At 48.1% G+C, this 126,262-nt stretch overlaps 3 protein-coding genes across 6 annotated transcripts; 2 read left to right on the top strand and 1 right to left on the bottom strand.

Annotated features, from left to right (window-relative positions):
- Nucleotides 1-8,105: 8,105 nt before the first annotated feature.
- Nucleotides 8,106-71,523, top strand: CCDC40 (coiled-coil domain 40 molecular ruler complex subunit). The gene is made up of 18 exons (XM_064270609.1): nt 8,106-8,801; nt 15,412-15,518; nt 17,505-17,697; nt 18,523-18,606; nt 18,684-18,903; nt 27,856-28,013; nt 28,892-29,014; nt 33,747-33,890; nt 50,183-50,416; nt 50,517-50,699; nt 54,069-54,314; nt 56,809-57,022; nt 59,228-59,397; nt 59,726-59,817; nt 60,505-60,625; nt 66,411-66,599; nt 67,214-67,372; nt 69,560-71,523. The coding sequence occupies exons 1-18, from the start codon at nt 8,385-8,387 to the stop codon at nt 69,794-69,796; spliced, it is 3,291 nt and encodes a 1,096-aa protein (XP_064126679.1). The 5' UTR covers nt 8,106-8,384; the 3' UTR covers nt 69,797-71,523.
- A 197-nt stretch (nt 71,524-71,720) lies between these two features.
- Nucleotides 71,721-89,180, top strand: GAA (alpha glucosidase). Of its 4 annotated transcripts, none has more exons than XM_064270607.1 (20): nt 71,721-71,769; nt 74,071-74,657; nt 75,040-75,185; nt 75,747-75,912; nt 77,369-77,465; nt 77,910-78,029; nt 78,109-78,227; nt 78,323-78,454; nt 80,511-80,621; nt 81,391-81,504; nt 81,583-81,694; nt 82,216-82,333; nt 82,773-82,906; nt 83,896-84,047; nt 84,355-84,503; nt 86,044-86,185; nt 86,664-86,813; nt 87,518-87,682; nt 87,950-88,102; nt 88,548-89,180. In XM_064270607.1, exons 2-20 carry the CDS (start codon nt 74,115-74,117, stop codon nt 88,605-88,607), a joined length of 2,883 nt encoding a protein of 960 aa, XP_064126677.1. In that variant the 5' UTR covers nt 71,721-71,769; nt 74,071-74,114; the 3' UTR covers nt 88,608-89,180. The 4 variants fall into 4 exon arrangements, with proteins under 4 accessions (XP_064126677.1, XP_064126674.1, XP_064126676.1 ...); XM_064270604.1 differs by lacking the exon at nt 71,721-71,769 and adding an exon at nt 71,809-71,923; XM_064270606.1 differs by lacking the exon at nt 71,721-71,769 and adding an exon at nt 71,811-71,923 and having other exon boundaries at nt 81,610-81,694.
- A 362-nt stretch (nt 89,181-89,542) lies between these two features.
- Nucleotides 89,543-106,268, bottom strand: EIF4A3 (eukaryotic translation initiation factor 4A3). Its single transcript, XM_003417224.4, has 12 exons — nt 106,047-106,268; nt 102,013-102,085; nt 101,330-101,396; nt 100,658-100,720; nt 99,717-99,849; nt 99,411-99,491; nt 97,783-97,924; nt 97,127-97,265; nt 96,274-96,389; nt 90,162-90,269; nt 89,938-90,065; nt 89,543-89,784 (listed from the first exon to the last, which is right to left on the bottom strand). Exons 1-12 carry the CDS (start codon nt 106,213-106,215, stop codon nt 89,768-89,770), a joined length of 1,236 nt encoding a protein of 411 aa, XP_003417272.1. The 5' UTR covers nt 106,216-106,268; the 3' UTR covers nt 89,543-89,767.
- Nucleotides 106,269-126,262: the final 19,994 nt, after the last annotated feature.

The raw sequence follows: 126,262 nt of genomic DNA, 5'->3' as shown, positions 1-126,262 counted from the left end.
CCTTGGTGTTCTTCATTATCCTTTGATCCAGGTGGATTGAGACCAATTGATGCATCTTAGATGGCTGCTTGCTAGCGTTTAAGACCCCAGATGCCACTCTTCAAAGTGGAATGCAGAATGTTTTGTTAATAGATTTTATTATGCCAATTGACTTAGACGTCCCCTGAAACCATGGTCCCCAGACCCCTGCCCCTGCTACCCTGGCCTTCGAAGCACTCAGTTTATTCAAGAAACTTCTTTGCTTTTGGTTTAGTTCAATTGTGCTGACCTCGCCTGTATTGTGTGCTGTCTTTCCCTTCACCTAAAGTAGTTCTTATCTACTGCCTAATTAGTGAATATCCCTCTCCCACCCCCTTCCCTCCCCCCTCATAACCACAAAAGAATGTTTTCTTCTCAATTTACACTATGTCTCAAGTTCTTGTAATAGCGGTCTTATACAATATTTGTCCTTTTGCAACTGACTAATTACACTCAGCATAATGCCTTCCAGGTTCCTCCATGTTATGAAATGTTTCACAGATTCCTCACTGTTCTTTATCGATGTGTCGTATTCCATTGTGTGAATATACCATAATTTATTTATCCATTCATCCATTGATGGGCACGTTGGTTGCTTCCATCTTTTTGCTATTGTAAACAGTGCTGCAATAAACATGGGTGTGCATATATCTGTTCATGTAAAGGCTCTTCTTTCTCTAGGATATATCCCAAGGAGTGGGATTGCTCAATCCTGTGGTAGTTCTATTTCTGACTTTTTAAGGAACCACCAAATAGATTTCCAAAGTGGTTGTACCATTTGACATTCCCACCAGCGGTGTAGAAGTGTTCCAATCTCTCCACAGCCTCTCCAACATTTATTATTTTGTGTTTTTTGGATTAATGCCAGCCTTGTTGGAGTGAGATGAAATCTCATTGTAGTTTTAATTTGCATTTCTCTAATGGCTAATGATGGTGAACATTTCCTCATATATCTGTTAGCTACCTGAATGTCTTCTTTAGTGAAGTGTCTATTCATATCTTTTGCCCATTTTTTAATTGGGTTGTCTTTTTGCAGTTGAGTTTTTGCAGTATCATGTAGATTTTAGAGATCAGGCGCTGATCAGAAATCTCATAGCTAAAAACTTTTTCCCAGTCTGTAGGTAGTCTTTTTACTCTTTTGGTGAAGTCTTTCGATGAGCATAGGTGTTTGATTTTTAGGAGCTCCCAGTTATCTAGTTTTTCTTCTATGTTCTTTACAATATTTTCTATACTGTTTATGCCATGTATTAGGGCTACTAACGTTGTTCCTATTTTTTTCCATGATCTTTATCGTTTTAGATTTTATATTTAGGTCTTTGGTCCATTTTGAGCTCATTTTTGTGCATGGAGTGAGGTATGGGTTTTGTTTCATTTTTTTGCAGATGGATGCCCAGTTATGCCAGCACCGTTTGTTAAAAAGACTGTCTTTTCCCCATTTAACTGATTTGGGGCCTTTGTCAAATATCAGCTGCTCATATGTGGATGGATTTATGTCTGGATTCTCAATTCTGTTCCATTGGTCCATGTATCTGTTGTTGTTCCAGTACCAGGTTGTTTTGACTACTGTGGCGGTAGAATAGGTTCTAAAATCAGGTAAAGTAAGGCCTCCTACTTTGTTCTTCTTTTTCACTAATGCCTTATTTATCCGGGGCCTCTTTCCCTTCCATATGAAATGGGTGATTTGTTTCTCCATCTCATTAAAGAATGTCCTTGGGATTTGGATAGGAATTGCATTAAATGTATAGATCACTTTTGGTAGAATAGACATTTTTATAATGTTAAGTCTTCCTATCCATGAACAAGGTATGTTCTTCCACTTATGTCAGTCTCTTTTGGTTTCTTGCAAAAGTGTACTGTAGTTTTCTTTGTATAAGTCTTTTACATCTCTGCTAAGATTTATTCCTAAGTATTTTATCTTCTGGGGGGCTACTGTAAATGGCATTGATTTGGTGATTTCCTCTTTGATGTTCTTTCTGTTGGTGTAGAGGAATCCAGCTGATTTTTGTATGTTTATCTTGTATCCCGATACTCTGCTGAACTCTTCTATTAGTTTCAGTAGTTTTCTGGAGGATTCCTTAGGATTTTCTGTGTATAAGATCATGTCATCTGCAAATAGAGATACTTTGACTTCTTCCTTGCCAATCTGGATGCGCTTTATTTCTTTATCTAGCCTAATTGCTCTGGCTAGGACTTCCAGCACAATGTTGAATAAGAGTGGTGATAAAGGGCATCCTTGTCTGGTTCCTGATCTCGATGGGAATGTTTTCAGGCTGTCTCCATTTAGGGTGATGTTGGCTGTTGGCTTGCTTTGTATAAATGCCCTTTATTATGTTGAGAAATTTTCCTTCTATTCCTATTTTGCTGAGAGTTTTTATCATGAATGAGTGTTGAACTTTGTCAAATGCCTTTTCTGCATCAATTGATAAAATCGTGTGATTCTTGTCTTTTGTTTTATTTATATGGTGGATTACATTAATTTTCTTTCTAATGTTGAACCATCCCTGCATACCTCGTATGAATCCCACTTGGTCATGGTGAATTATTTTTTTGGTATGTTGTTGAATTCTATTGGCTAGAATTTTGTTGAGGATTTTTGCATCTATATTCATGAGGGATATAGGTCTATAATTTTCTTTTCTTGTGGTATCTTTACCTGGTTTTGGTATCAGGAATATGGTGGCTTCATAGAATGAGTTTGCTAGTATTCCATCCTTTTCTATGCTCTGAACTACCTTTAGTAGTAGTGGTGTTAACTCTTCTCTGAAAGTTTGGTAGAACTCTGCAGTGAAGCCGTCTGGGCCAGGGCTTTTTTTTGTTGGGAGTTTTTTGATTACCTTTTCAATCTCTTCTTTTGTTATGGGTCTATTTAGTTGTTCTACCTCTGTTTGTGTTAGTTTAGGTAGGTAGTGTGTTTCTAAGAATTCATCCATTTCTTCTAGGTTTTCAAATTTGTTTGAGTACAGTTTTTCATAGTAATCTGATATGATTCTTTTAATTTCAGTTGGGTCTGTTGTAATATTGCCCATCTCATTTCTTATTTGGGTTATTTGCTTCCTCTCCTGTTTTTCTTTTGTCAGTTTGGCCAGTGGTTTATCAATTTTGTTGATTTTTTCAAAAAACCAGCTTTTGGTCTTGTTAATTCTTGCCATTGTTTTTCTGTTTTCTATTTCATTGAGTTCAGCTCTAATTTTTATTATTTGTTTTCTTCTGGTGCCTGTGGGTTTCTTTTGTTGCTCTCTTTCTATTTGTTCAAGTTGTAGGGATAGTTCTTTGATTTTGGCCCTTTCTTCTTTTTGGATGTGTGCATTTATTGATATAAACTGGCCTCTGAGCACCGCTTTTGCTGTGTCCCAAAGGTTCTGACAGGAAGTGTTTTCATTCTCATTGGATTCTATGAATTTCTTTATTCCATCCTTAATGTCTTCTATAATCCAGTCTTTTTTGAGCAGGGTATTGTTCAGTTTCCAAGTGTTTGATTTCTTTTCCCTGCTTTTCCTGGTACTCATTTCCACTTTGATGGCCTTATGGTCAGAGAAGATGCTTTGTAATATTTCAATGTTTTGGATTCTGCTAAGGCTTGCTTTATGACCTAATTTGTAGTCTATTCTAGAGAATGTTCCATGTGCACTAGAAAGAAAGTATCCTTGGTTGCTGTTGGGTGGAGTGTTCTGTATATGTCTATGAGGTCAGGTTGGTTCATTGTGGCATTTAGATCTTCCGTGTCTTCATTGAGCTTTTTTCTGGATGTCCTGTCCTTCACTGAAAATGGTGTGTTGAAGTCTCCTACTATTATTGTGGAGCCGTCTATCTCACTTTTCAATGCTGATAGAGTTTGTTTTATGTATCTTGCAGCCCTGTCATTGGGTGCATAAACATTTAGTATGCTTATATCTTCTTGGTGTATTGTGCCTTTAATCATTATACGGTGTCCTTCCTTATCCTTTCTGATGGATTTAACTTTAAAGTCTATTTCGTCAGAAATTAATATTGCCACTCCTGCTCTTTTTTGATTGTGGTTTGCTTGATATATTTTTTTCCATCCTTTAAGTTTTAGTTTCTTTGTGTCTCTAAGTCTAAGGTGTGTCTCTTGTAGGCAACATATAGACAGATCTTGTTTTTTAATCCATTCTGCCACTCTCTGTGTCTTTATTGGTGCATTTAGTCCATTTACATTCAGGGTTATTATGGATAGGTATGAATTTAGTGCTATCATTTTGATGCCTTTGTGTGTGTGTTGACAGCTTCTTTTTCCCACTTGATTTTATGTGCTAAGTAGATTTTCTTTGTATATTGTCCTTTCCTCATATTTGTTGTCGTTCGTTTTGTTTCTGCTGAGTCTGTATTTTTCCCTTGTTTTTATTTTGATGAGTAGGATAGTTTGTCTCCTTTGTGGTTACCTTATTATTTACCCCTATTTTTCTAAATTTATAACTAACATTTATTTCTTTGTATCGCCGTATCTTCCTCTCCATATGGAAGGTGTATGATTACATTTCTTTGTCCCTCTTTATTATTTTAATGTTGTCTTCTTTTATATAATAACATCGCCATTACCCTGTGTTGGGCTTTTTTTTTTTTTAATCTTGCTTTTTTTTTTTTTTGGATTTCCCTGTCTGGGTTGACTTCTGGTTGCTCTGCCCAGTGTTCTAGTCTTGGGTCGATACCTGATATTATTATTAATTTTCTAGCCAAAGAACTCCCTTTAGTATTTCTTGTAGTTTTGTTTTTTACGAATTCCCTCAACTTGTGTTTATCTGGAAATGTCTTAATTTCACCTTCATATTTAAGAGACAGTTTTGATAGATATTTGATTCTTGGCAGGCAATTTTTTTCCTTCAATTTTTAAAAAATGTCACCCCATTGCCTTCTTGCCTGCATGCTTCTGCCGAGTAGTCCAAGCTTATTCTTATTGGCTCCCCTTTGTAGGTGACTTTTCGTTTATCCCTCGCTGCTCTTATAATTGTCTCTTTATCTTTGGTTTTGGCAAGCTTGATTTTAATATGTCTTGGTGACTATCTTTTAACATCTACCTTATGTGGAGTCCGATGAGCACCCTGGATAGATATCTTCTCGTCTTTGACAATATCAGGGAAGTTTTCTGCCAACAAATCCTCAACAATTTTCTCTGTATTTTCTGTTATCCCTCCCTGTTCTGGTACTCCAATCACTCGTAGATTATTTCTCTTGATAGAGTCCCACATGATTCTTAAGGTTTCTTCATTTTTTAAAATTCTTTTATCTGATTTTTCTTCAAATAGATTAGTGCCAAGTGATTTATCTTCGAGTTCAGAACATCTAGCTTCTACTTGCTCAATTCTGCTCCTCTGACTTTCTATTGAGTTATCTAATTCTCTAATTTTATTGTTAATCTTCTGAATTTCTGATTGCTGTCTGTCGATGGATTTTTCCAGCTTATTAAACTTTTCATTATGTTCCTGAGTAATCTTTCTGAGTTCTTCAGTTGCTTTATCTGTGTGTTCCTTGGCTTGTTCTGCATATTGCCTCGTTTCCTTCCTGATGTCTTGAAGGGTTCTGTATATTAAAGTTTTGTATTCTGCATCTGGTAATTCCAGGAATGCACTTACATCTAGAAGATCCCTGGATTCTTTGTTTTGAGCACCTGTTGAGCTGATCATGGCCTGTTTCTTTATGTGACTTGATATTGACTGTTGTCTCCGAGCCATCTATAAGTTATTGTATTAGTTTATGCTTGCTTACTGTGTCGTAGCTGCTTGCTTTGTTATGTTATAGTATACCCCTATGGGTTGCTTGAGTGAGCTAGCTTGATTATTTTCACCTTTGGAGCTCTGACATCCTGTCCCCAGCTGGCTAGAGCTGTTCTCAGGTATATCAGTCTAGGAGTCCATTCAGTTTTCTTGTATGAATTCAGCTCAGGTTTCCAGGTAGCTGATATCAAGTGTGTGGTATAGGCTCTGTCCTACAGACTTAGAGGGGCAGGGGTGATTGGCATATATACCGGTATCTGATTGCAGCAGGGGGTCATGCTCTGAACAAGGCAGGGGGCTGAGAACTGACCCCCAAGTGTCTCTGAGGAAAACGTGTCTCTGTTCCCTACAGCGTGCTGGTGGGTGGGCTCTGCAGAGGGACTATAAAAAAAACCAAAATTTTTTTTGTAAGGACTGGGAGGTGCCAGTTATCCCTGGACCCCTGTCACAGGTGGCTGGGCGACCCAAGTGGAGCCACCAGTCCTTAGGTCCCTGTTGTGGGTAGGTGAGGACCTTGTTTAATAGGCAAAGCAATGTCAAACATCAAACACCCACCTCCCCACCACACTGCTGAAATGGTTGAAGTTTGCCAACAAGGGCCTATTCTCCTGAAATAGGCCCACACAGGTCCCTGCAGAAGAGAAAGGTGCTCAAGGTCCATGGATGGTTTGCCTGGACAGAAGCTGCTTCTGTCCTGAGCTCCCCCAGTTAATGGAGCTAGCATATTATCTTTTCCCCTCAGTTGCAAATTTTTTTCTTCCCCAAGGCCGGGAGGATGGCTCTAGGTGCTCACCAGGGTCTATCTCAGGCCCAGGGATTCAGCCGCTGAAGCCGGCCTGGGGGTTGGGGGCAGGGAGGGTAAAATATACGCAAGTACTTAGCTTTTGCCGAAAGCACCGTTCTCCTCAGGTTCCGGAGGTGTGAGTGGGCTGTGTGGCTGCTGCTTCTCCCTGAGGAAACTGAGGCCCAACGCTAGGACTAGCCCCCCACCGCCGCCACTCCGGAAATGTAGACTCAGGGCTTCCCGCTATTCAGGTCCGGCAACTCCTCTCCGCTTCTGAACCGTCTCTTCCTTCCCCTTCCCCTCAGTTCATTGTCTAAGCTTGCCTTTGATGTTCAGGGTCCCAGCCTGTCACAAATATACTCGTTTCACTTGTTTTTTCGGGTCTTTGTTGTAAAAAGGGCTCACCGAAAGCGTCTGTCTATTCCGCCGTCTTGGCTCTGCCTCTGTACATATATTTTTTATGTGTGCGAATATATATGTGTATGTGTGTTTAAATACATAGAAAACATTTTTAAAGACTATACACCTGAATGACCCACTGTTTTCACTGGTTATGTTGGGAAAGGGGAGGAAAAGTCTCAAGGGACATTCATTGTGCCACACATTTCTGTGTTTGACCTTTTCCTTTTACAGTGAGCTTATATTTTTAATTAGAAAAAAACAAAATTATTTTTAAAGTGTAAATCGTGGCATTTTCGTGCTATCTAAATTACAGAAAAAGGAGAGTTCTTAGAGTATTTGTCATTTTTTGCACAACTTTCTCATACCTTGTATTTTCCCAGCCTTGTCACAGATGCCAGCCTACATTTCAGGTGACTTTTCTGGCTTCACTCTTTCTTTAATTTTTCGATAACTGTGTTTTTCATTCACTCATGAGGCTACTATTTTGTGGCCCCCGTAATGAACACGACAAAGTCACAGAGCCGACAGCCTAGAGGGGAGACCGATAATCAATAATAACAAGATACACAGAATTTCAGGAGATGATAAATGCCAAAGGGCTGGAGGAGGAGCTATTATTTGAAACTGTGAAATTGTTTCTCTGAAACCAGGTCTCACCCAGAAGGTGGATCCACTTCTGACAGAGAAGAGGAACAAAATAATGAAGGTGACAGGGTAAGGCTGCACGTGGGAAGATTGCAGGCTTCAACTGGATAGTTTCAGTTTGCACCCCTGCTGATAATTTGCATTTCTAAGAAGTTCCCAGGCGATACTAATGCTGCTGGTTAGGGACCAACTCTGAGAACCACTAGTAGAACAGTGGTTCTCAAAATTTATTATACATAAGAATCACTTGGGGATCTTATTAAAATGTAGATTCTGATTCAGTATATCTGGGTGGAAATGCAAATTCTCAACAGGAATTCAAGTCTGAACAAACCAATTCAAAGTCCTGAGATTTATCCCAGGCTTGCATTTATAGAAATTCAAACCAGTAAGGACCTCTCAAGTAAATTGTATGATCCTGTTACCTTACACTAGAATAAACTCATTCAGTTGCAGAGAAACTGATTCTGCCTACACCCTACTGTAAAGTGTAGGCCACTAGTCAGGAATGCAATGGATAGTCTTCTCTTGGATTGCCCAGAGTTTTTCAGAACTCATTTCCTATAATGAAAGCTGCAAAATTATTGCCAAAAAAAACCCAGATAAGTAAAAGCATGAGACATTTTCTTTTGGCGATGTTCTTAAGAGCCTAAATGCAGTTTTCCTATCAGTGTAAATTACAACATTTAGAATAAAACCCCGCTAGATTCTGTAGAGTTCTTTTTCTGACTTATTTCCCGGCTGTACCACTACAGGTCTTACCACTAGAGGATAGCAACGATCAGAAAAGTAAAGAAGCTACTGGTGCTATGGAGGATTCTGAAGGGGAAATCACGGCCCAACCGGAAGTTGCAGCTGATGGGGAAGATACAACCCAAGTGGAAGGCACAATCCAAGGGGAAAGCGCGTCCCCAGGGGAGGGCGCATTCCAAAGGGAAGGTGCATCCCAAGGGGGAATTAGATCTGACGTGGAAACTGAATCCCAAGTGGATGTCAAATCCGAAGTGGAAGCCGAATCTGAAGTGGAAGTCGAATCCCCTGAAGCGAAAATCAGTGCACTATTCGTCAGTGATACGGATTTCAGTCCTGAGAAACCGTCTGAAGATGAAGTAGGTTCCACAAACCTGCGTGAAGGAGTAAACGAAGGAGCTGATCTTAAAGACTGCACCAGTTCATCAGAACTGAGTGAAGAGTCATCTGAGCAAAGCGACCAGCTTAACAAATTGGTAAGTAGCCCTGAATTCTGCTTTATGCATCTTACTGCCCGTGTGGCTCATCGCCCTTACGCGAGGAACTTAGGGATACACTATAAATACAAATTGCAATCCCTGTTAAAAATGTCTTAGCAAACGGAGGTCTCAGGATCCACTATCAAATGCTGAGTGATCCTAGGCTCTTCTTCGGTGTGTCCAAAACCAAGGCTGGTGGCATTCCATACCACTAACCATGTCACTGCATCCAGGTTTCCAGTCTCTAGACCTGCACCGTCCAGTAGAACTTTCTGTGATGATGGGAACATTCAATATCTGAGCTCTTGATATAGTAGCCATTAGTTACATGTGGCCACTGAGTACTCAAAATGTGCCAAGCATGCTGGGGGAACTGATTTTTTAATTTTTTAAATACTCTAATTTTAAATTTAAACACTACCTCTTGCTAGTGGCTACCCTATTGGACAACACAGTTCTAGACAGTAAGAGCAATAACAATAGAGACTGGAACCAAGATGGCAGAGTAAGAAGCTACACATTCCCATTCTCCTACAGGGGAAAAAAAAAAAAAAAGCAGAAAATGACAGTACTAGCCTTGATAGAACTCTGGTGACCAGTTGGGGAATCACAGTGGCCAGATAAAGTTTCGTCAGACTCTGAGACTTTTCTTGACACTGGCTTGAGCACCACCCCCACCCCTGCTTGGCAGTCGGCTTGAAGTAGCAGCCATGTTTCCAGCTTGGGATCTTGGCCCTTGGTTCTGGAGTGAGCAGAGCTTACCTTGTTAACAAAATATGGTGTTTGCCTGTTTGAATCAGTCGAGTGTTGACCTAAAGGACTAAAGTACAGCATTTGTCTCTGTTTCATCCATCTCAGAGGTCACTCAGGATGGAGGAGTGACAGGCACAGCCTGAGGCATTGCAAAGTGAACCGAGGAGCCTGTGGGCACATGGGACAAGAGAAAGTGATTGAGACACCAGAGGCAAAACCCTGGGGAGAAAATTTCTTTGGGAAATTGGGGCATTTAAAGGCACTTGAATGTGTATAATTCAGAGAACCATGTGCATGCCCAGGGAAAGACACATGCCCAGAAATATCTGAAGTAATCCTAAAATTTTTCTTCAGATGGGTCTCCCCGCTCATTGTAAGCTGGTTAAGGATTGCCCCAGCATAGTGCCGTGCTGCAAAAATTATGAGAGGTGTGTCATGGATTGAGTTGTGTCCCCCTAAAATATCTGTCCACTTGGCTAGGTCATGATTCCCAGTATTGTTTGATTGTCCACCATTTTGTCATCTGATGTGATTTCCCTATGTGTTCTAAATCCTATCTCTATGATGTCGATGAGATGAGATTATTGGCAGTTACATACACTTAATCTATAAAATTAATCTACAATTTAAGCCAATCTGTTTTGAGCTATAAAAGAGAGAAGTGGGCAGAGAGACAAGGGGGACCTCATACCACCAAGAAACAAGAGCCAGGAGAAAAGCATGTCCTTTGGACCTGGGGTCCCTGAGCTAAGATGCTCCTTGACTGGGGAAGATTGATGACAAGGACCTCCCTCAGAGCAAACAGAGAGATAAAACCTTCCCCTGGAGCTGGCACCCTGAATTCAGACTTCTAGCCTCCTAGACTGTGGGTGAATAAATTTCTCTGTTAAAGCCATCCACTTGTGGTATTTCTGTTAAAACAGCACTGGGCAAGGTGTGTTCTCCAATGCTTTTTCTTCCATTTGTTTCTGCAAAGTAATTTGGAAAAGCCACTAATCTTACAGACTTCCACATCTTTCAACAATAGAAAAAGAAATGAAAGGAGAAAGAAAGAAAGCAAAAAACCTAGATAACCCTAAGGAAGGGGGAAAACTTGAGTTCTAGAACTACCACATAATACTATTCAAATGTTGCATTTTCAACAGAAAAAATTACAAGGCATATAGAGAAATAGAAAAGGATAGCCCATTCAAAGGAACAAAATCAACAGAAACCACCCTTAAGGAAGACAGGACAATGGATCTACTAGATACAGACTTTAAAACAACTGTTTTAAATATGCTCAAAGAGGCTTTATATAGATATATATATATACAACAAGATGGATTGACACAGTGGCTGCAACAATGGCTCAAGTATAACAATGATTGTGAGGATGGCACAGGACCATGTGTTTCGTTCTGGTTTACATAGGGTCACTATGAGTTGAAACCAACTCAACAACACTTAACAACAACATATATATACATATATATATGTAAAGAACTAAAGAAAATTTAAAAATGATATAGGAACAAAATGAGAATATTAACAAAGAGATAGAAATTATAAAAAGAAGCCAAAAAGAAAAAAGAAAAGAAATTCTGGAGCTGTAAATTAAAATAACTGAAATTAAAAATTCACTGAAGGGACTTAACAGCAGATCTGAACTGGAAGAAGAAAGAATCAGTGAACTTGAAAATAGGACAATTGAAATGATCCAGTCTAAGGAACAAAAAGGAAGAAAAAAAAAAAAGCAAAATGAATAGAGTATAAGAGACCTGTGGGACACCATTAAGCAGGCCAATATGTGTATTATGGGAGTCCCAGAAAGAGAGGAGTAAGAGAAAGGGGCAGAAAGAAATAATGGCTACAAACTTTCCAAATTTTACAAAAGACATGAATCTGCACATACAAGAAGCTCTTATAGGATAAACTTAAGGAGATCTACGCAGATACACATTATAATCCAACTATCAAAAATCAAAGACAGAATCTTAAAAGTAGTAAGAGAAAAGCAAATGCGCCTATTATTTGATCCGTCAATTCATTCTAGGAAACAATATATGTACAAAGATTGAAGAATTATTTGCTATACCAAAAACTGCAAAAATCCTACGTTTCTATGTAAATAATACCGGTTAAATAATTTATGACACAGCCAAACAAAAGGAAACCTGCAGCCGTTTAGAAAGAATGAGACAAAATTTTGTTTGGGGGTGATCTTCAAAAATACGTTAAGGAAAAGTGTATAGTACAGAATAGTACATGTTATATGTTATGATGTATGGGGGAAGAGGAAGGTATACTTTTGTATGCATAGGCTCTTTCTGGAAGACTAAACGAGGCATTGGTAATAATGGTTGTCACTATGGAAGGGAATTGAATGGCTGGGATACAGGGGCAAGAGGGAGACACTGCACATTTTGGATTGTGTATTCAAAATAATAATTTACACATTTTGGATTTTGTATTCAAAATAATAATTTACAAAGATGGAGACATTCCATCACGAGAAGAAAAAAAGCCTGTTTCTCTCCCAAATTTTCCTTTCCATGGGTTCTTGAAAAGTAGTGTTGCTGGTTTGATGCTATTAATTATTATAATGACAACCTACTAATAAAGACAACAAGGGTCTGATGAATCCTTAATATTCCACCAAAAGTATAGAGAATAAACAAATTAAAATTCTAGAAAATAAAAAAAACAGTGAGAGAGAAAAGCGAACCATCTTGTAAAAGGGAGCTCCAGTAAAAATAAATGTTGATTTCTCCTCAGAAACCATGGAGACCAGAAGGCAGGGGGATGAAAGGAAGCTAAGGCGCTGAAAGAAAGAAAGTTAAAAAAACAAACAAACAAAAAAAACTGACATTCGAGGATTCTGTACCTGGCAAAACTGTCCTTCAAAAATGAGGGTGAAATCAAGACAATCTCAGATAAAAGCTGAGGAAGTTCATTACCACCAGATCTTCCCTAAAAGAAATGCTAGAATAGTGCTCCCATTTGAAAGAAGACACCAGAGAGTAACTTGAAGCCATATGAAGAAATAAACACCTTTGGTAAAGGTAATTTCAAGGGCAAATATAAACGTCAGTTTTGCTATATTTTTTATTTGTAAATCTATTTGTTATGTTCTACATGATATAAAAGGCAGAAGCATAAATGATAATTATAAATGTAAGACACCAGGCGCACAATTTGTAAAGATATGATTTGTTACATCAACATAAAGGACAAGGAAAGAGTAATATAGGAACAAAGTTTTGTGCGTTATTTAAGTTGGTATCAATTTAAACTAAATTTTCATAAATTTAGGATGGTAAATGTAAGCCCCATGGTAACCATAAAGAAAATTAAACAAAAAGAAATACAGAAAAGGAAATAGAATCAAAGTGATTCACTGCAAAATATCAACTAAACACACAAAAAAGGGCAGTAGTCAAGGAAATAAAGGCCGGAAAAGGTACAAGACGCACAGAGAACAAATAGCCAAATGGCAGAATAAGTCCTTCTTTGTTGTTGTTAGGTGCTGTGGGGCCAGTTCGGACTTGTAGCTTCCCCATGTACAACAAAACGAAACACTGCCCAATCCTACGACAATTGTTGTTATGCTTGAGCCCATTGTTGAGGCCACTCTGTCAGTCCATCTCGTTGAGGGTCTTTCTCTTTTTCACTGATCTTCTAATTTATCAAGCATGACATCCTTCTCCAGGGACTGATCCCTCCCGACAACATGTCCAAAGTGCATAGGGCACAGTCTCGCCATCCTTGCTTCTAAGGAGCCTTCTGGTTGTACTTCTTCCAAGACAGATTTGTCCGTTCTTTTGGCAGTCCAGGGTATATTCAGTATTCTTTCTTCATCAACACCACAGTTCAGAGGGGTTCATTCTTCTTTGGTCTTCCTTATTCATTGTCCAGCTTTCACATGCATATAACCACTATGGCTTGAGTCAGGCACAACTTAGTCTTGAAGGTGACAGTCTTTGCTTTTTAACGCTTTAAAGAGATCTTTTTGCAGCAAATTTGCCCATTGCAATGTGTCTTTTGATTTCTTGACTGCTGGTTCCACGGGTGTTGGTTGTGGATCCAAGTAAAAGGAAATTCTTGACGACATCAATCTTTTCTCCATTTCAGCTGTGAGGGTTTTTGTCTTCTTTATGTTGAGGTATAGCCAATACCGAAGGCTGTGGTCTCTGATCTTCATCAGTAAGTGCTTCCAGTCCTCTTCACTTTCAGCAAGCAAGGTTGTGTCATCTGCATAAAAAAGCAGGTTGTTAATGAGTCTTCCCCCAATCCTGGTACCTGGTTCTTCTTGATATATTCCAGCTTTTCGGATTATTTGCTCAGCATACAGATTGAATAGATATAATGAAAGTCCATCTTTATTGCTGATGAATTCTACCAAATAATTAAAGAGGAAATAGGAAAAAGTCTTCTCAAACATCCAAGAAAATACAGGATGAGGAAATACTTCCTAACTCATTCTATGAGGCCAGCTGATACCAACACCAGATAAAGATACAACAAGAAAACTACAGATCAATGTCCTTTATGAATACAGATATAAAAATCTTCAACAAAATACTAGCGAACCCAATCCATTTTAAAAGGATTAGACACCACGACCAAGTAGGATTTCTCCCAGGAATTCAAGGTTATGCTGCTGTCACGGCAGACGTGGCTCTTGCTCTGAAGACTCCGTTCTGAACCACAAAGCGATCCTGTCCCCTCCACTGCCCCGTGAAACCTAAAATAAATAGTTACTAACTTTGGAGAACAATTTAAGGAGCCCCCATTAAGCATTTATGATTACAAATGACAAACAAATGATCAGAACCACTTTTAAGAATTTAACAACTGAACATCTTCTTCACACCGGAAGACAAGCAGCAGATTGGAAGTGTAGGTCATTCCATCACACATCTTGAGCTGACACCCAGTTTTCATCATCAGATCTAGTTTCTAGCGAATCCACCGGGGAACAGTTTCCTAATGTGATCAACCAGAAGGGCACTCTGGGGGTGGTGCAGGGCAGGGGGTGGGCTTTTGACCCTGGGACCTCATTAATGTCATCACAGCTTTGGAATCCTCAGGAATCATCTCTGGAGTCAACACCGTCTGAGAAGACCGTTAGAGAGAGCATCGACTGGGGCCTAAGACAGCCCTGGTTTGGAAGCTGCCCTCGCTGGCTGTGAGAACTTAGATGAGCCCTTTTTCTTTTGTGAGGCTGCTTGCCCCTACGCATAACAGAAATGCTTAGTACCCCGCCTGGTGGGGTTATCATGAGGGTTGCAGGAGATGATTCTGGTACAGTGTTCTCTGGGGGTGGTAAGGCACTGCTTTAGACTTTGTTGTTACTAACTCCGACTAGCTTATCATCCGCCTCTCCCTGCGAACAATGGTAACTGCAAGAGTCTGTTCTAAGGCTAAAATGGAGGCAGGAATTTTTACTGAGGGGAAGATATTTTCTTACTGAAATTTCCCAAAAGTGGAGCAGTTTGAAAGAAGAGAAGAAGGACCCATCCTCTGGGAAGACCCTCATCTGGTTTTGAAGCTGTCTGGCATGCTTTTGTGGAAAGGCTGTGTAGAAATGCTGCTTCCCTGGGGGGTCAATAGTGGGGTCCACTTCACAGTCCTGCCCCAGTACCCACATGTTTTAGCTGCAGAGATAGAGCAGGCAGAATTCCCTGTATTCCCCAGGGAAGGTTTACATGTTTTGTATTTTGACCATTTGCCAAAGGCAAGCCATCTTTATACTCAGTTTTCTGTTGCTTGAACAACTGTTGAATTTGAACAATAGAATGAGTCAAAGTCAAATAGCTTCTGGGTCCTTGTTAAGCCCTTGTGAATTTGACCTGGGTTGTTTTTGCTGTAGGAAAAAGCCAGCGAAGACCCCCAGGAGCAGAAGTTCCCTATATGGGCGCGCCACCGCTTCCACCTGAGCCAGGGGAGCAGCATCGTGTCCTCTGATGCCGACGAGCTCCTCCTGAGCATGGAGACCCCCTTCATACAGCAGCCAGGTACCGTCTGATGGGGGTGCTGCCCTGGGCAGGTGATGCCACGCTTTCGTTACCTGGTGCCTCTTCTCCTGCACAGCTGGGAATCTCTCATTAAAATAAGTGGGTAAAAGTATTGAGCAGGCACTCTGTTTTATGTCATCTAACCCTTACACCAACCCAACATACAAGAGCCTGAGAATCCTTCACTAACATGTCCATTAAGAGGTGGAATGGGCCTTAGCCAAGATCCCATGATGCCAGATCCATGGTCCCCTGACTCCCATTTCTTAGTGCCTCCTGGTCTCAGGCATCAAAGGCACCAATTCTTCAAATGCAATTGATGCCTTTGAATTATGGTGTTGGCAAAGAATATTGAATACGCCATGGACTGCCAAAACAACGAACAAATCTGTCTTGGAAGAAGTACAGCCAGAATGCTTCTTAGAAGCAAGGATGGCGAGACTCTGTCTCATGTACTTTGGACACGTTATCAGGAGGGATCAGTCCCTGGAGAAGGACATCATGCTTGGTACAGTAGAGGGTCAGCGAAAAAGAGGAAGACCTTCAATGAGTTGGATTGACACAGCAGCTGCAACGATGGGCTGAAGCATGGCAAGGATTGTGGAGGATGGTGCAGGACCCGGCAGTGTCCTCCTGTGTGTTCTGATGCACTTAGGGTCACTGTGACTCGGAACCGACTCTACGGCACCTGACAAAAACCTGGCCTCGGGGGAGGGGTGGGGCTCTGCAGACAGCTCCCCTAAACGTGTATCTGTAGTCCAAAGGTCTTCCTGGCACACCCCTAGCTTTTTACTTGGCTCTCATATTCCAGGAGAACACTGTGTACATGGAAGAGGAGGTATGAACTGTGGCTTCCCTATCAAAGTTCCACAAACCTGGTGGCTTAAAACAACAGAAATGCATTTTCTCACAGTCTGGAGGCCAAAAGTCTGAAATTGAGGTGTCGGCAGGCCCATACTCCCTTCAGGGGCTCTAGGAGAGGGTCCTTCTCTCCTCTTTCAGCTTCTGGTAGTTGACGGCATTCCTTGGCTTGTAGGTGCCCCACTCGGCTCTCTGCCTCTGTCTCCACGCGGCTGCCTGCCCTCTGTGTCCCTTCTCCTTTTTTAAATAAGGACACCACTCATGTTGGATCAAGACCCACCCTACCCCTGTATGACCTCACGTTAACCTAACTGATAACATCTTCAAAGACCCTCTTTCCAAACAAGGTCGCACTCACAGGTACTGGGGCTTAGGACTTCCACATGTTTTGGGGGGACACAATTCAGTTCATAAGAGGAATGTTTAATTTTCGAGTCACAAAGCTTAAGTTTGCTGTATTCCATGTGATAAAAATGCCAAGGACAGTCCTTGTTCATCAGGCTGTGAAGACAGCGCACGTCAAAACTAGTCAAAAAAAGAATGGGGGTTGCTCCAGCTTGGATGGGTAGAAAAGCTGGACCTAGAGCCTCACTGACTATTTCATTTCTTTTTAATCTTTTCAGCTGTTTCCTAATTTTTTTTTTTTTAATCAAATCTAGTCCATCAGGAAGCAGTCACTTTCTATGGAGACCTGTATTTTTGTATTAAAAAAAAAATATCTACAAAATAAATTTCCTTCTTGTCTACCTTTAAAATTCCTTTTCTACAGAATACACTGAATCAATGAATTTACAGTAGAAAAACAGCATTCCTGAACACAAACCCATTTGGATTTTTTTTATATTGTGGTAAAAATATATATAACAAAATATTTGCCATCCAATAGTTTTCACATGTAGAATTCAGCGACATGAATTGCATACCTGTTGCACAACCATTACCACCATCACCTGGACAGGGGCTCCCCTTTCCATTTTCCATCCTGCAGCACGAGGTTCATAAAGGCCTTTGTAGAGGTTTGAGATCAGCTTTGCCTGTTGACTTCCCCACCATAGTTACTAACCACTGTCTGCAGTAACTTCTCAACGGTGTCTGCTGCCCCCTCTCCATCCCCAGAGCTGTCGGAAGCCCACCCGAGGGAAGCAGTCCAGCCCCCATTCCTGGACCACCTCCAGCAGTTAAGCCCAGCAGAGGAAGGGGCCCTGGTGGAGCCGAGCGAGTCTGAGGGAAGCGATGAGGCCGAGAATGAGTCCCAGCTGGTGGTTTTGGACCCAGACCATGTAAGAGAACCTTCTCAGGGCTTGCTTCTGCCCTAGATGAAGACTTACTCAGAGATGCCTTCCCATGGCGTACAGGCCCTTCCATGGAGCACTTCCCACCACCCAGCTGCTGTATTCCCTCTCGCTGTATGTCCACCACCCTGCTCACCTGTGTGCTCTGTGATAGGTACCTTCATGTTCCTATACTTAGAGTCAGGGCTTCCCACCCTTGACATTGTTGACATTTGGGGCCAGGTCGTTCTCTGGGATGGGGGCTGTCAGGTGCACCGTAGGATGTGGAGCAGCGTTCCTGGCCTCTACCCACTCAATCCCAGTAGCACTCCCCCCAAATCCGGCAGTCGTGACAACCAAAACTATCTCCAGGCATGACCAAAGGTTCCCCTGGGGGGGTGGCACAACAACCTCGTTGATATCCACTGCCCTAAGCCTACTGACCAGACCCCGAGTCCCCGCTTGGCCAACCCAGGAAAGCAAACCTTGATTGGATGTCCCAGTCTGGAAAGCGGTGCTCCAGTTGCAGCCGGAAGGAGCCGAGCATGCCCTGGGGAAGTTCTCTGAGCGCTCATTTGGCAGTGCTCATGGTGCCACCTGGACTGCGGCTCAACACGCCCCTGGCCCAGCCCCTTGTCCCTCTGCCAGCCCCGCACCAGCTGTCCCGTGCCAAGGGCGAGACCATAGGGTACCATGTGAGCTCCTAGAGCAGAAAGTCCAGGCAGACATGGGGGGCGCCCAGCGCGTGGGCCTTGTCTGTTCCAGCCCGTGGTGGCTTATGGTGCCCCCTGGACGGAGCAGGGAGTCTTAGCGTGTGGTCTCCTCTCTTTTCAGCCCCTGATGATCAGATTCCAGGCGGCGCTGAAGAGCTTCCTCACCAGACAGATAGAGAAGCTGAAGCTGGAGCTCCAGGAGCTGGTACGCCCCCTCCTGGATCCCAGTCCCCCACGGTGCGTCCGCGTCCCCGCGACCGTGACCCGCTTCTCTCCGCGCAGGCCGTGGCCGCCAAGCAGACGCACGCCCAGCGGCAGGAGGTGGGCGTGAGCCTCTACGGGGTCCAGCAGCAACTGGCGCGCCTGCAGATGCAGCTGGAGCGCAGCCACGACCGCTACTCCATCGCCGCCTGCGCGCGAAGGCAGAAGGAGGAGGAGCTGCAGGGCACGCGCGTTCTCTACGCCCGGACCTGCGCGGCCGCCAACGAGGAGCGCAGGAAGCGTAAGGCGCGCCGGGCCCACAACCGCCCGCGCCCGGGGGCGTCTGCCCTTGGGGGCGGGGCATGAGTGTCCCGGGGCTGCCAGAGCAGGGACCGCAAAGCGGCTGGCTTTAAACAGCAAAGATGCATTATCACAGTTCTGGAGGCCAGAAGTCCGAATCAGGGTGTGAGCAGGCCCATGTTCTCGCAAGCCTCCTGGGGCGGCTCCTTCCTCCTCTCTCCCAGCTTCTGGTGGCCCCAGGCGTTCCTTGGCTTGCGGCTGCAGTGTAACTGTCATCACGTGGATGTCTTTCCTCTGTCTCGGCCTCTTCTCTTTTAGAGGACACCACTCACATTGGGTCAGGGCCCGCCCTACTCCCCTGTGACCTCACCTTACTGATAACATTGCAAAGACCCTGTTTCCAAACAGGAGACCGCGGTGGTGCAGTGGTTAAGAGCTACCGCTGCTAACCAATAAGGTCGGCAGTTCCAATCCACCAGGATGCTCCTTGGAAATCCTATGGGGCAGTTCTACTCTGTCCTGTACGGTCGCTATGCGTGGGAATCTACTGGACAGTAATGGGTTTTTGGTTCTTTATTTCCAAACAAGGTCACGTTCGCAGGTACCACAGGAGTTAGGATTTCAACATATCTTTTTGGGAACCAGCATGCAACCCCTAACAGAAGGGAAGGCAGAAGTATCTTAAACCAAACCAAACCAAACCCATTGCTGTTGAGTCAACTGCTGACCTTTTGCTTATCAGCCGAGCTCTTAACCACTGCGCCACCAGGTGTCTTGGAAGGGTCCTATTTAGGCAAAGGGAGTCCCCGGGTGGCACACGCAATGAATGCGCTCAGCTGCTAACCGAAAAGTTGAGGTCCAAGTCCACCCAGAACAAAGGCCTGGTGATGTATTTCCAAAAAACAGCCATTGAAAACCCCATGGAGCACAGTTTTACCCTGACGCACACGGTGTTGCCATGAGCTGGAGTCAACCCTTTGAAAACTGGTACTAGTAAAGATAAAGGAGGGCCAGACAGGAATGTTGGAAGAAAGAACAATTTGCTTACACATAGTTGGTTGTTATGGATTGAATTATGTCCCTCCAAAATAAAAAAAATATACATATAGGTGTTGTAGATCCTAACATCTATGCCTGTGGTTAGAATCTCATATGGGAATGGGTTGTCTTTGTCATGTTAATGAGGCAGGATTACTGTAGAGAGTGTTTTCAGTCAATATCTTCTGAGACATAAAAGAGATTAAACAAGCAAGCAGAGATGGGGAAGAGAGATGCCAAGCCACCTGAGGATAGCCCAGGAGCAGGTCAGAAGAAACCAGGCTTCTAACCAAAAAGGAAGAAAACAAGCCCATTGCCGTCAAGTCGATTCTGACTCATAGCAACCCTTCTAGGCAGCACGAAAACCAGACTACTGAGCATGGAGAAACCCTGGGCCCTGGACAGCTCTTCAGTCCTGCTCCCCCCTGAGTGACCCAGGGAGAACTCAGAGACCACCGGGACCCAGCTCAGCCCAGATTTCCGATGTGTTTGTTCTAGGATGGGGCTAGGCACTGTTTGTTTCTTGCGTCTATTAGCCTTTCAAGTGATTCTCATGTGCACCCGAGGCCGAGAACCACAGATCTAGGGTAGCAGTGCTTACAGACTTCCAAGGAGGAAGGGTGAGCAAGGCTCCTTCTACCCTGGAACAACAGACTGGTTAGAAATCAACGACCAAGAGAAGTTCACACATGAAAACTTCTGGGTGCAGCCAAAACAGCTCAGGTCAAACCCGGGGCCCTGCGTGCTTCCATTTACAATGTCATAAACAAGACTGAGAACAAGATGTGGGATTTATGAAGCAGAAATAAAACAGACCAAAAGGCAAAGTAAACCAAAAGAAGTAGGAAAAAGAAATTAATAAAGATAAAAGCAGAAGTTGGTGAAATAAAAATTTAAAAACTAATTCACTTGAAATATAAAATGCTTAGTTTTTTTTGAAATGAGCAAGATTTCTGATAAAGAACAAAAAGGAGATGGACAAGTAACGAAAATGGGAAATCAGAGAAATCACTTTTTTTTTTTTTAATTTCAAGAAAACTGTGCGTCATGGTGATTTAATCATTGGAGAAGTTGAAGATGTCACCCAAAATCTATTTTTCCTAAAAGTACCAGTAAGAGAAGGTGTCATGGAAGAGTCCTATCAGCCTTTCAGTGAACAGACTTTTCCTATGGTATTCAGCTGTCCCAGGGAAGGGAAAAGATGGGAAACTCTCCCCAGATTTGTTAAATACTTCATATAATGCTTACTCCAAAACTTAATAACGTATAAACACAGAAAACTATAAATCACTTATGAGGTACAAAAATCCCAAATAAAATATTAGCAAATTAACGTCAGCCATATACTAAAAATACCTAATAGCCACCTATTAAAAAAAAACGTTGCCATTGAGTTGATTCCGACCCCCTAGGGACCCTATAGGACAGAGTAGAACTGCCCCATAGAGTTCCCAAGAAGCGGCTGGTGGATTCGAACTGCCGACCTTTCCGTTAGCAGCCAAGCTCTTAATGACTACACCACCAGGGCTCCACCGTATAGCCAAGTAGGGTTTATTTCTGGAATTCAGGTATACTTTGAAATTTGGGGAGCTACTAATTTAATTCATTATATTCATAAGTTAAAGGAGAAGAAAGTTACTTTCTTGGTGGATGCCAAATGAGTGTCTGATAAAACTCATGGTCCATTCTAAACTAGGATAAAGGAAGCTTCTTTATAAGTATTTATCAGAAACGAGCAAGAAGAATTTATTTCCTGGAAAGTCCTAGAGACATTACAGTTAAAACAGGATGACCTGCTAACACCACTGTTATTTGGCATTGTGTTGGAGGCTCTAGTGATGCAAAAAAACCATACTGGGGCTGAAATGATGAAATTCTCTTTACCAGTGCATGGTTGTTTATCTAGAACACTCAAGATAATTAACGGCGGGGAAAAAGAGCTGATAGAAGCGTTAAGCAATCAGTGAGTAGCTGAATACCAGATCTGTTGTTTTCTTCTGTAGCAATAATAGCCAGTTACACCAAACCCGTCGCTGTTGGGTTGATTCCGACTCATAGCAACCCTATAAGACCGAGTAGAACTGGCGCATAGGGTTTCCAAGGCTGTGATCCTCACCGAAGCAGACTGCCACATCTTTCTCCTGAGCTGTGGCTGGTGAATTTGAACCACTAGCTTTTTGGTTAGCAGCCAAGCGCTTTAACCACCAGGACTCCCTATAAGAGCTATAATAACCATAAAATACTTTAGGAGTAAGTCTAACAAGAAATGAGTGAGTCTGCAATGGAATACTACGCATTGATAAAGAACAGTGATGAATCTGTGAAACATTTCATAACATGGAGGAACCTGGAAGGCATTATGCTGAGTGAAATTAGTCAGTTGCAAAAGGACAAATATTGTATAAGACCACTATTATAAGAACTTGAGAAATACTTTAAACTGAGAAGAAAACATTCTTTGGTGGCTACAAGAGGGGGAGGGAGGGAGGGTGGGAGAAGGGTATTCACTAATTAGATAGTAGATAAGAACTACTTTAGGTGAAGGGAAAGACAACACACAATACAGGGGAGGTCAGTACAATGGGACTAAACCAAAAGCAAAGAAGTTTCCTGAATAAACTGAATGCTTCGAAGGCCAGTGTAGCAGGGGCAGGGGTGTGGGGACCATGGTTTCAGGGGACATCTAAGTCAATTGGCATAATAAAATCTATTAAGAAAACATTCTGCATCCCACTTTGAAGAGTGGAGTCTGGGGTCTTAAACACTAGCAAGCGGCCATCTAAGATGCATCAATGAGTCTCAACCCACCTGAATCAAAGGAGAATGAAGAACACCAAGGACACAAGGTAATTACAAGCCCAAGAGACAGAAAGGGCCACATGAACCAGAGACTACATCATCCTGAGACCAGAAGAACTAGATGGTGCCCGGCTACAACTGATGACTGTCCTGACATGGAACACAACAGAGAACCCCTGAGGGAGCAGGAGAGCAGTGGGATGCAGACCCCAAATTCTCATAAAAAGACCAGAATTAATGGTCTGACTGAGAATAGAAGGACCCCGGTGGTCATGGTCCCCAGACCTTCTGTTGGCCCAGGACAGGAACCATTCCCAAAGCCAACTCTTCAGACATGGATTGGACTTGAACAATGGGTTGGAGAGGGATGCTGGTGAGGAGTGAGCTTCTTGGATCAGGTGGACTCTTGAGACTAAGTCGGTATCTCCTGCCTGGAGGGGAGATGAGAGGGTAGAGGGGGTTAGAAGCTGACGAAATGGACACGAAAAGAGAGAGTGGAGGGAGGGAGCGGGCTGTATCATTGTGGGGAGACTAACTGGGAGTATGTAGCAAGGTGTGTAGGTTTTTGTGTGAGAGACTGACTTGATTTGTAAACTTTCACTTAAAGCACAATAAAAATTATATATAAAAAAAAGAAATGAGGCACCAGAAGAAAACAAATAATAAAAATTAGAGCTGAACTAAATGAATTAGAGAACAGAAAAACAATTGAAAGAATTAACAAAGCCAAAAGCTGGTTCTTTGAAAAAATTAACAAAATTGATAAACCATTAGCTAGACTGACTAAAGAAAAACAGGAAAGGAAACAAATAACCCGAATAAGAAACGAGAAGGACCACATCACAACAGAGCCAAATGAAATTAAAAGAATCATTTCAGATTACTACAAAAAATTGTACTCTAACAAATTTGAAAACCTAGAAGAAATGAATAAATTCTTGGAAAAACACTACCTACCTAAACTAACACATTCAGAAGTAGAACAACTAAATAGACCCATAACAAAAAAAGAGATTGAAACGGTAGTCAAAAAACTTCCAACAAAAAAAAGCCCTGGCCCGGATGGCTTCACTGCAGAGTTCTACCAAACCTTCAGAGAAGACTTAACACCACTACTACTGAAGGTATTTCAAAGCATAGAAAAAGACAGAATACTACCCAACTCATTCTATGAAGCCACCATCTCCCTGATACCAAAACCAGGTAAAGACATTACAAAAAAAAGAAAATTATAGACCTATATCCCTCATGAACATAGATGCAAAAATCCTCAACAAAATTCTAGCAAATAGAATCCAACAACACATCAAAAAAATAATTCACCCTGATCAAGTGGGATTTATACCAGGTATGCAAGGCTGGTTTAATATCAGAAAAACTATTAATGTAATCCATCACATAAATAAAACAAAAGATAAAAACCACATGATCTTATCAATAGGTGGAGAAAAGGCATTTGACAAAGTTCAACACCCATTTATGATAAAAACTCTTACCAAAATAGGAATTGAAGGAAAATTCCTCAACATAATAAAGGGCATCTATGCAAAGCCAACAGCCAATATCACTCTAAATGGAGAGAACCTGAAAGCATTTCCCTTGAGAACGGGAACCAGACAAGGATGCCCTTTATCACCGCTCTTATTCAACATCGTACTTGAAGTCCTAGCCAGGGCAATTAGGCTAGACAAAGAAATAAAGAGTATCCGGATTGGCAAGGAGGAAGTAAAGCTATCACTATTTGCAGATGACATGATCGTATACACGGAAAACCCTAAGGAATCCTCCAGAAAACTACTGAAACTAATAGAAGAGTTTGGCAGAGTCTCAGGTTATAAAATAAACATACAAAAATCACTTGGATTCCTCTACATCAACAAAAAGAACACCGAGGAGGAAATAACCAAATCAATACCATTCACAGTAGCCCCCAAGAAGATAAAATACTTAGGAATAAATATTACCAAGGACGTAAAAGACCTATACAAAGAAGACTACAAAGCTCTACTACAAGAAATTCAAAAGGACATACTTAAGTGGAAAAACATACCCTGCTCATGGATAGGAAGACTTAACATAGTAAAAATGTCTATTCTACCAAAAGCCATCTATACATATAACGCACTCCCAATCCAAATTCCAATGTCATATTTTAAGGGGATAGAGAAACAAACCACCAATTTCATATGGAAGGGAAAGAACCCCCGGATAAGCAAAGCATTACTGAAAAAGAAGAAGAAAGTGGGAGGCCTCACTCTACCTGATTTCAGAACCTATTATACAGCTACAGTAGTCAAAACAGCCTGGTACTGGTACAACAACAGGCACATAGACCAATGGAACAGAATTGAGAACCCAGATATAAATCCATCCATGTATGAGCAGCTGATATTTGACAAAGGACCAGTGTCAGTTAATTGGGGAAAAGATAGTCTTTTTAACAAATGGTGCTGGCATAACTGGATATCCATTTGCAAAAGAATGAAACAGGACCCATACCTCACACCATGCACAAAAACTAACTCCAAGTGGATCAAAGACCTAAACATAAAGACTAAAACGATAAAGATCATGGAAGAAAAAATAGGGACAACCCTAGGAGCCCTAATACAGGGCATAAACAGAATACAAAACATTACCAAAAATGATGAAGAGAAACCAGATAACTGGGAGCTCCTAAAAATCAAACACCTATGCTCATCTAAAGACTTCACCAAAAGAGTAAAAAGACCACCTACAGACTGGGAAAGAATATTCAGCTATGACATCTCCGACCAGCGCCTGATCTCTAAAATCTACATGATTCTGTCAAAATTCAACCACAAAAAGACAAACAACCCAATCAAGAAGTGGGCAAAGGATATGAACACACATTTCACTAAAGAAGATATTCAGGCAGCCAACAGATACATGAGAAAATGCTCCCGATCGTTAGCCATTAGAGAAATGCAAATTAAAACTACGATGAGATTCCATCTCACACCAACTAGACTGGCATTAATCCAAAAAACACAAAATAATAAATGTTGGAGAGGCTGCGGAGAGATTGGAACTCTCATACACTGCTGGTGGGAATGTAAAATGGTACAACCACTTTGGAAATCCATCTGGCGTTATCTTAAACAGTTAGAAATAGAACTACCATACAACCCAGAAATCCCACTCCTCGGAATATACCCTAGAGATACAAGAGCCTTCACACAAACAGATATATGCACACCCATGTTTATTGCAGCTCTGTTTACAATAGCAAAAAGTTGGAAGCAACCAAGGTGTCCGTCAACGGATGAATGGGTAAATAAATTGTGGTATATTCACACAATGGAATACTACGCATCGATAAAGAACAGTGACGAATCTCTGAAACATTTCATAACATGGAGGAATCTGGAAGGCATTATGTTGAGCGAAATTAGTCAGAGGCGAAAGGACAAATATTGTATAAGACCACTATTATAAGATCTTGAGAAATAGAAAAAACTGAGAAGAACACATACTTTTGTGGTTACGAGGGGGGGAGGGAGGGAGGGAGGGAGAGGGTTTTTTATTGATCAATCAGTAGATAAGAACTGCTTTGGGTGAGGGGAAAGACAACACTCAATACAAGGAAGGTCAGCCCAATTGGACTGGACTAAAAGCAAAGAGGTTTCCGGGATAAAATGAATGCTTCAAAGGTCAGCGGACCAGGGGCTGGGGTCTGGGGAACATGGTTTGAGGGGATTTCTAAGTCAATTGGCAAAATAATTCTATTATGAAAACATTCTACATCCCACTTTGAAATGTGGCGTCTGGGGTCCTAAATGCTAACAAGCGGCCATCTAAGATGCATCAATTAGTCTCAACCCACCTGGAGCAAAGGAAAATGAAGAACACCAAGGTCACACAACAACTAAGAACCCAAGAGACAGAAAGGGCCACATGAACCAGAGACCTACATCATCCTGAGACCAGAAGAACTAGTTGGTGCCTGGCCACAATCGATGACTGCCCTGTCAGGGAGCACAACAGACAACTCCTGAGGGAGCAGGAGGCCAATGGGATACAGACCCCAAATTCTCATAAAAAGACCATACCTAATGGTCTGACTGCGACTAGAGGAATCCCGGTGGCAATGCTCCCCAGACCTTCTGTTGGCACAGGACAGGAACCATCACCGAAGACAACTCATCAGACATGAAAGGGACTGGTCAGCGGGGGGGAGAGAGATGCTGATGAAGAGAGAGCTAATTAAATCAGGTGGACACTGGAGAGTGTTTTGGCAACTCTTGACTGGAGGGGGGATGGGAAGATAGAGAGAGAGGGAAGACGGCAAAATTGGCACAAAATGAGAGACTGAACGGGCTGACTCAATAGGGGGAGAGCAAGTGGGAGAAGGGAGTAAGATACATGTAAACTTACATGTGACAGACTGATTGGAATTGTAAATGTTCACTTGAAGCTTAATAAAAGTTAATTAAAAAAAAAAAGAAATGAGTGAGTCTGTATGAAGAAAAACAGTAAACATTTACTAAAGGCCATAAAGCAGATTTAAATAAACGGAGCACCCATGTCACTGGGTAGGAAGATGCAGTCATATACAATGATCCTGTATTAAAAAAAAAAAAAATTAACTAAGCTACCTCCTTCAAGAGCCACCTATACAACAGTCACCCAGCAACCTTTCGATCACTAACTGAGTTTTCTCTTTGAATCTACCCACTGGAAGTGAGCAAGCAACAACCAGTGAAGCTATGGCTCCCAAAGAAATGGCTATTCTAGCTTTATAAAAGGAGCCTTGGTGGCATAGTGGTTAAGCATTCGGCTGCTAACCAAAAGGTCAGTGGTTGGAACCCACCGGCTGCTTTGCAGGAGAAAAGACCCAGAGACCTGCTTCCTCCCCAGCAATCTGCTCCCGTAAAGGTTAAACCAAAACCAAACCCAAAACCGGTCACCCTCAACTGGATTCGGACTCATAGCGACCCTCCAGCACAGAGTAGTGTTTTTCCAAGAAGTGGCTGGTAGATTGGAACTGCCAACCTTCTGTTTAGCAGCCGCCAGGGCTCCCTCCCACCTCCCTGGCCTTAGGCCAGGTGGAAAGGTGTGTGTGATGGAATGACGTTCCTGCTTCCTCCCCCAGTGGCAGCACTGCACGCTGAGGTGGAGAGCCTGTCCCTGAATCTCTTCTACATGCAGCACATAGACCAGGATGTGCGTGATGACATCTGCGTGATGAAGCAAGTCGTCAAGAAAGCTGAGATGGAGAGGATGCGGGCCGAGGTTGAGAAGAAAAAGCAGGTACCCTGCAGATCCACCACACACTGAGTCATCACCAAACCTTTAGTTTTCAAGAAGGTGCTCCACTTTGCCACTTGCTGGAGCTCTCACTGCAAAGGAGCCCTGGCAGCGCAGTGGTTAAAGTGCTCGGCTGCTAACCGAAAGGTGGGTGATTCAAACTCACCAGCCACTCTGAGGTAGAAAGATGTGGCCGTGTGCTTCTGTAACGATTTCAGCCTTGGAAACCCCATGGGGCAGTTTTACCCTGTCACATGGGGTTGCTATGCACTGGAACTGACTTGACAACAGTGGGGTTGTTGTTTGGAGCACTACAGCCTGGAGGTCAGGGCCAGCCTTGGTATGTGTTCCCAAGTACTGCCATAACAAAAGTACCACAAATAGGTGTTTTTAAAGAACACAGTTTTATTTTCTCACAGTTCTGGAGGCTAGAAGGTCAAATTCAGGGTGTCCGCAGGGCAAGGCTCTCTCTCTCTCCCTGTGGGCAGTAGGAGAAGGCCTTTCCTTATCTCTCCCAGCTTCTGGAAGTCCCGGTATTTCTCAGCATTCCTTGGCTTATAGATAGGTTCTCACACGGCGTCTTGCCCCTGTCTGTGTCTCTCTGTGTCTGTTTTCCCTTTTTATAAGACACCACTCAGAAGGGATTAGGTTTAGGACCCACCCTACTCATGTATGACCTCATTAACATAACAAAACAAAAACATATTTCTAAGCAAGGGCACATTCATAGGAGCAGGGATCAAGGACACCAACATATCTTTTGGGAGGACACAATTCAAACCATGGCAGTATTGTTGGCCAGCCCTCCAAAGGGTTGGCAGAGAATGGCCTCTAAGGCCTGGATGTGTCCCCACAGGCCATCTTCTCTTCTTGTTCCCCAGGACCTACACGTGGATCGGCTCACCACTCAAGTCAATCAGCTGGAAGAAAACATTGCCCTGTTTGAGGCTAAGTGTCTTGCCCAGGCTGAGGACACCCGGACCTTACGAAAAGCAGTGAGTGAGGTAAGAGTACCCCTTGCAGCTCTCCCGGGCAGAACCACCCACTTCGCTCCACTACACAGGGCATTGACCACTGACCCAAGGCCTGGCATGTGGCAGGCAGGTCACACATGCCACTGAGTGAAAGACTAACTAGTGGTACCCCAGTTTCTTACCCAGTTCCTTGAGGTGAAGAGCCGGGTCTCGTCCATCTGTATGCCTCCTTAAGCATGTCAGTATTGCAACTTGGAGCTTGAATTTTTTCTTCAGTTCTTTCAGCTCGAGAAATGCCAAGTGTGTTCTTCCCTTTTGGTTTTCTAGCTCTAGGTCTTTGCACACGTCATCATAATACTTTGTCTTCTCGAGCCGCCTTTTGAAATCATCTGTTCAGCTCTTACTTCATCATTTGTTCCAGTTGCTGTAGCTACTCCACGTTCAAGAGCAAGTTTCAGAATCTCTTCAGACATCCATTTTAGTCTTTTTTTGTATGTGTGTGTGTGTGTTTTTAATGACTTTTTGCTTTCCTCATGTATCATGTCCTTGATGTCGTCCCACAACTCGTCTAGTCTTGTTTGGTTGTGAGTGTTGAGTGTGTCAAACCTATTCCTGAGTTGGTCTCTAAATTCACGTAGGGCATACTCAAGGTCATACTTGGGCTCTGGTTGGTCTCTAAATTCAGGTAGGGCACACTCAAGGTCATACTTGGGCTCTGGTTGGTCTCTAAATTCAGGTAGGGCACACTCAAGGTCATACTTGGGCTCTGGTTGGTCTCTAAATTCAGGTAGGGCACACTCAAGGTCATACTTGGGCTCTGGTTGGTCTCTAAATTCAGGTAGGGCACACTCAAGGTCATACTTGGGCTCTGGTTGGTCTCTAAATTCAGGTAGGGCACACTCAAGGTCATACTTGGGCTCTGGTTGGTCTCTAAATTCAGGTAGGGCACACTCAAGGTCATACTTGGGCTCTGGTTGGTCTCTAAATTCAGGTAGGGCACACTCAAGGTCATACTTGGGCTCTGGTTGGTCTCTAAATTCAGGTAGGGCACACTCCAGGTCATACTTGGGCTCTGGTTGGTCTCTAAATTCAGGTAGGGCATACTCAAGGTCATACTTGGGCTCTGGCGGATGTGTATTAATTCTCTTCAGCTTCAGCTTGAACTTGCATGTGAGCCACTGATGGTCTGTTCTGCAGTTGGCCCCCTGGCCTCGTTCTGACTGATGATACTGAGGTTCTCATCGTTTCTTTCCACAGATGTAGTCAATTTAATTCCTGTGTCTTCCATCCAGTGAGGTCTCCGTGTATAGTTGTCATTTATGTTGTTGAAAAAGGCTATATCCAATGAATAAGTCGTTGGTCTTATAAAATTCGATCGTGTGATCTCCTGCATTGTTTCTGTCATCAAGGCCGTATTTGCCAACTACTGATCCTTCTACTTTGCTTCCAACTTTTGCATTCTAATCACCAGTAATTATCAATACATCTTGATCGCATGTTTGATCAATTTCAGACTGCGGAAGTTGGTAAAAATCTTCGATTTGTCTTTAGTGGTTGGTGCATAAATTCGAATAATAGTATTAACTGCAATTCCTCGTAGGCGTATGGACGTTATCCTATCACTGACAGTGTTGTATTTCAGGACAGACTGGCAGACAGATGGTAGATCTATAAATATAAATAACCTGTAATGTAGTCCAAATCCAGTTTAATTTTTTAACTGACGAAACGATTCTTAAATTTATCTAAAAAATAAATTAGGAGGACTAGCCAAGAATTGTTTTGGAAAGGAAGATTCATGTAAGGTGACCCACCATCCTTGGTTGCCCGGGAGCCAAGGGTTTCCAAGATGCAGGGCTTTCAGCATTAAAACTAGGGAGAGTCCTGGGCACACATGGAGGGTGGGTCGCCCAGCATTCCCCGACCAACATTAAAATGTATTAGAAAGATGAATGGTGAATGCTTTGCTGTGCATATTTTCACCACAATTATAATATATAGTAAAACATGTGAAAGCTGGAATCTTTGTGAGGCAGAAGCCTGTCAGAGAAGGAAAACTCAAATATTTTCCACTAAAATGAGCTACAGAAAAGTGTTAACACTGCACTCTCTAAAAGGTGGAAAACTTGCGAGACCTGGGAAAACAAGGCAGTCCAGTTGAGTTCTCGCTCTCACAGGTTTCACTGTATATGTATTGATGTTGTGTGCCATGGAATTGATTCCTACTCATAGAGATCCTATAGGACAGAGAAGAACTGCAATTGGGTTTCCTAGGCTGTAACCTTTCTAGGAGCAGATGGCCAAGTCTTTTCTCCCTAGGAGCAGCTAGTGGGTTTGTACCATTGACCTTTCAGTTAGCAGCCAAGTGCTTAACCATTACACCTCCAGGGCTCTCTCTATATACTCATCTATGTATATGTATGTAGCACAGCCTTCTGCATGGATTATACCTCAACATAAAGAAAACAAAAATCCTCGCAACTACAATAAGCAACATCATGATAAACAGAGAAAAGATTGACTCGATGGCACCTAACAACAACATATATATATGCATGCGTATTTGTTTATGTATGTATATATGTATATGAACGTATATATTATATATGTGCACATATATGTGTATATATATGATAAAACTCTAAAAGAATAGTGTGTTCTAGAGATCAGGATGGATGGACAGACCACTGGAGCCTAAGAGAGAGCCTAGAAACAAAGGTTTATATAAAAATCTAGTAGATTATAAATTACTGGATAGCCAATGAATTATTAAGCCAATGATGTTGGGACATTTGTTTAATCATTTAGGAAAAAAAAATTAATTTAAATCTTTCCTCATACCCGACAGTAAAATAAATTCCAGATGGAACAAGTATTTAAATGGGAGGAAAGGTACCAGAAGAAAATAAAGAAAAATATTGATATAACCCTGGGCTGGGGAGTCCTTTCTAAGCATAACACCAAAAAGCAAAACTCTTTTTTTTTTTTTTTAATTTTTATTGTGCTGTAAGTGAAAGTTTACAAATCAAGTCAGTCTCCCATACAAAAATTTATATACACCTTGCTATATACTCCTAATTGCTCCCCCTCTAATGAGACAGCCCACTTCTTCCCTCCAGTCTCTCTTTTCTTGTCCATTCTGCCGGCTTCTGACCCCCTCCACCCTCTCATCTCCCCTCCAGACAGGAGATGCCCACAGTCTCATGTGTCTACTTGATCCGAGAAGCTCACTCTTCACCAGTATCATTTTCCATCCCCTATTTTTTTAGTCCAGTTCAATCCCTGTCTGAAGAGCTGGAAAAGCAAAACTCTTAAAGGAAAAGATGAGGAGGGTTGACTACACAAATCATAGCACATTTGTCCGTTAAGGACACCAACAACGAAACGAAAAGATAAGAGACACACTTGGAAGAGACAAATGTACAGCCACTAGTAAACTTGGTGGCAGGAAGAGATTTTGAAAACCAGTACAAAGTGCCCTGTGCACGTTTATACCATATGATGGTGGTATATTACATGATGCTGCGTAGTTTTCTTTTTTAAGTCTTTTTGTACTTCCTGCCTCTGTGTTGAGGGTGCCTCCACCAGGTCAGGCTGCTCTGGGTGGTGCTCATTTTTGCACTCCAAGCACGCAGAACAGGGCTTGGCCATAACAGGTGCACTGTAGATGCTGGTCTGGCACCTGGCGGGTATTGGAGCAAGGGCAGCCAGCATCCTCCTCCCCCTTATCCTCCCCTCGCCTCCACAGCTCCCAGCACATCAGGGCCCCAAGTGAAGCCTTCTAGGTGCCTTTAAAGCTGTAGTTAATCTTGTTTCTATCCTCTTGCTGATGCACGGTAAAAAAAAAAAAAAAAAAAGCGTCTTAGAGTTCTCTAGAGAAACAGAACCAGTGAGACTTGAAACAAAAACCCATTGCCGTCAAGTCAATTCTGATTCATAGAGACCCTATATGACAGGGTAGAACTGCCCCATACAGTTTCCAAGAATTGGCTGGTGGATTCAAACTGATGACGTTTCGGTAGCAACTGAGCTCTTAACCACTGCACCACCAGGGCTCCAAGACATGAGACATATGCATATATAAATATATATAAATAAAAGAGGAGCCCTGGTTAAGTGCTCATTGAAACCCACCGCCACTCTGCAGGAGAAAGATGTGGCAGTCTTGGAAACCTTATGGGCACTGCTACTCTTTCCTATAGGTTCACTATGTGTCTTGACGGATTTGACTCAACAGCAATGGGTACGTATATACTGTGTGTGTATATATGAGACAGAGAGAGAGATTTACTTCAAGGGATTGGCTCACATAGCTATGGGGCCTGGCAAGTACGAAATCTGTAGGTCAGAGAGCAGGCTGGAGATTCCTGTAGGTTTTCATCCCAAGATCCATAGGTCAAGAGATAGGAAGAGTACAGAGTGAAGAGAGAGCCAGGTCTGCCAAAATATCTATTTATAATCTTAAGGTAGTCCACACCTTAAGGACATTCCTCTTTTGACTTATTGATTTATTACATTACATTATGGAAGGTAATTACATTCCACTGGGTTAGATTACATTACAGAACAGCAACTAGTCTAGTGTTTGGCCAGACCACTGGGAACCATAGCCTGGCCAAGCTGATGCACAAAATTAACCATTGCAAAAAGCAAGGCGGAAGTAAGAGAAAAGATAGGTCAGGGGCGCTGAGGCTGCGGCGTTCTTCTGGGTCTGTGGCCGTAGACGAGATGAGACAGGTGTTTGCTTGGTGCCTCTCTGCAGGCCTGCATGGAAATTGACGCCATCAATGTGGAGAAGAAGCGTATCCTGCAGCAATGGGCCACCAGCCTGGTGGGGATGAAGCACCGTGATGAGGCACACAGGACCATCCAGGAGGCCTTGAGGTGCGGGGTGCAGGGGTGCAGGGCGGGCAGGTAGGGGCCACCATGCAGTGCTCTACTTCTGTCAGGTGCACAGAGGGCCCTCCTGGCAGTGTCCCCAGACAAAGGCACACCTGGAGCCCTGAAGCAGGATGCCTCCTGGAAGCTCCCCATTTTTCTGGGATTCCATGCTGCTTAAGTCCTCTCAAGCTTTCCGAGAGGGCAACAGCACTCTCCTGCTCAGACTCCCCGGGAGGGTTAAAGGGAGACAGTGAGGGGGAAAGGAGACCAGGATGTTTACCTTCAGGAGCTATAGGTCTCCCTTTGATGTTCAGCTTCACCACCTGTGTGCAGATATGCCCTCCCTTCGCCATTGTTCTGCCCCGGCCCAACCATGATCCTTTGTCTTAAGCCCCACGTGGACGGGCTAGGAGCCCCCTCCTCACCTGGGACTGTCCTGTCACAGCAGGGGATGAAAGCAGAGGGTGCTACCCAGCCCTGAAGGTTCCATGCCTTAATTCCCAAATAGTTGTCATCAAGTCGACTCTAATTCATGGCAACCTCATATGTGTTAGAGTAGAAATGTCCTCCATAGGGTTTTCACAGGCTGATTTTTTGGAAGTAGATCTCCAGGCCTGTCTTCCAAGGCTCCTTTGGGTGAACTTGAACCTCCAATCCTTTGGTCAGCAGCCGAGAGCATTAATGGTTTGCTCTACCCAGGACTCCTTGGCCTGTGCATGCAATGGAATATTACTCAGCCATAAAGAGAAATGAAGCTCTAATATAGCTACAACAGCGTGGATGGTGAACATGATGCTAAGTGAAATAAGCCCAACACAGTAATACAAATATTGTGTGATCCCGCTTAGAGGAAACATCTAGAACAGGCAAATGCGTAGGGACAAAAGGTCATGAGTGGGTAGGAGGGTAGGCGGGATGGGGGTGCTTACAGGGCACCGAGCTTCTGTCTGGGGTGATGAGAAAGTCTGGAAATAAATAGCAGCGAGGATTGCACAACTTTGTGAATATAATTAATGCCACCGAATTGTACACTTAAAAATGGTTAAAATGGCAAATTTTAGGTTATATGTATTTTACTACAGTAAAAAAAAATGGAGGCATAGGCCGTCTGTGAGACAAGGGCAGCTTTGCCTATCACCCCACACGGGTGCGTTAATGCCTGGCCGGTTAGTGAGACCATCACCAGCCTCAGACCCTGAGTGAGGCCCTTCTGTGAGTATGGCACTCAGGTCTGGCTCTCCTGGCTCACAGCCTGTGTCCCCACAGGGACCTCACGAGGCAAACACACCGCCATGAGCCCCCCCACACATTGTTCAGCCCTCTCAAGCCTCCAAGACTAATCCCCTCCCCACCCCCTCCCCTGGCCACTGGGCTAGTTCCTACGTGTCCCTGGAGACCCAGCTTTACCGTCACCTCCTCACTTCCCCTGTTTTGATATTTAATCTTTTGTACTAAATTCTTTGAGTTTAGTACAGCAGAGCCTCCAGCCCCCGATCCTGCAGTCGCTGCTTCCCTCCCACAGGAAATGAGTTCCTGGGCCCTGGGCCTCCCCTCCCTGGGCACTTCCCACATTTCCAGCAAATGCGTGCATTCCCTGCTGGCCTTCCTTCCTTCTTCAGCAATAATGGTGGCATCTTTGGAGATGAAACCTGCAGATGCTCCGCCCTCCTCTTCACCCAACCCTGTGTGGCCTTTGCCATTCAGGCTCTTGCTGCCTTGTCTAAGGTTGCTGCATTAACAATTATATTACCAGATAAATCACCAGGCTGGGGCTTTGGGCTTTGGGATCAGGGGATGTTCATTTGCAGATGTGGTAGGTAGTGCCCAGTAGGACTATGACAATAACATCTGCCAGCACTGTGCAAAGTCCCGGCCACCTGGGTGTGCTAGTGCTTGGTTGGATTGTACCAGTCTGATAGATGGGAAGATGATATCTTGTTTTTTCAAATATGCAGGCATAGAATGTTTTAAAAACAACTTAGGGGCTGTGTCTGACCTCCTTAACTTCACAACCGGAAAGGAGAATCAAGATCTACAGCCCAAGGCTGATTCTTACGAGGCAGAGGTCAGACATGCCTCCTCTCTCCGCCATCTTTACCAATTCTGACACCAGCCATCCTCCCACGGCAATCTCTACTTCTCTGCTGGGTTGGATAATTTCGTTACAATGGCCACACAGAACTCACAGACCATACTCATGATTATGGGGTTTATTAGAGAAGTAACAGTAACAATTCAGGCGCAGGAACACTCAGGATACAGTTCTTCCATCAGGACAGCCTCTTCCCAGCTGTGCTTGAAGGCAGTCCTCTCCCTGGCCCTGGGCCTCTGCCCAAAGGCACTCAGCCTTCTTTCTCCATGGGCCAGGAAGCCCGCCACGCCGTCTCCTGCTGTGGGGCCTCTGCTGCCATCTCTCTCTGCCTTCGGTGTTACAGCTCTCTCTGTCTCCCTTCGCAGTGCAGGGACCCTGGGTCCAAAGGATGCACTCTCCACCCTTGGCTGTTCTTCCTTGGTGGTGGTGGGATCCTCTCTGTCCCATCTCTGGGGTCACTCATTTCAAGCCCAGCAGCATGGCAAAACCAGCCAGTCCCTTTGGCAGGCCACAATTATCCTATCACACAGTCCCGCCCAATCACGTGGGTGAGAGTTTCAAGACCATAGTGAGAGAGGCCACACAAAGGCTAGGCAATCCATTGCACTGCAATTGTCCATTGGATATTTTAGCAAAATACACACACCAGACACACATACACAGAAACACTCACACAGACTTGCACAGAGTCATTCACACACACACAAACTCACACACAGACTCATACAGGCTCACACACAGACAGCGCCCACTTAAAAATGTGTCCCCGAAAAAGGGGCATGGACCAGGCCCTTTGAGGTTCTGTCCATTCATCCTTCCTGCTCAGAGAGCCCGATGTCCCTGTACGGGGCAAACAGGCACAACAGCTCTCAAGACTGCTGGCATGTCCACTGGGGACCGAGTAGTCTCTTTGGCCTCAGGGCTGGGGCTGGTGCTGCCCTCCCCAGGAAGCAGGATATCTGGGTGAAGACAGACATCTCCCGGCCACACTGACACTTGAAAGGCCACAGCTACCGGTGGGCTTCTTATACTGTCACAGAACGTGGGTCCTAAGAAAATACGAGTAACTACGATGGAGACCCCAGTAAACACTTCCAGATCATACGTGTTCAAAGGGAACTGGCCGTTCCCGCATGAAACTTCTCAAAATGAGCCAGAATGCAGGAAGATTGTGCACTGTGGCGAGCTTGTGTGGGTGTTTGGGGGGCCACTCATAAAGAGCACACTCCTGGGCCCCCTTGTGCCCTATTTTCTGCGTTTGTCTTACTTCTGACTGGAAATTCGGGGGCAGACAGATGTCATTCCCGCCAGCCAGGAGCCCCTTTGGTCAAGGTACAGAGCCTTGGAGACCCTGTTAACAGGTTCCCCAGCTGTGGCCACAGCCGGCGGGCAGCTGGTCAAGGGTCTGGGGGGAAGCGAGGTCCCACCCCATCACAGACCACTAGGCGCCCCGGTGTGTCCTCTTCAATTGCAGCATCTGTGCCATATGCCAGCTATGTTTCGCTGATTTTCCAGTGGCGCCTATTATCAAGGAAGTTTTTAAGGTGTGTGTGTATGTTTTTTTTTTAAATAATTTCCATCACAGCTAAGCGAGCACACCACCGGGAACTATGAAAAACAGAAGAAAGGGTTTAAAAATATCCCTACTCTGAAGCCAGCATAACTTGTCCAAGGCAAGGTCATGGAAGCGCCATAGACACATCCAAACTCCCTGAGGGACCAAATTACTGGGCTGAGGGCTGTGGGGACCATGGTCTCAGCGAACACCTAGCTCAATTGGCATAACATAGTTTATAAAGAAAATGTTCTACATCCTACATTGGTGAGTAGTGTCTGGGGTCTTAAAAGCTTGTGAGCAGCCATCCAAGATACTCCTCTGGTCTCACCCAGTCTGGAGCAAGGGAGAATGAAGAAAACCAAAGACACACGGGAAGGACTAGTCCAAAGGACTAAAGGACCACACTTACCACAGTCTCCACCAGACTGAGTCCAGCACAACTAGATGGTGTCTGGTTACCACCACCGACAGCTCTGACAGGGATCACAAAGAGGGTCCTGGACAGAGACAGAGAAAAATGTGGAACAAAATTTTAACTCACACACACACACAAAAAAGACCAGACTTGGAGGCGGAGCCAAGATGGCAGAATAGACAGATGCTTCCGTGGAGCCCTCTTTACAACAAAGACCTGAAAAAAACAAGTGAAAGGAGTATATTTGTGACAAGCTAGGAGCCCTGAGCATCAAAGGCAAGCTTAGAAAATGAACTGAGGGGCAGGGGGAGGAAGAGACCGTTCAAAAGCGGAGAGGAGTTACTGGACCTGAATCATGGGGAGCCCTCAGGCATCATTCCTGGAGCGGCGGCAGCAGCGGGGTGCTACTAGCATTTCCTCAGGGAGAAGCAGCCAGCCACACAGCCCACTCACACCTCCGGAACCTGAGGAGAACTGCACTCTCAGCAAAAGCTAACTACTTGTGTATATTTTACTGCACCCCTCCCCCCCCACCTCCAAGCTGGCTTCAGCGGCTGAATCCCTTGGCCTCCGATAGCCCCTGTTGAGCACCTAGAGCCATCCTCCCGGCCTTGGGGAAGGAAAAAATATCCATTTGGGGGAAAAGATAATTTGCTAGGTCCACTAACCAGGGGAGCTCAGGAGAGAAGCAGCTCCTGTCCAGGCATAAACTGTCCGTGGACCTTGAGCACCTTTCCCTTCTGCATGGACCTGTGTGGGCCTATTTCGGGAGAATAGGCCCTTGTTGGCAGACTCCAACCATTGTAGCTGTGTGGTGGAGAGGTGGGTGTTTGATGTTTGACATTGCTTTGCCTATTAAACAAGGTCCCCCATCTACCCACATCAGGGACGAAAGGACTGGTAGCTCCACTCGGGTCACCCAGACACCTGCAACAGGGGTCCAGAGATAATTGGTACCTCCCAGTCCTTACAACCAAAACCTTTGGGTGCCCATAGTCCGTCTGCAGAACCCGCCCACCTGCACGCTCTAGGGAACAGGGACACACTTTCCTCAGAGATATTCAGGGGTCGGTTCTCAGCCCCCTGCCTTGTTCAGAGCGTGACCCCCAGCTACAATCAGATACAGGTATATACGCCAATCACCCCTGCCCCTCTAAGTCTGTAGGACAGAGCCTGTACCACGCACTTGATGATCAGCTACCTGGAAACCTGAGGTGAATTCATACAAGAAAACTGAACAGACTCCTAGACTGATATACCTGATAACAGCTCTAGCCAGCTGGGGACAGGACGTCAGAGCTCCAAAGGCGAAAATAATCAAGCTAGCTCACTCAAGCAACCCATAGGGGTATACCAAAACAAAACAGAGCAAGAAACTACGTACGACACAGTGAGCAAGCATATCTAATACAATAACTTATAGATGGCTCGGAGACAACAGTCGACATCAAGTCACATAAAGAAACAGCCCATGATCACCTCAACAGTCTCTCAAAACAAAGAATCCAGGGATCTTCTAGATGTAAGTGCATTCCTGGAATTACCAGATGCAGAATACAAAACTTTAATATACAGAACCCTTCAAGACATCAGGAAAGAAATGAAGCAATACACAGAACAAGCCAAGGAACACACAGATAAAGCAACTGAAGAAATTAGAAAGGTTATTCAGGAACATAATGAAAAGTTTAATAAGCTGGAAAAATCCATTGACAGACAGCAATCAGAAATTCAGAAGATTAACAATAAAATTACAGAATTAGACAACTCAGTAGAAAGTCAGAGGAGCAGAATTGAGCAAGTAGAAGCTAGAATTTCTGAACTCGAAGATAAATCACTTGGCACTAATATATTTGAAGAAAAATCAGATAAAAGAATTTAAAAAAATGAAGAAACCTTAAGAATCATGTGGGACTCTATCAAGAGAAATAACCTACGAGTGATTGGAGTACCAGAACAGGGAGGGATAACAGAAAATACAGAGAAAATTGTTGAAGATTTGTTGGCAGAAAACTTCCCTGATCTCATGAAAGATGAGAAGATATCTATCCAAGATGCTCATAGAACTCCACATAAGGTAGATGTTGAAAGAAAGTCACCAAGACATAATCAAACTTGTCAAAACCAAAGATAAAGAGACAATTATAAGAGCAGTGAGGGATAAATGAAAAGTCACCTACAAGGCAGAGCCAATAAGAATAAGCTCGGACTACTCGGCAGAAACCATGCAGGCAAGAAAGCAATGGGATGACATTTTTTAAAAATTGAAGGAAAAAAATTGCCTGCCAAGAATCGTATATCCAGCAAAACTATTTCTTAAATATGAAGGTGAAATTAAGACATTTCCAGATAAGCACAAGTCGAGGGAATTCGTAAAAACCAAACCAAAACTAGAACAAATACTAAAGGGAGTTCTTTGGTTAGGAAGTCAGTAATATCAGGTATCAACCTAAGACTAGAAGACTGGGCAGAGCAATGAGAAGTCAAACCAGACAGGGAAATAAAAAAAAAACAAAGCAAGATTATATATATATATAAAAAAAAAGATCAAAACAGGGTAACAGGGATGTTATTATATAAAAGAAGACAACATTAAAGTAATAAAGAGGGACTAGGAAATGTAATCACACACCTTCCTCATGGAGAGGAAGATACGGCAATACAAAGAAATAAAAGTTAGGTTTAACTTTAGAAAAATAGGGGTAAGTAAAAAGGTAACCACAAAGGAGACAAACTATCCTACTCATCAAAATAAAATACAAGAAAAAAATACAGACTCAGGAGAAACAAAATCAACAACAACAAATATGAGGAAAGGACAATATACAAAGAAAATCTACTCAGCACATAAAATCAAGCGGGAAAAGAAGTTGTCAACAACACATAAAAAAAGACATCAAAATGATAACACTAAGTTCATACCTATCCATAATTACCCTGAATGTAAATGGACTAAATGCACCAATAAAGACACAGAGAGTGGCAGAATGGATTAAAAAACAAGATCCGTCTATATGCTGCCTACAACAGACACACCTTAGACTTAGAGACACAAAGAAACTAAAACTCAAAGGATGGAAAAAAATATATCAAGCAAACAACAATCAAAAAAGAGCAGGAGTGGCAATATTAATTTCTGACAAAATAGACTTTAAAGTTAAATCCATCAGAAAGGATAAGGAAGGACACTATATAATGATTAAAGGGACAATACACCAAGAAGATATAACCATATTAAATATTTATGCACCCAACGACAAGGCTGCAAGATACATAAAACAAACTCTATCAGCATTGAAAAGTGAGATAGACAGCTCCACAATAAAAGTAGGGGACTTCAACACACCACTTTCGGTGAAGGACAGGACATCCAGAAAGCAGCTCAATAAAGACACGGAAGATCTAAATGCCACAATCAGCCAACTTGACCTCGTAGACATATAAACACTCCACCCAACAGCAACCAAGTATACTTTCTTTCTAGTGCACAGGTGACATTCTCTAGAATAGACCACATATTAGGTCATAAAGCAAGCCTTAGCAGAATCCAAAACATTGAAATATTACAAAGCATCTTCTCTGACCATAAGGCCATCAAAGTGGAAATCAATAACAGGAAAAGCAGGGAAAAGAAATCAAACACTTGGAAACTGAACAATACCCTGCCCGAAAAAGACTGGATTATAGAAGACATTAAGGATGGAATAAAGAAATTCAGAGAATCCAATGAGAATGAAAACACTTCCTATCAGAACATTTGGGACATAGCAAAAGCAGTGCTCAGAGGCCAATTTATATCCATAAATGTATACATCCAAAAAGAAGAAAGGGCCAAAATCAAAGAACTACGCCTACAAATTGAACGAATAGAAAGAGAGCAACAAAAGAAACCCACAGGCACCAGAAGAAAACAAATAATAAAAATTAGAGCTGAACTCAATGAAATAGAAAACAGAAAAACAATGGCAAGAATTAACAAGACCAAAAGCTGGTTTTTTGAAAAACTCAACAAAATTGATAAACCACTGGCCAAACTGACAAAAGAAAAACAGGAGAGGAAGCAAATAACCCAAATAAGAAATGAGATGGGCAATATTACAACAGACCCAACTGAAATTAAAAGAATCATATCAGATTACTATGAAAAACTATACTCAAACAAATTTGAAAACCTAGAAGAAATGGATGAATTCTTAGAAACACACTACCTACCTAAACTAACACAAACAGAGGTAGAACAACTAAATAGACCCATAACAAAAGAAGAGATTGAAAAGGTAATCAAAAAACTCCCAACAAAAAAAAAGCCCTGGTGGATGGCTTCACTGCAGAGTTCTACCAAACCTTCAGAGAAGAGTTAACACCACTACTACTAAAGGTATTTCAGAGCATAGAAAAGGATGGAACACTAGCAAACTCATTCTATGAAGCCACCATATCCCTGATACCAAAAGCAGGTAAAGACACCACAAGAAAAGAAAATTATACACCTATATCCCTCGTGAATGTAGATGCAAAAATCCTCAACAAAATTCTAGCCAATAGAATTCAACAACATATCAAAAAAATAATTCACCATGACCAAGTGGGATTCATACCAGGTATGCAGGGATGGTTCAACATTAGAAAAACAATTAATGTAATCCACCACATAAATAAAACAAAAGACAAGAATCACATGATTTTATCAATTGATGCAGAAAAGGCATTTGACAAAGTACAACATTCATTCATGATAAAAACTCTCAGCAAAATAGGAATAGAAGGAAAATTTCTCAACATAATAAAGGGCATTTATACAAAGCCAACAGCCAACATCACCCTAAATGGAGACAGCCTGAAAACATTCCCATCGAGATCAGGAACCAGACAAGAATGCCCTTTATCACCACTCTAATTCAACATTGTGCTGGAAGTCCTAGCCAGAGCAATTAGGCTAGATAAAGAAATAAAGGGCATCCAGATTGGCAAGGAAGAAGTCAAAGTATCTCTATTTGCAGATGACTTGATCTTATACACAGAAAACCCTAAGGAATCCTCCAGAAAACTACTGAAACTAATAGAAGAGTTCAGCAGAGTATCGGGATACAAGATAAACACACAAAAATCAGCTGGGTTCCTCTACACCGACAGAAAGAACATCAAAGAGGAAATCACCAAATCAATGCCATTTACAGTAGCCCCCCAGAAGATAAAATACTTAGGAATAAATCTTAGCAGAGATGTAAAAGACTTATACAAAGAAAACTACAGTACACTTCTGCAAGAAACCAAAAGAGACTGACATAAGTGGAAGAACGTACCTTGTTCATGGATAGGAAGACTTAACATTATAAAAATGTCTATTCTACCAAAAGTGATCTATACATTTAATGCAATTCCTATCCAAATCCCAAGGACATTCTTTAATGAGATGGAGAAACAAATCACCCATTTCATATGGAAGGGAAAGAGGCCCCGGATAAATAAAGCATTACTGAAAAAGAAGAACAAAGTGGGAGGCCTCACACTACCTGATTTTAGAACCTATTCTACCGCCACAGTAGTCAAAACAGCCTGGTACTGGAACAACAACAGATACACGGACCAATGGAACAGAATTGAGAATCCAGACATAAATCCATCCACATATGAGCAGTTGATATTTGACAAAGGCCCCAAATCAGTTAAATGGGGAAAAGACAGTCTTTTTAACAAACGGTGCTGGCATAACTGGGTATCCATCTGCAAAAAAATGAAACAAAACCCATACCTCACTCCATGCACAAAAATGAGCTCAAAATGGACCAAAGACCTAAATATAAAATCTAAAACGATAAAGATCATGGAAGGAAAAATAGGAACAACGTGAGGAGCCCTAATACATGCCACAAACAGTATAGAAAACATTGTAAAAAAATGTAGAAGAAAAACTAGATAACTGGGAGCTCCTAAAAATCAAACACCTGTGCTCATCGAAAGACTTCACCAAAAGAGTAAAAAGACCACCTACAGACTGGGAAAAAGTTTTTAGTTATGACATTTCTGATCAGCACCTGATCTCTAAAATCTATATGATACTGAAAAAACTCAACTACAAAAAGACAAATAGCCCTATTAAAAAATGGGCAAAAGATATGAATAGACACTTCACTAAAGAAGACATTCAGGTAGATAACAGATACATGAGGAAATGTTCACCGTCATTAGCCATTAGAGAAATGCAGATCAAAACTACAATGAGGTTTCATCTTACTCCAACAACATTAATCCAAAAAACACAAAATAATAAATGTTGGAGAGGCTGTGGAGAGATTGGAACACTTCTACACTGCTGGTGGGAATGTCAAATGGTACAACCACTTTGGAAATCTATTTGGTGCTTCCTTAAAAAGCTACAAATAGAAATACCATAAGACCGAGTAATCCCACTCCTCGGAATATGTCCTAGAGAAATAAGGGCCTTTACATGAACAGATACATGCACACCCATGTTTACTGCAGCACTGTTTACAATAGCAAAAAGATGGAAGCAACCAAGGTGCCCATCAATGGATGAATGGATAAATTATGGTATATTCACACAATGGAATACTATGGATCGATAAAGAACAGTGATGAATCTGTGAAACATTTCATAACATGGAGGAACCTGGAAGGCATTATGCTGCGTGAAATTAGTTGTAAAAGGACAAGTATTGTATAAGACCACTATTATAAGAATTTGAGAAATAGTTTAAACTGAGAAGAAAGCATTGTTTTGTGGTTACGAGAGGGGAGAGGGTGGGAGGGTGTGAGAAGGGTATTCACTAATTTGTTGGTAGATAAGAACTACTTTAGATGAAGAGAAAGATGGCACACAATACAGGGAGGTCAGTACAATGGATCTAAACCAAAAGCAAAGAAGTTTCCTGAATAAACTGAATGCTTCGAAGGACAGTGTAGCAGGGGCAGGGGTTTGGGGACCATGATTTCAGGGGACGTCTAAGTCAATTGGCATAATAAAATCTATTAAGAAAACATTCTGCATCCCACTTTGAAGAGTGGCGTCTGGGGTCTTAAACGCTAGCAAGCAGCCATCTGAGATGCATCAATGAGTCTTCACCCACCTGGATCAAAGGAGAATGAAGAACACCAAGGACACAAGGTAATTACAAGCCCAAGAGACAGAAAGGGCCACGTGAACCAGAGACTACATCATCCTGAGACCAGAAGAACTAAATGATGCCTGGCTACAACCGATGACTGCCCTGACATGGAACACAACAGAGAACCCCTGAGGGAGCAGGAGAGCAGTGGGATTCAGACCCCAAATTCTCGTAAAAAGACCGGACTTAATGGTCTGACTGAGACTGGAAGGACCCCGGTGGTCATGGCCCCCAGACCTTCTGTTGCCCCAGGACAGGAACCATTCCCAAAGCCAACTCTTCAGACATGGATTGGACTGGACAATGGGTTGGAGAGGGATGCTGGTGAGGAGTGAGCTTCTTGGATCAGGTGGACACTTGAGACTATGTTGGCATCTCCTGCCTGGAGGGGAGATGAGAGAGTAGAGGGGGTTAGAAGCTGAAGAAATGGACACAAAAAGAGAGAGTGGAGGGAGAAAGCGGGCTGTCTCATTGGGGGAGAGTAATTGGGAGTATGTAGCAAGGTGTATGTAAGTTTTTATGTGAGAGACTGACTTGATTTCTAAACTTTCACTTAAAGCACAATAAAAATTGTATAAAAAAAAAGACCAGACTTATTGGTCTGAGAAAGACTGGTCCGGACACACTTACAGCTAAATAATGAAGTCACTCCTGAGGTTCACCCAAAGATTAGACAGGCCCATAAAACAAAACGAGGCTAAATGGGCACAGCAGCCCAGGGACAAGGATAGAAGGCAGACGGGACAGGAAAGCTGGTGACTGGGAACCCAAGGTTGAGAAGGGGAGAGTGTTGACCTGTCATGGGGTTGACAACCAATGTCAAAAAACAGTGTGTGTATTGATTGTTCATGAGAAATTCGTTTGCTCTGTACACCTTCATCTGAAGTACAATAAAAAATTGTTTTAAAAAATAAAAATCTCCCCACTCTGCCCCCCTTGGTGGCCCAATGATTATCAGCACTTTGGATTGCTCAAATCGTCTGTCTTCTCCCCACACATGTGCATTACGGCTTTAAGAATTCTATCATACAATTATAACTGTATTTCTAAAAATGAGATGTTTTATTTTTATTCTCAACCTTTACACATTTGTAAGACTGCCACTTCCCTAAAAAGAAAATGAGTCATTTAAGGCGGGCTTATTGGGGATAATTTATGTACAATGTAGTTTATCCTTTTTTTTGCATTAAAAAAATAATTAATTTTATTGTTGTTGAAAATATACACAGCAAAACAAACAGCAATTCAACAGTCTCTACATGTACAATTCCATGGCATAGGTTGCACTCTTTGAGTTGTCCAACCAGTTTACGTTGATGGGGGAGGAACAGTTTGGAAAAGGACAGTGAGAACGGTTGCCCTTTTTTTTTAATACACAGTTCAGTGATTGCTGGCAAAGGGGCAGAGGCGTGTTACCACTTGTACACTCAAGATGTAGAGAATTTCCTTCATCCCAAAGGCCAGCACCCTCCCTCCACCTCCAGGCCCTGCCAACCACTGCTAGTCTCCTGCCCCCGTAGTTTTGCCACTTGTAGAATGTGATGTGAATGGAATACCACCATCTGTAGCTTTGCGTGTCTGGCTTCTTTCACATAGCTTTTAAGCTTCATCACTGTTGCCGTATCAATAGCCCATTTTCTTTTTATTGATGAGTAGTCTACTGTATGAACACATCACCGTCTATTTCTCTTGGCCAATTGATGGACATTTGGGTTGTGTCTTAGTCATCTAGTGCTGCTATAACAGAAATACAAGTGGATGGCTTTAACTAACAGAAGTTTATTCTCTCACAGTCTAGTAGGCTAGAAGTTCAAATTCAGGGCGTCAGCTCCAGGGGAAGGCTTTCTGTCTTGGCTCTGGGCGAAGGTCCTTGTCATCAATCTTCTCCTAGACTAGGAGCTTCTCCACACAGGGACTCCAGGTCCAAAGGACACTCTCTGCTCCCGGTGCTGCTTTCTTGGTGGTAGGAGGGACCCCATGCCTCTCTGCTCGCTTCTCTTTTATATCTCAAAAGAGGTTGGTTTAAGACAAAATCTAATCTTGTAGATTGAGTCCTGCCTCATTAACATAACTGCCGCCTATCCCCCCCCATTAACATCATTGTTGTTGTTGTTGTTGTTAGGTGCTATTGAGTCCGTTCAGACTCATAGCGACCCTATGCACAACAGAACGAAACACTGCCAGGTCCTGCACCATCCTTACAATTGTTGTTATGCTTGAGCTCATTGTTGCAGCCACTGTGTCAATCCACCTCATTGAGGGTCTTCCTCTTTTCAGCTGACCCTGTACTTTTCCAAGCATGATGACCTTTTCCAGGGACTGATCCCTCCTGACAGCATGTCCAAAGTATGTAAGAAGCAGTCTCACCATCTTTGCTTCTAAGGAGCATTCTGGTTGTACTTCTTCTAAGACAGATTTGTTCTTCTTTTGGCAGTCCATGGTATATTCAATATTCTTCGCCGACACCACAATTCAAAGGTGTCAATTCTTTGGTCTTCTTTATTCATTGTCCAGCTTTCACGTGCATATGATGCAATTGAAAATACCATGGCTTGGGTCAGGCACACCTTAGCCTTCAAGGTGACTAATTAACATCACAGAGGTAAGGTTTACAACACAGGAAAATCACATCAGATGACAAAATGGTGGACAATCACACAATACTGGGAATCAAGGCCTAGCCAGATTGATACACATATCTTTGCGGGACACAATTCAATCCATGACAGGTTGTTTCTGGTTGATGGCTATCTCGAGTAAACCTGCTGTGACCCTTCTTAGTGTGAACGTAGGTTTTCCTATCTCCTGGGTAAATTCCTAGGAGTGGGATTGCCAGTGATGATGTACTTAGCTTTATAACAAACTGCCAAACTGTTTGCCAAAGTGGTTATGTTCCATTTTGCATCCCCACCAGCAGTAGGTGCGATTCCCGGTTGCTCCACACCCTCACCAACCCTTGGCATTGTCCGTCGTTTTGATGTTAGCCATTAAACGTGGCCATTAGTGGACATGTAGCGGCATCACGCTGAGGTTTTAATTTGCATTTCCCTGGTGACTGTGCTGCTGAGCATCTTTTCATGTGCTCATTTGTCAACTCTGTATCTTCTTTGGTGAAATGTCTTTTGCTCATTTTTAAATTGAGTGGTTTATCTTATTATTGAGTTGTAAGATCCCTTCATATATTTTGGACACAAGTCCTTTTTCAGATATACATTTTGCAAATATTTTCTGACAGGCCGTGGTTTGTCTTTTCATTCTCTTCATGGTGTCTTTTGAAAAGCAGATGTTCTAAACTTTGATGAAGCCCAATTAATTGTTTTCTTTTATAGTTCATGCTCTTTTTTTTTTTAATTTTTATTGTGCTTTAAGTGAAAGTTTACAAATCAAGTCAGTCCCTCACACAAAAACTTATATACACCTTGCTGTACACTCCTAGTTGCTCTCCCCCTAATGAGACAGCACACTCCTTCCCTCCACTCTCTCTTTTCCTGTCCATTCTGCCAGCTTCTGACCCCCTCCACCCTCTCATCTCCCCTCCAGACAGGAGCTGCCCACAGTCTCTTGTGTCTACTCGGTCCAAGAAGCTCACTCTTCACCAGTATTATTTTCCATCCCATAGTCCAGTCCAATCCCTGTCTGAAGAGTTGGCTTCGGGAATGGTTTCTGTCCTGGGCCAACAGAAGGTCTGGGGGCCATAACCACCAGGGTCCTTCTAGTCTCAGTCAGACCATTAAGTCTGGTCTTTGTATGAAAATTTGGGGTCTGCATCCCAATGCTCTCCTGCTCCCTCAGGGGTTCTCTGTTAAGTTCCCTGTCAGGACAGTCATCAGTTGTAGCTGGGCACCATCTAGTTCTTCTGGTCTCAGGGTAATGTAGTCTCTGGCTTATGTGCCCCTTTCTGTCTCTTGGGCTTATGCTAGGGTTTAAGGCCCCAGATGCCACTCTCCAAAGTGGGATGCAGAATGTTTTCTTAATAGATTTTATTATGCCAATTATATAGTTCGTGCTCTTTATGTCCTCTCTCAGCAATCTTTGCCTGGCCCAATGTCACAAAGATTTTCCCCTATTTTTTCTGCAAATTTTGGCTCTTACACTTAGGCCTCCGATTCATTTCAAGTTAATTTTTGTTATGGTGTGCGGTAGGATTCCAGGTTCATTCTTTTGCATGTGGATATTCAGTTGTTCCAGTATCATTTGTTGAAAAGACTGTCCTTTCTCAGTGAAAAACCATAGCACCTTTGTCAAAAATTAACTCTCTGTGTGTGTGTGTGTGTGTGTGTGTGTGTGTGTGTGTGTTTCTGGACTCTGTTCTCTTCCATTAATCTATCATTTGTTTATTCTTTTGCCAATTATCACACTGCCTTGATGACTATAGCTTTACAGAAAGTCTTAAAATCAGGTCATGTGATCTTTCACAAAATTATTTTGGCTGTTCTAGGTCCTTTAGATTTCCATATACATTTTAGAATAGCTTGTCAATTTATTTTTAAAAATCCACCTCCTGGGGTTGTGATTGGAATTGCATTGACTCTATAGATCAGTGAAGGAGAATTGACATCTTAACAATACTGAATCTTCTGCCCCCTGAACTTGGTACGCTTCTCCACTCTCCTTATTTTCTAACCTGACGTTAGTTGTAGGTATTTGGGATACTGAGGGGAGAGAGTGGCATTGAAGTAACATCAATCAGATGCCCGTCACAGCTGCCCCATTTGCTGTGGACTTTGGGAAATTACTCTAGTGTGCTGAGCTTCAGCGTCCGCATCTGTAAAATCGGATGACAATATTTCTTTCCTACGATCGTTGTCAGGGTTAAAGAGGATGGTATATGAACTCCTCCTGCCACAATGCCTGGCTGTGGAGTTACAGTCCTCCCCTTCTGTCTCCTTACGATCACAACATTAAAAGAACACCTAACTAGGACTTTAAGCAGGCAATTGTTCTACTAACGGTAGCCAAGATTTGGCTCCTATGAAAAGAATTGATTTCCTAATTTCTCTCTTTACGTGGAGATTTCTGTTTAGTGAGTTTCCTTCAAGTAAGGACAACCACATGTGTTTTCTTTCTGAGTTCCTGTCCAGCACATAACTGGCTTTGCTCTCTTGATTTTGGCAGTGAACGCCAGCATCAAGTCAAGTCCATTGACGGGGAGATTGAAGCCTATAAGAAATCGATCACGAAGGAGGAAGAGAAGAATGAGAAGCTAGCAAGCATCCTGAACAGGACAGAGACTGAAGCCAACCTCATGCAGAAGCTGACTGCCCAGTGCCTGGCCAAACAGGAGGCCCTGCAGAACGAGTTCAACACCTACCGGCTTACCCTTCAGGACACCGAGGACATCCTGGGCAAGGCCTACCAGGTGCGGCTGCACCCCCACTCAGGCTGGTGCCTCTGCGGCTGCTGTTGGCCTGTGGTGGTGCCTCTGTAACAGAGTCTGCCTTTCCGCTCTTCCTTTCCAGGAACACACAGCCCTTCTGGGTGAGCTGCAGACCATCAGCCAAGCCATCCAAAACGAGCTGGACACGAGGAGGAAGATGGAGGCATCCATCCTGGAAAAGCTGCAGGAGCACATGACCTCCAACAAGATGACCAAGTACTTCAGCCAGCTCATCGTCAAGCTGCAGAAGGAAAAGACCAACCTGGTACTTGGGGTCTCCTTGAGCTCAACACCAGCTCCCACAGGGCAGCTGTGGAGGAAGTCCCGCGCCTCAGCTATAGGAGCTAGTGGAGGAAGTCGCGCCCGTCAGATATAGGGTCTACAAGAAAAGGCCCCCTTTAGGTCCCAAACTAAAAAAAACAAAACCTATTGTGGCCAAGTCAATCTTAACTCATAGCAACCCTATAGGACAGAGTAGAACTGCCCCCACAGAGTTTTCAAGGAGCAGCTGGTGAATTCGAACCACCCACCTTTTGGTTGGCAGCTGTAACGCTTAACCACTGGGCCACCAGGGCTCCCTTTAGGTTCCAGGGTGGCACAAACAGTTAAGTGCTCGACCACTAGCCCAAAAGTTGGAAGTTCGAACCCACCCAGAGTTGCCATGGAAGACAAGCCTGGCAATCTGCTTATGACGGGTCACAGCCTTGAAAGCCCTTTAAACCTGTTCTACTCTGAACACACGGGGTCGCCATGAGTCGGAATTGACTCAACGGCACACAACAACAGCAGAAGTCCCTGAGTGGTGCAAACTGTTAACACACTCAGCTGCTAACTCAAAGATAGGAGGTTTGGGTCCACCCAGAGGTGCCTCAGAATAAAGGCCTGGTGATCTACTTTTGAGACCTCACCATCGAAACCCTGTTGAGGACAGTTCTACTCTGACACACGTGGGGTCATAGTGAGTCAGCGTCACCTCGACCACAACTGGGTTATTATATATTTTTTTACTACGTTCTAGGCCTGGGGAGGGAGGACCTGGGCAGCACAAATGGTTAAGAGCTTGACCACCAGCCAGAAGGTTGGCACTTTGAACTCACCCAGAGTCGCCACAGAAGACAAGCCTGGCAATCTGCTTCCCAGGGGTCACAGCCTTGAAGGCCGTATGGAGCAGTTCTACTCTGCACACATGGAATCACTGTGAGTCAGAATCGACTCGACAGCAGCCAACAACAGGACAGACAGGGTGGGAAGGCAGAGTTGGGGTGAGCATGGGGGTTTCAGTGTGTTTATCCATTTTTCATGGTTTTTCTAGTTGTAGGAGCAATACATTTGTATTGTAGAAAACCTGGAAAGTACAGAAAAGCAGAACTAAAAACAAATCAAAGACAGCTGTAATCCAACCAACGAGAGGCAACTTCTGTTAGATTTTGGTATATTTCCCCAGCCAAAGACCCTGTGCCATTCCTGGGCCACCGCGTGAGGTCGTCCGTGTATTACCACTGACGTCCAGCAGAGGGCAATAAAGAGCCCTGGTGAACAGATCCATCTATCACGTCCATTTTCCCACCATATGGATCAAAGTCGAGTGTCTTGAAGAGGGGGCACTTTTTCCTAATTGCTCAGAAGTCCTGGGGGCATATCTGGGAAAAGGCACAGACGGAGGGATAGGTAGGGCCCAGAGGGAGGGCAGGCTCAGCCGACGTGGAGTGTCAGCTATGTGGAAGTACAGTTAATTCAGGGGCAGCACTGATGCCCTGGGTGAAGGGCCCGTGGTCTCAGCAAGGGGAGCGGACATAGGGAGCAGAGCTGGGGTGGGAGAACAACAGGTGTTCTGGCTCGTCTGGCTGGGGACAGTGGGCATGAGATACAGAAAGGGGACGCAGAGGGGTGGGGAATGGGTGTCCCGTAGTCTGTGAACTTAGGAACGGGAGCCGGGGTACATACAGGGTGTCAGACTCCTGCTGAAGACCCAGGCATGGCTGGCCACCTTGGACGACCTTGGCAAAGGAGAGGAGTGACGAAGACTGAGCTCAGAGGGGCTGAGGGTGGGGTGGGCTGGCGTTGCCCTGTGATTCGGAAGCTGGAGGCTTCTGCTCCCAGGTGGGTAGGTTTGGGCATTGAAACGTCGAGCGTACCTGAAGCCACCATGGTGGCCGTCAGAGAGGCTGAGTGTGAGACACAGCCAGCAGCTGCTTTGGGAGGGGAAGGTGGAATGAGCCCCGCGAAGGGCTGGAGTTGATAGGAGCCACAGAGCCTGTAAGAGCTGAGGCCAGGACTGGACAGAGCTGGTGGCAGGTGAATGCTGAGGGTTGGGTGGTAGGTCAGAGACCAGAAATGGAGGAGCTTGTCCCCAGACCCCAACCCTGGCCCTGTCCCCATCCCCGTCCCTGTTCCCTCAGCTTACAACACATCCTTCCAATTTGTAAAATGAGTCTGGCTACGTGGTTGCACTGGGCTGTGATTTTTCATTTCCTTATAACAAACCCTCCAGCCATGAAATAATCTGAGTAAACCTCTGTCTTTTCTCACAAAAGACCCAACAAGCCGACCAGGGATGGGCTGGTCGGACCTCCAGGGTGACAGGAGGACCACCAAGAGCATTCTGCTCCTCCAACATGGGCCGATAGAGTGGCCCACCAGTGACCCGAGGTTATAAACCAGTATGTAGAGCTGTGATCCTATGGGTTTTTTTTGTTTTCGTTTTTGCTTGTTTGTTTGCTTTAGGCTATATATATATAAAAACTAGAGGGAAGGGTGGATTCCAAGTGGTAATGGCAGATAAGCATGTGGCAGAATTATGGGTGGTTAATGTTTTCTCCCCTTTCTTCATCCGTGTGGTCACACGCGTCGATTCTGACTCACAGCGACCCTATAGGACAGAGTAGAACTGCTCCATAGGGTTTCCAAGGAGTGGCTGGTGGATTCCGACTGCCGACCTTTTGGTTAGCAGCCGAGCTCTTAACCCCTGCGCCACCAGGGCTCCCATTCACCTACAGTGTATGTTAAACCAGTTGATGTCCAGTGGACTCTGACTCATGGGGACCCTGCTTGCGTCAGAGTAGAACTGCGCTTCGTGGGGTTTTCAAAGGCTAAGTTTTTGGAAGTAGATCGCCAGACCTTCCTTCTGAGGGGCCTCTGTGTGGACTCAAACTTCCAAATTTTGGGTTAGCAGTGAATTTGTTAACCACCTGCACCACCTAAACCTGTTGCCACTGAGTTGACTCCAACTCGCAGTCACCCTACAGGACAGAGTAGAACTGCCCCATAGGGTTTCCAAGAAGCGCCTGGTGGATTCGAACTGCTGACCTTTTGGTTAGCAGTCGTAGCATTTAACCACTATGCCACCAGGGTTTCCTTGCACCACCTAGGGACTCTATAATGTTATGACACTACTTGTTTAATAAGAAAAAGCAATAATGTTATTTTTCTTTTATTTGTAGGAAGTTACCACTTTAAGTAGGTTCTCCCCTTGAGGTGGATTTAAAACTACATCCTCCTCTCTTGATATGCATTTGGGATTTCTCCAGAAGAACCTTCAGATGTCAAAGGAAATGATAAACCAGCCACGCTCACCTAGAGGATTCTAGAAAAGAAAGAAAAAGAAGTTCAAACATATTTCCTTTTACTAATTCAGGTGACACATCTTTCCAAAATTGATGGTAACATCGCTCAGACCACCCTCAACATCACGAACACCAACTGCCGGCTAGACGTGCACCAGAAGACGCTGGTCGAGCTGGACAAGGAGGTGAAGAAGGTCAACGACCTCATCACCAACAGTGAAAACGAGATCTCCAGGCGCACCATCCTGATTGAGAGAAAGCAGGGGCTCATCAACTTCTTCAATAAGCAGCTGGAACAAATGGTTTCCGAACTGGGGGTAAGTGTCCACGGGCTGGGAGAGGCCCCTGAGGGTGATTCTCTTAGTCTTCTAGTGCTGCCATAACAGAAATGCCACAAGCGAGTGGCTTTGACAAACAGAAGTTTGATCTCTCACAGCCTAGGAGACTAGAAGTCCGAATTCAGGGCACCAGCACCCAGGGAAGGCTTTCTCTCTCTGTTGGTTCTGGGCAAAAGCCCTTGTCATCAATCTTCCCTTGGTTTAGGAGCTTCTCAGCACAAGGACCCCCGGTCCAAAGGACGCACTCCACTCCCAATGCTTCTTTTTTGATGGCAGGAGGTCTCTTTCTCTCTGCTGGCTTCTCTCTCCTTTCATCTCTGGTAAGATAAAAGGTGATGCAGGCCACACCCCAGGGAAACGCCTCTTATAACAGATCAGGGATGTGACCCGAGTAAGGATGTTGCATCCCACCCTAACCCTCTGTAACATAACCTAATCTTGCCTCCTTAACCACAAGCAGAGGTTAGGATTTACAACACATAGGACAATTACAGCAGATCACAGAACGGAGGACAGCCACACAATACTGGGAATCATGGCCTAGCCAAGTTGACACATATTTTGGGGAGACACAATTCAATCCATGACAGTGATGTTTGTGCCTGGTGGTCGTTTCAGGAATTTCTTGTGGTGAGAAGTTAACTAAAACACAGTAAGAGTCCCTGAGTGTCAAAAATGATTGAGCGCTGGGCTGCTAACCTAAAGGTTGGCGGTTGGAACTCATCCAGAGGTGCCTTGGAAGAAAGGCCTGGCACTTGTCTTCTGAAAAAATCAGCCACCGAAAACCCTGTGGAGCACAGATCTACTCCACACACGTGGGGTTGCCATGAGTCGGAGTAAACGCCATTGCAGCTGGTGGAGCGCAGTCCTTCCTTTCACTGCCCGTTCACAAGTGAAGTCGCCGCGTGTGCAGAATGCTGTCGATCGGATGTTCCAAACCTTTTCTGCAAAGGGCCGGGAACCAAACCAAACCCAGTGCCTTCAAGTCGATTCCGACTCATAGCAACCCTATAGGACAGAGTAGAACTGCCCCACAGAGTTTCCAAGGAGCACCTGGCGGATTCGAACTGTCGACCCTTTGGTTAGCAGCCGTAGCACTTTACCACTATGCCACCAGGGTTTCCTCCAAAGGGCCAGAGAGTCAATATCTTCGGCTTTGCCAGCCCAGTTCTCACAACTACTAGTTGACACAAGCACTCGACTCTGCCTTTGTACTGAGAAAGCCACCACAGACAATAGGTAAATGAGCGAGCTTGGCTGTGTCCACCGAGGCTGCATTGATGGACACTGAAATTTGAATTCCAGACAGTTTCCACGTGGCAGGAAGCTTTACTCTTTTGATTTTTTGCCTGGCTCACAGCCCACACAAAGAGGGCCGGGGCCAGGTGGGACCTGCTAATGCGCTGGCTGACTGCCGCCCAAGGGGTGGGTGCGTTCTGAAAGGTGTGAGGCCGGATGTCTTACCTGAGAGGGGCTTCATGCCCCAGGGTGGGGTGGGCAGCTGGGGCGAGTGCTTACATGCACCCGACCGCTAGGGGGGCACTCTTTTCAAAGCCACAAGCTCCAGGGGATTCAAGTAACTGGTGACTTGTCTGCTGTAACAAAGGCAACTTGCAAAGCCCCTTCAGGGAATGCTGGAGCCCTGGTGGTGCAGTGGTTAAGAGATCGGCTGCTAACCAAAAGGTTGGCTAGTTCAGATCCACCAGCTACTCATTGGAAGCCCTATGGGGCAGTTCTACTCTGAGCTGGAATCAACTTGATTGTTTTAGCTTTTTTTTTTTTTGGTTGAGGAACAGCAAGTCCGCCTGCCCAGCCCCTACATCTGGTGGCTTTGTAGGGGGTTCCAGAGACCCCCAAAACTAGTACCTCCTACAGGAGGTCTGTGGCATGTACCTGGGGGCTCTCAAGGGCAGTGAACACAGTGGGTTCCCTGACCCTGCCTAGAGCCCATTTGAACCATTGTACAGTTTCACTATCCCGGGGGTTCTGACCAACCAAAAGAGAGGCCTTGGAGAAAAAGAAGTCTATATTTGGGGGGAGGGGGGCCGTTAAAGAACCGGAATTTATTTTCTCACAGTTCTGGAAGCTGGAAGTCCAAATTCAGGGCATCAGCAGGGCCCCGCTCTCTGTCTGCCGCTCTGGGGGATGATCCTTCCTTGCTTTCTCCCCCAGATGTTCCTGGGTGATCTTGGCTTGTAGCTTCACGTGGCATCTGTCTTCACCCGTGTGTCTTCGTCTCTGTGTCTCTTCTCCCCTTTTATAAAACATCATAAACTAAAAACCCATTGCCATCGAGTCGACTCGACTCATAGTGACCCTATAGGACAGAGTAGAACTGCCTCCATAGTGTTTCCGAGGAGTGGCTGGTGGGGGTCGAACTGCAGACCTTTTGGTTGGCAGCCGAGCTCGTAGCCACGGCGATAAAACACCGTGAAGAAGGCTAGTTCTGCCTTCTGATAAATGCCACTTTCAGGGGGAAGAGGTCGGGCCCCTGGAGCTTGAGATCAAGAGGCTGACGAAGCTGATTGATGAGCACAATGCCAGCGTGACCCAGGCCCAGGTGAGCTGGCTGCGCCTGCAGCAGGAAATGGTCAAGGCCACTGAAGAGCGTGAGGAGCAGCTGGCGAACCTGAACATCTTCAGTAAGGAGATCCACATCCTGGAGCGGAAGAAGCTGCGGATCGAGAGTGAGTGTGCGCAGAGCCTGCAGGGTGCTCAGCCCCTGCCGCTCCTGGGGGTGGGCATGCCTTCAAATAAGGGGGGCTCATTTTATCTTGTTTTTTTGCATGGAAATATGCATGAGAGATCACACACCACTTCAACAATTTGTACATGTACAGTTCATGGCACTGGTTGCATTCTTCAAGTTGTGCCACCATCCTTAACACAAACTCACTGGCCCCCTCAGCTTCTTGTCTATCCTTTTGAGTTGCTGTTGTTGATTTGATCCCATACAGGTAATTTTTCAAAAGCCTGTAATGCCTAATGCAGACATTTTTTTCTAATGAGGCTAAACTGCCATTTGGCACAAAGATGACTTCAGGGAATAGTTTCGGATCAAAGGTTTAAAGATTTCCTCAGGGCAATAGTTTCAGGAGGTCATCACATTGGTTTATTTTCATGCAGCCTTAAAAAAATGCATATGTCATATTCTGTAAACCACTGGGGTCCAACGGTCTGCCCAGTTTGCACACAGAGGATCTGTTGAGAAAATTTACTGAATTGCCCAAGTTCCTGAATGCTCCCGGCCCTGCCAGACACAGGGATGTCTGGCTGAACACGCCTGTCTTGGTCTTCTAATGTGGTAACAGAAGTACCACACATGGGCAGCTTTAAAGGACAGGGGTTTATTTTCTGGAACTTCTGGAGGCTGAAAATTCCGAATCAGGGTCTTGGCTGTGTGGATTCCTTCCTTGTCGTAGCCCTGGGGGTTCCTTGTTCCTTGGGTTGTAGATGACCCTCACGTGGCTTCTATCTTTGTGTGTGTGTGAGTGTATGTATGTGTGTGTACGTGTATGTGTGTACGTATGTGTGTATGTGTGTACGTGTGTGTGTGTGTGTGTATATATATGTGTGTGTGTGTATGCATGTGTGTGTCTGTGTGTCTGCATCTCTGCTGCTCTTTATGTAACTCAGAAGCGATTCAGTTTAGGACCCACCCTACACTGGCATGACCTCATTAACATAAGTAAAGAAAAACTATATCCAAACAGGATCACAGCTACAGGTATAGGGGTCAGGATTCCAACTCATATTTGGGGGACACAATTCCATCCTTAACAATGCCCCTGTCCGAAGAGCCTCAAGTCCTGCTGGGCAGCTCCCCTTGCTCATGGGGTCTCAGCAGGGTGTGCGACTCGGATAAGACCCTCTTTATTCCTCTCCAGCTGAATTTTGTAACTGTCCCACTGGGGCCCCCCACCCTCTGCCTTCTCCAGGTTGTATCCAAGTTCCAGGGCTCCCCCAAAAGTTCCAGGTTGTCAGGGGAAGGGAGGAAGATGTCCCTTCCAGGCCACCATCACTCATGTGGTCGCCTACTGAGACCTCCTTGGTCCCACCTGGTCCTAGTTGTGGGTCCACGTGGGTCAGCCTGGCCATGAGAGGCCTCCAGGTTGGGCTCCCTTGGCTGCCGATATGGATGGAAAATGCTGCTTGTGGTTTGCGGCCCCCTCTGCTGCAACCCACCAAGCGCCCACCCACTGGCTGTCAGTTCCTGCAACCTGCTGCCTGATCTTGGGTCGCCCCAGCCCCCGTCTGCTGGAAGTTCATTTCCATGGCTTGGGGGTGGGGGGAGCAGGGCCCCAGACCACCTTTCCCGGAGGCTGTATTGTCTGAGCAGAACCACATGTTCTTTGACAGGCAAGCACCTACCTTTGCATCACCGACTCTCTCCCACACCTGCTGACTGTCCACACATGGGGTCTTCATGTTCCTGAGAAGCACCAGGCTTTGCAAACGTAGCAGTCAGGAAAAGACCCCTCCCCTCTCCTTCTGGCCCAGCAGTGGCATGATTTGGGGAAGGGTAGAGGCCGTCAGGGGCCCCTGGGTAGTTAACAGTTAATGAATTTGCTGCTAACCAAAAGGTTGTAGGTTCAAGTCCACCCAGAAGTGCCTCAGAAGAAAGGCCTGGCAATCTACATCCAAAAATCAGCCATTAAAAACACTATGGAGCACAGTTCTACTCTGACACACAGGGCGTCGCCACGAGTCAGAGTCGACTCAATGGCACCTGGTTTGTTTTGCTTTGTGGGGCACCAGGAAGGACAATGGGGCAAATAGGAACTGTGAGCAGAAAGAGCCCTGGCTGGTCTTCCAGAAAGTTGTGCTGCCATGGCGGCAAGGCCTCTGAGCCCCTAGGAGTCTGTCCCTACCACCGCTGTTCTCTGCTGCAGACAAGATCACGCAGGAGAAGAAGGAACAGAAGGAGATTGAGCGGCACATGAAGGACCTGGACAACGACCTGAAGAAGCTCAACATGCTGATGAACAAGAACCGGTGCAGCTCAGAGGAGCTTCAGCAGGTCACCATGGTGACGGAGACCGAGTTCGTGCGCTCGATCAAGGTTGGGTGACCCCAGCCACCATGGCCTTCACCCCCACCATCCCCTCTGTCCTGGCCCTGGCATGCTGTCCTCACAAGCAGGGAGGGCTATCGGAAGGGTTCTGGCCAGGACGATGGAGGGAGGGCACAGGTCAGGGCACACATGTCCACAGTTGGGTGCTGGCACTGGGTCATAGCTCCACATCCTTGTGAGATGCTGGTGGCAGGGCCAGGAGTCTGTCCTGCAGCTCTGCATCCAGACTGGGATAAGGGAAATGATCCCCATGTCACACAGGGCTCCCTCCCTCCCTGCAGCCCCCTATAGCTGTTCCCTGCCCTCTCCAACCCAGGCCTCTGAGAGAGAGAGCATCGAGCTGCAGGAGAAGCTGAACCAGCTCCAAGAGGAGAAGATGGGCATCCTGAACAGCCTGGTGGAAGCAGAGTGAGCCCTGGCCCCAGCCCACGTTAACCCCAGTGTCATTGCTAATCCAGGGCATGTGCCTGGTTCCAAAACCCTCCACAGCTCCTCCAGGGCTGGCTTGCATCCCCAGGGCAGCTCTCTCCACTGTGGCTATTTTTGGAAAGCAAGGGGCTTTCTTTGGGACAAATATTTTTCCAACATTTTTCGTGTGGTGCCAGATTATGAAGGTAAAACAAGCCCAGCGGTGAATGTTTTAAACTGTAGCCGTGTGTGCAGGCTAACATGCCATTCTGGCTCTCTTCCTTTCACAGAAAACCACTGGGTATGTGTATTCCTTTATTTTCCTCTTCCAAAAATGGGATCCTTTTCTGTTTCGGGGCTATCTTTCACGTCAGTGCAGGTGAACCTACATCTCCATCTCCGTGGTTGCTGAGTGGCTGCGTGGATGCACGATGGGTTTGGCTGACCTCTTGGCCCCGGAGTGGGGACCTTTCTTCCTATCTGGGAGATTCAAGCCCTGGTTCGGTGCCTGGGCGTTTAGATACACCGACTACGCCTTCACAGATAGGAGACAGGTGGATGCCCTTCTCCTGAGAGCCCCCAGGCACCATCCTGCACTTGCGCGACCCCCTTTCTGTGCACCCCCCCGTCTGGAGAGAAAGCGCCTCAGTTTCTCCAGCTCTCACACGCCCTCTTCCACCTCTAAAGGCACCAAATCATGCTTTGGGAGAAGAAAATCCAGCTGGCCAAAGAGATGCGCGCCTCGGTGGATTCCGAGACCGGCCAGGCAGAGATCCGAGCCATGAAGGCCGAGATCCACCGCATGAAGGTGAGGGGGCGGGGCGGGCGGGCGGGGCCTGGAGGGGGCGGGGTCTGTTTGGGCGGGGCTAGAGGGTGGGGCAGGGCCTGTGGGCGGGACCTAACGGGAGGGTGGGGCCTGTTAGGAGGTTGGGGCGGGGCTAGCAGGTGGTGCAGAGCCTGTGGTCTGGACCCAATGGGAGGTGATGGGGTGCCTGGTGGGAGGAGGCCTGGAGGGTATGGGGTGGAGACCTGGCTGGCATGGGTAGGGCCTGTGGGCGGGGCCTAGCGGGAGAGGTGGGAGCCTTGTTAGGACGCGGTTTCAGAGAGGGGTGTGGTGGGGGTCCTGGTGGATAGGACAGAACCTGATGGATCGGGTGCGGCGTGTAGGTGGGGCCTAGTGGGAGTTGATGGTGGGGAGCCTGGTGGAGGGGCGTGGGAGGGACTCGGTGGGCCTGTGGGGAGAATGGGCGGGGCCTAGCAGGCGGGGCCGGGACTGTGGGCGGGGCCTAGCGGGCAGGGATGGGGAGCCTGGTGGGAGGGGGTGTGGGCGGGGCCGTGGGTGGGCCTGGAGGGCGAGGTGTGCCTTGGTGAGCGGAGCCTCATGGGAGCCCACTCACTGCCCCAGGACCTGGCCACGCTGAGGAGCCGATGGGTCAGCACGGCCAGAGGAACGGGACCTCCGGCCTTGCCCAATGGGCCATGATGTGGTTCCCAGGGAGGGCACCAGGGGACCCAGTCCGCCCAAGCTCAGTGTCCTGTTCCTCTTGCCCTCCCTCCCGGTCAGGGTCCATGCAAGCTCTATTCTCGCCTCCTAGAAATAATCACAAAGCCACCCAGGACACACCCAGTGGCGTGTGGTCGACACCACTTTAGCCGCTAGGCCTGCAACCGGGGCGCTCGATGGTTTCCTGCTGGTAGTGACCATGAACTTCACGGCCCATAGTCAGCGAAAAGAGAGCCTCACACAGTAAAACGGGTCCAAGATCACACATGTGTTTTCCCTGGAGCTGTGCTTTCTCTCCACTGTCATCTTTAGCTAGATTTCACTACTTGGGAGATCTAGAAGCTTTGAGAAGGCTGGTAACTGAATACCTGGTTACCACTGAGCTAAAGGCTGGGGGCCCTAAGGGTAAAAATAAGGGCAGGTAATAAAAACGAAGGTAACATCACTTTGACAATGCCCTTTTCAGTAGCAATTCCTCTGGCTGTTAAGATCAAATACATGTGCTACTGATAAGTTGGATTTTGTTTTTTAATATATATATTTTTTAAATCCATTTAATTGACTTGTCAAACTGCAGAAGCCAGGCACGTGTGCAGCAGCGAGCCAAATCCCAGCAGGAGGGGAGCAAAGAGAACATCATCCTTCCACCCCCCAAGCACCCTCTCCTCAGGGGCTCCCCACACAGAACTGACACAAACACACACAGGGGTTTCCGTCCTCCCTTCTTCCTTTTTTTTTTTTTAAACAAAAATAGGAACTCTGTGTGTGTGTGTGGGAGGGGATTGACTACGGAGAGGCAAAAAAAGACTTGTTGGGGTGATAGAAATGCCCTGTATCTCAGTTGTAATGGCACATGATTGTGTACACCTGTGAACACTGAATAAACTGCACACTTGACAGTGAATTTTACCGTTTATAAATTATTCCCCAGTAAGCTTGAATTTGAAAAGAAAAAAAAATAGGAACTTACTGTACGTATAACTGCAACTGTTTTTTTTTTTTTAAACACGTTTTTTAACAGTTACAGAATATTCAGTGCTAAAGACATTTTTGAGCCCTGGTGGCACGATGGTTGAGAGTTTGGCTGCTAACCCAAACGTCAGCAGTTTGAATCTACCAGTCTCTCCTTGGAAACCCTGCGGGGCAGTTGTACTCCTGTTTTTTTTTGTTTGTTTGTTTGTTTTGTTTTAAGGACATGTCATTTCTTTAGACATTCCAGGCTGGTGGAAACTCTGGTTGTTCCCAGTTTGCCGCAGCAGTAGCTTTATTACTGTGAACGGACTTGCAGTAGCGTCCTTACTATTGTTTTTAATTTTTTTTTTTTAATGTAGACTAGATCCCCCAAAGTGGGATGACTGGGTCAAAGAGTATTTAAATAATTGACTGTAATAGAGTCCGCCAGATTCTTTTTCCAAAAAACATGTGAGAATGACTATTGCCCTACACCATGGGCAGCTCTAGGTGTCAGTCTAGAAACCCATTATCATCGAGTCAATTCTGACTCATAGCAATCCTATAGGACAGAGGAGAACTGCCCCACAGGGTTTCCGAGGCATAATCTTCACAGAAGCCGACTGCCACATCTGTCTTCCATGCAGCCACTGGCGGGTTTGAACAACTGACCTTTCTGTTAGCAGCCAAACACTTAACTTCTTTGCCACCAGGGCTCCTATGTCAGTCTATAGGTCTTTTTTCTTTCTTTTTTTTTTTTTAAGTTCTTTATTTAACTCCCCATTCCCCCAGCCCCTGGTAACCACTTATTTTTTGTCTCTACGAATTTGCCTAGGCATTTCCTGTAAGTGGAATCACACAATATGTGCCCTTTTGTGTCTGGCATCTTTCACTCACATGGTGCTTTCAAGGCTCATCCATGCCGTAGCACGTGCCAGGACTTCATTTCTCTCTACGACAGAATAATATTCCAAATATGGATGGACCACACTTTGTTTATCCATTCATCTGTTGATGGGCTCTTGGGTTGCTTCCTCCTTTTGTCTATTGTGAATAATTTTTTTTTTTTTAACTGAGGTATTAAATGAGTAAAAATTCACTCTTTTTGGTGTATGGCCCTATGAGTTTTGACAGATGTTTGTAATCGTGTAATCACCACCACGTCCAGATGCAGAATATTTCCATCACCCCCAAATTCCCTCCTGCCCCTTTGTAGTCAGGCCTCCCCATGCCCCAGCCCCTGACAACCACCAATCTGTTTCCATTCACAAAGTCTGGGCTTTTCCAGACTGTCACATAAGTGGATCCTACAGTACGACGTGTCTTGGGCCTGGCTTTTTTTCTCTTATCATAATGCATCAGAGATTCCTTCCTGATGGTGAAATCCAGTCATTCAACATGTCCTTTTCTAGATCGTGCATTCAGTGTGTCACAGGAATCTTTGCCTAGCCCAAGGTCACAAAGATTTTCCCTTCTGTTTTCTTCTAGAAGTTTTTTTTAGGTTTTACATTTAGGTCTCTGATCTATTCTGAGTTGTGGTGTGAGTTTTTTGATATGGTATGAGTTGTAGATGAAGGTTCTTTTTCTTTTTGTATTTAGATATCTAATTGCTTCAGTTCCACTTACTGAAGAGATAACCCTTTCCCCGTTGAACTGCCTCTGCACCCTTCCTGAAAAACAATTGACCGTATTTGTGTGGGGTTTTCTGAGCTCTCTATTCTGTTCCATTGCTCTATGTGTATATTCTTTCACTAATACCACACTGCCTTGATGACTGTCGCTCTACAATTGTGTGATTCTTCCAACTTTGTTCTTCTTTTTCAAAAATTTTGTGGCTATTCTGTATCCTTTGCCTCCCCATAAAAATTTTAGAATCAATTTCTTGGTTCCTACAAAAACTCCTGCTGGGACTGTGATGAGGACTGCACAAATCTATAGGTCAGTTTGGGGAGAATTAGCATCTTAATAGCGTGAGTTTCCAATCCATGAACACAGTACGGCTAATCCCTGATTTACGGCTGAGTTCCATTCTGATGAATTCATGTAAGTTGGTTCTGACATAAGTTAAATACCTCTTCTTTCTTTTATTTTCATTATTACTGCTTTTTATTATCAGTACCTTTATAAATCTGATTTTTATTTGTTTTGGGGGGTTGGGAACATCTGAGAATGATAACATCAGCAAATCACACACTGCAGCATTGCATATAGTACATATTACTAATGATAAGATGTTAAAAAAAAAAACCAACAGTCATGAGTGTGGTTCATCGTAACTCAAATACGTCATAAATCAGGGACTACGTGTATATCTCCATTTAGTTAGGTCTCCTTTGATTTCTTTCATCGATGTTTTTAGTTTTCAGCACTTGTTTTCTTAGATCTATACCTAAATCTTTCATATTTGTTTTTTGTGCCCTTGTAAATAGTGCTTTTTAATTTCAATTTCCAATTGCTCGTAGTTAGTATATAGAAATACAATTGATTTTTGTATATTGACTTTCTGTGGCTTTGCTAAACTCAATTCTTTTCATCAATCTTTGTAAAGTTTGACAGCTTGGTACATAAAAAGGGGGTATCTTTCTGTCCTGTGGATTTGTGTTGCTGTGTCTAACCAAAGGGGGGACTGAGTATCCGTGTGCATGTACGCCTTCATGCATGTGTGTGCATGAGTGCGTGCTTGCGTATGGGCACACGTGTGTGTGTGAATTGGCGTGTGTGTGTTGGCATTTGCATTTCCTCGGCTGTGAGTTGCCTGTTTATATCCTTGGCTGATTTTTCTGTTGCGCAGTTTGTCTTATTTCCTAGCAATTTGTAGGGGCTCTTTGTATATTGGGGCTTAACCCCTGTCTGTCATGTCTATTGCAAATGTATTCTCTAGCTACATGGTCACCCTTACACTTTGCTGAAGGTTTCTTTCAGCACACAATTTTTTTTTAACTGTACTTTAGATGAAGATTTACAGAACAAACTAGCTTCTCATTAAACAGTGCAATACTTTTTTTTATGACGTTTGTTAACAACCCCACAACATGTCAACACTCTCCCTTCTTGACCTTGGATTCCCCATTACCAGCTTTCCTGTCCCCTCCTGCCTTCTCATCCTTGCCCCTGGGCTGGCGTGCCCCTTTAGTCTCGTTTTGTTGTATGGGCCTGTCTAATCTTTGGCTGAAGTGTGAACCTTAGGAGTGACTTCATTACCGAGCTAAAAGGGTGTCTGGAGGCCATACTCTCAGGGTTTCTCCAGTCTCTGTCAGACCACTAAGTCTGGTCTGTTTTTGTGAGTTAGAATTTTGTTCTGCATTTTTTCTTCATCTCTATCTGGGACCCTCCACCGTGATCCCTGTCAGAGCAGTCAGTGGTGGTAGTCGGGCACTATCTAGTTGCACTAGACTCAGTCTGGTGGAGGCTGTGGTAGTTGTGGTCCGTTAGTCCTTTGGACTAATTTTTCCCTCGTGTCTTTGGTTTTCTTCATTCTCCCTTGCTCCAGACAGGATGAGACCAGTAAAGTATCTTAGATATCTGCTCACAAGCTTTTCAGACCCCAGGCACTACTCACCAAAGTGGGATGTAGAACATTTTCTTTATAAACTATGTTATGCCAGTTGAACTAGATGTTCCCCAAGACCACGGTCCCCACAGCCCTCAGCCCAGTAATTTGGTCCCTCAGGGAGTTTGGATTGTCTATGGAGCTTCCATGACCTTGCCTTGGACAAGTTGTGCTGGTTTCCCCGTATTGTTACCACACAGATTTTTAAAAAAATTGTTGACATTTATTAAGACCTTGAATCCACCTGGGATTTATTTTTAGCTATGGTATGAAATAGGCACCATTGCCCTGGGTCCCGCTCCTAGCAACCCTATAAGACAGAGCAGAACTGCCCCATAGGGTTTCCAAGGAGCAGCTGGTGGATTCGAACTGCCAGCCTTTTGGCTAGCAGCTGTAACTCTTAACCACTGCGCCACCAGGACTCTGTATTCCTTATATGAACCTTAAGGTCATTTTGACCAACTGATGATGGCTGCTGACTTCTGGAGGCGCAGCTCACTCCATCCCCCTCTGATGGTCCAGTGGGTAGTATACTTGGGGAGCAACCTCTCCCCTGTGTTCCCCAGCCCCTCTGCCCTGTGTCCCCAGGTCAAGCACGGGCAGCTGCTGAAGCAGCAGGAGAAGATGATTCGTGACATGGAGATGGCCGTGGCTCGCAGGGACACCATCATGGCCCGGGCCGAGGGCCAGAGCAAGATAGACAGGAAGTTGCTAACCCGCACGGGCTTCTACCACAAGCAGGTGGAGCTGAGACGGAAAATCAGGGACATTCACAAGGTAGGGGGCAGCATCAGACAGAGGAGAGCTTCAAGTCATGCCCCGGGGAGTGAAGGAATATTCCAGAAAGTGTTTCTGCACAGGCTCAATGTCTGCCTTCTTCAACCCCCTCCCTACCACCCCCAGCACGCTAAGGGCCTCCCCCCAACCCCTCCCCAGCTGACCTCATTCCCCCCCCTTCCTGCATCTCTCTGCAAGTCCTTGTAAGACTCCACCGAGGGTCCGCCACTTCCCACTAGCCCCCCGGCCAGTTCCCTCTCTGCTCTGAGCATCTCCTCCCCGCCGTTGGCACCTGCATGCAGAGCTGTCCCTGGTCTCCATGCATGAGCAGGCAGACTGGCTGCAGGAGGAGCCCCCAGGACTGCTCAGCCCCCACTCTCCAAGCCACGCCCACCTCAGGGCAGCAGTCAGCCCTCGTGTGTGTCACGGTGCCCACCTTTCTGGATGATCCATCCCTGAAGGGCAAGGACCATTGGGCGCCTCTCTGGGACCTTCCCCCCAGGGTCTCGCTGAGGAGTGGGTGTGTAGAAGGCCCGGCAGCAGTTACAGATGGATTCTTCTAGGCCCCCTAAGTAAGCAGGGGACAGGCCAGGACGCTGCTCTCTCTCTGCCAGGCCACGGAGGACTGCACCAAAGCTGTCTCAGAGCTGGAGGAAAGGCAGAAAACCCTGGGCGACTCCCTGATGGAGAAGCAGCAGAAGCTGTCGGCCGTGCAGTCCGACTCCGACCTTCTTGACGCTGACCTCGAACGGCTCGTGGCCCTCAAGCGGCAGGTAGGCGCACCTGGAGGGGTCACTAGGTGGCAGGCAACCTGGGCCTCCTCAGACAAAGGACTTCTCTCGGCTCAGCTGAGACCAGGTGACCACGGCACCGCCCGGCCCACATCCCTGTGGCTTCGCCATTCATTCTCTCATTAAGCAGTTACCGAGCATCTCGTATGGGCCAGGCGCTGTTAGGTACTAGGGCTAAAGAAAAGAAGAAAGAGAGAAAAGTCCCTGCCCTCCTGGAGGTGAGGGGTCCTGGTGGCATAGTGGTTAAGAGTTTGGCTGCTAACCAAAAATGTCGGCAGTTCGAATCCACTAGCTGGTCCTTGGAAACCCTTTGGGGCGGTTTCACTTAATGGCAACAGGTTCAACAGGCACTGCCTGGAGGTGATGTTTGGGGAGACGGATGATAAACTAATAAGAAAAGAAGCGTTATGTGTTAGATGGTTGGTGGACAGTGCTTTGGAGAAAAAAAAGCTGGGAAGGGGAGGGTTGGGGTGAAAGGGGGCTGCAATGTGAATTTTTTTTTTTAATTTTTGTTGTTGCTGAGAATATGCGCAGCCGAACATACACCAAGTCATCAGTTTCTCCATGTACAATTCAGCGACATTGGTTACAGTCTTCAAGTTGTGCAGCCATTCTCATCTTCCTTTTCTGACATTGACATGCACTCTGCCTCCTAAGCTTCTTTTTTAATCTTTGGAGTTGCTGTCATCAATTTGATCCCCTACAGACAGGTTTTTAAAAGAGCACAGTGTTCAAGGCAGATGTTCTTTACTACGTTAAGCTAAATTATTTAGTTTTAGGAAGACTTCAGGATGGTATTTGTGGTTTAAGATTTAAAGATTTTCTCTGGGCAGTAGCTTCAGGGGTTCATCCAGCCTCCATGGCTCCTACCCAACCCCATTGCCCTGGAGTCGATTCTGACTTACAGTGACCATGTAGGACAGAGTACAATGCCCATGGGGTTTCCAAGGCTACAGTCTTTATGGAAGCAGACTGCTGCATCTTTCTCCCACAGAGCAGCTGGTGAGTTCAAACCAACAACCTTTCAGTTAGCAGCTGAGTGCTTAACTACTGTGCCACCAGGGCTTCTTTCCATGGCTCCAGAAAGTCTAGATTCCATGAGAATTTGAAATTCTGTTCTGCACTGGGGGCGGGGGCGGGGGGAGCTGCAGTTTTAAATGGGTGGTGAGAATAGGGTCACACAGAGACAACATTTGAGTGGCAGCGTGAAGGGGCTAGGCAGGAAGCTCTCCAGGTAGCCGGGCAGCCAGGTGAGGTGGGAGCTGGACAGTGTCAGGGGGCCAGGAACCTTCGAGGCTGGAGTGAAGTGGGGAGGGGGTGAGGGCGGAGGGACCTGCCCGGGCTGTGCGAGGCCTTGCCACGGCAATGACTTTGGCCTTCTCTCTGAGTGAGGTGGGAGACGGTGGAGGGTCTGGAGCTGAGCAGATGGTGTGACAGGACCACCCGGCTCTGCTGTTGAGTATAGAAAGGGGACAAGGAAGGAAGCAGGGGCCCATTGGGGGCCATCACAGGACTTCGGGGGATGGCACGCATGGCTGGGGAGACTCAGATTCCACATGCTCTGAAAGTAGCCCCAATGGGATTTCCCGCTAGGCTGGATGTGGTGTGAGCGGAAGAGAGGGGTCAAGTGTGAACCTGAGTTATGGCCTGAAAAGTTGGAAGGAGGGAATTTGTGGTCACCTGAAATGAGAGATGAGACAGGGAATGGCATTGGCACCAGGCCAGCCCATGAACTGAGTCAAAGATGTCCCCTAGGCAGTGAACGAGGGACAGGCTGCCAGCTGATGGGTGCCAGCCCTTCCTGTGGACTCTGAGACTGAGCAACCATCTCGGGGCGGGGGGGGGGGTTCTCTTTGGTAACTTCTCATGTCTTGAATCTGAGTTGGTGTGAAGTCCTGGGTGGTATGAATGGCTAACACACTGGCTGCTAACTGAAAGGCTGGAGGTTCGAGTCCACCCACAGATGCCTGGGTAGAAAGGCCTGGCAATCTCCTTCCAAAAACTCAGCCATTGAAAACTCCATGGAACACAGTTCAGCTCTGACACACATGGGGTCACCGTGAGTCGGAGTCAACTCCAGGGCCACTGGTTTGGTTTTTGGTTTTGGAGTTTGTGTGGGGCAGTGGGTTCTCTAATTTCCACAGCCTAATTCCTTGTCTTTTCCCCCAGAACCTCTCAGAGATCGTGACTTTGCAGACGCGCCTGAAGCACCTCCAGGCTGTGAAGGACGGGAAGTACGTGTCCCTATTCTGCTCTGAGCAGTCCCTGCAGGCGGAAAGCAAGCGGCTGGACAACCGGCTGGCCATCATTGGCGCCATCCTGGACCACGTGAAGAATGAGTACCCCCAGTTTCAGGAGACTCTGCACAAGCTCAGCCAGACCATCGCCACCAAGCTGGAAGCGTAGGGGTCTCCCAAGGGGCAGCCACCACGTGGACGAGATAGTGATAACGTTTTTCCCCCAGACATTAGCAATCTTTTTGTGTGGCCAGAGCCATGCTACCCTTGGAGAATGAAACAGATCAGGAGAAATAAGCAGGCCAGCACTTTTTTTTTTTTTTAAACCATCCAGCAGTTTCAACTGAGTAAAATCCCAACATTTCCCATGGTGTTTCCATGAGCTTGCGCCTTCTGTATGCAAAGACAGAGCTGGGCACACAAACCCATATTCCTACGCGGGCCTTACTGTTTGGTGGAGGGTCCTCCCGGTTCTGCACGTGACTGTGCTTCCTCGTAACAATGAGCGACTACTGGCTCAGAATCTGGGGCGAGGAAACAAGAACGGACCCCCCAAAAAACGGGGCATATCTAGGCAGCATGGCCTTGAAGATGCACTTCACCTCACCCCTTAGCTTTGTCTACTGCGGTGCATCTGAAGGGCCATGACCCACCCCGTTTTCCACAGCTGCCCCCTGGAACTCAGGACCTTTCTCCCACTGCCACTCCCAGTTTAAATTAACTCCAGGTTCACAGCTTGCAGAAGGTTAGGGACCTCAGGACATCAAGGGAAGTTCTCGTGGAGGCGAGACCCGCTGAAATGAGACCTCCGCATCCCATCTTCCGCCTGCTTATCTCTTCTTGCTTATCAGCCCCACACTGTGGCTCCCACACGCTTGATTTCTGAGTACCTGTTACCTTGTGGCTTCTCGGAAGTTTAAAAGGAAAATGTTCTATGAAATGATTTCATTTTCAAACTTTTCAGCAATAAATTAAAAATTTTTTTTTTTTCCTGAATTTGAGTGCTGTTGTTAGCTGCCATCCAGTTGGCTCCAACTCAGCAGACCCCAACGTACAACAGAACAGAACGTTGCCTGGTCCTCATTTCTGTCTTCATGTTGACACGCTCAAGTCCATTATAGTGGCCACTTTGTATTTTGAGTGCCTTCTAACCTAGGGGGCTCATCTTCCAGCACTGTACTGGACCATATTCTGTTGTGATCGGTATGGGTTTCATTGGCTGATTTTTGGAAGTAGGTCACCAGGCCGCTCTTCCTCGTCTGCCTGAGTCCGGAAACTCTGCTGAAACCAGCCCACCATGAGTGACCCTGCTGGTATCTGAACTACCAGGACGTAGCTTCCAGCATCACAGCAACACATGCAAGGCACCACAGCGTGACACACTGACAGGACACAGGGAAGGCCCTTAACTCCCCCCCACCCAAAGGTAACAGACAACCACTGCTCATGTTTGGGCCGACCCTGTTGCAGACTTTTTCTATGCATATATTTTCGTCATAAGTTAAGGTCATACGGTGTAAACAGTTTTTATATTTCACCTTTAAAAACGTGCTCATCTTAATACAAGCATTTTTAGACTTCATGACAAATTCTTTGCAAACGTCATTGAATTTTTATGGGTTATCACAACGTTCTTAACGATTCCTTTACCATAGGCCCGGTATTAAGTTGCTTCCAAGTTCTATTTTTAACATCTCCGGGAGGACCCCTTTGTGCGTGAGCGGCTGTCCACCTCTCCGGCTGGATTTGCAGGAGGGGCATTCCTGGGGCTAAAGGCGCGCCTTAACAGCTGCGGGGATAAAAGCAGGTCGAGGGACGCACCTGCCCCTTACCCAGCCGGGAAATGGCAATTTCAGCCTCCCCGCAAGTGCGCGCTTCCTCGGGGTGTCCTCGAAGTCGCAGCGGGCGCAGCGGGGCGGGAATCAGGAGGAGCCACGCGGGGCTGCAGACGCCCGCCGCGCAGCCCCAGAGGCCCGCGCCACCAGGGGGCGCTCGGCGGCCCGCACCCCTCCCGGGAGACGGCGAGGGCTGCCGCGTCACGTGGCCCGCCGTTTGAGCGCCGCTAGCCGGTCACGTGCCGCTGCCGTCACGTGCCCGCCAGGGCCAGACCCGGGTGGCGCTGCGGTCCGGGCCGGTACGGAGGTGAGCGGCTGGGCCAGGGCCGCGGGCCCGGGCTGGAGCGGGGAGGCCAGGGCCCTGGCGGAGGCTCCCTCCGTGGACAGGGAACCGGGCGGTCGGTAGTGACCCCGAAAGCGCTGGGCCAAAGCCGTGACTCCCTGGATGGAGAAGTCAGCAGGTGCCACCGGGCCAGCGCGCGTCCCGGCTGGGGAGGTGTCACGCGTGGGTGAGGCCGCGATCACGGCAGTGTCTCTACTGAGCGGGCCCGCCTCGCGGGAAACTCTCCAAGTTCCTCATTGTGCCTCCCAGGATTCCTTGGGGAAGGTCCTGTGGTCCTCATATCCGGGGGGAACTGAGGCAAGGAGAGGATGAGCTCTCTGGGTCACTGGGGGGTCACTGGGCCGGGGTTTGACCCGGCTGTCCCCCTGCATCAAGCTGCCTTAGGGAGCCATTCCACCGACCCACACGTGACCCCTGACCTTTAGTGCCTCTCTATTTTTCTCTCCAAATTGTCAGGCCTGGAGATGGCCCTGGAACCGCCCTGTTTCCTGGGCGGCAGGCAGCCTCTTCTTTTCTAGGATCCCTTTCCTCATCTGTAAAATGAAAGCTCTTGCTGGCTGTGCCCTGGGCCCCACCTGCCCCGCAGATCAGAGCCTCCAGGTGGGAAGGTTCTAAAACTTGGAAGGCGTTCCTGGGGCATCTCAATGCCTGCCCTGACTGCCGACCCCCAGACTCAGCCCTGAGTCTCCCGGTTTCTGATTCAGAGCCATCGCAGGTGTGTCTGGAGGGGCCAGGTGGGCTGGGACTCTCCTACCAGTGGCCCACAGGGGACTGCGTGTACTGTTGCTACCAGGTTGTCCCCAGCAGACCTGTTTGTAACAGGTTCAGACCCTGAGCCTATGCTTACTTCTGCCTGGGTGGGCGTGGGGCTGTGAGGATGTGCTTTGCAGACCTCCAGGGCCCCAGCTCCTGTGTTCTGACATGCAGGCCTCCCGGCCCAGAACTGAGCCCGTGAGGGAGATGAAGGCAGGCCCATTCCTGGTGTCCAGGACTCCTCTGACAGCCACTGTTGGCTCAGGGGCCCACCATTGAACTTGCCGAGCCTTCCTGAGACTGCACAGGGGCCAGGAGGGGGCTGGGGGTTTGATCCACCATCCTTTCCTCTCCTTCCCTGGGATCAGACCTGCATCAGCTTTGCTGGTTCTCAGTCTTCCCCGGGTCCCCACGTCCCTCCCCATCTTCCATCACACAGAGGAAATGAACACCCAGATGTAGTCCTTGTGCGATCAGTCGCATATGGTGTCTGCTGCTCAGAGGAGCCAGACTGACATTCTGTTCTTTACAGAATATTTAGCACTTCCCCCGAAGCAGCCAAACCTCTTGCCCTGGAGTCAGTTCTGGCTCATAGTCACCGTCTCTAGATCCTGCGTTCATTAAGCAAAACAAAATCACTTCTTAATCTTACCACCTTACGCAGCCCAGACGCACCTGCTCATCAGCTTTGTACCTTGTTGGTATCTGTACCAGGGAGGTTCTGGGTGCTGCTGTCATGGAGCCCCTGATCAGTGGTGGCACAGACAGAGAAGCCTGTTTCTCCCTACGTCATCAGGGCCCAGCCCTTCTCTCTCTGGCTTTGCCATCCCCAGGGGCTTGCGGTACTTCAGTGCCTGAGACCTTTCGCTGCCGTGGGTTCACATCCCACTCAGCGGGAGAAGGACGCTGGAGGCAGCAGCGTGGCCCTCTAAGGCACACACATCACTTCCACTTGCGTCCTGCTGGCCACGCCCTGATCTCCTGGCCCCTGTTTCTGCACCTGTGCTATAAGGCACTCGTTCCGCTCCCTGTCTGTCACGCCATCTCTTCCTATTGTCACGTTCCTGTACCGTACATAAAAGGTATCTCACTGGTGACCTTTGAAAGGACTTCACAGCACACAGGATTCTCCAGGTGCCGTTGAGTCGTCTCTGACTCATGGTGACCCCACGTGTGTCAGCACGGACTGGGGTTTTCATTGGCTTGTTTTTCAGAAGCAGATCACCAGACCTTTCCTCTGAGGTGCCTCTGGATGGGCTCAAACCTCCGACCTTTTGGTAGCAGCTGAGCGTGTTCTGCACCCCCCAGGGACTCATTTGCCTTTGTCTTCCCCTCCCCCACCTCAGTATAAGGAAAGCTGCACAGCACCGTCTGTGACCCTGGAGAACTCTCCCCTCCTGCCCCCGAGCCTTCATCAGTGCTCTGGGGAGGGTCTGCCCAGGTCCCTGGCCCCCACCTCACCCTCCTATGCTCAGTCCTCCTTCCCTTCTGACCCGGCTCCATCTCCCGCAGGCCTCTGCAGCCCACGCTGCTTCATCACCCACAGCCAGCTGACCATGGGCACGGACCGGCTGCCCTGCTCCTGGCAGCTGGCCAGGCCCCTGCTAGGGGCCTGTGCCTTCACCCTCTTGGCCACAGCTGCCCTCATGGGGCATGTCCTGCTGCGTGATTTCACCATGGTTCCCCGAGAGCTGGCCGGGCTCTCCCAAGGACTGGAGGAGGCTTACCAAGCTCGCAGCCAAGGGCCCCAGCACTCCCGGGAGCACAGCGACAGGCCAGGGCCAGTGCCTGCACAGTGTGACGTGCCCCCCAACAGCCGCTTCGACTGTGCCCCCGAGGCAGCCATCACCCAGGAGCAGTGTGAGGCCCGCGGCTGCTGCTACATCCCAGTGCGGCAAGGCCCCCAGGGCCCCCCAGTGGGGCAGCCCTGGTGCTTCTTCCCCCCCAGCTATCCCAGCTATAGGCTGGAGAACCTCACCACCACACAGATGGGCTACACGGCCACCCTGACCCGCGCCACCCCCACCTTCTTCCCCAAGGACATCCTGACCTTGCAGCTGGAGGTGCTGATGGAAACTGAGAGCCGCCTCCACTTCATGGTGGGTAGGGTGGGGGCTGGGCAGAGGCGGAGACTAGTGCTCAGAAGCAGAGAAGAGCTTCAGGGGTGGAGACAAGGGGTTGGGGCAGAGACCAGGGGTTGGGGTAGGGGGGTGGGCAGAGACCAGGGGTGAGGGGGGTGGAGACCAGGGGCGGGGGCAGGGCAGAGAGAAGAGAGGGTGTGTGGACAATGACAACAGCACATTCTACCTGCATGTTCACTTGCCACACAAATGTTTCCTGTGCCCTGGCCACCTGGGATGTGAACTAACCCCTGGTCTTCAGCATCACTTGTTCTGGGGGTGAAGGAGGAGCGGAAAGGTATGGGGATGGCCAGGCTGTCCCATGAAGGGCCTTGGACCATCTCTCTCCCTCCCTTTCTAGATTAAAGATCCCGCTAACAGGCGCTATGAGGTCCCACTGGAGACCCCGCGTGTGCTCCGCCGGGCCCTGACCCCACTCTACAGCTTGGAGTTCTCGCAGGAGCCCTTCGGCATGGTCGTGCGCAGGAAGCTGGACGGCTGCGTGCTGTAAGCGCTGGTCTCCGCCCTGGTCCCAGCCTTGACAGGAGGTCCCAGGCTGGGAGCTTGTGTTTGCCCTGCAGGGCCTGAGCGTCCTGACAAGCCTGCCTGACAGAGGACGGCATCGTCCCACAGCTCTGGTCCATGCAGACCCTGCCCCCTCCTCACTCCACCCCACAGCTCTGGTCCATGCAGACCCTGCCTCCTCCTCACCCTGCCCCACAGCTGTGGTCCTCGAAGACCCTGCCCCCTTCTCCCTCTACCCTACAGGTCTGCTCTTTGCAGACCTTGCCCCCCACCCCCATTCCACCCCACAGTTCTGGTCCTCACAGACCCTGCCCCTTCCTCACTCCACCCTAGCCTGGTCGCTGTCCTTCGATGTCAAGCCCTACCTCGTACCCTGGCCTCCCTGGTCCCTCCCCTGGAGTGCTCTTCTTTGGATCCGGTGTGGCCACCTCTGTCCCATCTAGAGAGGCCTCATGGCCATCCACCCAGGGTCCCCAGCTCTCTGGGAAGATCCCCTCAGGCCCCCTGACCTGCTGGTGCAAGGAAGCCCTGTTCCTCCAACAGGCTGAACACGACGGTGGCCCCCCTGTTCTTCACTGACCAGTTTCTGCAGCTGTCCACCACCTTGCCCACCCCATATGTGGTGGGCCTCGCTGAGCACCTCAGCCCCCTAATGCTCAACACCAACTGGACCAGGATCACCCTCTGGAATCGGGACATGGCCCCCGAGGTAGAGGGCTGGCCAGCAGGGACACAGGCGGGGGCTGAGGGCTGTGGTGGGGTCTAAGGTGTGCAGTGATGAGGTGGGTGGGGGCACGAGATTTCCGTCCTTCTCTGGAGGGACCCCCCCCTCCCCGAACCCTGGTCCCTGTGTGTGAGGTCAGATGAGAGCTATACAGTCTCCAGGGAGCACAGTGTCTGCGTCTAGCCCCGCTCAGGGGCCTCAGAGAGGCAGCGACGGGAGCCTCCCACTCTTCCAGAGACCCTGGGACTCTACGCCAGATCGAGGTTTCCTCAGAGGACTTCCTGCTGCTTTTGGAATCCCGAACTGTGTGCAACTCCACGTCCACTCGGGACCCTGAAACACATAATAAGCAGAGATGTTAGGGCTTCAAGAGGCTTTTTTAAACTCCCCATTCCCCATTTTATTCCCCATCCCCCCAGCCCTGGTATCACCAGTGCACTGTGGTCTCTGCATATTCGCTCATTCTAGACATTTCACATAGTATGTGCCCTTTTGTGTCTGGCTTGTTTCACTTGGCATGGTATTTTCAAGGTTTACCGTGTCATAGCGTGTGCTAGGATTTCATTCCTTTTTATGGGTGAATGGTATTCCGTTGTATGGATGGGCCGCGTTGTGTTCATCCACTCGCCTGTTGATGGGCACTTGGGTTGTTTCCTCCTTCAGGCCATTGTGAACAGTGCTGTAGTGGGCACGGGTGGACAAGTTTGAGTCTGAGTCCCAGCTTTCAGCTCTCTTGGGCGTATACCTAGGAGCGGAATTGCTGGGTTGGGCGGTAGTTCCATGTGTACCTTGCAGAGGAACCACTGCCACAGCGGCTGAACCGTGTTACCTTCCCACCAGCCGTGAACAAGGGTTCCAGTCTTTCCCCTTCCCCACCAACGCGTGGTATTTCCCGTTGTTTTTAATCATAGTTTTCCTAGTGGGGTGAAGAAGCATCTCACTGTGGTTTGGATTTGCCAATGGGCTTGTTGAGAATTTCCCCGCCCGCCCCCCCCAAAAGTAGACCCCCCTAGTGGGCTGACTCCCCACCCCAGACAGAATCGCCCAGGAGGTATGCTCAGGACCCTCCCCTCCCGAGGTGTGGCCTGGCGCAGCCTCATAACAACCACGACGGGGAGAGGTTTATGGATGGAAATCCAGAGTCCACAGGCCGAGCGGCCTGCCCAGGACCCCCAGCTAATGGGTGGTGGGCCAGGACTGAAGGCCAGAGATTTTATTACCTGCTTCCAGAAGGCCTGGCGTGGGACTTGAGCAGGGAGAAGCCATCTTGAGGGCAGTGGGTCAGGAGTGGTGTCCTGGGAACTGGCCGGCCAGGCAATTGGGGTGGAACATGTCATGTACGCACCCTATCCTGGGGTGAGCTTGTCCGCAGGGCCGTAGCTCAGCACATGTGGCTATGGGTTGGTAGGCAAGGGGCTGACAGAACCGTCTCCTGCCCCAGCCTGGCACGAACCTCTACGGCTCCCACCCCTTCTACCTGGCCCTGGAGGACGGAGGCTCGGCGCATGGGGTGTTCCTGCTGAACAGCAATGCCATGGGTGAGTGAATAGGTGCCCACCACAGCTGCCACTGGAGCCCCCAGCCCTCCAGCCAGGGCCGCTCCCAACCCCCAACCCCCAGGCTGGCAGCCTCTCTGGGTGCAGCAGCACCCTCTTTCCCAAGGGGGACAGCCTGGAAAGCGTGGACATGGATGTGGGCTATGATGGGGGCCAGGCCTTGTTTTCTCAGCTGAGTCCATGGGCTGGGGCTTCTCCCAGCTCTGCCCTTTGGTACCCCCACGGTGGGCTCTGGGATCCTGGCCTAGGGGACGGGCAGAGGCCAGAAAGGGGAGTCCCAGGGACTCAGAGCCTCAGCTCCTGGGCTCCCTGTGGGAGTCCACCCCCCACCCCTGCCCGGCTGTGGTCTGGCCTTCAGTGAGTGCCGAGGGCCCTTGAGGGGGGAATGGGTGCTGGTCCCTGAGCCCAGAGTTGTTGTCTCTGCAGATGTGGTCCTGCAGCCGAGCCCGGCCCTCAGCTGGAGGACGACCGGTGGCATCCTGGACATGTATGTCTTCCTGGGGCCAGAGCCCAAGAGTGTGGTGCAGCAGTACCTGGCGGTCATCGGTAGGCCTCCCCAGGGGTGTGCACGCCTGCTCCCAGCCCACGCCCCCCACTCTGCCCACTCATGCCTGCATGTCTGCAGGGCACCCATCGATGCCGCCCTACTGGGCTCTGGGTTTCCACCTCTGCCGCTGGGGCTACTCCTCCACGGCCATCGTCCGCCAGGTGGTGGAGAACATGACCAGGGCCAACTTCCCCCTGGTGAGTCCCAGGCTGGGCAGGGGTGGCGTGGGGGTCCAAGGGGTCTGGGCGCTGCCCCCCACAACTCAGCGGCTGGGCCCTGTGGTCGGCCACAGGACGTCCAGTGGAATGACCTGGACTACATGGATGCCAGAAGGGACTTCACCTTCAACAAGCACGGCTTTGAGGACTTCCCCGCCATGGTGCAGGAGCTCCACCAGGGTGGCCGGCACTACGTCATGATTGTCGTGAGTGTGCTGCACCTCCTGTGCGTCCATGCCTTTGGAGGGTGGGCCTAGAGGCTCCTCTCTCATCCGGCTTCACCCTGTGTCTGCTGTTGTCACCGAGGACGTCCTTGGAGGGTCTTCTTGGTACTGAGGGAGCCTTGAGAAATGTACATATGGCCCCTGCTGCTCAGGCTTAAAGGTCCCTGTGATGTCACACCAGTCCAGGGAGATTCCACTTCCCTTCCCTGATCAGTCCAGCCCTCCATTGCCATTGCAGCCATCTGTCCCTAACCCCGACTCACTGGGGCCAGGTCAGCGGGCACCATGCCCCTTCCCCATTTACCCGGGGCCAGGTCAGTGGGCACTGCCCCCTTCCCCACTCACCTGGGTCCAGGTCAGCGAGCACTGCCTTTTTGTTTCTTAAGGCTGATGATCTGTCAAAACGATTGACAGACTGCAGGGAAAGCAAAATTATTGACAGACTGCAGGGAAAGTGCTATCTTTAATCTAGAAGAGAAAAGGATACAAACAAGGAGGGTGAGGTTCAGGGGGCTGTTGGCACATACTTACCCTCCCAAGAGTAGAAGGTTCTGCTGGCCAACCAGGGAGCTCCTGTGAGCCTACGTCTTCCGGGGCCTTCATTGGCCTCACCTCATGCCTGCGGCTCAGGCAGCATCAGGCCCCCAGCTGGTCCCTCCAGTCAGGCGGGCCTCACTCATTGGCCTCAGGTGTGGTCCAGCGCTCAGAATCCAGGACCAAAGGCCAACTTGGCTTCCTGCAAGAAGGCTCCACACTTCGCAGCCCCAGAGACACTTGTGCTCAGGATTCTCTCGTGTGTAAATTATGTGAACTGGCTTATTGCAGAAAGTGGGGACGATCAGCTAACGTCCCCGAGCACTGATAGGGGCAGCAGGAACAATGGGAGCCACCTGTCCCCTGGCTCTGCCTCCCCTCGGCTCTGTGATGGGAGAGGCTGTGGCCGAGGGCAGCCCTGCTCACATCCCTAGTGCTGGCACCAGAGGGGACAGCTCTTTGCTCCAGCTCTGGTGAGAAGGGAACCCAGGGCAGGCCTCTGAGTGGCTCAGCATGAAAACAGAGCCTTCCTGGACCAGGTCCCCCAGCCAGAGGGATGGGATTCAGGACCTGGGTCACATTCCCGGCCCTGCGGCCTTAGGAGGGATCTGAGAAGCTAAATGGTCACCACCATGGAGCCCCGTTAGATGGAGGAGGTTCAGTTGCCGAGAGTTTTGGGGTTGTGCTGACGTAGCCTTCTCAGGGCTACAAGCGTTAGTGGCCAGTTGGAGCAGAGGGCAGACGCGAGACCCTTTCTTTTTCGGTTTTGAAGATTGTTGTAAAAGGTAAATGTTTGCTGTAGGACGTTTGGGAAAGTCAAGTAAGCTTAACCAGCTGGTCCCCTTCTCTCCCATCTTCCAAGCAGCTGTGTGCACATACACATGCGATTGTGCTGTGTGCATACACGTGGGTGTGCTGTGTGGGCAGCTGTGCTGTGTGTGCAGGCGTGCTGTGTGTGCAGCCGTGCTGTGTGCATACGTGTGGGCATGCTGTGTGTGTGGGTGTGCTGGGCACATACATATGGGCACACGGTGTGTGGGTGTGCTGTGTGTGCAGGTGTGCCGTGTGCATAAGCTCATGGGTGTGTTGTGTGTGTACACATGGGCGTGCTGTGTGTGGATGTGCTGTCCGTAAGTGCATGGGTGTGTTGTGTGTACACGTGGGCGTGCTGTGTGTGTGTGCTGTGCATGTACATGTGGCGTGCTATGTGCGTAAGCACATGGGCATACTGTGTGTGTGGGTGTGCTGTGTACACGTGGGCGTGCTGTGCGTGTGGGTGTGCTGTGCGTGTTCGTGCGTGGGTGTGCTGTGTGTGTACAGGTGGGCACGCTTTGCGTGCAAATGTGGTATGTGCATACGCATGGGTATGCTGTGCTGGGCACGGCTTCCTCCCTGCCTCTCCCACAGGTTAAGGCGTGTTCTGAGGTTTGTCCCGTTTTCCCAGCGGTTGGCGCCCAGGCTCCAGGCGGCTTCCTTCTAGTCCTGACTGGTTTCTTACCCTCAGGATCCTGCCATCAGCAGCTCGGGCCCTGCCGGGAGCTACAGACCCTACGATGAGGGCCTGAGGAGGGGAGTCTTCATCACTAACGACACTGGGCAGCCGCTGATCGGGAAGGTGAGGGACCCCAGGGGCAGAGGTTAGAAAGCAGGGGTCTCTGGCCAGTGGGAGCAGGTAGCTGCTCAGGAACAAGGGGATTTCAGCAGTCGTTGCCATCCAGTGTGCAGTGGCACAGAGTGGGGGAGGGGTGTGAGTCAGACCTGGGGGTGGTGGGGGCCCCTGACAAGGAACACCACTGCCCGTCCTTCCACCAGAGGCCCCGTGGCTCATCGGGCAGCCAGGTCCAGCCCAGGAATGAGCTCTGCAGGCCCTGGCGAGACTTCCTGGTCCCCTTTGTTCCCCGAGACCTGGGAGCCTCCTGCCAGTTCCCGGGCCTTCCCATGGAGAATGTGGCAGGCCCAGACCTCCCCATTGCAGGGTGTGCCCAGAACCGAGTGGACAGGGCACCTGGCCACGGAGAAGGCTGGGAAGACACCCTGAAGTGCAGATGTGTGAGACTTGGTTCTAGGTCTTTTGTGTCAGGTGGGGGCTTGGGTGGGTTTCTCTCCCACCCCTCTCCCATGACAGCCCCTGGTTCTGTAGTCCATCTGTCCATCCCCTAGGGGACGTGTCTGGGATGGCCCCTGGCTTGGCCCCCAGTACCACTGCTCATCATGGGGTTCACACTGTGGAAACGTGCTTGTGGGCCCCCAGGCCCACCCTCTTGGGTCTGATGTCTCGGGTCTTATTGAGCATGAGGCTGCAGCTCTGCCTGCTCAGGAGACGTGCAGGACCTCGGGCAGGTTCTGGACGAGGCTGGGGCCTCCCCTCTGCCCTTGTCTTCCAGGTGTGGCCCGGAGCCTCCGCCTTCCCTGACTTCACCAACCCTGAGACCCAGAGCTGGTGGCAGGACATGGTAGCTGAGTTCCATGCCCAGGTGCCTTTCGACGGCATGTGGATCGTAAGTGCTGGGCCCCCCACTGTGCGCTGTCCCACCACCTCCTCTGCACCCCCCTGGGCCTGCACCTCTGAGCAGCAGTGCCCACTGCTCGGGCCTCTCTTGCAGGACATGAATGAGCCGTCCAACTTTGTAAAGGGCTCTGAGGCCGGCTGCCCTGACAATGAGCTGGAGAACCCGCCCTACGTGCCAGGTGAGCGCCCTATGGCCCCGTGTGGGGGTGGGTCCCTGCTGGGCTGGTACGTCAGGATCAGGCCTCATGTGGCTATGTTGCCAGCCTAGAGGACCCGCACCCACTGGGCGCCAGATTGAGGATTTTCTAACTCACGTCAGGGATTTCCATCTTCGGTTCAGGGTACCCAAAGTTCTCGTTTCTGAGAAGCTGGTAGCTGGGAAAGGGGAGGGGACCCCAGGATTGAGATTCAGGGTAGGGGAGAGGCCACCAAGCAGTGCAGACACCCACAGCTGAGGCTTAGACAAAGGGACAGGAAGACTTAAAATGGGCCCAGACAAAGTTTTGAAATCTGGGGGTTTGTGCTTGTCATTGGTGAGAGTGCGGGCTCTTCAGGGGCACAGCCTGAGCTCTGGGGGGTGACCCGATGAGAGTGAACAGAGGAGAGTGCCGGATCTGACGTGGGGTGGGAGGGGCTGTGTAGGAGGCAGGGTGGTCTAGTGGGCTGGACAAGGCTTCATGAAAACCAGCCTCCTTTCCAGGCGTGGCTGGCGGGACCCTCAGAGCGGCCACCATTTGTGCCTCCAGCCACCAGCACCTGTCCTCCCACTACAACCTGCACAACCTGTACGGGCTGACCGAGGCCATCGCCTCCCACAGGTGAGGGGGCCACCCGCCCGTGCCCAGGTCTGCCGTGCCAGCCTGTCCCACCATGGGGCCGTGTGGAGGAGGCCCAGAGAACTCCCGGGGCCAGCAGGAGGGCTGAGCACACCGCCCCTCGCTCCCTCCCTGCACCTTCACCCCTAACAGCTTGCCCTCCATGAAGTAGGATCCTGGGGGTGAGTGGACAGGTGGGTCTGGGTGACCAAGACGCTGTTATGAGTGGGGGACATAAGCCTTCCATGTGGCGCAGCTTGTCCTCAGGGTGGGTGAGACTGGCTCAGTGCCCACTGAGCTGCGGACCTTGCCGGTGCCCCGCGTGCTCCCCTGGCCTCCAGCTCACCCAGACAGCACTGGGTTCTCGAGGCCTTGGACCGTCAAGCGGGCAGCGGGGTCACTGGATGGGCCTCTCAGCTCTCTGTCCCCCTGCTCCACCCAGGGCCCTGGTGATGGCTCGGGGGACACGCCCCTTTGTGATCTCCCGTTCAACCTTTGCCAGCCACGGCCGATATGCTGGCCACTGGACAGGGGACGTGTGGAGCAGCTGGGAGCAGCTTGCCCTGTCGGTGCCTGGTGAGAGCCTCTGCCGGGAAGGTGCCGCCCAGATTAGGGCTGGAGCCTGGGTGGGGAGGTTCACCCGGAGCTGGGGCCTGGGCTCAGCACAGCCCAGAGGGATGCGGCTGCAATGGCGTGGGGGCCTGCTGCCGACTTGTGTAGGGTACAAGGCCCCCTGGCCCCTGCCCACCTGTGCAGGTTTCCTCAGGTCTGCTCACCTGTGTAGCTCTGCTCCCCTGTGCAGCTCTGTCTAACTGTGCAGGTTTGCTCATATATGCAAGTGTGTCCACCTATGTAGGTCTGCTTTTGTAAATCTACCTACCTGTGCAGGTCTACTGACCTGTGCAGGTCTGGTACCCTGATTTCTGGGTATCCCTGTCTTTGTCTCCCGCTGGCCTGTGCCCACAAAACTGTAGGCTCTCACCTCTTCTGGTGGGCGGTGCACACCCTGAGCTGTAGGGTACTGGAGGTGGGCACAGCAGGGCCTGGGGTCAGAGGGCGGCAGAGCTGTAGGATACTGGAGGCGGGCATAGCGGGGCCTGGGGTCAGAGGGCCTAAAGAGCTGTAGGATACTGGAGGCAGGCGCAGCAGGGCCTGGGGTCAGAGGGCCTGCAGAGCTGTGGGTTGGGGTTGCTGGGCTCTGCTCCCCTCCTTTCTGGTTGTCAGGTTCTGGTTCTCACATGAACTGCTGTTCATCAGCAGAGTCCACAACACAGTCCCTAGAATCTATCTTGACACGGAGAAGTCCCCAGGCCCCAGTTGGCCCAGTCCTGTCCCCGGCTCCCCACTCGGGATCGTGGTTCCTGAGGAGTCGTCAAGGGCAGTGTGGGGCCAGCCCAGCACAGCTCTCTCCATGTGTCCCACTGAGCGTGGGGAGTGGGGATGGCACCAGGCCGAATGTGAGATGGCCCTTTGACAGCCAGGGAGCGTCACGGGCACATCTGTTGGGTGCCCTGGTGACTGGTCCTGCCCCAGCAGCCTGGCCCGTCCTGGCTCTGCCCTCACAGCAACCCTGCTCTTCAACCTGTTGGGCGTGCCCCTGGTTGGGGCTGACATCTGCGGCTTCCTGGGCAACACTTCGGAGGAGCTGTGCGTGCGCTGGACCCAGCTGGGAGCTTTCTACCCGTTTATGCGCAACCACAACGACCTCAGCAGCCTGGTAGGCGAGGATCCAGGATGGGTGACTGCCTGGTGGCCTTTCGTGTCCGCCTGAGGGGTATCCTTTGTAGGGTGTGTGCTAGCAACAAATTCTCTCTCACCGACCCGAGACCCTGCCTAGAGAGTCCCCCAGCCCTGGGCTGTGGCTTGCTTCCCTGACTGAGCAGCTCGGCCCAGGTTCAGTGCCGCCATTTGTTGCCACACGCTGGGTGGTCAAGGAGTCCCCTGGAACTCCCAGGTGGAGATTCTCAGGGACCGGCCGTCCCGAGCCCACATACCTTCTCCACTCCCCTGCCTCCCCGCCACAGCCTCAGGAGCCATACAGTTTCAGCGAGACAGCACAGGAAGCCATGAGGAAGGCCTTCGCCCTGCGCTACGTGCTGCTTCCTCACCTGTACACGCTGTTCCACAGGGCCCACGTCAGGGGCGAGACGGTGGCCCGGCCCCTCTTCCTGGAGTGAGTGACCCAGGGAGAAGGAGGGCCTGACCACGAGACTGCTGACATTCCGGTCCCTCCCAGTGCTCAGGTCCCCTGACCCCAGGGCAGCCTGTCGGGCTACTGGCTGTGTTCCCAGGAACCCAGCCAGGAGCTGATTGCAGCTAACTGAGATGGGGCCAAAACCTGGGCCTCCCCGACCGAGATGCCCCTGGGCCCCCAGTCCCTGCCCCCCACCCCTTAGATCTCAGCTCAGGGCTGGGGGTATTTGAGGTAGGGAAACCCAAGCTGAAGAAGACCGAGATGGACTAAGTGGTGAAGTATGAAGCGTTGTGGTTAGTCTGGGAGTGGCTTAAGAGAAAATGACTTGAAAAGAAACCTCATCATGTTCTCCAAACAGGACTTGACCTGTCTTAGTTATCTGGTGCTGCTACGGCATAAATACCACAAGTAGGTGGCTTTAATAAACAGAGACTTATTTTCTCACAGCTTAGGTGGCCAGAAGCCTGAATTCAGGGTGCCGGCAGTAGGGAAAGGCTCTTTCTGTGGGCCCTGGAGGAAGGTCCTTGTCTCTTTCAGTTTCTGTTTCTTGGTTCCTTGGGGATCTCATGTGGCCTGCCATCTGTCTTCCCTGTCGGTGCTTGCTTGGTTGGTTGTTTGCTCAGTCTGCTTTTTTTATATCTTAAGAGAAATTGACTTAAGATGTAGCCTATAGAAATTCATTAACAACAAAGAAAACCCATTCCCAAATGGGATTATAGCCACAGGTATAGCAGGATCTGGGTTTTTTTTACTCGGTGTAGCAGGATTTACAACACACCTTTTGGAGGGACATCGCAGTGTGCATAAGAAGCTGCCACGTGATAAAGGCGGTCCCTCACACGTGGGTTAAGGATCGCCCAGTCATAGGCGTCTCCCGCGGTGGGTGACAGATTCCTCAGTCATAAGCATCTCAACGTGGTGGGTTACAGATTGCCCAGTCATAAGTATCTCAACGCGGTGGGTTACAGATTGCCCAGTCATAGGCGTCTCACACGTTGGGCTACAGATTGTCCGGTCACGGGGTGGTGAGCTATTTGGAAAAGTCCATGTGCGTACTTTTTCCTCACACCATGCAGATACGTAAGTTCCAGGTGGGCTAAATAGTTAACGTCAGGGATTAAGGTGTGGGAAGTCTCCCTGGACAACAGAAGTGGCGTCCATGGTAACTCTGGCTGCCAAGGGCCAGGACGGGGAAGGAGGTTGGAGCTGGATAATCAGGAAACAAGTGTGCTAAGCAACCAGCTGGCCGCTGCTGACTGCCTTCAGACACCTGCCCCACTCCATCCTGGGCATGTGCCAGGGATGATGATGGCCAGGGGAGGAGGCTGTTCTCAGCTCTTGTGTTGACTGTGTCAGCCAGAGCAGCCTGGCCACGTCTCACCCGAGTCCCAGCTCCTTGAGCCCCTAAGATGGGATGCCCGCCCCCCGTATCGCCCTGTGGGCCCCTCAAATGCTTCACAGCAGGGGGGTCACCTCTTCCCCTGGTCCCCAGGCCCACCTGCCCCTCTCTCCCATGAAGGTTCCCCCAGGATCCCCACACCTGGACCGTGGACCGCCAGCTCCTGTGGGGGGAGGCCCTCCTTATCACCCCGGTGCTGGAGGCTGGGAAGACCAAGGTGACCGGCTATTTCCCCGCAGGCACGTGGTACAACTTGCAGACGGTGAGCTTGGGTCCCTAAAACCTGGGGGAATTGGGGACCAGGGGTCCCTCTCACTGGCCAGGGTGGAGGAGACAGTAGAAAGGGGAGCCTCTGCAGTCAAGTTCCTCCTGCGTGCTCTGTGCATGTCACCATTGGGGCCTGAGGTAACCCATTTCCAGATGAGACTGAGGCCTGGCAGGGTCACTGCCAGGGTTGTGCAGTCCCCACCAATTGTCCTCTGGCCGCATGTGGCCTCCTTATCTGCTGCGTGCCTTCAGCGTCCCCTGGCCTGTCCCACCCTGGCCCTGGGCCTGGGCCTCTCAGGCTCTGGGCCCCCACTATGTGGCCCGATTCCTGCAGGGTGCCCCTTCTCTGCCCGAGGCCATGTCCCAGCGAGTCTCTGCTTGCAGCCCTCAGGAGACGGGAGGACGGCTCCTGAGGACAGCCGTGGGACTCTGGCACTGCCCGGGGCCCTGCTGACATGAGCCCTACCCTCCAGGTGCCAGTGGAGGCCCTGGGCAGCCTCCCACCGCCACCTTCCACACCTCTCACATCAGTTATCCGCAGCCAGGGACAGTGGGTGAAGCTACCTGCCCCACTGGACACCATCAACCTCCACCTGCGGGCCGGGTACATCATCCCCTTGCAGGTACCTGGGCACCATGAATGGGGGTCCGCTGGGCCGGGCACACCGTCCCCCTGCAGTTTTCTGGGCCACCAGGAATGGGGGTCTGCTGGGCTGGCACACTGTCCCCTGCAGGTACCTGGGCCAGGCGCTGAGTCTCCATGGCTACTGTGGAATAGGGGCTCCTGAGGAGTCCAGTCTGAGAGGACCGGGGTCTGAGGGCTGAAGGACTGGACAGAGAGGGACCTGAGGGCAGCCAGGCATCTCCCTCATGGCCTGGGCTGGGCGGTGGCTTCACTTGCTCTTTCCTAGGGAATCCTTTGTGGGCCTTCTGCGTCCTTTCCTTCAGGGCCTCTGCCTGGTGCAGAGATGTGACAAAGATGTGGATGCTGCACTGTGGATCTGCGGTAGATGCCAGGACCTAGGGAGGGGGATTGGGAGAGACATCTGGAGGTGGGGCGCCCCTGAGGTAGGAGGAGACTGAAGTCCAGCCGCTTCGCTGTCGGGGATGAGGGAGCAGCATAGGCAAAGACCCGGCCCCTCCCTGTGGGGGCTGCAGATGAGGGACAGCATTGAAGTGGGAGGGCTGGGCCAGGGTGGCTGCTCAGCCCTCCGGACTCTGCTGTGGATCCTGGTCTCTCCGCAGAGGAGACCAACCTCCCGTTACTCCCCTGGGTCTGGGGCCCTTGCCCAGGGTCCAGGTAACAATGTGTGTCCACACCCTCAAGGGCCCCGGTCTCACCACCACTGAGTCCCGCAAGCAGCCCATGGCCCTGGTGGTGGCCCTGAGCCCTAGCGGCGAGGCCCAGGGGGAGCTCTTCTGGGACGACGGGGAGAGCCTGGGAGTGCTGGAGCGTGGGTCCTACACCCTGGTCGTCTTCCTGGCCAAGAATGTGAGTCCTGAGTCAGGGGCCGGCCAGGAGGGAGAGTCAGAGGGGGCACAGCCTGGGTGATGGCCCCCATGTGATGTGCCGTCTCTGTCCAGAGTGGGAGAAGGGCTGTTTCCCAGGGGCTGTGGGTAAAGCACCCTGGCAGGAATCCAGTGGCCTCATGCCTCAGGGTCTACACAGAGGGGAGCCATCCCTGGGTGCCCTCCCAAACCCATTCTGTTCTGGTGGGGCTTGTGCCCACCACTTGCATCTCTCTCTGGGTGGGGCCAGAACACTGTTGTGAACAAGCTGGTGCACGTGGCCAGTGAGGGAGCCAGCTTACAGCTGAGGAAGGTGACCATCCTGGGTGTGGCCACAGCCCCACGGCAGGTCCTCTCCAACGGCGTTCCAGTCTCCAACTTCACCTACAGCCCTGACACCAAGGCAAGGACGCCCTCCGTGGGCACCGCAGAGGGGGTGCCTGCAGGGACTAAGGAAAAGAATGGCCAACCAAGCCAGCCTGTCAGAACCATCGGGGGTGGGGGGCTCCTGATAACAAAATGCCAGCTGAGCCTTCTGTTGCCCAGTAGAGAGAATGTCATCCTTGGGGTAGGCACAGCCACACATAGCCAGCCTCTTCTCTCCGTTTGGAGGGTGATGTGGTCAGCTTGGAGACTCGTGAGCTGTTGTCTAAACAGCACCTTATTTTCCAAGCTAAGATGGCAAATGCTGAGAGCCTTAGTCCTGAGTCAGCCGGGCAAGTACCAGAGCATGAACCCTCCCCAGGGGCTGAGGCCTGAAACCGTATCTGCCGCCCGCCACGTCCAGCACCCATCACCTGAGTGCCTGGGAACTGCACTGACGCTGGGTGCTGTTTTTATTTCTCCAGATCCTGGACGTCCCCGTGTCACTATCAGTGGGAGAAGAGTTCCTCATCAGTTGGACCTGACTGGGTGTCAGCGACACCTTCAGTCCTCTGCCCTCTGTGACAGGGATGCCTTTAGTCCCCTGCCCTCTGTAACAGAAGCAGAGCAGGGAGTGAACCCGCACCACTCGGTCAGCCGTGTTTGGGCCTGGGAGCATGTACCGTGAGCCTTGTGCTGACTGTCCCTCGCTTGTTGTGTCTCCTGACACATCTTTGACAGTTTTTTTCCCCAGATTTCAGAATTGGGTCAGTACCCTTGAGGGCTGCTCTGTCTTAAGTATGTCACCTCTCCACAGCATGTCACTGGAATGCATGTAATGTTAGCAGCTATCAGCTAAACTATCCGTGACAGCAGAGAAAGCGATGCGTGGGGTGGAGAATGTCTTATCTGCACCGGAGGTCATGGTCCTGCCACGCGGCAGCTGCTGCTCTGACTACATGTCAAGGTGGGAGCTGGGCCGCTGCCCCCCGAGGACAGACAGGGCTGACTCCTAAGTCTGCTGACAGTGAGCCCAGGGAACTGAGGAGAATTCACAGGACTTGGGACAACTGTTAATCTTAAGTACCGTTATTAATAAAACGGGTATTTGGAATCAAGCTGCTGTAGCTCTTTCTGGGACTCAGGGCAGGATGTGTCCAAGGGCCACGGAATGGAGGCAGCAACCGTGTCCCTGGTGTGAACCCCAACTTGACCAAGTCAGCATTCTAGATAAAGTCTCTTCGTGAACTGTACATTTTCAGATGCCTTACGTCACAATCAGTAGATGAATCTAAAAAATGTCCTCGGGCCACCCCCTTGGAAATTTAGATTGTTATGATCCCAACCAATTTAGTTAAGGAAGGAGGAAGAAGAACTGCCACTTTGTTTAAAAGATTAGAAACGGTTAACTGGCCTGCCCAGGGTGACCCAGCAAGTGACTAGAAAAGCCAGCGGCACCTTCAGAAATACAAATGAGAGCTTATGGGAAAAGCTTTATGTGTTTAATGAAAAAGACCTACAACAACACATTATTTACACGTGGGTAAGAAAAGATAGCTGGAAGCCCCCAAGATTCTGTTGGGGTGGGCTGCAGAAGAGTTCACACCAAACTCCATTAAATAAAAGCTGCCCCTTAATGCTTCCAAAACGTGAGTGGAAAATCAGTAGGCAGTCGGCAACATGTCAGTACAGCAAGGCTGTTTCTTCAGATTAGATCAGCAACTGGAAGCAGAGAAAGGTATATATTAATGAATACGACAAACAAAATGAAAATCTGTAAATTTAAAGCCCCCCACAGAGTTTTTCTAAGAAAGGTCCCCCGCTCTGAGGTAGGAGGCTCCCTCTCAACCGCTGAGGCGCCGTGAGCATGCTCACCGTTCATGGGCATCTCGTCTATCTGGGTGGAGTAGTACTGCTCAATGTCTCTGAGGATACGGATGTCGTCGTTCTTCACAAAGTTAATGGCCACACCCTTCCGGCCGTATCGACCTGACCGCCCAATTCTCCAGGAATAGAACACATTTACTTTAGTAAATGCAGCAGAAGACCTTCCAGGAAATGCACCACAGGGAGGGAAAGCACTCTAGCCCACCCCTTACCTGTGTATGTACAACTCTCTGTTGTTGGGCAGGTCGTAGTTAATGATGAGGGACACCTGAGGGACATCCAGCCCCCGGGCCCAGACGTCCGTGGAAATGAGCACTCGGCTGCAAAAACAAAGTTAGGTCATCAGCTGCCTGAGTGTAAAACCCCACAACCTAATGGGTCCACTCCTCTTAAGCCCAGCTAAGAGCCCAGAGCACCCAGACATGAGGTCACTGTCACACAAGCCCTTGACAACACAGTGTTAGGAACAGCACCGGGAATCCATTTAGATAGACTAGGAGGGAGTGCTGTGTAGTTGTATTTATTAGATCATGCGTTCTAGCTGATAAAGGAGTTAGATATTGTCGTAGATTGAATTGTGGTGCCCCAAAATATGTGTCAACTTGGCTAGGCCATGATTCCCAGTATTGTGTGGTGGTTCTCCATTTTGTGATCTGATGTGATTATCCTACGTGTTGTAAATCCTAACCTCTATAATGTTAATTCCCCCACGAGTCTGTCAGTTTGTCGTACTGTGGGGGCGTGTGTGTTCCCGTGATGCTGGAAGCTATGCCACCAGTATTCAGATACCAGCAGGGTCACCCATGGAGGACAGGTTTCAGCTGAGCTTCCAGATTAAGACTAGGAAGAAGGACCCAGCAGTCTACTTCTGAAAAGCATTAGCCAGTGAAAACCTCATGAAGAGCAGGGGAACACTGTCTGATATAGTGCTGGAAGACGAGCCCCCCAGGTTGGAAGGCACTCAAAAGATGACTGGGGAAGAGCTGCCTCCTCAAAGTAGAGTCGGCCTTAATGACGTGGATGGAGTAAAGCTTTCGGGACCTTCATTTGCTGATGTGGCACGACTCAAAATGAGAAGAAACAGCTGCAAACATCCATTAATAATCGGAACCTGGAATGTACAAAGTATGAATCTAGGAAAATTGGAAATTGTCAAAAATGAAATGGAAGGCATAAACATCGATATCCTAGGCATCAGTGAACTGAAATGGACTGGTATTGGCCATTTTGAATCAGACAATCATACGGTCTATGCTGGGAATGACAACTTGAAGAGGAATGGTGTTGCATTCATCATCAAAAAGAACTTTTCAAGATCTATCCTGAAGTACAACGCTGTCAGTGATAGGATACTATCCATACGCCTATGAGGAAGACCAGTTAATACGACTATTATTCAAATTTACACACCAACCACTAGGGCCAAAGATGAAGAAATAGAATATTTTTATCAGCCGCTGCAGTCTGAAATTGATTGAACATGCAATCAAGATGCATTGATAATTACTGGTGATTGGAATGCGAAAGTTGGAAACAAAGAAGGATCAGTAGTTGGAAACTATGGCGTTGGTGACAGAAACAATGCTGGAGATCGTATGATAGAATTTTGCAAGACCAACGACTTCTTCATCGCAAATACCTTCTTTCACCAACATAAACGGCGACTATACACATGGACCTCACCAGATGGAACACACAGAAATCAAGTTGACAACATCTGTGGAAAAAGACGATGGAAAAGCTCAATATCATCACTCAGAACAAGGCCGGGGGCCGACTGTGGAACAGACCATCAATTGCTCTTATACAAGTTCAAGCTGAAACTGTAGAAAATCAAAGCAAGTCCACGAGAGCCAAAATATGACCTTGAGTATATTCCACCTGAATTTAGAGACCATCTGAAGAATAGATTTGACACACTGAACACTAGTGACCGAAGACCAGACGAGTTATGGAATGACATGAAGGACATCATCCATGAAGAAAGCAAGAGGTCACTGAAAAGACAGGAAAGAAAGAAAAGACCAAGATGGAATGCAGAGGAGACTCTGAAACTTGCTCTTGAGCGTTGAGCAGCTAAAGCAAAAGGAAGAATTAATGAGGTAAAAGAACCGAACCGAAGATTTCAAAGGGCGTCTCGAGAAGACAAAGTACTATAATGACATGTGCAAAGAGCTGGAGATGGAAAACCAAAGGGGAAGAACACGCTCGCGTTTCTCAAGCTGAAAGAACTGAAGAAAAAATTCAAGCCTCAAGTTGCAATAGTGAAGGATTCCATGGGGAAAATATTAAACGACCCAGGAACCATCAAAAGAAGATGACACAAAGTCACTATACCAAAAAGAATTAGTCGATATTCAACCATTTCAAGAGATGGCATATGGTCAGGAGCCGATGGTACTGAAGGAAGAAGTCCAAGCTGCTTTGAAGCCATTGGCGAAAAACAAGGCTCCAGGAATTGATGGAATATCAATTCAGATGTTTCAACAAACAGATGCAGTGCTGGAGGTGCTCATTCATCTATGCCAAGAAATATGGATGACAGCTTCCTGGCCAACTGACTGGAAGAGATCTATATTTATGCCTATTCCCAAGAAAGGTGATCCAACTGAATGTGGAAATTATAGGACAATATCGTTAGTATCACACACAAGCAAAATTTTGCTGAAGATCATTCAAAAGGGGCTGCAGCAATATATCGATAGGGAACTGCCACAAATTCAGGCCAGTTTCAGAAGAGGACGTAGAACCAGGGATATCATTGCTGATGTCAGATGGATCCTGCCTGAAAGCAGAGAATACCAGATGGATGTTTACCTGTGTTTTATTGACTATGCAAAGGCATTCGACTGTGTGCATCATAACAAACTATGGGTAACATTGGGAAGAATAGGAATTCCAGAACACTTAATTGTGCTCATCAGGAACCTTTACATAGATCAAGAGGCAGTTGTTTGGACAGAACAAGGGGATACTGATTGGTTTAAAGTCAGGAAAGGTGTGCATCAGGGTTGTATTCTTTCACCATACCTATTTAATCTGTATGCTGAGCAAACAATACGAGAAGCTGGACTACATGAAGAAGAATGGGGCATCAGGATTGGAGGAAGACTCATTAACCACCTGTGGTATGCAGATGACACAACTTTGCTTGCTGAAAGTGAAGAGGACTTGAAGCACTTACTAATGAAGATCAAAGACCACAGCCTTCAGTATGGATTACACCCAAACATAAAGAAAACAAAAATCCTCACAACTGGACCAATGAGCAACATCATGATAAACGGAGAAAACACTGAAGTTGTCAAGGATTTCATTTTACTTGGATCCACAATCAACAGCCACGGAAGCAGCACTCAAGAAATCAAAAGATGCATTGCATTGGGCAAATCTGCTGCAAAGGACCTCTTCAAAGTGTTGAAGAGCAAAAGTGTCACCCTGAAGACTAAGGTGCACCTGACCCAAGCCATGGAATTTTCAATCACATCATATGCATGTGAAAGCTGAACAAGAATAAGGAAGAGCGGAGAAGAGTTGACGCTTTTGAATTGTGGTGTTGGCGAAGAATATTGAGTATACTGTGGACTGCCAAAAGAACGAACAAATTTTTCTTAGAAGAAGTGGGGCCAGAATGCTCCTTAGAGGCAAGGATGGCGAAACTGCGTCTTACATACTTTGGACATGTTGTCAGGAGGGATCAGTGCCTGGAGAAGGACATCATGCTTGGCAGAGTACAGGGTCAGTGGAAAAGAGGAAGACCCTCCACGAGGTGGATTGACACAGTGGCTGCAACAATGAGCTCACGCATTAACAATTATGAGGATGGCTCAGGACTGGGCAGTGTTTCGTTCCGTTGTGCACAGGGTCGCCGTGAGTCGGAACTGACTAGACGGCACCTAACAACAACAACATACTGTTAATTAGGTAGGATTACAGGCAATTTACGCTCCTAGACCAGGGGAAGACTGATTACAAGGACCTTCCCCCAGAGCCATCAGAGAGAGAATGCCTTCCCCAGGAGCTGGCACCCTGAATTCGGACTCCCAGCCTCATAGACTGTGAGAGAATAGATACCTTTGTTGAGGCCATCCACTTGTGCCATTTGTTACAGCAGCATGTGATGACTGAGACAGATACCCTTTACTACATTTAACTTGTGCAGTCAGCCCCATAGCAGTAACTGGGAACAGCGCTCTACTTCGCCTGGCAAGAGCCTGGTTAAGAAGAGGAACCTCGCTGACTTTGGTGCATTCCTACTATCTTCACACACTACACTGTCTGCTGTGCTGGAGACCTGCACTGTCCACGAAGAGCCCTGAGCCACAAAAAGCACATGCAAACGTCTACTGATATTGATTACATTTTGAAATGATAAGACATATTGGGTTAAATATTAAAAACCATCTTCGTTTGTTTCTTTTTACCTATTTTAATGTGGCTGCCAGGAAACTTTAAATTACCTATGTAGCTTGAATTATTTTTCTGTTGGACACTGCTAGTCTAGAGTCTAGTCTGAAGGGACATCAGAACATCCCATGTAACTGGAGTCCAAAAAATGGGGCAGAAGTAATATCTGAAGAAATAAGACCAAAAGATTAAAAAAAAGTCCTACAAATCCCAAACAGGATGAAGAAAATGAAATCTGCACCTAGGCACACTGGAGTATAAATGGCTGAAAACAAACCACAAACAAATCTAAAGAGTAACCAGAAAAAAAAGAAAAGTCCTGTTTTTAGAAGAGCAACAATTCGACTGGCAGTTGACTTCGAAACAGAAACAATGGAAGCCAAACAACAATGGAATTACATCAGTAAAGCATAGAAAGAAAATCACGGCCAACCTAGAATTCTATCCCAGCAAGTATCTCTGAGACACTCAAGGTGAAATAGACGGTGCCAGAGAGACTACAACAGGTGACCTGTCACCCATACATCCACACTCCACACTAAAAGGAAACACAAAAAGACACTCTTCAGGCAAAGGGAAGTTCAGACCCAAGTTCAAAGACGAAGAACAACAGGAGTACCAAACACAGCAAGTGTGGGTCTAAGTAAATGTTTTATACAAAGTAGTAACGTCTCGTGGGGTTTAAAAGATACATAAACTGAAATCCATGACACCAATGATACGTAAGTTTGGGAGTGGATAGACTTTCAGTGTTTTAAGGTCCCTGTCCTGTCTGGGAAAACAAAGCACCATTAATAATACATGGGATCCATGTTGTAATCTCTAGGGTAACTACTAAATATTAAAGAAATATATGCCTTCCAAACTAAGGAAGAAGGAAAATGTAAAAATTTAAATTTCAAAATACATGGAAACACAGAAGAGTCATGACAAATAATATGCACTTAGTAAGACAGTTATGCTGTTTCCAAGAGAATCCTCTAAAACTCAGGGCTACAGAAAGGATGGCAGAGATGTGCTATGTGAGCGCTAAGCAAAACGAAGCTAGTGCGGCTCTGTCAGCTAAAGGAGACTCTAAGACAAACAGCGATAGCAGAGATGAAGGATGCTTCAATAATAAAAGAAGTCTCCAGAAACACGTAGCAATTCTAAATCTGTATGCATCTAAACACTGAGGCTCAGAATATACAAAGGAAGAACTGACAGAAGTACAAATAGCCTCTTCCATGGCTCTGTCAATACAGAGAGGACAGAGGGAAAAAAACCAAAAACTAAACCCATTGCTGTCATGTCGATTCCAACTCATAGCGACACTACAGGACACAGCAGAACTGCCGCACAGGGTTTCCAAGGAGTGGCAGTGGATTCGAACTACTGACCTTTTGCTTGGCAGCTGTAGTGCTTAACCGCTGTGCCACCAGGGCTCCGAACAGGGGAAAGGGTAAAAAACCAGTAAGGATGCAGATGATCTGAAAGTCCCATTAGCAACTGAAATCTAATGAGTATACAAAGGGCACTGCAACATACGTTCTGTTTAAGAACTCACGGAATATTTTAAAATAACCGTATGTTGGGCTATAAAGCGAGTCTTAATAAATTTCAATGGAAAGGCATCAAACAGCACATGTTCTCTGACCGCAGTGTTTAAGTAAGCTAGAAACCACTTCCAGAGAGGTGGGCTGTCCCCACTGCTACGGAAATGAAGAAATACATTTCTAAATAAAGCAGCCCATTTAAGTGAAGGCTAGTTATCCTCCCCCACCTCCTAGAAAGTTCCTTGATCTCCCTCAGCCTCAGGTTAAGAGGACACACTCAGAGCCAGTTTGGGGGCAATGGGCCCCAGACAGCACACACAGAGTGCTAGCCCCCCGAGTGGGCACACGTGAAGCAGGCCTGGCAAACGCTGACTCGACCAACCTGGCGCCGGATCTGAACTCCTTCATGATGGACTCACGCTCCTTCTGAGGCATGTCTCCATGCATCGACGAGACGGTGAAATTAGCTTCTCGCATCTTCTCTGTCAGCCAGTCAACCTACAAATCAAGGCAGCAGAAGCTGCTGAGTGCACACCAAACCAGACACCTGTATTCGGACTGTGTTTCCATTACTGCAGAACCAGAAAAAATGCTCATAGAAAAACTGCTTTAAAACCCAGACTAATCTCAACCGGTGTACGGGAAGCTTAATTTTGCCCAACTCACTTAAATACTAATTCATTTGTTCCAAGTATCATTTTTCTAGTTAAAAAAGGGGGGACGGATTCCTTATTTGGAATTTAAATTCAAAACTTTTTAGAATGTAATCCAATTCTTTTTTCTTTTGCAAGTAAAGCTGCCTGCACATGAAAATCACCTGGGACACTTTAAAAAACTCATTTCTGAGTCCTACCTAAAACCAACTAAATCTGAATCTTTTCGGGGTGGGGCCAGCATCAACATTTTTTTTAAAAGCTCCTCAGATGATTCTTATGTGCAGCTGAGGCAGAGAACCACCCCAGATCCGGGTCAGCCCAATCTGGCCCATTGCCTGTTTTTGCAAATAAAGTTTTATTGGGACACAGCCACGCCCAGTCATTTACACACTGTGACTACACAGTCTGTCGTAACTACTGACTCTACAATAACAGGGTACTTATGGCAGAGACTGTGTAGCTCGTAGAGCCCAAAATATTTACTTTCTGTCGCTAAAGTAAAAATCTAAGTTAGTAAAAGAATCGATCTTTGATGTTTCCCTAATAAAGATATTAAAGAAATAAGGTAGTTACACATACCTTCCTTTTGGTATTACAGAAGATGACTGCCTGAGTAATGGTTAATGTGTCATAAAGATCACACAAAGTGTCGAATTTCCACTCTTCTCTTTCTACTGCCACAAAGAACTGCTTGATGCCTTCTAGAGTCAATTCATCACTGGAGGACAAAGAAAACTTCTGTCATCACTCGTGCGCCAACCAAGCCCTGAGGGTGCACCACTGGCAGGCACAGCTCTCAGCACGGGGGACAGCCGTGAACGTCACAGCAGCTGGCAGAGGTGGGTCACTGCAGTCACTGCGCTCCCTCCCACCCACCCACATCACCTCCTGCCATCTACTCTGCATCGCTCTGAAGAGTTAGCAGTGTGGTCAGATCTTCACATTTTAAGAGACTCCAGAGATCTGAATTTTTACACAAAATCTTCCGATCAAAAACACGTTCTGAACAACACATTCACCTTTCCAGTGGCGTGCGCGTTTTACTCCCAGTAACTGAAGATCCAAGTAAACGCTGTCAGCCAACGTTTTAATTAAATTTGGAAATACGGGGTCAAAGGGGAGTGAACATATAAAAGCTTTCATAAAAAGGAATTAAAAGAGAATTTCCATGCTTTAAAACCCTTTACAAATACAACTCCAGGTTTTCCTAACAGCAAGAAGCAGGGCACTTGTACCGTTTCACCAGGATGCGGATCGGGTCAGTCATGAACTTGTTGGTCATCTCCAGGATCTCATGCGGCAGCGTGGCACTGATGAGAACCACCTGTGTGGCTGGGGGCAAGTACCTGTACACGTCATAAATCTGTTCTTTGAAACCTACGAGGAGAAGTTGAGACACGCACATGTTTAAACACAGATTGCGTATTAAACGCATACATTTAACCAGACGCAATTGTTATGGTGAGGTACAGCATAAGGGATAAACAGCTGCTCAGCAGGCTCATTCTTAGAAGTGACCCAAATCTGCACGTTTTTCCCTCCTCTCCCGCTCTCTGCCCCACCCTGGTGTTCCCAGGCTAAGGGACCCAATTCTCCCCTCTGGGCATCGTGGGCTCTACACCCACATGCCCTGGACGCTGGAAGTTAAAAGCATCAGAATCCCAAGGCCTCGATGGCCCCGACCTCAGGGCCGCCAGGCTGGCCACGGCTCAGTCCCGCAGCTGCTTCTGTGTGACAGCTCAGGTCCAGGGCTGCCAGGTCCTCCTCACTGTAAGAGGATCCAGACAGGTCCATTTTTATATAGAATCTTCCAATTAAAAACCATCAGCAACTAGCTCGTTGTTTTACTACAGTATAGGCTGAATAAAGCACACCAGCAAGCGGGACCTGGCCCTGGTCCTCAGATGGCAACCTCTCCCAAGCCTGGGCAAGACTGGGCAGGAGCCGGGCAGTAAGAATGACCAGGGGATGACCGGAGGGCCAGTGAACGGGCTGCAGCCCAGGAGCACGCACTTCTAACAAGTGCGCAGGCGACCCACCGCTGGTCGGGACACCTCACTGTGAGAACCACTGCCCTGTGGGGAGGAGCACAGAGAGCCACCCAGATACTCAGCTTTGTATCCGAGGGCTTCACAGTGACTGTGCCTTTAACACAACCAAAAAGCAGGGCCTGCAACTCTGGTTCCCATACAGGCAGTCAGTCCTCAGGGTACGAACCAGTTCCGCTCGCTGTCTGTCTTTAAGTGGAATCTGTATGTTATGTCGGAACAGTTAGGTGTGGTTCGTTATCTAATGCCGGTTAGGCAAACGTTTGTCTTAGTATATAGCGTACCTTTCTATGCATTTAAAAAAAAAAAAAATCTCCAGATACACTAACACATCTTTCACACAGTAATAAAATGTTTTCATGCGTGTCGTCAAGTAGCGCTCGTTTGTTATTACGAACTGTTGTATGTACCTTGAATCTTTAATATAAAAGGCTTTATGGAGGTTGGTCCATAACTACGTAAGTCAGAGGTTCATAACCTGGGGACTGCCGATACACGGTTATACCCCGGCCCCTCCCAGAGGGGTTTCTTTGAGCTACATCTCAGCTCTGCTGTAGTCATCAGTGCTAACCCACCAGACACAACTCTCGGTGCCCTGCCAGTCTGTGCTGTGGTATAGTCTTATAAACCCCTACCGTAAAAAGATCAGAGTAGGAGTTTTATGTTTACAACTGCTCCCAAGGCACAGTTACTTCCCATGAAGAAGACACCACTCATACTCAGAACACTTTCATCAGTTGCACATTCCAGTCTCACACTGTGAAAACCCAAGAATCAGGAGTTACATGTCAGTAGGAAATTCTCGTCACTCACACCTTTATTCAGCATTTCGTCAGCTTCATCCAAGACCAACATCTTTATAGCTCGCGTCCTTAAACTCCTGCGACGAATCATGTCTATAAAATTAGATTTTAAAATTATTACACCTTGAGGCAACGTGCGAAGGGCCAGCCATTTCAGTGGGTTTTCACGGCATTTCAGAGACTTTTCCTCCACTTCCTACAAACTGTCCAAATGTTCAAACCCATTGCGCAGACACCAAATTGAATGCTGTCCTATGTCACTTAAGCCCTTGTTACAGACACTGTTCTGCAGCAGTCGTGACAGACAAACACACTTACCGAAGACGCGTCCGGGTGTGCCAGCAACCACGTGCTGACCGTAGTCCAGCTTCCTGATGTCCTCCCCCACGTTGGTGCCCCCGATGCAGGCGTGGCACTGCACGTTCATGTAGTCACCAAGAGCAAGCAGGCCCTGGGGACAAACACAGGCCTTGTGGCTTAGGCTGGTGACACACAGGGCCTGCCTCAAGACCACTAAGGTCCGAAGCACCCGCATTTCCAAAACAAAGAGCGTTCTACTTCAAGTTAAGAGCACCACCAATTATCATTTATGTGTACCATTAAAACCACAAAGAGCCTAACTCTCCTCCTCCACGCAAAGAAAGCCAGTTAGCTGGTTTCTGATTACAAAAGCAATACGTGTAATTATAGAAGAATCAGTAAAGAACAAGTAAAATTCATAACCCTACCCACCCACAGACAATTAACACCTTAATACATGCCCTTTCAAAGTATTTCCGATATGAATGAACATAAAATAGTTATAACCATTTTTATTAACTTGAACTTTTTGTTTAAAAAATTACAATTCTAAAGACTACAAAAACCTGCTGAAAGAATACAATCTACATTAAAAATGTCTGAATAAAAACCAACAATTCATGAGATACACAAAAATTTATGGGAGTGTTTTAGGAATTGGGAAAGAAATTTTGAAGGAAGAGTAAAGTATGATTATATTAAAAAAACAAACAAAAAAACCCCGTTGCCATCGAGTGGATCCGACCCATAGTGACCGTATAGGACAGAGCAGAACTGCCCCATAGAGGTTCCAAGGAGCGCCTGGTGGATATGAACTGCCGACCTTTCGGTTAACAGCCATAGCTTTTAAGCACTATGTCACCAGGGTTTCCATGATTATATTAGCCAGTTGATACAAGTGAATTACAAAAGTCATGCTTGTGAATGTGACACAGCCATCTTATCTGTAATTGTCTCACCTTCTGAATCTGCACAGCTAACTCCCTCGTGGGAGCCAGGATCAAAGCTTGGGTTTCACGAACCTGGTAAGCCAATCAGAACATAGACTCCTCAGTATTTCCAGGCGGATTTCAACAATCCAGACAGGGAGGTCTACCTTAAGCATTATCTAATGCTAACCATACCTCTAATTTCTAACAGAAGCTAAGTAAATCTTAATGTTATTTAAATGGCAAATACAGCAATACTAGGGTGCATCACTCAGGATTCATGGTTGCAGACAAGAATTTTCTAACTCCAAAAAACTCCAAATTTAAATAAAAAGGAGTTTGTGAACAGGTATTAGTTCAGGTATTAGTATGCTGTATTTGTCGATTGAGATTCTCTTTAAAAATTTGTTACGTACAATTATAAACCAAAACAAAACCAAACCTGTTGCCGATGAATCACTTCCGACTCACAGCAACCCTCTAGGACAGAGTGGAACTGCTCCATAGAGTTTCCAAGGAGTACCTGGTAGATTTGAGCTGCTGACCTTTAGGTTAGCAGCTGCAGTACTTAACCACTACACCACCAGGGTTTCCAAGTACAACTCTAGAGAGTAAAAAACGAGTACTTTTTGAACACTGCAGTTATAGACCGAAGTCCTTTCTAGGATTAAAAGGAAGTCTGTTGTAAGAGCAGCAACTTACCTGAATATCCAAACACTGGAGGACTGAAATACTGAACGTTGCTGTCTTGCCGGTACCAGACTGAGACCTAGAAAGGGAAGCATGGGTTGTACCTGTCGTCCCTCACGCCCGGCCCTCCCAGTGCTGCACAGGGACAGTGGGCTTCAGAAAGACGCGGCAGCCTCCTCTGAGCAGATGTCCCAGCACAGGCCAACAGCACCTTCATCATGGGATGGGGTGGGACATCTGTCCAGAGGTGATCAGGACAACTGATGTGGCTCTTGCACAGGGGGCCTTGGGCAGATTCTGTAGCTTCAATAGGTGTTTTACAGGTCACAGAAAAAGGAGGCCTCCTTTTTGTATAAACAGTTCTTTTCTATGATTTTGAACTAAAATTGTCCCCTAAAAAAATTTTTTTTGGGGGGGGGTAAATAAGTCTTTTTTAAAACGAGGCAAACTAGGAATAAAGCTATTTAAAATTAGAGTATGAGATACAATTCCACATGCCAACTGACAGCTAAGTAAAGCCGGCTAAAAAAACTAAAGGCTTCTACAGTAGAGGCCACAAGCAAACCCTGCAGTTATAAAGTCAAGGAAAGAGCTGGCAGAAAGTACGAAAAAAAAATAAAAACATGAAGCACGTAACTATCGTTTGTTTTGCTAACTGATGCCCCACTTCTCTCTGTGCAACTACACAGACTTACTGTGCAATGACATCTCTTCCTTTAATTATCTGCTTGATGGCTCGCTGTTGGATTGCTGATGGTTTCTCAAAACCTGCAAACAAGAGCCCAAAAAATTAACTCTAACCTTCATGCCAGCAGGTTTACAGGCATCTACTGTAAACTCCTTGAGGGCAGAGACGGTTTATCTTTCTTTTTGTTTTGCTGCCGCCAACCCCACCAACACCCCAACCTAACCCAATGAGCAACACAGTAAGCTCACAAAAGTAAGTGGCCAAATGACTCAGGCTGCGGAAGGTTTTTAAACTAGCATGGTAGACTACTTATACGAAGTCTCTGTAAAGGGAACATCAAGTTGCAGAAAATACAGAGACCGTGGATTTGTGTAAAGATAAAATTTCTTGCGGGTGCAATATCTGGAAGTATGGGCACCAAATGTCATTGGTGGTTAGCCCTGGAGAGGGGCATGGGGGGAGGGGCTTACTTTTTACTCAAGAAGCCATGGTGGTGCAGTGATTAAAGTGCTTGGCTGCTAACTGAAAGGCCGGAGGCTCAAACCCACCAGCCACTCCATGGGAGAAAGATGTGGCAGTCCGCTCCCATAAAGATCACACCCTTGGAAACCCTACAGGGCAGTTCTACTCTGTTCTATAGGATCGCTGTGAGTTGGAATCAACCCAACAGCACAGGATTGGTTTTTATATACAAAACTCTAGTTATTTTTCAGGAGTCTTTTAAAACATAGTACAATTTCACATCTTAACATAAAAGCAAATATAACAGGTCATTTAAGCCCCCCATGATGACCAAGGACATCACTGAGAAACTAATCAGTGCTTCAGAGCCAGGGTGCCCTGGGCAACAAAAGGCAGGTGGTTGGTCAGTACAGTGTGATGGCTCACTTCGACATGGCCCTCCTCACCACGGTCTTCTAATTCCCAGAAAATGAATCGATGGGCTTATGCAAATAAAGTGCTTGTGGCCCACCAACGGGATTGGGTAGATTGCTAGTAACGCAAGGCATTCTCAAAGGGGGTGGGACCATGCAAATAAAGTGTATGGAATCCTAACGAGGGGACTGGTCAGTTTTGCCATCCCACTAGGCTTAAAACGAACCATCCCATAGGCAGGAAGTGGGGTGGGGCTCACTACCACCAACAAGAAGAGATGGGAACGGAACAGAGCACATCCTTCAGCCCAGGGTCCCTGTGTTGAGAACCTCCTAGATTCAGGAGACAGAGAGAGAGAGAGAGAGCTGACACTGGAGAAGGGCAAGATGTTGAGAAGCAGCAGCAGGACCAAAAGACTGACAGGAAACATAACTGTAAAAATGGCACAGCGGGGGCTTCTGACCTCCTCTAACTTCATAAGGGGGAAGGAGAATCAAGATCAACAGCCCAAGGCTGATTCCTATGATGTGGAGGTCAAACGTACCTCCTCTGTCCAACCTTTTTACCAATACTGACACCAGCTGTCCCTCCCAGTGCACCCTCTACTTCTCTGCTGGGTTTGATAATTCGCTGCAATAGCCACACAGAACTCACAGACCATACTCACAGTTAAGGAGTTTGTTAGAGAAGTACCAGGTTACAATTCAGGATCAGGAACAATGACTCAGGATACAGTTCTTCCATCAGGACAGTATATTCTTAGCCATGCCCAGAGGCAGGCCTCCGCCTGGCCTTCCTGCCCCACTTGGGTAAGTGTTACAAAGCTCTTTAGCTCTGCCAATAACTGCCCGGGGACACCCCAATCCACCAGCAAGCCAGGCCCAAAGGTGCTCCCCAGCTTTCTTGCTCCACTGGCCAGCGCACCCACTGTAACTGCCTAACTCTGTGGGCTGGTAAGGCCACTGCGCCATCTCATTCTACCTCGTGGTTCTGCTGCTGCCATTTCTCTGCCACCACTTCCTGCTGTCCCTCACATTACAGTTCTGTCTCCTGAGTCTAGGAGGTTCTCAGAGCAGTGATCCTGGGTCCAAGGAACAGATTCCACGCTCATCCCTTCTTGGTGGTAGTGACATCCCCCCTTTCTGCCTCTGGGATGGCTCATTTTAAGCCTTGCGAGATGGAAAAAACTGACCAATCCCCTTGTTAGGGTTCTATACACTTTATTTGCATGGTCCCCCCCTCCACACAAGGATGCCATGCACTTTATTTGCATTATTAGCAAGCTATCCAATCCCCTTGGTGGGCCACTAGCAACTCATTTGCATAGTTCCACCCGATCATTTGGTGGGAGTTACGAGACCAAGCAGTGTTTTGCTTTATTGTACACACGGTGGCTACGACTCAGAACCAATTCGAAGGCACCTCCTAAGACCATGAAAAAAAAGCCATGTAAAAGCAATCTACTGCACAGCAGTCAGCCTCAGCACAGGCCCTGCTGCAATGCTGCCCTTTCACCCCGGGGCCTCAGCTCTGCCTCTTCACCGTCTGATTGGTGTCACGTCGCTGAAAACAGTCTGGATAAAACACGTCTCGGTCCCATGCTTTGAAAACAGACCACCTACCTTGTTCACTGATAACTCACATCCACATGCCCACCCTGACCTCTGTCCTGGGCTCCAAACTTGCACAGACAACAGCCCACCCAACACCCCAATGGATGGATCCCAGGCCTCTCAAGGTCCCCACATCCAAGACAGCATCCCCAATTCTGCCTCCCTCAAGGGTTCTCCACCTAGGCAAGTGGCACCATCATCCACCCTGTTCCTCAAAACACCGAGGAATCAAGCTCGAGTCCTCTTGCCCTCTGCCACTTACATTCACTCCATTAGCGAGTCCAGTCACATTGGCTCTACTGGTCTCCTCTGTCTCCGTGACAACATCATCACCTCTCACAGGGACTGGAACAAAAGCTTCCTAACTCATCCCCTGCTTCCACGCCTACCTTACCTCCCCAACTCCCAGAACATTCAGAATGCTCTCCTAAATTAAATTCAAGCTCTCCATCACATCACACAATGCTCTCCACAACTGCCCCGACTACCTCTCCAAACTCACCCCTGGGCTCCCTTCTGTTCCGGGAACACTGGCCTCAGTCAGGCTTCTGGGCCTGGCACCGGCTGTGTCCTCTGCTGGGAATGCTCTTCCACAAGCAGTCTCCTCACGGCCGGCTCCTCAACTCAGGCCACACCTTAAGTGTCACCTCCTGCTGGAGACCTCTTACCTATCTTCTCTTTTTTGACTAAAACTGCCCTCCCCTCCCCTCCCCCAGTCACTCCCTAGTCAATCACCCAGCTTTATGTTCTTCACAGCAATTACAACTGTCTGAAATAGCTTCAGTTATTGCCCCTCTCACAGATACAATTAAAGCCCCCTGACGTGGGAACGTGTCTGCTTCTCCACCTCCCCAACGCCTACATTGGCGCCTGTTGCCTAACACTTGCTGTTGCTGGGTGCTGTGGAGTCAATTTCTGCTCATAGCGACCCCATGCGCCAGAGTAGGGCTGTCCCACAGGGTTTCCTAGGCTGCACTGTTTACCGGAGCACATCGCCAGGCCTTTCTTCCAAAAAGCCGCTGGTCTTTCAGTTAGCATCCGAGCGCTTAACCACTGCGCCACCAGTTCTTTGCCTGACACCTAAAACTAAAAAAAAATTCTTTGCCACACTGAGTCTATTTTGACTGATAACGACTCTACGGGGCAGCGAAGAACCGCCTCCATAAGCTTCCCAAGGCTGAAATCTTGACAGAAGCAGACTGCTACATCTTTCTCCCGCGGAGTAGCTGGTGGGTCAGAACCGCCGACTTTTCCGTTAGCGTCCGAGCGCTTAACCAATGCGCCACCAGGACTCCGGCCTAACACCTAGTGGGTGCAATGCACCCAGAACGGCTGTGAGGTGCTTACTGGACCGAGCACGGCGCTCAGCACTGAGAACTGTGTGAACCGACACCGACGCTGCTGGCAGACGCGCTGGGGGCGGGGAATCGCGCGTCCCGAGTCCCGACCCCCGATCCCGACCTCTGGGGCAGGTCCGGAAGGCCCGTCCGCCCTAGTGCCCCCGCTCCGCTCCGCAGCGCGCCAGCCCCCCGTGCGCCCCGCGGCCGCTCACCGTAGGCGTAGATGCCGCGCAGCAAGTCCTCCCGTAGGCCCATGGTGTCGAACGTGGGCGTCACGTCCACCTCCTCGCTCGTCTCGAACTCCACCTTGGTCATGTCTTCTTCTTTGAGCAGCCGCTTCCGCGCGGAGCCCGAGGTCGCCATCGTGGCCGTGGCCGCCATGATTGCGAGTGAGCAAAGACGAGCGGGCGCGCTGCGGCGGCGGCAGGTCCGAAGCGGCAAACGGAAGCAAAGCCCCGCTGCGGCCTCCGACAGGAAGTGACGCCACCGCTCGCGCCTGCCTGTGCGTGCGTGCGTACGAACGCGGAACCGGGCCGCGCCTGCGAGGGGCGGGGCGCTCTCGGTCACGTGAAAGGGGCGGAGTCGCTGTTCTCGCGCGCTCTGGAGATCTCGCGGAAAGAGGCAGTATAAGTGGCTCGGAGGCTCCAGGGAGTGGGCCTGGCGGTGCCCGGCGCGAGTGTGTTGGGGGTACATTCCTACCCAAGGTGGGGCAGGGTCGCGTTAGTGGGCTTACCCGAGCTGCAGGGTGAAATTGCCCTAAATTACGGTCACTACGTATGGCAGCCGCGAGTCGGCGTGAGACTGGAGACCCTGGAGTCAGGCAGAGGGTCGGCACCCGGGCACTTAGGCAGGGTCTCCCGGTGATTCCGCCTTGAGCGGAAATAATTTGAGTATGACTCTCTAAAATATGTATATTTACTCGTTTATACGTTTTAGGCTGATGTTATTACTGGCTAATATCTCACCGTGTGAAATTATTACCAAAGCCAGATGGAAATCCATATTTCAAATCGCTGACATTCGGAAATTTTTTGAGTTTTTAAACTGCCTTTTGTCAACTCTGGTTATGTTGCCATTTTTTAATCTCCTAATGCGACTGATGAAAGCTCCTACCAGAGTTTAGTTGCTATTGAGCCAACAAAACGTTGCTCGATTCTCCGCCATCTTTTTGACCGTTGATTTGTTCCAGTCCGTTGTTGGGGCCGCTGTGTTAGGAGTGCCCTCCAACCTAGAGGGCTCATCTTCCAGAGCTCCCTTTTCACTATACCATTCAGTGGCATTAATTACATTCGCCCTGTTGTGCAACTGTCACCACTATTTGTTTCCAAAGCTTTTTCATCACCCCGAGCAGAAACTACCCCTTCAGTCGTATCTCCCATTCTGCCTGCCCAGCTCCTGGTAACCACTAATCTGCTTCTGTCTGTATGCATCTGCTCATTCTAGATATTTCCTATAAGTGGGATTGTATAGTATGTGTCCTTTGAGGGTACCGTTTGTTCATAGAAAAACCCTCTTCTTTTGAGAAGGGCCCTATTCTCCCCACAATTACTCAGACCCATCTGTCTTGAGTGATGACAAAAATAAAAGATCTGTTTTCTACTATACGAACTTCTAGCTCTGAGTTCCCTAAGCATGGATTTATTCTGCTTGTCACCCCTGGGCCATTCATCCCAGCCTCCTTGATGTCTCAAGAGCAACAGGCACCCGGGTCACTGAAGTGGACTTACCCATTATGTTCAGGCTCAGCACCTTCTCTGTCTCTTGCCCCTCACTCTCCACACAGCTTATATTTTTCGAGGGGCAGGAGGTGTCTCACCTGATTAGACTAATGTCAGGAGAACAAGGACCGGGTATGTGTTGCTCACCATTGTGTCCCAAGCATAGAGTTGTTAGGTGCTGTCTTAGGCTGGGTTCTCTAGAGAAGGAAAACCAATGAAGCACACACACACGTACATACATATATTATAAATATAGAGAGAGAGAGAGTGAGAGAGATTTATCTCAAGGAAATGGCCCTTACGGTTGTAGAGGCTGGAATGTCCCAAGTCTATGGGTCAGGCTGGTTGCTTCTGACTCATGTAGCTGCAGGGGCTGATGAATCCGAGATCGGCAGGTAAGAGCAGGCTGCTGGCCCAAGTCCCAAGAACTGGAGGTCAGATACTGATGAGCTGAATGCAGGATCCAGGGAAGAGCAAAAACCAGTGAGCTTTGCCAGAAAGTCCACATATATTGAACATAAGGCACACCCCCAAGGAAGCTCCCTTTCAACTGATTGGCTACTTACAGCAGATCCCATCACGGAGATGATCATATCGTATCAGATCTCATCATGGAGGTGACTATATCATACAAATACCATACTACATCATAGCTCCCAAACCACTGAGAATCATGTACCAGCCAAGTTGGCACAAAACCATAACCATTCCAGGTGCCTTCCAGTCAGTTCTGACTCATAGCAGCCTTATGTACAACCGAATGAAACACTGCCCAATCCTGTGCTATCCTCACAATCATTATGTGTGAGCCCATTGTTACAGAAACTGTGTCAATCCATCTCGTTGAGGGTCTTCGTCTTTTTCACCGACTCTCTTTACCAAGCATGATGTCTTTCTCAAGGAACTGGTCCCTCCTGATAACATGTCCAAAGTACATGAGACAAAATCTCATCATCCTTGCTTCTAAAGAGCATTCTGGCTGTACTTCTTCCAAGACAGATTTGTTTGTTCTTCTGGAAGTCCATAGTATATTCAATATTCTTCACCAACACCATGATTCAAAGGCATCAATTCTTAGTCAGTCTTCCTTATTTACTGTCCAGCTTTCACATGCATATAAGGCAATTAAGAATACCATGGCTTGGGTCAGGAGCACCTTCATCCTTAAAGTGACATCTTTGCTTTTTAACACTTTAAAGAGGTCTTTTGCAGTAGATTTGCTCAATGCAATACATCATTTGATTTCTTGACTGCTGCTTCCATGGGTGTTGATTGTGGATCCAAGTAAAATGAAATCCTCGACAACTTCAGTCTTCTCTCCGTTTATCATGATGTTGCTTATTGGAGCTGTGAGGATTTTGTTTTCTTTATGTTGAGGTGTAATCCACACTGAAGGCTGTGGTCTTTGATCTTCATCAGTAAGTGCTTCAGGTCCTCTTCACTTTCAGCAAGCAAGGTTGTGTCATCTGCATAACGCAGGTTGTTAATGAGTCTTCCTCCAATCCTGATGCGCTGTTCTTCTTTATATAGTCCAGCTTCTCAGATCATTTGCTCGGCATGCAAATTGAATAACTGTGGCAAAAGGATATAACTCTGATGCACACCCTTCCTGATTTTAAACAATGCAGTATCCCCTGGTTCTGTTCAAATGACTGACTCTTGGTCTATGTATATGTTTCATGTGAGCACAGTTAAGTGTTCTGGAATTCCCATTCTTTGCAATATTATCCATAATTTGTTATGATCCAGAAAGCATACACTAGTACTCAGTAAATGCTTTTTGGCTTGCTGACTGTGTGATGCACAGGGCGAGAGGAAGGAGGGATACAGGGCACTGCCTCAGGAACTTCGTGAACACACACAGGGGCTGTGGGCAAAGCGGGAATAGCCACATGGCTCCACCTCTCAAGAGCTGGCTGTCTCTTTTCCTGTATCCATGTTGACTCTTGGGATCTGGTGGAGAAGGTTAAGGTGGCTGGTCCTGTCCAGAAGCAGCAAAGATTTGAGTGTAGTGCTGCTCTCTGCTCTGCGTTTTGCATGAGTCATCACTGCACAAGGTGATGCCCTAGACAGAAGTAACCTTGACCCCAGAAGATGTCCCCACTGCATGACTTCCTGCCATAGGTCCCTGCCCACCACGGGGTGTTGAAGGACAAACACTGTTCCTTTCTAGGCTCAGCCCTCTCTAAACCCATCTGGCTGGGGTGGGCACCTTACAAGGCACTGACTGAACCCACCTTGCTTCTGCCCCAACTTCTGCACTCCTGCACTTGCATGAGGTCACTGGGTGGAACAAATGGTTTGCCCTCAATGACTAATTGAAAGGCTGGCGTTTGAACCCACCCAGCAGTGCTGCGGAAGAGAGGTCTAGCGATCTGCTTCAGTGAAGATTGCAGCCAAGAAAACCCTATGGCGCAGCTCTACCTGGTAACACATGGGATTGCCATGAGTCAGAATCGACTCGATGGCAACAAGTTTGGTTTTGGTTTTGGCCCTCGCGTAGGTCAACCATCCAGACAACAGTGACCCATTGAGCAGGCGCTGTCCTGGATGCTGGACTCAGCGGTGAACCAGACGGACGGCACCTTCCCTCACAGCACATACATTCCAGTGTAGGGCAAGAATGACAAAGCACCCAAACAAATAAGATTGTTGCATGTTCCATAATTACGGGGGAGAAAAGGCAATAAGGTGAAGTGGAAGAGAGGAACTGGGTAGTCAGTTTATCCAGGTGGCTGGAGGAAGGTTGACTTGAGGGGTGGTGGACAGAGTGTTCCAAAGAGAAGGAGCCATGGGTACAAAGACCTGGAGACAGGCATGAGACGGGACATACACCCAGAGGGTTGTGGCATAATGAATGTGGGAAGATTGGGTGGGGGCATCAGGGAGTAAGGGAAAAGTGAGCAGGGCCTGATCATAAAGGATTTTATAGCCTATGAAATGGAGTTTACATTTCATCATGGTTGCTGTATGAGCCACTTGGTGGTGTTCCCCCGCCCCACCACCTCTTTGGGAGGAGGGGTTGTATTAGTTCCCTAAACCCAAAACAAGCAAACCCATTGCTGTCAAGCTGATTCCAACTCATAGTGACCCTATAGGGCTGCCATAACAAAATACTACAAAGTGGGTGGCTTACAAGAACAGGAATTTCTTGTCTCAATAAATTAACTGTTTTAAAAAAACAAAAAAAGGTTTATTCTCTCACAGTTCTGGAGGTCGAGAGTCCAAGATCAGGGTGTTGGCCACATTGATTGCTTCTGAGGCTCTGAGGAAGAATCTGTTCCCGCCTCTTTCCTGGCTTCTGGTAGCCGCAGTCCTTCCTTGACTGCAGCTACAGCATCATAACGTGGCATCCTTCCTCTGTCTCCTGTCTCTTCTCCTCTTTTATAAGAACGCCAGTCACATGGGATTGTTGTTGTTGTTAGGTGCCGTTGTCGAATCAGTTCCGACTCATAGTGACCTTATGCACAACAGAACGAAACGCTGCCCAGTCCTGCGCCATCCTTACAGTCGTCGTTACGCTTGAGCTCATTGTTGCAGCCACTGTGTCAATCCACCTGTTTGAGGGTCTTCCTCTTTTCCGCTGACCCTGTCCTTTACCAAGCACGACGTCCTTCTCCAGGGACTGATCCCTCCTAACAACATGTCCAAAGTATGTAAGATGCAGTCTCGCCATCCTTGCCTCTAAGGAGCATCCTGGTTGTACTCTTCAAGACAGATTCATCCGTTCTTTTGGCAGTCCATGGTATATTCAATATTCTTCGCCAACACACAATTCAGAGGCGTCAATTCTTCGGTCTTCCTTATTCATCGTCCAGCTTTCACATGCATAGGATGCGATTGAAAATACCATGGCTTAAGACCACCTTACTCCATATTACCTTATATTAACCTGACTACTACATCTTCAAAGACCCTATTTCCAAACAGGGTCACGTTTACAGGTAGGAGGGCCTACAGCTTCAGATTATCTTTTTAGGACATGCAATTCAATCCGTAGCGGGAAGGGGGAGGGTGGCTTTTGGTAAACAGGTAGAAAGCTCCCCTGGCTGTGTGGTTGAGGATGGAGTGTGGGGTGCAAGAGGGGGCAAGAAGCCCAGCTGGAGACATGGTGGCAGCTGTTTGAGTTGTCACATGGAGATGGCGCCAGGGGAGAGATCAACAGGGCTGATGGATGGAATGGACAGGTGGTTAGGGTTCGAGGAGTATGAAGATTACTCCTGGGTTTCCAGTATGAGCAGTTGGGTGCACCATTATGGGATGGGGAAGGCATGGGTCACAGTGTCATGATGGCTTTGGAGCAAAATCATTAACCAGTTGTCCTGAAGTCAATTCCAACTCATGGTGACCCCATCTGTGTCAGAGTAGAACTGTGTTCCATAGGGTCTTCATCAGTTGATTTTTCAGAAGTAGATCACCAGGCCTGTCCTCCAAAGTGCCTCTGGATGGACTCGACCCCCCAGCCTTCCAGTTAGCAGCTGAGTGCCTTCATCATGTGCACCTCCCAGGGACTCCAGGTCTGACTTAGCTAGTCTGCACCTGAGAGGTGGCAGGTGGGCAGCTGTGTGCATGAGGGTGGTGCTCGCTCAGTCCCTTGCTCGGGAGTGAGCAGCAGCAGGGAGTGACCCGTTCTACCAGCTCTTCTGGAAATAGCCTCTTCCTGCTCTTCCTCACCCCACTCACCATCTTGCTGCCAGGGCTGGGCTCCTCCTGTTTTCCTGCGGTAGAAGAGCCGTGGTGGGGGCTGGAGCTGGGTGTGGAGCTGGAACCCCCAGGTCAGGGAAGAAGACAAGCCCCAGAGCTCCACCTGGCCCCACCTGAGACACTCACTCAGGTGGTTGGGAACCCATTTAGAATGTTGTGAAAGAAGTCCTGGAGTCTTTCCAATCACTAGTTACAAGAGCGAAGAATCATAATGCTCCTGTGTACATATCCTGATCCTCCATCCAGTTCCTGCCCACAGCAGGGTGATGGGTTGGGGTTGTCTTCCTCATCTAAACTCCTATTCTTGGGAGTTCCCTTTTATAGGCCTGACTTGTACCTACAGGGCCACCACCCATCTGTCAGTTTGTCCTACTGTGGTGGCTTGCGTGTTGCTATGATGCTGGAAGCTATGCCACTGGTATTTCACATACCAGCAGAGTCACCCGTCGTGGACAGTTTTCAGGAGAACTTGCAGACAGACTAGGAAGAAAGGCCCAGTGTTCTATTTCCAAAAATCAGCCAGTGAAATCTCTATGGATCACAAGAGAACATTTTCCAATATAGTGCTAGAAGATGAGCCCCCTAGGTTGTAAGGGGCTCAAAATACACAGTGGCTGAAAAAAACAGTGGACTCAAGCATACCAGTGATTGCGAAGATGGCACAGGACTGGGCAGCGTTTTGTTTTGTTGTGCATGGGGTCACTATACATTGGGAGCTGACTCAATGGCAGGAAACAACTACAGGGTCTTTACATTTACGTAAAGCCTCCATCTCACGTGGAGCAAACCCCATGATTTCAAGGCAAATCCAGGAGCCTCTCCCCAGCCCCTTAAATGTTATGCGTAAATAAAGTATGGCCCGGGGGAACTCTATGGCTGGCCCAGGTTCCAGTTCTCAACAATAAGCCTTCATTGATCGTTGGCCAAGGAATGAGGGGCCACTAGATGGCGCTGTCACAGTACCAGCTACAGCCCAGCCCCTTGGCATTTCCGCAGGTGATGGATACCCTTTCACCCTAGCTGGGTTACGGGAAAACTGTTTATGGACTTTCAGAGCATGTCCCAGCTGCAATCTTGTGTGATACAGAACAACAGTGGGGTCCTCCCAAGGACACAGTGGTGACTGGGGTACAGTTTTTGCCCTCAAGAAGCTCAGAGTCCAGGAGGAGATTTCCTTAACTCTGTTTCTATAGCTCTTGGTCATTCAGCGGTCATTTTGGTCTTAGCGACAGAGACTTTGCAAGGCTCCTTCCACCTTCAGTACACTCTGTCAGCTCCTCTTTCCCCCATAATGATGGTGTCTCTGTGTTCCCTGTGGTTATCTAGAACACTCTGTATGCCAGGCGTGGTGACGAGTAGGTACCATTGTCAGCCCTTCGGAGAGGTCAGGAAGCCAAGGTTCAGTAACTGGCCAAGGCAAGGGGGTGCTCTGCGTGACAAGCCGGGGCTCTGCTTGAGCCTGAGTCTGGGTCTGCCCCAAGATCCGTGTCGCTGCCCAGCGGCTACAGCCGCACCTGCGTCAGCACCAGGAGAGATTTGGGTTCCTAGGATTCTTCCAAGGATCAGAATTATGCTGAACTGGGTTGACTGTTCACAGAAGAGAGTGGATTCTCCCTAACTAAGATCCTCTGTTGTTGTTAGGTGCTGTCGAGCAATCCTATGTACCACTGAAGGAAATACTGCCCAGTCCTGTACCATCCTCCACCATCTTTGCTTTGCTTGAGCCCATTGTTGCAGCCACTGTGTTAATCCATCTTGTTGAGGGTCTTCCTCTTTTTCGCTGACCTTCTACTTTATTAGGCATGACATTCTTCTCCAGGGACCAATCCCTTCTGATAAAATGTCCAAAGTATGTAAGGCAAAGTCTCACCATCCTTGCTTTTAAGGAACTTTCTGGCTGTACTTCTTCCAAGACAGACTTGTTCATTCTTCTGGCAGTCCATGGTACATTCAATATTTTTCACCAACACCATAATTCTAAGGCATCAATTCTTCTTTGGTCTTCCTTAAGATCTTCCAGTATCCTCTTAATCAGCACCTTCTGTGGGCTGACCAGATAGACAGGCAGGTCTCCGATAGTTCTGGTTGCTGTTCTGCCACCAACTAGCTATGTGGCCTTGGAAACCAACCCACCTTTATCTGTCTGAATGACCATCCTTGAGTCTTCCCTGCTGAGACAGGCCATGACTCGATGGATTTCCCTTCCTCCTGGTCAGCGTCATTGAGAATCAGGCCAGTATTTACTCAGTCGTTCATCCAAGACTCATGAAGCACCACCATCCTTAGGGTGGAGACACAGCAGAGAACAAGAAAGACAAGAGTTCCTGTCCTTGTGGAGGAAGTGACATGCCCACAGTGGGGAACCAGGCAGGAAACCAGTAAGGAATCAAAATACATGGTGTGTCAGGGGATGATACATTCAATAGAGGCAAATGAAACCTGGAAGGGCAGGAAGTCTGCAGTTTTATATAGAGCCACCTGGAAAGGCCTCTCTGGGAAGGTGACCCTTGAGTAGTGTTGTGAAGGAGGTGAGAAAGGAGCGGCATGGATACCTTCAGGAAGAGTGTTTTAGACAGAGCAATCAGCAAGTGCAAAGGCCCTGGGGCAGGAGTGTGTCTGGAACATTCAAGGACTAGAAGGAGGCCCGTGTGTCTGGAGCAGGTGAATGAGGGAAAGGGTGATGGGCGAGGAGGTCGGGGGGTTCCAGATAAGCAGGGCCTCACAGGTCATGGTGAGAACTTGAGGACTTGTAGACCAGAGGCTGACCTGACTCAGGCTTTCACGGGATCCTATAACTGCTGTGTTGGGAATTGACTGTGGGGAGCCTGGGAGGAACCAGTTAGGGGGTCGTTGCAGGGCCAGGCAGGAGATGATCAGGGCATGGCAATGCAGGTGTGAGAGGTTATCAGCTGCTGCAGACCTACAGCCAATGCTTTCCATCTAAATTTAAGTAGTAGTCATCAAATGTGGATTTTTGAGAGGCCCATTGGAACTGATGCATTTGAATTGTCATCTTGGCAAAGAATATTGCTGCCAGAAGAATGAACAAATCTGTCCTGGAAGTACATATGGAATGCTACTTAGAAACAACTTTGTCTTACCTATTTTGGATGTGTCATAAGGAGAGACCGATTGCTGGAGAAGGACATTAAGCTTGGTAAAATAGAGGGTCAGCAGAAAAATGGGAGACCCTCAATGAGATAGACTCAGACAGTGACTGCAACAATGGGTTCAGACATTGCAACGATTGTAAGGATGGTGTAGGACTAGGCGATGTTTCATTCTGGTATACATAAGGTCACTATGAACTGGAGGCAATTCGACAGCACCTAACAACAACAAAACATTATAATTAGCTAAATACCACCGGTAATTAATCATGAGAACCAAAAACCAAAATACTAAACCCGTTGCTGTTGAGTCGATTGCAACACATGGTAACCCTATGTGTTATAGAGTAGAACTGAGCTCCATAGGGTTTTCTCGGCTATAATCCTTGCCAGCCCTGGCACTGCTGGGTGGGTTTGAACTGCCAACCTTTCAGTTAGTCTAGAGGAGCCCTGGTGGCTCCATGGTTAAGAGCTGTGACTGCTAACTGAAAGGTTGACAGTTCAAATCCACCAGCCACTCCTTGGAAACCCTATGGGGCAGTTCTACTCTGTCTTATAGGGTTGCTATGAGTCAGAATCAACTCAACAGCATTGGGTTTGGCATTTTGGTTTTTGATATTTGTTTTTTTGGTTTAGTGTAGCCAATTTTTGCCACTGAGGGCCCTGAGAACCAAAGAAGGGCTCCAGAATCCAGCCTTATCTTCCTAAGGCTTTTCCAAGGGTGAGAATCATGATGAGCTGGGTTGACTGTTCACCACCTAAGATCCTCCAGCATCCCCTCTTGAGAGTCAGCCAGGTGGACAGCCAGTTCTCAGGTGGTCCCGGTGGCTCTTGTGGCGGTCCAGCGAAACAGACTCCTCACACACGTCATCCTTGCCATGGGGATGTGTTGGCTGATTCAGGTGTGTGTGGAGGTGCCATATATGGCTCTGTGGGCAGGGCCCCCGGTGACATGTCATCAAACTGGCTTGTCTGCTACTGTTTGGGCAGCCCTGTCAGCCCGAGGCTGAAGCAGGCTGGTCACTGCTTCTGAGGACGCCGAGGCACACTCATGGAGTCTGTCCCACGGAGAGCAGGTCAGCATGTGGGGGCATGGGGCTGCTGTCCTGGGGGAACAAGGGGGTAGCTCTCCCTCATGAGGAGTGAGGGGCACCTGGTGTATGAGAGAGGTGAAAACAACTGGCCCCATTTTGCTGGGTAAAGTGACCTGTGGAGCTCTCTGGCTGTGAAAGTCCACCTGACAACACCTGGCTGTGAGAGATAAAGAAATCACCTTTCTCCTGCCCTTGCCTTCTCACCCCACTGTCACCTCAGGACCCAGGAAGAGCGAGGAAGGTTCCTCAGTTCAGGTAGAGGGTGAGAAGGACCAGCAGCATGGTGTTGGTGGGAAGGACAGAGCTAGACATTCAACATGGTGCTGTGGTGCCTGGCTGTGGTCGAGGTGGGCAAGAGATGCCACTTGGCTTTGTGCTGGTGACCATCTGCCCTAGCTTACCACGTTTATGGACCATCAATTTCCTCAGCCTTTATGTAGATCATTCCTTCCTTTCTGGAGTCCTACACGTGCTTGGGGGTATGTGCATGTGACCGTGTGCCAGCATGTACATGCGTGTGTGTGCACACGTGTGTGCATCCACTTATGTGTATGCGTGTGTGTGTGACCCTTGGGCATGGGGAGGGGTCAAATAGCAGTGGCCCATCTTAGGTGCTCAGGACTCATGGTCCCTAGCTCTCTAAAACTTCTGTAGGATTAGAAGAAGACCATGGAAGACCTCTATAGGGTTTAGAATATCCTTAGGGACCTCCGAGCTAAGTTTTCTCTACTGTAGAACTCACTCCAATTTAAGTTGGGGCCAACTAGTTGCAAAGAAACCCCGACATTTCTCATTGCCATTTGGGAATGTCTTGTAAGCTGGTTCACTACAAGAAGCATGGACTAGAGAGACTGTTACTTGGCTACTCTTGCTTGTACTAAACCCCAGTATGGCTTTGGGGACCTTGGGACCCTGGGGGAAGTTGGGGTTTGGAGAGTCCTAGAGAGAGCTCTGTCTTCGTGCCCTGGTAAGGCCCCTCTGGCTTGAGTGGCCCAGACTTTCTGAGTTGACTTTGGTGGGAGGAGAAGTCATCATCAAGGTAGGTGCTATTGCCCTGCCCTGGGGTCTTTCCATGGGGAGATGCTCTGGTTGAGTGTGTGTGTGTTGGGGGGGGCTGACAGTTGGACTAGAAGACCCCCCCCCAGAGAAGCTCTGCAGTCCCTTAGGACTTGCTTCTCAACCAGTCCTGGTCCTCATGGCATCCTCAGAGACCTGGGTGTCTGGAGCAGCCAGAGTTTCAGCTGCAGATGGCCCCTAGGCATCTCTATAAAATACAATACCCAACGGCAGGCCATTTGCTAGAAACAAAAATCCATATTCTGCGAGCCCCAGTTTTGGGGTCATTAACTCCCTGGAGCCAACTTATTCACAGGGTCATTGACCCCAGACAAAGGAAGGCCTTGGGGTCACAATTCAGGCCTGTCTGTATTTCTCATCTGTTTTTGAACCTCCAGGCTCAGGTTCAATGCCTATTAAAGTGGATGTTTGGGGAGAGATTTTTAGGGAAATATGAGGGTTTCACGAAGACGCTTTCCTCTATTAAGTGGGAGTAAGGCAATGCTGTCCCAAGGGTGAGAGTTACCCTTCCCACAGATAGTATACGGTCCACCCAAGTCTTCCCTTTCCCTTCCTGTGGCTGTTTCAGAACTTCCCACTTCAGCCAGTGCTGGTCGTTCCCTGGCCTGCCCCCACCCTCTCCCGTGCCCACAGCTGAGGGGAAACAAGAACAGAGGCTCTTCTGGGGAAGGAGGTTTGGGGGGCTGGGCCTCTGGACACCTGTGACCTCTTTGCTGTGATAATTTATCTCCCCCACTGCATCATTCTGGGAAAGAAAGGGGGGTGCTGTTAGTAATGACACCAGGACAAGAGGCATAAACCGAGACGGTCCAGGCACGCCGGGACCCAGGGGTGTCTGGCCCATGGTGAATGCTTCTGGGATGACACCTGTGTCCTTCTCTGTTGGATCAACTGAGTTAATTGTTTTCTGAAATAATGCCTTTATGGCTTTTATCAGATTCATGTTTTCTTATTCTAAAAACTTTAATACCAAAAAAGAAGAAAGCAACAGATTCCCTAAAATTCTACCACCACAAATATCAGGTATTGGTGTAGGTGAACAGCATGCAGACTCTGCCAGGGTACTCTCTCCTTCTTTCTCTCTCTCCATCTCTCTGTCATTGTCTCTCCCTCTCTCTTCCTTTTCTCTCTCTCTCTGTCTGTCACATGTACACACACACAGGCACGTGTGCTGAAGAACAGATAGACAGACGGACAGATTAGATGGACAAATGGATAGGTATATAGATGGAGAGACTGCTAGAGAGACAGAGCAATGTCGTTTTACAGAAAGGGGATCAAGCCGTAAAAAGTAATTTCACTTGACTTTAACTGAAGAACAAAATGATGGAATTGCTGAAGGCAATCTAAGTGTTCTGTTTGTAGCTGCTGCTGCTGTTTTCCTTCACTTTTTTTTTTTTTTTAAAAAAACACTTTTTGGTTCATTTAGCCAGGAGCTGGGGGCAAGGGGTTCTGTGAAAGCCTCATGCGTGCTCTTTACGATTGGGATTGACTTTATGTGCTAAGTTTCAGCTTTACGTAGTTGGAGGTGGCCGCACTCATTGAGTCGTCAGCTAAGGAGCAAGGGAAACCCCCAGATGCCTCTGCACACGGAGAGGCATTTCTGGGGGTCACAGCGTGAACCAGGGGGAACGGAGTGCTGGAATGAGGGAGTGTCAGGGACAGAAAGGACAGAAACAGGTCCCGCTCACCACCTCTAGGGCAGAGAACAGGAGCAGACAGGGGTGGGCACCCATGTGGGCTGTGACACCCGGCTGTCCGGGTGCTTGGCTGTGATGGGAGCCTGGCCTGGGAAAAAAGACAAGGGAGTGCGAAGGGCCCCACATGTCAACAGCTGGCACAGGCCCCAGCATGGCAGGTCCAAGCTGGGCCCCCAGTGGAGGTTCCTCCTGCCACCTCCTGCGTCCTAGCGAGACTGGAGCCAGAGGAAAAGCAGGCATGTCACTGACAGCTCTGGGATCTTTTTGTTTTAACAGCCTTATTGAGATGTGGAAACGCTGGTAGCCTAGTGGTTAAGTGCTACGGCTGCCAACCAAAGGGCCAGCAGTTCGAATCTGCCAGGCACTCCTTGGAAACTCTATGGGGCAGTTCTACTCTGTCCTATAGGGTCGCTATGAGTCAGAATCGACTCAACGGCACTGGGTTTGGTTTTTGTTGGTTTATTGAGATACAATCCACACACCACACAACTCACCCATTCAAAGCACACAGTACAGTGGCTTCTGGTATATCCATGATCAGTCTTACAACATCTCCATCGTACCAAAGAGAAGTCCCATCCCTTAGCCGTCACCAGCCCACCCACCCCCAATCCCCGCTGTTGTTGTTGGGTGCCATCGAGTCCATTCCGAGTTGCAGCCACCCCACGTGACAGGGAAGAAATGCTCCATGGGGTTTCCTAGGCCGCAGTCTTTACGGAAGCAGATCGCCAGGTCTTTCTCTCATGGAGCTCTAGGTGGGTTTGAACCACCAACCTTTCTGCCAGCAGCCAAGTGCTTAACTGTTTGCGCCACCCAAAAACTCCTTCCCCAATCCCTAAGCAACCAGTGATCTACTTTCTCTGTATATGGATTTCCCTGATTCTGGACGTTTCATATATACGGGATCCTACAATACGTGGCCTTTTGGTCTGGCTTCTTTCACTCAGCATCGTGTTTTCAAGGTTCATCCACGTTGTAGCATGTATCCGCACTTTATTTCTTTTTATGGTTGAGTGGTGGCACAGTGGTTAAAGTGCTCTGTTGCTAACTAAAAGGTCAGCAGTTCAAACCCATCAGCCGATCCTCAGGAGAAAGATGTGGCCATCTGCTTCCATAAAGATTACAGCCTTGGAAACCCTATGGGGCAGTTTTAGTCTGTCCTGTAGGGTTGCTATGAGCTGGAATCAACTGGAAGGCAGTAAGTTTGGGTTTTGTTAATATTCCATTGTGTGGGCAGACCACATGTGTATATCCATTTATCTGTTGGTGGACTTTTAGGTTGTCCCCACCTTTTGGCTCTTGTGAATGCTGCTGTGTGAACATGGGTGTACAAAGCCCTGGGATCTTTCGGCTCCACAACTGGGGTAAGAAGCAAGAAGAGCTAGTTTCCACAGCTCCAGGTAGAAAAATCCTGGGAGAAGATCCCCGTTGTCATCTTGGGTCACCTTGAGCAGGCGCTGGGCTGGAGAACACAGGGGATCTTATTGCCATTCCACCCTGTTTCCAGGCAGGAGCTGGGCAAGCAAAGATGGAGGCCCTCGCCAGGCAGGACTGGACCAGGGAAGGATGCTGCTGGAATTGTTGCCCGTTCTTTGGTCCTTGGTGGTTGACCAGACTCCCCTGCTCCAGGTCACTCAGAGGCTGAGTAATTAATTCCCTGGGGCCACAGAGCAAGCCTGTCTACACTCCTGCCCTGTTCTGGCTCCCAAGCGGTGTCACCCCAACAGCCACAAGAAAGGGGTCTCCACTTGGCACTCCAGCTCTCCCCTGTGCTCCAAGGCCCGACAAGCCCACCACCCCCAGGTGCCAGGGTGTGGTCTATTCCTCCCAGAGCATAGCAATGCCCATCACAAAAGAATCACCTGGACAAGGGAGGAACTTAGATTTACACCCACCAGGTGGGACAAGGTAGAAAACCATGGTGGTGTTCAATTGCTAAAGGATTGATGTAAGACTGGACCAATGCTTGGTGTATATAATTTAGTATCTAGGGTTTTTGTGCTTTTTTTTTTTTTAAAGTTCAATTTTTCTCCTTGTTTTTGCCTTTATTCTACATTTTTAATTTTTGTTACTCTATATAACAGTAATCTGCCTCATTCAATGACAAGTGTGAAGGTTTTCCTCTTTTTTAAAACCTTGGCTCAATAAATAAGTTCATTATCACCAAAAGAAAGGTATACATCAGATATTTGGGGGCTGGGAGAGCCCCAGGCCTTGCAGAGCAGGGCCTGGCCAGTCTCATAGGTGGGGCTTTATTAATACTGTGCTGTCACCATCTTGAACTCTGAATGCTTGGTAAACCCGGGCGCCTCGTTTCCGCTCTGCACTGCACCCTGCAGATGTCACTGCCCGTTCTGCAAAAACAATCGCTGTCTCATCAGGTCTGACTCCCGGCGACCCTGTGTGTGTCAGAGTAGAACTGTGCTCTAAAGGGTTTTCTTTTTAATTTTATTTATTTTGTTGTTATTATTTAGAATATGCACAGCAAAACATACACCAATTCAACAGTCTCTACAGTTCAGTGACGTTGATTACATTCCTCGAGTTGTGCAACCATTCTCGCCTTCCTTTCCCGAATTGTCTTGCCCCCATTAACTCGCTGCCCCCTAAGGTTCCTATCTAACTTTTCCAGTGGCTGCTGTCAGTTTGATCCCCTGAAGATAGTTCTTAAAAGAGCACCATGGTCAAGGCAGACATTTTTTACAAGTTAAGCTAAGCCATTATTTGGTTTTAAGAAGACTTCAGGGAATATTTTTGGTTTAATATTCAAAGATTAGCTCACAGCAATAGTTTCAGGTGTTCAGCCAGCCCCCATGGCTCCAGAAAGTCTGGAGTCCATAAGAATCTCAAATTCTGTTCTGCATTCCCCACCATCCACTGCCACCCCCTGCTCCACAGGGTTTTCAATGATTGACTTTTCAGAAGTAGATTGCCAGGCTTTTCTTCTGAGGCACCTCTGTGTAGTCTCCAACCTCTAACCTTCAGTTAGCAGCTGAGCACTTAGCCGTGTGCACTACCCAGGGAACTTGTAGGGTGTAAGTTGTCTTGATTCTGAGGGGCACACCCATGATGCCAGCTCCTAACTGGGTGGTGATTCAAGGAGCTCCAGGGCCTTCCATGCAAGCACACAGTATTAACAACACAGTCTTGGAGGCCAGTGGGCACTCTAGAACTTTGCCAATTTCCAAATCCCCAGATTCATGAGCATCGATCAAACTTGCCCCTAAAATAAGCAGAAGCGAGTGGCTTCAAGACAGGGCTCACCTAGTGAAATCTCCAGGCTCTTTCCCACCCCCATCTCTCTCTCCAGCAGGTCCCTGTCTCCAGGTAAGGAGCCTGGGGGGTAAGGTGTTAGTAGGGCTGGCCCGTGATGAGGGTCCCAGACGGGCTCGGGACACAATGGGGGACTACTGTGCTCATAACTCTTCTTCATACCTGTCTTAGTTATCTAGTGCTGCTATAACAGAAATACCACAAGTGGATGGCCTCAACGAAGAGAAATTTATGCTCTCACAGTCTAGGAGGCTAGAAGCCCAAACTCGGGGTCCCAGCTCCAGGGGAAGGCTTCCTCTGTCGGCTCTTGGGGAAGGTCCTTGTCATCAATCTTCCCCTAGTCTAGAAGTTTTTCCCAGCAGGGACCCCAGGTCCAAAGGACGCACTCCACTTCTGGCTCTTGCTTGGTGGTATGAGGTCTCCATGTCTCCCTGCTTGCTTCCCTCTCCTTTTATCTCTTGTAAGATAAAAGGTGATGCAGGCCATACCTCAGAAAGCTCCCCTTACACGGATCAGGGCTGTGATCTGAGTAAGGATGTTGTATCCCACCCTGATCCTCTTTAACATAACCGCCTCATTAACCACGGGCAGAGATTAGGATTTACAACACATAGGACAATTACATCAGATCACAAAATGGAGCACAACCACATAATCCTGGGAATCACGGCCTAGCCAAGCTGGTACACATTTTGCAGGCCACAACTCTATCTGTAACAGCACCCTAGGGCTGAAAGCCCAGGTTCAGCCCAGAAACCTGTTCAGCCCCTCAGAACTCCAGGAGTCACCAAGCAAACAGCAAAGGGGCAAAGATCAGTGGATTATTTCCCGGATCAGGGTTGGACTCTCCCTTTTTTTTTCTTTGCGTTAGTCCTTGGTGCCCGAACTTTGAGTTTCGGAGCAAGTCACATGGTCTGAAACAGCCATCAGCCCCGTTGGAACAGGTTTGGCACCAAGCTCTTCCTGCCTGGCCTCAGCCCCACCTGACTGCCTGCAGAGAAGGGAGCCAGCCGCCAGCACCACACCTGGCCCTGAGCTCCAGCCGCAGGGGAGACACTGCAGCCCAGCCTCCGTGGGGGTTCCTGCAAATCCTAACCTGAGCCTCTCCCTGTGAGTACTCAAGAGACCCGGGTCCTTGGGTGGGCTGCTGGGGTTGTTCATGGAGACAGGACCAGCCAACAGAAAATTTTTCCATTTTTCTAGCTAACAAGTGGTTCGCTATGGGTGTCAAGCATTTTTAGCCTACAGACCTCTTCAAGAGGCATACAACTGCAGCCGGTCCCACTTGTCATTCCAAAGGGAAAGAAATCACAGGAATTAAAGGGTCTGGGAGAAACGCTCACATGCATACCCAGGAGACACAGGACGGTCACGCAGCACCGTGTGTGGTGGAAAGAAATGTTGTCTAGCCAGCTTCTGACTCAGGGGAACGGCACGCACAGAGGATCATCGTGAGCCATAGGGTTTCCACAGGCTGATTTTTGGGAAATAGATTGCCAGGCCTTTCTCCCTAGTCTGTCTTAGTCTGGAAGCACTGCTGAAACCTGTTCAGCATCACAGCCTCCACTGACAGCTGGGTGGTAGGTTTGCTTGAGGTGCATTGGCTAGGAATCGCACTCTGGCCTCCTACACGTGGGCAAAAATTCTACCACTGAAACACCACTGCCCTCTGGAGAAAAACTAGAAACAGCCTAATGCCTACCCACAGGAGCGCAGATAAATCAGTTGTGGTTTGTTCATATATAGAACAGTTAAAATGTGAAGTAGCATCGTATCCATCAACGTGATAAATCTCTAACACACTATGTACAAACACTATGTGCGCTATTATGCTGCTTATACAACATTCGAAACGTGCAAAAATACCATATATTGTTTGTAGACAGATACATATGAAGAAAATGATTTATTTAATGTGCCTATTAGTGACCTCTGGGCAGAGAAGGCAGGGACCAGAACAGAAGGGAACCAAAAGGGATCAGCTTTGCTTTAATGATGCATACCCAAACCCTGGTGGCATAGTGGTTAAGTGCTACAGCTGCTAACCAAAGGGTCGGCAGTTCGAATCCGCCAGGCGCTCCTTGGAAACTCTACGGGGCAGTTCTACTCTGTCCTATAGGGTCACTATGAGTCGGAATCGACTCGACAGCACTGGGTTTGGTTTTTGGTTACCCTTAAGATGAAATCCGAAGCACCAACTGTTTAGGCTTGTTCAGTCTGCATACTGGGTGCACAGATATCTGTTATCCCATTTGCAGGACTTTTTTTATATGCTTGGAATAGTCCACAGTTTAAATGCATGTTTGAATTCTTTAAATGGATTGTGGTTGTTGCTAGGTGCCATGAAGTCAATTTCCGGTCCTCATGTGACAGAGTAGAACTGCCCCATAGGGTTTCCTAGGCTGTCATCTTTATGGGAGCAGATCGCCAGGTCTTTCTTTCAAGGCATCTCTGGGTGGACTAGAATCTCCAACCTTTTGGTTAGCAGCAAGCATGTTAACCATCTGTACCACCCAGAGACTCCAAATAAAGGTCACTGTTTTGTGCCGTCCAGTTGGTTCCAAGTCACGGCAATCCCATGTGACAGAGCAGAACTGCCACCTAGGGTCTCCTAGACTGTCATCTTTACGGGAGCAGATTGCCAAGTCTTTCTCCTAAGGAGCCACTGGTGGGCTTGAACTGCCAACCTTCTGGTTAGCACTACACCATCAGGGCTCTTTTTACGTGGATTAATGGGTCCAAATGCCAGTGCTGGGAGGGAGGGGAGTGACTCAGTGGGAACATGGGTGTGGCCAAGCCAGGTGTGTCCCCACGGAGTGGGAGGCTGGCCGGGTGACCTGAGGTCCTCCCGAGGTAAGATTCTAGATTCCTTAGCGTAGCGCCTGGACAGCCGCAGCTAGGGGCTTTCCCAGCAAGCTGTGCTGAGTGCTTTATGCAAACAGACCAGAGATTGTGAAATGGACAGGCAGAGTCTGCCCGGAGGCTGCATCTCAGCCACTCAGACACTTGTCTTCCCGAGACTGGCTCTGCTTCTACGGTTTAGGGTTCGGTTAGAGTAGACAGTGCCAGGTGCTCAATCTTATGTAGAGCGTTTGTGTGTTTGAGGTTCAGCGCTGGGTGGAAACTGGATGTGGCAAAAAGTGTGAAGCTCATTCTAAAGCAACAGGAGCTGGGGAAACCCTGTAGAGCGGGTGAGGAGCTCTTGTCACCCCCTGGTCAGTGTGCAGACTGGTGGCCAGCTCCCATGACCATTTGCAGTAAGTGTTCCTGCAGGGCGGGCATCCTCCACTCTGCCCTGAGCCTCCGCCACCTGCCCTGCACCCAGGATTCGAGTCCTGGGTGGGTGGAGAGGGCGTTACAGCCACCACAAGCAGGGAGAGGGAACATCTGCCCACTTGGACCACTGACTAGACAGCAGGGCCCACCAGCCTCCCATCGAGGGTGACACTTCCATGCTGAAAAATGGCAGGCGTCCCCCGCCAAGTAAAGCCAGGGCACTGTCTATGCAAGGGTGCACCTGGGTGGTGCAAACAGTAAATGTACTCAGCTACTAACCGAAAGGTTAGAGGTTTGAGTCCACCCAGAGGCACACTGAAAGAAAGTCCTGGCGATCTACTTCCAAAAAATCAGCCATTGAAAACACTGTGGAGCACAGTTCTATTCGGACACACATGTGGTCATGATGAGTCAGAGTCAACTCAAAGGCAACTAGCTTTCTACGCGAGACACAGCTTTTGCCCCGTTTCCACCAC

The sequence above is a fragment of the Loxodonta africana genome, chromosome 18 (assembly GCF_030014295.1).
Source record: "Loxodonta africana isolate mLoxAfr1 chromosome 18, mLoxAfr1.hap2, whole genome shotgun sequence".
In the NCBI taxonomy this organism is placed as follows: domain Eukaryota; kingdom Metazoa; phylum Chordata; class Mammalia; order Proboscidea; family Elephantidae; genus Loxodonta; species Loxodonta africana.
This window is presented reverse-complemented; position numbering and strand designations above follow the sequence as displayed.

What these genes read in the sequence shown, in the direction of transcription:
- EIF4A3 (XM_003417224.4), bottom strand. Translation starts at nt 106,215, where the DNA reads ATGGCGGCCACGGCCACGATGGCGACCTCGGGCTCCGCGCGGAAGCGG. An exon ending in TAGCTGTGCAGATTCAGAAG is followed by an intron (nt 99,850 to 100,657) that starts GTGAGACAATTA and finishes GTTTGTCCCCAG; the next exon opens with GGCCTGCTTGCTCTTGGTGA. An exon ending in AGAGAGTTGTACATACACAG is followed by an intron (nt 90,066 to 90,161) that starts GTAAGGGGTGGG and finishes CTATTCCTGGAG; the next exon opens with AATTGGGCGGTCAGGTCGAT.
- CCDC40 (XM_064270609.1), top strand. Translation starts at nt 8,385, where the DNA reads ATGGAGGATTCTGAAGGGGAAATCACGGCCCAACCGGAAGTTGCAGCT. An exon ending in TCCTGGGCAAGGCCTACCAG is followed by an intron (nt 50,417 to 50,516) that starts GTGCGGCTGCAC and finishes CTTCCTTTCCAG; the next exon opens with GAACACACAGCCCTTCTGGG. An exon ending in AAATGGTTTCCGAACTGGGG is followed by an intron (nt 54,315 to 56,808) that starts GTAAGTGTCCAC and finishes TGCCACTTTCAG; the next exon opens with GGGGAAGAGGTCGGGCCCCT.
- GAA (XM_064270604.1), top strand. An exon ending in CGTGGTACAACTTGCAGACG is followed by an intron (nt 86,186 to 86,663) that starts GTGAGCTTGGGT and finishes CCTACCCTCCAG; the next exon opens with GTGCCAGTGGAGGCCCTGGG. An exon ending in GGTACATCATCCCCTTGCAG is followed by an intron (nt 86,814 to 87,517) that starts GTACCTGGGCAC and finishes CACACCCTCAAG; the next exon opens with GGCCCCGGTCTCACCACCAC.